Source organism: Sus scrofa, chromosome 13, assembly GCF_000003025.6.
Source record: "Sus scrofa isolate TJ Tabasco breed Duroc chromosome 13, Sscrofa11.1, whole genome shotgun sequence".
NCBI classification, from domain to species: domain Eukaryota; kingdom Metazoa; phylum Chordata; class Mammalia; order Artiodactyla; family Suidae; genus Sus; species Sus scrofa.
This window is the reverse complement of record NC_010455.5, coordinates 197127982-197260431: the sequence shown is the minus strand read 5'-3', so window position 1 is coordinate 197260431 and position 132450 is coordinate 197127982. Positions and strand designations below refer to the sequence as shown.

Here is a 132450-nt window from a genome sequence, read left to right as displayed (position 1 = left end):
CCCACTCTTGGGCATATCTCCGGACATAGCTTTCACTGAAAAAGTTACATGCACTTCTATGTTCATTGCAGCACTATTCACAATAGCCAAGACATGGAAACAACCTAAATGTCCATAGATAGATGAATGGATTAAGAAGATGTGGTATAAATACACAATGGGATACTACTCAGCCATAAAAAAGAACAAAATGATGCCATCTGCAGCAACATGGATGGAACTAAAGACTCCCATACTAAGCAAAGTAAGTCAGAAAGAGAAAGACAAATACCATATGATATCACTTATATCTGGAATCTGATAAATGGCACGAATGAACCTTTCCACAGAAAAGAAACTCATGGATTTGGAGAACAGACCTGTGGTTGCCAAGGGGGAAGGGGAGGGAATGGGACGGACTGGGAGCCTAGGATTAATAGATGCAAACTATCATATATGGAGTGGATAAGCAATGGGATCCTGCTGTATAGCACAGGGAACTACATCCAGTCACTTGTGATGGAACATGATGGAGGATAATGTATATATGCATGACTGGGTTGCTTTGCTGTACGGTAGAAACTAACAAAACACTGTAAATCAACTGTAACGGAAAAAATAAAAAATCATAAAATAAAAATAAATAAATAAATCCATATTTCCAGCCTCTCCTGGAGAACCAGAAGCCCTGGTCACAGCAAGACATATCCTCCCAGGGCCACAAATGTCTGGGCTGACTGGCCCTGGGCTACCTCATCCATGGGACCATCTTCAGAACCCAAAGTCCATGTCCCCCAGGCTGAACGCACCTAACCTGACTGCTCAGAGGGTATGGACGGTCATTATCTCTGGACAATGAGATTCAGGGTACCCGCTTTTACTCCCTTATTTTTCAATATTTTGAAAAATATTTTCAAAAGTTTTCTTCAATCGTCCTGTATTGCTTTTGTAGCAAGAAAAAAAAACTTTTTTTTTTTTTTTTTGCCATTTCTTGGGCCACTCCCGCGGCATACAGAGGTTCCCAGGCTAGGGGTCTAATCGGAGCTGTAGCTGCCAGCCTACGCCAGAGCCACAGCAACTCAGGATCCGAGCCACGTCTGCAACCTACACCACAGCTCACGGCAACGCCGGATCGTTAACCCACCGAGCAAGGGCAGGGACCGAACCCGCAACCTCATGGTTCCTAGTCGGATTCGTTAACCACTGCGCCACGACGGGAACTCCTCATTATTTTTTAAATTACCAAATCACAACTGCAATATCACTCCATCTAAGGAGATCAAAACAGCTAAAGGTAGGAGTTCCCATTGTGGCTCAGCAGTAACAAACCCGACCAGTACCCAGAAGAATACGGGTTCGATCCCTGGCCTTGATCAGTAGGTTAAGGATCTGGCGTTGCCATGAGCTGTGGTGTAAGCTGCAGATGGGGCTCAGATCTGGTGTGGCTATGGCTGTGGCTGGCAGCTGTAGCTCCAATCGACCCCTAGCCTTGGAACTTCCATACGCTGTGGGTGCAGCCCTAAAAAATTACCAAAAAAACCTAAAGATAACAGATTATGACTATAGTTCAAAACAACTGAATGAAGGAATTAATGTCAGTTTACAATTACTGCAGTATTTCCTCCCTTTGATGCTAATTAAAACACCACATTGGACAGACAATAGTAGCATTTTACAAATTAGGTCTTTCTCAAAGTGAATAGCTTCTACAGAAACTCAATTCATAAAATAGCTATTTTAAGGATTTATATCCATATAGGTAAAGTTTCTTTCACCAAAAAAGGTAAACAGAAAAATCTCTATCAGAAATCTAGTCATCGAGTTCCCATCATGGCGCAACAGAAACCAATTTGACTAGGAACCATGAGATTGCACGTTCCATCCATGACTTTGCTCAGCCAGTTAAGGATCCAGCATTGCCGTGAGCTGTGGTGTAGGTCGCAAACTCAGCTTGGATCTGGCATTGCCTGTGGCTGTGGTGTAGGTTGGCAGCCGTAGGTCCAATTAGACCCCTAGCCTGGGAACCTCCATATGCCGTGGGTGGGGCCCTAAAAAAAAAAAAGAAAAGAAAAAAGAAAAATCTAGTCATACAACCTCAATTAAATTAATGTTCAATCAGTTAAATAATTCCTGATCTTTATTTTACATGGATGGATTTGATCAATAACAAGGGTAGTTGTACAGGGTAGGTTTCTCTTCTCAAAAAACTTCAAAACCTTTGCACCAATCACCATTCATCTTACCCCATCTCAAAGAGAAAATGATATTCCTGTGATGCTAAAGAAAAGGTGCAAGGCCAGGGAGCAATGTCAGATAACGGAAAGTGGGGTCAACTCAACATTTCTCTCCGCCTCTCCTCCAACCCACTCCCACACAATATCCAGCCGGACCTATTTAAACAAAAGCCAAGCACGGGACTCCCCTGCTTAAGATTTACATCAGCTTCGACTTCCACTGACTCTGAATAAAATCCAAACCTGCCCCTGTGTCCTTTCTTCCTCACCTGTCCCTCCCGTGCTCACCTCACCTGGGTGACTTGGGCCTCCAGGTCATCAGGGCCTCAGACGCTTACCTATTCGACATGCCAGCACCTAACTGGTGAGTGTCCACTGTGTCCCAGACACTGTCCCAGGTCCTGAGGATAAGGCAGCGAGCAATGCAGACAACACTTCCTGCCTCATGGAGCTCACACCCTAGTTAACCCCTCTACCAAGTTCTCTTCCTTCTCAATTTCTCTAATCTTTTTTTTTTTTTTTTTTTTTTTTTTGTCTTTTTGCCTTTTCTATGCCACACCCTCGGCATATGGAGGTTCCCAGGCTAGGGATCTAATCGGAGCTGTAGCCACTGGCCTACACCACAGCCACAGCAACTCAGGATCCGAGCTGCATCTGTGACCTACACCACAGCTCACGGCAACGCTGGATCCTCAACCCACTGAGCAAGGCCAGGGATCGAACCCGCAACTTCATGGTTCCTAGTCGGATTCGTTAACCACTGAGCCACAACAGGAATTCTCCTCTCTAGTCATTTAAAGAATGCTAAATCAGCAATTGTAATGATTATATCTCAGGGTATCTGAAACTAAGCAGTACTATCTATTATAATAAAGTTATTATCATTTACTGATTTCGTTTAATATTATTTATTTTTGTCTTTTTAGGGCCACACCCGCAGCTATGGAAGTTCACAGGCTAGGGGTAGAGTTGGAGCTGTAGCCACTGGCTTACACCACAGCCATAGCAACACAGGATCCGAGCCACGTCTTTGACCCACACCCCATCTCACAACAGCACTGGATCCTTAACCCACTGAGCAAGGCCAGGGATCGAACCTGCATCATCATGGATGCTAGTCAGATTTGCTTCTTCAGAGCCACAACAGGAACTCCTAATATTATTTATTGTAAGTGAAGAAGAGAGGAGAAATAAAGGAGGGGGGAAATTTATGCATTGAAATTCAGTGTATATACCAAGAATGGCACTGATTTTTTGGTCAACTTTTCAAGGTTTCTCTCATGACTGGGCTTTAACCTGCCAGTGATCAAAATGTCACACCCCAATTCTGCAAGAATGGAGCAGCTGGGTTTCAAATGCTTCTGGAAACTGAAAGATTACTTACTTCTAAAATTTATTATCCTAGGGAGTTCCCGTCGTGGTGCAGTGGTTAACGAATCCGACTAGGAACCACGAGGTTGCGGGTTCGATCCCTGGCCTTGCTCAGTAGGTTTAAGGATCTGGCGTTGCCGTGAGATGTGGTGTAGGTTGCAGATGCGGCTCGGATCCTGAGTTGCTGTGGCTCTGGCGTAGGCCGGTGGCTACACCTCTGATTGGACCCCTAGCCTGGGAACCTCCATATGCCACGGGAGCGGCCCAAGAAATGCCAAAAAGACAAAAAAAATAAAAATAAAAAAATAAAATAAAATCTATTATCCTAAAAAAAAGAAAAAGAAAAAAAGGGAGTTCCTCAGTGGCTCAGCAGGTTAAAGATTCAGCATTGTCATTACTGTGGCTCAGGGATGCTGCTGTGGCCTGATCCCTGGCCTGGGAACTTCCACATGCTGTGAGTGAAGCCAAAAAAAAATAACATAAAATAAAATCTATTATCTTAAGATTACAGCAGAAAGGAACTGCTTTTATAAAACAGTAGACCCACAACAAACATTCTTATTATAGACAATGCACAGAAATGGGTGTGTTTGTGTGTGTTATACAAGGGCTTATAAACCAACACATTACCCTCGTTAAAATAAAACTGCTGGAGTTCCCGTCGTGGTGCAGTGGTTAACGAACCCAACTAGGAACCATGAGGTTGCGGGTTCGATCCCTGCCCTTGCTCAGTGGGTTGGTTAAGGATCTGGCATTGCCGTGAGCTGTGGTGTAGGTTGCAGACACGGCTCGGATCCTGCGTTGCTGTGGCTCTGGCATAGGCCGGTGGCTACAGCTCCAATTGGACCCCTAGCCTGGGAACCTCCATATGCCAAGGGAGCGGCCCAAAGAAATAGCAAAAAGACAAAAAAAAAAATAAAAATAAAAAATAAAAAGAAATAAAACTGCTCAGGAAATCTGCCTCAGGGTGAGTGATTAGCCCTAGACACAGACACACAGACACACACACACACACACACACACACACACACACACACACTTTTATCCTAAGAATCAGAACCCACCTTAATCTGGTGGGTGAAAGCATGGCACCAAAAGCCAGTTGGGGAGTTCCCATCGTGGCTCAAGGGAAACCAATCTGACGAGTAACCATAAGGTTGCAGGTTCGATTCCGGCCTCACTCAACAGGTTAAGGACCCGGGGTGGCCATGAACTGTGGTGTAGGCTGGCAGCTATAGCTCCAATGTGACCCCTAGCCTGGGAACCTCCAAATGTCTCCATATAACCTCCATATTCTACCATCACATGTATTCACAGAAGGGTTTTCTCCCCTGATCTCCTGATTGGTCAGTGACATCTCTCCACAGTGAGGCCTTTGCAGTCCTGAGCTGAATGAACGTCCATGGGCCACTTCAAATCTCCAAACTGCCTGACGTGGAGATGTTTGGACAGACTCCCGGCTGCTGCCCTAATGACATTTCAGTATGCCGTCTTGTGTTTTCCAAGGCAAGTCCACATCACAAGTAACCTGCCTTTTCCAAGTGCACTAGCCTTCTCTAATCCTGTTTCTCACACAGGGGTGGTTTAGGAAAACCACTACAGAGTTAAGGGCACCACACTCTGCTTTGAGAGGTCAATGTCAGGCCAGACACGAGGTTTATTTATGAACTAACTTACGGGACTAATTCCTCAATGACAAGGATTCCAGTGTGTGCCCCACCTAATTTATAAATTAATACACACCAGGAAACCGCTAGGTTATTCCAAAACAGAAATCAGAAATGTAAAAAGTATCCCAAGGCCTGTAAAACAGGTCTAAGAAATTGGCAGTCCAGTATTTGGCTAAGAGTTTGGGCTCTAGAGGAACAAATCTGCCTGGCCGCTTGCTAGTTCCCTGTTACTTAACTGCTGGTATGTTGGTTTCCAAGTCATATTCATCTTAAAAAGAAACAAAAACAAAAACGGGAGTCTTGTGGAAATTGAGTCGACACTTATAAAATGCTGTAAATGGACTTGATAAGTGCTAGCTATCATTATTGCAGGTGTATGAATTTTCCCACTTTCCCCATCACACCACCAAACAGGTCGCAGTTAACATCCCATTCATCTGCCTAAAAATAAAAGCAATTCACTAGGCTTGTCACTCGTTAAGTCAGCTCCAAAAAAAAAAAAGAAAGAGGAGGTAGGGAAAATGAACTCCCATATACTATGCCAGAAGCGTGTAAATTGCTACAACCTATAACTAAATGACAAACTGGAAATATGTATCAAAACCCTTAAACCTTAGTATGTACTTTGATCCTGCAATTGCATCTCTAGAAATTTATCCTAAGGGAGGAAGAAAAAAATCTCAAAGGTATATATAAAGATGTATGTAGGCGGAGAGTCACTGCAAAGATATTGATAACAGCAGCGGGAAATAAATAATGGCTACAAAATAAATGTGTTAAATTACCATAGTTCCACAAATGGATTATTATTGTTACTATTATAACTGACTATACAAATAAGAAAAGATTCATGATAAAATGTTAAGAAGAAAAGCAAATACAGGATCCTGCTGTACAGAACATTTGCAACCAAAAATTGTATATTAATAGCCATGACATGCACAAGCAAAAAGGCTTTGGAGAGATATGTATTCTGGTAGTGGACCTCTAAAGTATCTTATAGTTTTCTACTTTTTACTTTTCTGCGTTTCAATTTTCTACCATAAATATGAAATTCTTTAAAATACAAGGAATTATCCAAACTGATTATATCAGTTTGGTTCCAAAATAATACTACTAAGCTGAAAGTGATGACAAGTTTATGTTTATTTAGGAAAAAACATTTACAGAAAATTTGATGTTTTATTAAATACTTCTAATGGTTAGCCTAGTTATTATAATTTAAAAATTATATTTAGGGAGCTCCGTTGTGGCTCAGAGGAAATGAACTTGACTCGTATCCATGAGGATGTGGGTTTGATCCTTGGCCTTGCTCAGTGGGTCAAGGATTCAGCACCACTGCAAGATGTGGTGTAGAGAGACATGGCTCAGACCTGGTGTGGCTGTGGTGTAGGCACACAGCTGCAGCTCCAATTCGACCACTAGCCTGGGAACTTCCATATGATACACCTGTGGCTTTAAAAAATAAAAAAATAAAAATATAGGAGTTCCCGTCGTGGTGCAGTGGTTAACGAATCCGACTAGGAACCATGAAGTTGCGGGTTCGATCCCTGGCCTCGCTCAGTGGGTTAACAATCTGGTGTTGGCGTGAGCTGTGGTGTGGGTTGCAGACGCGGCTCGGATCCTGCGTTGCTGTGGCTGTGGTGTGGGCCGGTGGCTACAGCTCCGATTCGACCCCTAGCCTGGGAACCTCCATATGCCGCGGGAGCGACCCAAAGAAATAGCAAAAAGACAAAAAAAATAAAAATATAAATTATATTTAGTACCAGGAAATCAGAAAGAGACTTTTTTTTTTCTTTAGGGCCACACTCATGGCATATGGAGATTCCCAGGCTAGGGGTCAAATCAGAGCTACAGCCTCCAGCCTGCTCCACAGCCACAGCAACGCAGGAACAAGCTGCATCTGCGGCCTACACTACAGCTCATGGCAACGCCGGATTCTTAACCCGCTGAGCAAGGCCAGGGATCAAACCTGCAACCTCACGGTTCCTAGTCAGATTCTTTTCCACTGAGCCACAACAGGAACTCCAAAAAGAGACTTCTTTTTTAAAACAATGGATTTCTACTTACTACCATAAAGTACAGTGGTACAAAACTGAAAGGACTAGCTAGTTCCATACATTTTCATATGCCTCAATTTCTTATCATCATCATCACTACCATTTATTCAATGAATAGGACCCAAGAAGTTATGTAAGCCCTTAGAAGTATTAAAATTCACTATGACTATTCCCATTTTCAGCAGAGAAAACTGAGGCCTTGAAAGGTTAGGTGACTAGATCAAAGTCGCAGGACTATGTGTGATCAAACCCAATAGTCTCTTGAGACTGCACTCTTACCTATCCACACTCTCAACCTCATCACAGAGGCTATTGGCAATGGGGACTATGCTGGACTCTGAAAGGAGTGAACGTCATATATTGCAAGTATGAAAAATGAAACTGGAAAACATATGAATTTTCTTTTTTTCTTTTTGCAAAGCAATTTTTATTGCATTCTGTTGGGTTTACCATAGCTTACAAAACGGCAAATTTTTTTCTTTTTTTTTTTTTTTTTGGTATGCCCGAGGCATGTGGAAGTTCCCATGCCAGGGACTGAACCCACACCACAGCAGGAACCCTAGCTACTGCAGTGACAGTGCCAGAACTAACTGCACCACAAGGGAACTCCACAAAATGGGTTTTGTTTTTTTTTTTTTTTTGGTCTTTTTAGGGCCACCCCAGAGGCGTTCAGAGGCTCCCAGGCTAGGGGGGCCTATGCCACAGCCACAGCAGTTCCAGATGCGAGCCAGGTCTGCGTCCTACACCACAGCTCATGGCAACGCCAGATCCTTAACCCACTGAGCAAGGCCAGGGATCGAACCCGCATCTTCATGGGTACTGGTCAGGTTCACACACTAATTCACCACTACACTGTGACTTAAATTTATGTTTTGAGTCTAGGCAAACATTTTTGAGCCGTCTTTCCAGCTTATCACCTTGAGTATTCTAGGCTTAGGGAAGGTCCTCTTCTTTCGGAGCCAAGCACACTTACAGAAATGACTGGGATATAGTACTTGTGGCTCCTACTTTATAAAATCAGTGACTACAAGGTGATAAGATTAATTTTACAAGTAAAGATTGAAAGACAGCCTCACTGCGATGTTACTCACTCATAAATACTTCATTGAGTTCCTCCAGGCACTACTGTAGGCACTAGAGGTACAATGAGGAAACAGTCTCTACCCTTCTGAAATGTACATTTTAGGTGGATGTCATATCTGAAGGTCATAGTTATTTTTTATTAGCAGCCTAAGGTATAAAAGCTATTCTGTCACCTGAAAAACTTGCTGTCCTCTCTAGGCGACAGTCTTAGGACATGCTCACTGGGAAGAGAGCACAATGCCACTGTTCCTCCAGTGTTTCTGGGCAAGAAAAATTCCTGGAGAACTTGCCGGAAATCAGTTTCCGGGAGTCTGATACTGAAATGAGGTGACAAAACCCTGTATTTTTAATAAGCATCTCAGTTAGTGCTGACATACGTGATCTGAGGTCCAGATTTCGAGAAACCCACCAGTAAGTGGAACCATTCAGAAGACCAGAAGAGAAAAGCTCTATGGCAGTGGAATGTGAACTGAATAACATACACCCAACTGTCCTGTATTAATTCCCTATAATTCACAAATCCAGCAAAATAAAGAGATGAGTAAGTGTAGAGGGATTTACCAGCACCTTCTCCTTAACCCCTTCCTAGGAGATTTGAGTTTATTTACCTCAATCTAGTTATTTGAGGAAAAGATGAACTTAAGCAGAGTTTTACTACCAACATTAGAGATAAGTATTAAAGAAAAAAAAAAAAGGAAATTGCTAGTCAATTGCAAAAAACAAAAAAAGCTAAGCAAGACAAACATTTCACAGAACTTGCTACCACTCATTTTATGCCCTATTTCACAATGCCTAGTATCTGAACAATCCACAGGGTTCCAAAGTACATCAAAAATTTGTTCATTTCCTCTCTTACTCAGGCAGAATAATAACAGAGTTTTGTGAAGGTACTATGTGCCTCAGCAATTTCAATAGATACATTTTTAAAGAAATGGCCTTTAAGAAAAATTCTATCAGAAATGCTTCTTATTGGAACTACTTACATGAGTTTTAAATAGTTTTTAAACCATCACTCCATTAGTGTCCTTATTTCTCAATTTAAGATTACTTAAAAGTTTCTGGGTTCTTTACAAATCTACTACAGAAGGAATTCAATATTTTTTAAACGGCTTTTTCTTCATAAACAAACATCAGAACAACATAAATGTTTCAAGTAAACTATTTAAAATTTTAAACAAAAACATAGTATTTTGTTCTCAGAGATAGGTAGCAATCCTGACTTTGAGGAGTGTTTAAGCTTCTGCATCGTAACTCACCTAATAATAAAGATATCCTGACAAATACATTCCTCCTATTTTAGAGGTTAAGAGTAGCCACTACACACACAAACCAGCTGGCCGGCTGGATCCACGGCCCGGGTTCCTGCCCTCAGATCCTGTCCACTACATAATCCATGAGATCGCTGAGCCTGGTCTTCATCCTTTCAAAGGGATTAGTAAAAACTGCCTCCCCGTTGACAGAATTGAGATTTTCCAGATGCATTTTTTGGTAAGGTATTTGTTTTTATTGCCTATACTATTTTGTCCTTGTTTTTATTATTTGTACGTTTTGACCATGCCAACGTTAAGAGAAGGATACCAGCAGATAGGCACAAAGAAACCCATCTGTCCGGAGTCTGCATATATTTAAAATTTCAGGCTGGTGCTGCCTTCAGAATAGCACTGATGATGGCAAAGTTCTAAAGGAAACTTTCATATTGAGTCTATCAAGAATCTCTACAGCCTTCAACTCAACAGAGAAGCCGCTAATTTATTTCTTCAAAAGCAAAGCCCTTAGTCTGAATCACAACAAAAGATGCCCATAGGAAATGTAATCTACGAAGTTGCTTTCTAATCCAAAGGCAAACAAGAAGTAAAGGAAGGCGCGACCCATTCCTCGTTGGTTTCCTTTTCCTGGGGATTCTGATTACATTTCCTCGTTCAAGCAAGAGCCCGCAATTGTGCCTTCGGTCCACACCATAAAACCGTGTCTGTGCGTAAAGAAGGGAAGGGCAAGCGGTAGACACCGGGGACGCGCTCCCACCGAAGGAGAGCAGCTTTCTGTTAAATACCATCAGAGTCGGCCCCGGCAGGAGGACTCAGGGCCAAACGGCATTGACTGCCCTTCACTGACAGGGATTTTGCAGGCACACGAAAGAGAGAAAGGGATGAGCCGGGGACTCGAGGCCGCGCGGGGGGAGAAGCGGGAGGCGCGATGCCGCTCCCCGCGAGCTCCGGATCCCAGGAGGCCGGCGGGGAGGCGAGGCTTGGCCGGTCCGCCACGCTCAGGCGGCCGAGGGCAGCGAGGTCAGCCCTAGAAGGACCGACCGCCTCATGTCCCCCGAGGGAAGGAGGAACCCCGCTCCGCCCGCCAAGGCTGTGGATGCCCATTCAACCCGAAGCGCGTCCCGCGGCCGCCACCCCCTCTATCCGCCGCGGAGCCCCCGCCTCCCAGAGACCGCCAGCCGGCCGCCCCACCGCCACCCCCGGGAGGATGGGAAGGACGAGGCTCAGGGGTGGCGAGCGCCGCGCCTTCAAGGCGCGCGGCAAAGGGTGAAGGGTGCCCGGAGGGACGCGCACTGGCCCGCGGGACGCGCGCCCCGGGCGGCCATCGCGCCGACCCCCGCGGCGACCCCCGCCCCCGCCGCCTCCCGGGTCCAGGCCGCCGAGGTCCAGCCTGCTCCTCACCTCATTTCCAGGCGGGTCCGCGCTGCCGCCCCACAGACAAATCAGTGCAGCTCACTCGCCGCGAGAAGGGACGCAGGAGCCGCAGCCCTGCACACCATCCCCGCCCGCCCGCCCGCCTCTCCGTGCGTCCCGGAGCCCCGCTCGGGATTCTCCCTTGCGAGCCGCCGTACTACGGAGCAACCAAGCTGCGCTCCCTCCCCTCTTCTCCGCTCTTTTCTACCTCCTTCGCTCCCTCCCTCGCTCCCTCGCTCCCGCCTATCTCCTCATCTCCCTCGGCTGCCTACCCCGCTCCCATCCACCCCTCCATCTCCTCCCACAGGTGGGTGGGGACAAAAGCGCTGCCAATCAAAAGAAAGGGCCCGCACCTCCTCTCCGCCCCTTACCTCTAGCCCCGCCCACAGGGGAGAACGCAATGAGAGGGAGCCAATAAAAATGGAAGAGGGCAGAGTAACAGCCTAGTAATCCAATGAGCAAGCTCAAAGAGGACGTGTGCAAGACTCTCCTCCTCCCCGCCCCCCTTCCAGAAGGCGTAACTAGAGGTTTCTGGTCTGGGATTTTCTTCAAGTGGTCGTGGAGATTTTGTTCCATAATTTCAGTGTGTTTGTCCTTGCCGTGGGAGGAAAGACACTAGTTAGCATGCATTCAACTAACGGAAGGTTTAAAGGAGAGAACAATGTGGTCGCAAAAGGGAGGCGGGACGTAGTCCAAGGAAGGTGATGGAGATACGGTTGGAATGAGGAAGGGTGTGGTCTTCAACTGAAATTTGCATAAAACTGAACCCTTCGGCAACTAGGACTTTACGCATTTATTGGCAGCCCCTGATGCCTCTCCTCAGAGCATGCCGGGAGATGTAGTTTCAAGTTTGGTTGCTATGGCGTTCTCTACAGCTTCCGAGAGTCGGAGAGTCTCCTAGAGTGACGAGCGGCCTGACCAATGGGAGCATCTCCTGGCCCATAGGGGGCGGGCTCTCCGCAGAAGGCCTTGAAGGTGGCGGTGGTGGAGGTGCAGGCCGTTGGGGCGTCTTGGAAGCAGGTGAGCGCGGAGAAACGGGTTGTGTGTCTTGGGAAACCGGGCTTTGGGCGAAAGATCCGAGAAGGCCCGTGGAACTGTCCAGCCCTGGGGCGGATGGTGGTTCACGTCGCGCACCAACCGCAGACCCTCCTGGGCCCCGGCCTAGCTTAGCTGAGGCCGCTGAGGGGCGGTTAAGACTTAATTTGACTGAGGATTTCCTGGTCCTTTCAGGTTTCGGTGGTAGATTTTATCTGTTTGCCGCTCCCTCCACATTTATGGAGGCAGAAGTCTGAAAGGTCTTTTCTACAGAATCTCCCAGGTTGGATTTTTCCCCCTCTTGCATCTTTTTGTTCTTACACTTTGAGTGTCTTTTTCTTGCTGCCTTACTTCTCGATCACCGCTTTCTCCTCCTTTACGTTTTTTGTGTTTGGGATATTTTTTTGGGGGGGGAGCAATTACTTAAAGCGAGTGTATTCGCATTTATATAACTGTAGGGCCAGATTTGCCCATCACATTGAAGCTAAAGAGAGTATTTGGGAGCAATGCGTGAGAATCACCTCAGTCTTAAAGGTCTGGGCGGGTCCTGAGAATCTGCATTTCTGACACGCTCGCAGGTGCTTCTAGTCCACGTTGTATGAGCAGCAACGTTCTGCATCAGCTCTGCTGAGTACAAATTTAATGGGAGCCACATTAAAAAAAAAAAAGAAAGAAAAGAAAAGAAAAACATGAAATTAACTTTAGTGTTTCATTTAACCCCGTATATCTAATACATTATCATTTCGACACATAATCAAATATTTTAAAATGGAGACGTGATACAGTCTCTCTTTTTTTCGTATTAAGTCTTTGAAGTCTGATGGGCATCTTACACTAACAGCACACCACAATTCTGACAATGCACAGTTCAAGGGCTCCTTAACCACTAGTAGCTTCTCTTACTGGACAGCACAGATCTAGATGATATAATAACCCACTGCAGAAATTAATAGGTGCTAATAAAGCTCAGGTTGCACCTGGTAGAACCCCTTACTGCTCTGTGAGATGGGCTTTGGAGCTACTTGACAATTTCTCTGCTCAATTTACAGAAATAAGAGCAAAAATAGCCGCCATTTATTGAACACTTATTTCATGCCAGGTATTGTATTGAGTGTTTTGCATGTGTTGTTTAAGCCTTCCAGTCACCCTTTGAGGTACCTGCTATAATTATACCTGTCTTACAGGTATGGAATCCAAGGCCCAGGAGGCTAGAATTATGTAGGCCAAGTCATACAGTGAAGAAGCAGGAAAGCCAGGATTCAGAGTAAATTCACTTATGACTTCTAATCCTATCCATCAACCACTGCAATGTATAATTATTCCCTTTAATCCCTAATTTCAACTCATTGATACCTTTCCTCCAGTTTATGGCAGGGGTTGAGACATTCAAATTTGAAACAGTTTCAAATGTCAGTTGCAATAAAATATGTTGGTAGTTTTAATCTTTTTTTTTTTTCTTTTTTTCTTTTTTGGCTACCCCTCGGCCTGTGGAGTTCCCGGGCCAGGAATCAGATCCTAGCCACAGTTGTAACCTTCGCTGCAGCTTCAGCAATACCGAATCCTTTAATCCACTGTGCCAGGATGGGGATGGAACCTGTGTCCTGGCACTACAGAGACACCACCGATCCCATTGTGCCACAGCAGGAACTCCTGTTTTGGTAGTTTTACAATGCTCTGTGCTGTGCATTCAAAATCAAAGTTCTAGAATGAGGAAGAGTGTTCAAAACCTCAAGGAGATATTTAGGGCTTTGAACCATTACTGTACCCTGGGCAGTAATATGTATTGGTTCACTCTTGCACCTTCTTGAAGGAAGAAGATGAGAAAGCTGGAGAATTCTTAAAATGTTTCCCTATGGAATCACAATGTTTTGGCGGCAGGGGTGGGGGAGTTGGTGAAAAAGATTTTTTAGATTCAAAAAAGTTTTTGACATTTTATTATTTCCATATTATAACTTTTAAATTATACTGTCCTGAGAATCCTTCTTGGCTACTGTCCTGAGAATCCTTCTAAACCAGAGCTTAGCGTTGCACTTTCTATGGAGCAGGTGTCTAGAAAATGTTGGTAAGGCAATAGTCCAGGTGCTGTTGACCTCTTGAATCTTTAATGGTCAGGTTACTGTCGGTTTAGAAATGTCCTATTACTCTAGACCAAAGAACTAGACAGTCCACGTGCAAAAATAAGAAATGCAAGGTCCGAAGGTGGCCGCTGAGCCCTTGTGTTCAGTAGAGGTGCAGGGCATAGCATATTTTACTGACTTCTAATTCGGTGAGATCTTCTTTTTTAATTGATAAAATTCAGTGTTTTCTTGCTCCTGGGAACTTCACATAGAATATTTCAAAGACAACTTTATGATTTTTCTAGACCCAGTAAACAGTACTGCATTGAGCTAAGGAGAGTTTTATGAGTAGAAGAGCAAAAACACATACATCCACATATGCTACAATGTAGTATTCTGCAAAATAATTTTCTTCTCTTTTATGCATTATAATAAAAAATGATGGCGTTCCCATCGTGGCTCAGTGGTTAATGAATCTGACTAGGAACCATGAGATTCCAGGTTCGATCCTTGGCCTTGCTCAGTGGGTTGAGGATCCAGCTTTGCCGTGAGCTATGGTGTAGGTTGAAGGCGCGGCTCCAATCTAGCATTGCTGTAGCTGTGGCACAAGCCAGCGGCTACAGCTCTGATTCGACCCCTAGCCTGGGAACCTCCATAGGCCGCAAGTGCGGCCCTATAAAGACAAAATAAAAAGACCAAAAAAAAAAAAAAATCTCATGAATTATTTTCTCTTAATTGTGAATATATTAGTGAACATTTAACCAAAATCACAGTTCCTATTTTGCATCTGAAGTAAGAAATGATTTAAGAGCCTATTAACCAGACCTTAACTGGAAAATCCAGTTGTTGACAAAAGTGTTGTCCAAATCCAAGTGTGGACCAAATGCAGTCATGTTAGTCTGTGGAGAAAATCCGTTAAGGTAGCTGGAGAGGAGGGAGAATGTAGCAGGAGGCGCAGGGAGGGCTCCTCAGTTGCTTATCTTCCTCATCACCACCTGCATCGTCCCAGGGTCACATGATTAAGCCAGCATGAAAGGAAGATTGTCATCTATCCCACTGTTGACTCCTCTGTACCCCAGTCGTACAGTACAGGAAAATATGATGCTAATTCAGAAATGTACATGAAAGTTAAGTTTCTTTTGTTCTGATCTTATATATTAAATGGCCCTACAGGAGTTCTGGTTGTGGCTCAGCAGTAACATACCCGACTAGGAGGGTCCTGTCCCTGGCCTCACCCAATTGGCTAAGGATCTGGCGTTGCCGTGAACTGTGGTGTAGTTAAATAATAAATAAATGGCCATACATCAAACAGAAACTGGACCGATTTGTGATTTTTGAATTAGTGACCATCCCACTTCCTCAACCTACCCACACTCCCCACCCCCACCATGGTACTGGCGAGGGGGGGTCCCTCTAGGAAGAATTCTTAAGTAAAAAGGTGTTTTGTAAATCAACAAATAACAAAAAGTAAGCTCTCTTGGACACGGGAATTAATCAAAAATTCTTTGGAGATTCAAAAGAGGTCATTGCTAGAAGCTACTTGTTGCATATACAGGCCACACTTTAACACAGCGAAACAGATGCTTCTTGTTGCTTCTGCCTAAAGTCTGTATTAAAAAAAGGAAATGTCTCCTTTCTTTTTGCTTTTTTTTTTTTAAGGGCCATATCTGTGACATATGAAAGTTCCCAGGCTAGGGGTCTAATTGGAGCTGTCACTGCTGGCCTACACCACAGCCATAGCAACGCAGAATCCAAGCAAACTTCGTCTGCTGCCTACACCACAGCTCACAGCAAGGCCAAATCCTTAACCAGCTGAGCGAGGCCAGAGATCAAACCCGAACCCTCGTGGATTCTAATCAGGCTCCTTACCACTGAGCCACAACGGGGCCTCCCAAATTTTCCTTTCTTAATTCATCCCCTATCTTTAGATCTCAGGTTGTGTGAGATGTAGAAATTCTGCCTCACTTGTATAAATTCAGGCAAATATGGCTTCATAATGTTCATATAAATCTAGGTCATCATAGTTAGGAGAGACTCTAATACGGCCAACTTCTCCCCGTCCCCCTCAGCTCCTTTATGATGCCACTGTAAATGTGTGTCCAGCCTCTAGTTTAAATTGAGTGAGTACTAGGAACCATGCGACTTCATGCGTTTTCCTAAGTTTTAAATTGCGAGCCTAGGAGTTCCTGTCATGGCGCAGACAAAACGAATCCGACTAGGAACCATGAGATTGCGGGTTCCATCCCTGGCCTCGCTCAGTGGGTTAAGGATTCGGCTTTGCTGTGAGCTGTGGTGTAGGTCACAGACACGGCTCGGATCTGACGTTGCTGTGTCTCTGGCATAGGCTGGTGGCTACAGCTCCGATTCAACCCCTAGCCTGGGAACCTCTATATACCGCAGGTGCGACCCTCAAAAAACAAAAGATAAAAAAAAAAATAATTACATTACATTAAAAAATAAATTGTATGCCTGAAATGTGAAATTGAAAAATTCTCATACTGTTATCAACTAGAAATGCTTTCTAGGATTTAGGCAGGTATGAGCCACTGTCACAGTGTCTCCCTGCCCATCTTGTAACAGGCACAGGAGAACAGTAAAGTATGTAGCAAAACCCCTTTGTCTTCATGGTTACACAAAGTGTCCTCAGAATATACAGGTTTCTGGAGACTGTTGCCTATACCATATAGAGATGTCCCTCCCACTTAAGAAGCAGAGCTGTCCTGTCTAGTTAGGATACCAGCCTCCTCCACAACCTGCAAAGTGTGCTGTTGGAACCAAACTTCCATTTAGTTACTGCGATTATGCTGCCCATATTTTTTATGAGTACATGGTTTGACCTACTTCTTTTAGTTTGACGTACTTCTTTCTCTGATAGGTGGGTATGTATGAAAAGTCCCACAGATGAGTAAGAACATTGTTAAAACTTAAAATTAAGCCACCTCTTCAATACAACTGAAGATAATACCCCTAACAGTCCCACAGGTATTGTAATGCTATACACTAGGCTTGGCATGACGATGAGCATGTGGGGCCACATTTCAGAACTGACTTCATCTGGTTTTTTTTGGTAGCCTCACCGCTTGACAAATATATCTGTGCTTTCCTTCCAATAAAATGAGGGTGAGTTAAAAGCATTAAAACTTGAATCCCAAACTTGAAGTGGCCACTGCATTGCAAAGTGTGTGCTGGGGAATAGTAGAAATTTGAGTGGATGAGAAGAGTTTGGACTCTTAGGCTTAAATTGTGCATAGAGTAACAGGTGTCTCGGATGAGGGAAAGAAATGAAGCCACTCAGCAGCCTGTGACCATAGCCCAGGCCTGAGGCATTGCAGTGTTAGCCCAGCACTTGTGCTAACACCTAAAACGAGCTGATGAGCCAGGACATTCTAAAGGAAAAGGAAGCTTAATTGTCAATAACTTCATAGAGAGTAAAGAATTATAATACATTCTAAGATAGCCTCCATGACTGGAGGTTGATACAGTAAAATCTTGTTTGGCAGAGGAGTTCCCGTCGTGGTGCAGTGGTTAACGAATCCGACTAGGAACCATGAGGTTGCGGGTTCGGTCCCTGCCCTTGCTCAGTGGGTTAACGATCCGGCGTTGCCATGAGCTGTGGTGTAGGTTGCAGACGCGGCTCGGATCCCGAGTTGCTGTGGCTCTGGCGTAGGCCGGTGGCTACAGCTCCTATTCGACCCCTAGCCTGAGAACCTCCATATGCTGCCGGAGCGGCCCAAGAAATGGCAAAAAGACAAAAAAAAAAAAAAAAAAAAAAAAATCTTGTTTGGCAGAAAAATGAGTCTAGTTTTATGTCCATTGATTGACGTTGATCTGATACTCAGAACACTTTTGGTCTGAAAGTATAGATAAGGAATGATCCCTGGAGGGTTAATTTACAATTATTAATGGATGAGCTTCTAGCAGGGTTAAGAGCAGCAGAGGAAGAGCAAGCGGAGTTTCGGTGCTATTATAGCTAAGATGAAACCATTTGTAATTTCTTCCCATCGATTTTTTTTAGAAAGTCCTTAAAAGATAAGTACTTTCATTAACTACTCTCTTGAAGTGTTATTTATGGTAAGTGTTCAATTTATGCAAAGTCCTTATTCTACTTTGTACCAAAATTATTTAAAATAGATGTCTAGATGTCTTGTTTCTCCAGATTTTTAATAGGTTTAACATGTGACCTTTATAAAAATTTCAAGTATTACAAACAAAATCATTAATTTGTGGATTTATGTCAAATATATTTCAAATCAGACGTACTCAGAAAACTGTAAAACCTTATCCTTTTTGTAGGACTTTTTATACTAGCCTACATTTTTAAAAGTTAGCCTACATTTTTAAAACATGTTTATTTTCTTTTTTTTTTTTTCTTTTTTCCTGTGGCATATGGCAGTTCCCAGGCTAGGGGTCACATCAGAGCTGCAGCTTCTGGCCTGTGCCACAGCCAGTCAGGTGGGATCCAAGCATCTGTGACCTATATCGCACGCAGCTCATGGCAACGCCAGATCCTTAACCCACTGAGTAAGGCCAGGAATCAAACCCACATTCTCATAGATGGCTAGTTGGGTTTGTAACACGCTGAGCCACAATAGGAACTCACCTAAACAGGTTTATTTTCATTTAAAATTTTCATGTAGCTTTTTTTTTTTTTTTCTTTTTTTGTCTTTTTAGGGCTGCACCTGCAGCATATAGAAGTTCCCAGGCTAAGGGTCAAATCGGAGCAACAGCTGCCCTAGCCACAACATAGGATCTGAGTCGAGTCTGTGGCCTACACCACAGCCCATGGCAGCACCGGATCCTTACTTAACCCATTGAGCAAGGCCACGGATTGAACCCGCATTCTCCTGAATACTAATCTGGTTCATTACCACTGAGCCAAAACGGGAACTCCCTTTATGCAGCACTTTTTTTTATAAAAGGAAGCTTATAGTAGAATATATAATTTTGAGGTTACATAACATTCATTCTTAGAAATGACATGATAAATAGTATATATTTATATTTTTATTTTCTGAGGCATTCTGTTATTTTATTCCAAGTGTGCAAATATCTTTACATTCAATAGAAAGTTTATTAAGTGATGGACTAAGTGTTCCATTTAATCTGGACCAGTGCCTAAGAAACTAAGTGGGCCTTGCATACCATCCGTTCTACCATTTTCTCCTTGTTAAGAACTCGGTGTTGCTTTTTTGCGTTCACAAGACAAAAAAATATTTCCTCAGTTTTCTTCTGGTCACTATTGTAAAAAGACTTCTTTCTTCACTTTGTAACTTTGAGGATTTTTTTTGCTCCCACGTGGTTCCTTATTGCACCAACTAAATATTACTTTGTTCTACCAGCTAGACTGATTTTAACCTAATATGGAGGAACTATTTAGGGTGCTCTAACCAAAAATATTGGCATTATTACGTATATAATAGTTGCTTTAAGGAACACTAGAGGCTCACATAAGCATTTAGCTTCCAGGGTCTTTGAAATAGGGGTGCATATAGTATGAGAGCCGTGTGACTGCTGATCTGGGACACATGGCATATATTTTCAGATGCAATGGGCAGAGAAAAGAGGGGCTCCCAGAATTACTAAGGGAGATGCTTCGAAACCAATGTTTTGATGTGTAATTATTCCGTTTCTCAAAAAGACAACTCTGGTAGCTCCAGACTGAGTAGGAGCAGAGATTTATTTATTAAATAATAATAGTTATTGATTCTTTGAAGCAATAGCTGGGAAAACCCACCAGTTAGTAAGTGAATAAAGCACAATTTTGTTAGTATGTAATGAAACGTAGAAACATGGAACAAGCGGGGGAGAGTGCGTGTCACTGGGGGATGCTTTTGGAGAGGGAGTGGGACTGGAGCTTTGTTTACTTCACAGACGCTGTAGAGTAAGTACAGCACAGTCCCAGGGAGCAAGCCGTTCCTGGAGCCCTGCGACAGGGGTGACCATATGGTGTGGAGTCATAGTGACTAGATCAGACAGGGTACATGTTGGAAAAATGGAGGTGTAAGGTAGACTAGAAACTGGGTATGCATTTTATTTTATTTTATTTTATTTTATTTTATTTTATTTTTATTATTTTTATAAAGGGCCACACCTGTGGCATATGGAGGTTCCCAGGCTAGGGGTCAAATTGGAGCTACAGCTGCCAGCCTACGCCACAGCCATAGCGACGTGGGGTCCAAGCCATGTCTGCAACCTACACCACCGTTCACTGCAATGCCAAATCCTTAACCCACTGAGCGAGGCCAGGAATCGAACCCACAACCTTATAGTTCCTGGTCGGATTTGTTTCTGCTGTGCCACGATGGGAACTCTGGGTATGCATTTTGGACAGCCTTGACAGCTAGGCAGAAGAGATGAGATGTGTGTCCAAGGGAGTGCATAGCTGCGGTTCTGTGGTTTGGTTCTTGCTTTCTCCCCTACCCCCCCAAAAAACACATTGATGTGTACCCCCACACATACACAGACATTGCCTGACCAGAGGGCTAGCCTGAATTTAATCGTCTGACCTAGCTCTCCTTGTTTTTATACATTTTGTTGATACATACTACATGCATAATTTCTATATATGTCTTGTATGTGAATATTCAAGTTAGTTCCAGCATTTGATTGTCATCTTCTAGAAAGTAGCAACCATTGCTGAACAGCTCAGTAAAAACCCTCTGCACAGATATATTAGATTCTCTCAGCTTCAGCTTACAGGGCCAGCTTCATGAGCACGGAACCTGTGCAGCCACACTGGACGTCATAATCAGAGGGGACTCATGCCTGGTTTAATGCTTGGCTGTCACTGTCTTGAAACTTTAATAATTTCTGGACAAGATTCCCCACATTTTCCGTTTGCAGTGAGCCCTACAAATTATGTTGCTAGTTGTTTCAAAAAGCAATTAGTAATTATCAATCCTATAAACTAAGGGATATGGGGGTTCTAGTTTTGAGTGATATATCGAATATTAGCAGCTCAATAGGAAACCAGTAAATATAATGGTTAAGAGAAATGACTTTGCAGTTGGTAGCACCTGGTTTTGTCCCAACTCTGGCCCAGCTGGTGCTCTGAGACTCTAAGCTTATGCCTTAGCCTCTGTCTGACTTTTTTATCCTCATTCATAAAATAAGTTTAGTAATAGTACTTTCAACAAAAATTATGTGCAAGAATGTTCTTAGCAGGATAGTTTGTAAAACCCTCAAACTGGAAACAATCAAATGTTTACCTTCAGTGGAATGGACGATTAGTAATTTATTCATACAAGGGGATACCGTAGAAAAATGAGAATGAACTAAAACACAGTATGAACTACAAGGCACAGTATAGGTAAAACTCACAAACATAATACAGTGAAAAAGACATAATATAAAAAGAGCATGATTTCACTCACATAAAGTCAAAAACAGACAAAACTAATCTGCTGTTAGAATTCAGTATCCTTAGGGGAGGTAGTGACTACACTGAGAACAAGGGAGCTTCCAGAGATCTAGTGACATGGCCATGTTCCCTTTGTAAAATCAACAAGCCACTCACTTAGGATCTGGGTACTTTTCTGCGTACATTTTATACTTCTATGAAATTTACATTTAAAAGATAGCCTTTCCATGCAGTTACTATGAAAATTAAAGAAACAATTGTGGAATCATTAGAGATGCTTCAGGAAGTCCTCAGAGTAAAGATTTAAATATTTCCACTGAATGGCTTATAGACCATAACGGACGAATTAAGGGCACAGTTTCTCTTTTCTTTTTTTTGTCCCCTCCCTTCTTTTTATGGCCACACCTGAAGCCTATGGAAGTTCCCAGGCCAGGGGTCAAATTGGAGCTGTAGCTGTGACCTGCACCTCAGCCAAGGCAACACCAGATCCAAGTCAGATCTTGTGACCTCTGCCGCAGCTTGCAGCAATGCTGGATCCTTAACCCACCGAATGAGGCCAAGAATCAAACCTGCATCTTCACAGAGATAATCGTCCGGTCCTTAACCCACTGAGCCACAACAGGAACTCCACAGGGGCACAGTTTCAAAGAGTCTTTCGACTGTCCACTTTTTCCTTTTTAAAGGTCTTTATTTAAAGATTTTTTTAAGCCCTTTAAATGACACCTTTGGTTATTAAAATCGAGCCCTCTGCCCTGAATAAGTTTTTTTTTTTTTAAGAACATCTAATAATTTTGATTGAATAGCAAAGTGCAGTTAAGCAGCACATGCTTACCTTTGTATGAAAGGTTGACCTGTCACCCCTTCTGAAACGTGTACCAGAGATTGTTGCATATACTCATTTGATCACTTTCAAGAACTGTTACCTAAATTCTTTCGAAGACTACATTTATAGTTGTCATTTTATCTTGTGCCAGTGCTGTTTTGCAATTTTTACTTTCTTTTGGTCTGGAAGACATTTTGTTAATGAGTTTATTTCATGTATAGTTTTTTCCTTTTTTGTTTTTAGGTGACTATGAAAGGCTTATATTTTCAACGGAGTTCTACAAGTGAAGAACTAACATTTGTCTTCCAAGAAAGGGTAAGAAAAATGGTTTAATCATTACATGAAACAAGATAGTGTATTTTCCATACATGCTAGATACAGTTTTAAATGGCCTGTTACAAGTTATTTTGGGTGGAACTGAAAGAGTCAAAAATTACTTAAATGAAACTCTACCAATTACTTTAATCTTATGTGAAAACAGTAGTCCATACTGTGGTATTCCTATATTTTTAAGAGTTGCCGTGGAATTCCTGCCATAGCATGGCAGAAACAAATCTGACCAGGAACCATAAAGTTGCAGGTTGGATTCCTGGCCTCGCTCAGTGGGTTAAGGATCCAGCATTGCTGCAAGCTGTGGTATAGGTTGCGGAGTTGGCTCAGATCTGTCTTTGCATGGCTGTGGTGAGGGCCAGAAGCTGTAGCTCTGATTGGACCCCTAGCCTGGGAACCTCCACATGCCACAGGTGCAGCCCTAAAAGACTACAAAAAAAAAAAAAAAAAAAAGAGTTGTTACAAAGAGCTTTTAGTCCCTCAAGGTGGTAGTATAAAAGATATTAGGTTGAGTTCCTGTCGTGGCTCAGTGGTTAACGAATCCGACTAGGATCCATGAGGTTGCAGGTTCGATCCCTGGCCTCGCTCAGTGGGTTAAGGATCCAGCATTGCCGTGAGCTGTGGTGTAGGTTGCAGACGAGGCTCTGATGTGATGTTGCTGTGGCTTTGGTGTAGGCCAGCGGCTGCAGCTCTGAGTAGACCCCTAGCCTGGGAACCTCCATGTGCCACAGGAAGCAGCCCTAGAAAAGGCAAAAAGACAAAAAATAAATAAATAAAAAATAAAAGATATTAGGAAAACAGATTGACTACGGTAGTTTCAGGTGTTGCAAAATTAACTCAGTTTATCCTGAGTAAAATAATAAAGTGAGTTTTCAGATTGTAACCATATTTAGAAAATACTTTGATATTGTGAAACGAAAGGTGGAAAAGCACTGTTTTTCACACTAATTTCTAAGTTTTGAAAAGTTACCTCATTCACAGAGATTTAAGTGGTTTCTAGTTTCTTACCACTGTGAACATAGACAGGAGAATTTTCACACATTGATGATTGTTTGAAAGATTTGTAACAGGCCCAAATCATTCCACTGTAAATGGAGGGATGAAAACTCAGTGCTGTATGTATTTCAAAGTTCTGTATTTTTTATAGGAGTAACAAGAATTTCTGGATCATGAATATATTCCACTTTTTCGGTGTTGTCTCAACAGCTCCAAAATTATTTAGGTTAGGAGTCTAAATCTCAGATAACTTGGCTCCTACCATTGGAGTAAGGATGCAAGTCTAAGAGGTTCGATTGGCTCTTGGAAAGCATCATCGCCAGGTTCACACAACCATGATTAAAATCCACAAATTTGTCAATATTATTAAATATCTTCATGCTATCACCAAATAAAATCTGAGATTTAGGGGTTCCCATCATGACACAATGGAAACAAATCTGACTGGGAACCATGAGGTTGCAGGTTCAATCCTTGGTCTCGCTCAGTGGGTTAAGGATCCAGCATTGCCATGAGCTGTGGTGTGGGCCAGAAGCTATAGCTCTGATTCTTCCCCTAGCCTGGGAACCTCCATATGCTGAGGATGCGGCCCTAACAAGCAAAAAAAAAAATTCTGGATTTAAAAAGGGATGTCCCAGAATGTTGTCTTCATGTCAAATAAAACAGTGATTCCTTTGATAGAACACAGGAGGCGCTGTGCAAGTACTGTTCTAGCTAACTTTTAATCTAATTTTGGGACATAGCAGAGGTTAAAGAGAACTTTTTTTCTTTCTTTCTTTAGTTCTCTCTCTCTCTCTCTCTCTTTTTTTTTTTTTTTTTTTTTGGCTTTTTAGAGCCATAGCTGTGGCACATGGAAGTTCCCAAGCCAGGGGTCCAATCGGCCAAAACCACAGCAATGCCATATCAGAGCCCATGTACTACCTACATCATAGCTCGTGGCAATGCTGGATCCCTAACCCACTGAGCAAGGGCAGGAATCAAACCTGCAACCTCATGGAAACTGGTCAGATTATTAACCAGATGAGCCACAACAGAAACTCCAAGAGAGAGCTTTTTAATTATTGGTGTCGTTGGTGGATGATATAAAGTACCTGAGTTTGAAATATCTTTGCTTTTAAAGTTACAGTTAGCCGTATAATATGAGGGGTAATTAAGTTCTATAAGTTTGTGTTTTGACCGCAGAGTCCCATGGGGCATGCTGAAATGTCCAAGAGAGATGTTAAGTAAAGTACAGATTAACAAATGACACTAGTAAAATTCTAGGAGTTCCCATTGTGGCTCAGCAGGTTAAGGACCCAGCATTGTCTCTCTGAGGAGGCGGGTTCGATCCTTGACCTGGCTCAGTGCGCTAAGGATCCAGCATTGCCACAAGCTGTGGTATTGGTCACAGATGCAGTTCGGACATTGTGGGGGCTGTGGTCTAGGCCTCAACTGTAGCTCCAATTTGACCCCTAACTCAGGAATTTCCGTATGCTGCAGATGTGGCCATTAAAAAAAAAAAAAAAAAAAAAAAGAAAAGTTCAGAATTAGTACAATTTATATATTAGGTGTTTATGTGTTTAAGGGTATCCTTGCAAGAAGGTTTGATGCTTTGAGATTATTTAGATTGAAATGAGGTACAGTATTTGTTTGTTGCTCTATTTTGTTATCATATGTTTATTGCCTGCACATGTTGCCTATTATCCATGTCAGTACCTTAAGTACATTTTCAAAATATGTCCCCTAACTAAGGCTTTATAAAAATTTTACTCCAACAGAGTTTCCTGCTGGACTGGTGATTAAGGATCCTGCATTGTCACTGCTGTGGTTCTGGTTCAGTCCCTGGCCTAGAAACTTCCACATGCCATGGGTGTGGTCAAAACAAAAATTTTACCCCCAAATTCCCTATATTCTTTTTACTATATGCTATAGGATAATCGCTTGTAGCTTTTTCAGTGAAGTTAGATGTAAGATTTGGAGTCCGTTTGATTTTGTTCAAGTATGTATGAAAACTTGTGCAATATGAAGGCATATTCTCAAAGGAATGTGTAATTTTCTATCATTTGGTTCTAGGAAAATCTTCCTGTTACAGAGGATAACTATGTGAAACTTCAAGTTAAAGCTTGTGCTCTGAGCCAGATAAATACAAAGGTATTGGTGCTTTTATTTTGGCCAAAAGTCAAATGAGAATGTCATAATATATTTCGTGTATGAAAATTATGATAATAGTAACTGACTTCTGAGTGCAAAGAAATTATTACTCTTAGAAGAATACAAAATAGCTAGGAAAAAAATTTAATGTTCATTTGTGTACTTCTATATTAAGGTAAATTACTAGTCTAAATAAAGTCATGTACTTTATATTATTGTATGGAAATATTTTATAAACTCCTATGTATTGTGAAAAGCTGAGAATTTATAATTACTAAAGCCTATAATCAAGGAAGAAATGACTACTTCAACGAACTAGAAGCCTAATCAATTAATTTATTAACTATCTAGTCTACAGATGTTTCTATAGTTAATGTCTGTATTAATTTCTGTAGTTGAGGTCTTTAGATAGGGTTCATATTCTTCTTGTCATTTCTCTTTGTCTTTCTCTCTCACACCACCCCACAGTAATCTTCCATCGTTGACCATGAACTACATGGCAAGTCTTCAGATGATATGTAGAGTATGGCCAAATGTGCCATGATAAATAGAGCAGGTCCGTTTACTGAGGTGTAAAAAGATGAATGCAGTAGTTTTATTGGGCTCTTCACTTATGGGTTATAATGTCACCATAATTTCTAGGAATCTAAAAGTTGTCTTCAGTAAAGTCACATTTAGGGAAACTACACAACGAGGGTTAGACTTTTACTGGGCGACTCTAACATGAACATGACTCGTGAGATGCTTTAAAGTCTTTCCACCAGGAATATTCTACTATTCCTTATCCGTAAAGTTCTACGTTCAGCCCTTCCGAGATATTCTTTTTAAAGCTACAAAAAATCCATAATCTGTAAAAATCCCAATCTAGGAAATTATCTCCATGTCTTATAGAAAGAAATGGTAAATTATAGTAAAATCAATTTGATGAATTTTTTTTTTTTTTTTTTTTTTTTTGTCTTTTGTCTCTTTAGGGGCACACCTAAGACATATGGAGGTTCCCAGGATAGGGGTCTAATCGGAACTATAGCTGCAGGCTTACACCACAGCCACAGCAACACCAGATCCTAACCCACTGAGCGAGGACGGGGATTGAACCCACATCCTCATGGATACTAGTTGAGTTCATTAACCACTGAGCCACGACAGGAACTCTAATTTGATGAAATCAAACAGCTATTAATCTTATGAAAACTGTGTAGGAATATGAAAAGATGCTTACAGTAAGTGAAGGAGGTGGAATGCAATTGCTGTAACCATGATTTAGCTCCATAAAAGTGTGTAAAAAAAGAAGTACTGGGAGTTCTTGCTGTGGCTCAAGAGGATCGGCAGTGTCTTGAGAGCACTGGGACGCAGGTTCAGTCCCCGACCCAGCACAGTAGATTAGGGATCTAGCATCATCATAGCTATGGCTTAGGTCACAACTGCAGCTCAGATCTGATCCCTGCCCCAGGAACTACATATGCCACAGGGCAGCCAAAAAAAAAAAAAAAAAAAGAAGAAGAAGAAAAGAAAGAAATACTGTAAAACATCCAGTATTTTTTAAGAATGTTATATGAATATCTTAGGAAAAGTATAAAGTTTCACATCGAGACAGAGATTTTTCTGGCAGTCAAAATATATAGGATATCAAAGAATTGAAGAATAAAGGAAATATACAAGAGAATTATTTCAATTTCCTTTCACTTACTGTACCTAAAATACTAACATACCTAAAAATATGTTCAGCATCTCTCGTGTTACTATAAAAATATATTAACTTTTATACTTTTAAGGAACTTAAACTACAGGCTTATCTGTGTACACTCTGTCACTGTAAAAATCAAGTGCTTAATTTGGTCAGAATCTAACAAAATGCTAGTCTTTTAAAAATAAATAATTTATCCTTGGAGTTCCTGTCGTGGCTCAGTGGTTAATGAATCCGACTAGGAAGCATGAGACACAGGTTCGATACGTCGCCTAGCTCAAGTGGGCTAGGGATCTGGTGTTGCCATGAGCTGTGGTGTAGGTTGCAGACGTGTCTTGGATCTGGCATTGCTGTGGCTGTGGCGTAGGCTGGCAGCTGCAGCTCAGATTCGACCCCTAGCCTGGGAACTTCCATATGCCTCAGGTGCAGCCCTAAAAAAGCAAAATAAATAAATAAATAAATAAATAAATAATCCTTTGAAGGAAGAAGCTCCAATCTGAAATAATGTAGCACTTGCCCTGTATAAATCCATCCCTTTTTCCCACCTACTCCCTGACCCACATCTTGTGAGAACCATTCATCATTTTAAAGAGGATGGACGTGGAGCACTTCTGTGTCATCTCCAAACTCCCCTCACCTCACCCAGATGGGTGACTGGTACAAAGTGTTTAGCCAACTGAAAGTTGTTTTGGCTATAATTTCCCTCATATTTGACATAATAAAGATGTTAAGCAAGGTGTTCCCATGTGGCTCAGTGGCAGCGAACCCAGTTAGTGTCCATGAGGATGTGGGTTCAATCCCTGATCTCACTCAGTAGGTTAAGGAGCCAGCATTGCCGTGAGCTGTGGTTCGGATCCCCTGTGGCTGTGGTGTAGGTTGTGGATGCGGTTCGGATCCCCTGCTGGCTGTAGGCCAGCAGCTGCAGCTCTGATTTGACTCCTAGCCTGGGAACTTCCATATGCTGAGGCTGCAGCCCTGAAAAAAAGATGTTAAAGTATGTGAATGGTGATTTGAATGATGATACTCATACATATCAGCTAATTCCTCAGCAAACTCAGTTTCCTAATCTATAGAAGAACCTATTTTGTAGTTATCTGCTTTGTCTTGACGGCAAAAGTAGAACCATATTTGCTTTTTCTCTAGTTTGATTTTTGGTCTTTCCTTATGTGTAAAAAGAGGTTAGGGGGTTCCCATTGTGGCTCAGAAGAAACGAATCTGACTGGCATCTATAAGGACTCAGATTTTATCCCTGGCCTCGCTCAGTAGGTTAAGGATCTGGTGTTGCTGTGAGCCGTGGTGTAGGTCCAGACATATCTTGGATCTGGTGTCACTGTGGCTGTGGCTTAGGGCTACATTTCAGCTCCTAGCCCAGGAACCTCCATATGCCATGGGTACAGCCCTAAAAAGACCAAAAAAAAAAAAAAAAAAAAAAAAAAAAGATTTATTCTTTAGTCTTGATAATAAATTCCAGCTTTTGTCATTATTTAGCTCCTGGCAGAAATGAAGATGGAGAAGGATTTCTTTCCTGTTGGGAGAGAAGTTGCTGGAGTTGTGCTAGATGGTAAGTTTGCAGATATAAATATCTGTATTTATTTTCTAAGATAAAAGAAATTAAATGGCAGTGGAGGGAAAGATTGCACGCTTGGGATGGCCTGTGACACTCTGGTCTATGGACTGGATGGTCTGTAGGGACCTGCTGGGTAACACAGGGAACTCTACCCAATATTCTGTGATAACCCATAGGGGAACAGATATGTGTACATGTAAGCCTGAATCACTTTGCTCTACAGCAGAAATTAATACAATATTATAAATCAACTATACTTCAATAGAATTTTTTAAAAAGCTAAATGGTAGCTAATTGGTTTACCGATACATAAAATTATACACACTTCTTCAAACATGAGTGAATTAAACAGAAGCGTTTGCCCTTTTGTAATCAAAAAGAAAAATGGAACTTAATTGGTATTTTATAACTGAAGACTTGTGAACAGTTTCATGAATATTTACGGATTATGTATTTAAATCCCTGAGTAATGCCATTGAATAGAATGACCAGTATTGTCCTTTTTATGATGTCTTTACAAACCAGCCTAAATTGCTTGTGTAAATTGGCTTTGGGCCAGAATTTATATAACAGTTAAGAATGACATTCACATTAAATTTTTAAAGTGTGCCTAAAGTTGAGTATTTAAAAAGTATGAGTTCTGTTGTGGCTCAGTGGGTTAGGGATCCAGCATTGTCACTGTAGGGGCTCAGGTCGCTGCTGTGGTTCAGGTTTAGTCCCTGGCCCAGGAACTCCCACATGCCTCATGTGCAACCCGCCCCCCAGAGGTAAACAGTTTACTCATCTGAAAATGGGTACTGGGGAGAAATAACCAGTAAGATTTTATAATTTCCTTAAAGAAAAAGGTTAGTAAATAGTGGTCTTAATATGCGGGACAGTGAGCCTAAGGTACTTGAAATAATTTGTTTCTGAATAAACGTTCTGTTCTTATTTGCTGCTAGTAGTGATCAGTTTATGGTCGCTCTTTCTGCATATGTGAGTGGATAAATGAGCATTATCATGTAGGTTAGACATTTGCATTTCACCAGTAATTTTAATCTGTAATATATTTGATTCTCAAAAAAAAAATTTAATTAAAAAAAAAAATGGAGTTCCCATCGTGGTTCACTGGTTAGAAAACCTGACTGGCATCCATGAGGACGAGGGTTCCATCCCTGGCCTTGCTCAGTGGGTTAAGGATCCGACATTGCCGTGAGCTGTGGTGTAGGTCACAGACCTGGCTTGGATCCCACGTTGCTGTGACTCTGGCATAGGCTGGCACCTACAGCTCCAATTATACCCCTAGTCTGGGAACCTCTGTATGGCGCGGGTGCAGCCTAGAAAAGACAAAAAAAAAAAAAAAAAGACAAAAGATAAAAATAAAAATATATTTGATTCTCTTTCTCAGTATAGTCTTCTAACATAGCTAAGTCATAATTTCATTCCCTCTCCTTTCTTCTGCTTAGATTGTAAAAAAAATAAAAGTAAGAAGTAAAACAGCCAGAAGATAACCAATCAATCAATCATTCACTTATTCCTCATTTAATGAAGACTTGCTAAGTGCTTAGGATGTGAAGATAAATAAGACAAAGTCCCTGCCCTGCAAGAGTTCACAATCTGGGGTAGAGACAGAGATATACAGGCATGAGCAGATTATTCTGAAAGCTCCAAGGAGAGGTGCCCACCCAGCCAGAAGGTTGGGAAAGGTTCTCGGAGGAAGTCACCCAGACTGAAAGGGGCCTCAGGAGGAAAATCACACTCAGCAGAGAAGATCTCTTGAGCAAAGACACAAAAGCAAGTAATAATGTGATATATATAAGAATTACAGAGTTTGGTGTTGCTGGAACAAAATTAAGTTCTAGGCAGGAGTCATAGGCAAGGTACTTGGCAGCAGAAAAACATTTTGTCAAGAAAATTCTCCCTCAAAATTCTACTCAGAGTCATTAGAGAAGATACTGAACAAAGTATTTTAACGATATGAATGCTGATTCCTTCCCTGCCCCAAAATTAGGCAAGAGGGTAGGCGAGGGCCAGATCCATGCTGAGCTCATATCTCAGATTTGGTTGTAGAGAGAGTATTAGAGTGGCCATTGAAAGGGCAGCTTCAAAAGGGAGGCAAAGCAGGCTGTAGGCAAGAGGACTGTTTGGGTTGTAGACCAATAGGCGCAAAATGGCAAAGCCCAGAACTTAGTGGAGACAGTGGTGGCAGAGGTGGCGAATGGATCCAAGACACACTGACAGTGCAGTATCAGCAGAACTTAATAATTGACTGGACCAGGTTAATCTAAAACAGGTCAAAGCCAGGAATGGTTTACAAGATTCTGGTTAAGCTATGAATTGCTGCCACATGGATAAGGGAAGGGGATCTGATTTGGAGAAAGACCCTGAGTTTAGGATTTATACTTGCATTCAGAGTGGCTAAGTGGTATCCCCCTGGAAATATCTAGTAACTTTCAGCTCAGAGGTGAGTGATCTAGGCTGGAAATACATCGATTTGAAAGTTGTCAGTTTACAGGTTGTATTTAAAATAATAGAAAGTTGGATTGGTGCAGTGGAAACAAATCTGACTAGGAACCAGGAGGTTGCGGGTTCGATCCCTGGCCTTGCTCAGTGGGTTAAGGATCTGGTGTTGCCGTGAGCTTGGTGTAGGTCACAGACATGGCTCGGATCTGGCATTGCTGTGGCTGTGGCGTAAGCTGGCAGCTGTAGCTCCAAATGGACCCTTAGCCTGGAAAGCTCCATATGCCACGGGTATGGCCCTAGGAAGACAAAAGACAAAAATAAATAAATAAATTAAATAAAATAATAGCAAGTTGATGAGCTCATTCAGGGAGAGAGAAGTGAAAGAGCTGTACAGACAGCATAGAACCTTTGTCAGTGCCACTGTTTGAAGGACAATTAAAAATGAAGCAAGCCAAAAAGAAAGGATCAGAGTGATTTCAGGAAGACAGGAATCCTCAGCAGAAGGGAAAGAGTAAAGTACCGAAGCAAAAAGTATTGGGGATGATGGCACAGGAGGAATGCAAAGCAGCAGCAAACTGGGGCCTTTTGGTTGCCAGGGCCAGAGAGGCCACTTTTATGCAGCAGGCTTCTCGCTCACTTCCCTGCTCCACCTCAGCTTCCTCATCCGTTAAACAAGAACAGTAATGTCTGGGCGTTCCCGTCATGACACAGCGGAAGTGAGTCCAACTATGAACCATGAGGTTGAAGGTTCGATCCCTGGTCTCGTTCAGTGAGTTGAGGATCTGACATTGCTGTGGCATAGGCCGGGCAGCTGTAGCTCCTGGTTTCCTAGCTCTAGGTTTCCTATCCTGGGAACCTCCATATGCCACAGGTGTGACCCTAAAAAAAAAAAAAAAAAAAAAAAAAAAAAAAAAAAAAAAAAAAAAAAGAATAGTAATATCTGCTCAATAAGTATGCTTTGAAGATTAAATGTGATCATGTGCTAAAATTCTGGCACAAGTAGGCATTCAAGGAGGTTTGGTTTTTTTACTCCTATTTCCGACTGTAACTATCAGAACAGAAATATTCTAAAGAACTGACTGATGATGGAGACCTTTTCTCGTAACTATCCCTTCTGTATAGTGCCCCAGATTTCTTGGCACAATTCTGAATTTATTTTTGTAATCCCAAATTGAAGTAATTTTGTATGGATCTCTAACCAGAATTCCCCATTGTGCATCTGAAATTCTGCCACTAAAATAATGATGGGCTAGAGTAGCCACAGGAGGTGGGGAACCCTAGGTATCCAGTGTAATTATCGTAAGAGCTATGGACTGGGTTATTTTCCTTTTTTCCTTCATCCTTAGCTAAACAGAGAGACATCCTTCTCCAAGATATCCACAACCACATGACCCAGATTTTGTAAAGAATCCAGATTTGAAGTGTTCCATCTTGTCCTTAGAGGCTATCAAAATGTCCTAGGAGTTCTTGACCTTGTCTCTGACTTAGTGACTTTTTATCAGTCCGTAGCTTTTAAAATTTATTTTAGGAGTTCCCGTCACAGCACAGCGGAAACAAATCCAACTAGGAACCATGAGGTTACGGGTTCAATCCTTGACCTCGCTCAGTGGGTTAAGGATCCGGTGTTGCCATGAGCTGTGCTGTTGATTGCAGACATGGCTCGGATCTGGTGTTGCTGTGGCTCTGGCGTAGGCCGGCGGCTGCAGCTCCGATTAGACTCCTAGCCTGGGAAACTCCATATGCCATGGGTGCGGCCCTAAAAGGATAAAGGACCAAAAAAAATTTTTAATAGGTTATATTTAATAACCTGATAATACTGATGATTAATTTTCTCCACTCTTTAGTTGGAAGCAAGGTATCATTCTTCGAACCAGATGATGAAGTAGTTGGTAAGTTACAGGTTGTATTAGTCCTATTTCAAGCCCTCTGTTTTACTGTTGTCTCTTCCTTTTTGCTATGCAGTTGTTAATGTTTATTGCAACCTTGTGTCATATAAAAGTACTTACTCGAGTTTTGGCATTTACTCTCAAATATCCATTGATAAAGAGACTTTTGACTATTTGGCTGTAGATATGATAGATAGATGACCGGTAGTTGTTATTGTCTTTGGTGCAGCCCTTCTCTGATTGGCCCCAGCCTATAGCTAGGCTGAAGGTTCCAGAGGAAAAAAAAAGTCCCAGTTCATCTGTTTGAAGACCACAGACTGACTTGGTTGTCTCCCAGCTCCACTCTCCACATCCAACTTGAATTGTACAGAGCTTCTCCCTTACTATCCTTGAAAAACTAAAAATTTACTAGAAACTTTAAATTTTTTTAAAAAAATCCATAGTTAATGCCATTTTGCAATTTTTTTTTTTTTGGCTTTTTTTTGTCTTTTCAGGGCCATGCACTCGGCACATGAAGGTTCCCAGGCTAAGGGTCCAATCGGAGCTGTAGCCACCAGCCTACACCACAGCTCACAGCAACGCCAGATCTGAGCCGAGTCTGTGACCTACACCACAGCTCGTGGCAATGCCAGATCCTTAACCCACTGAGCGAGGCCAGGGATCGAACCTGAAACCTCATGGTTCCTAGTCAGATTCATTTCCACTGCGCCATGACAGCAACTCCATCTGTCTCATCTTTTTTAATTGCCCAAGAAGTCAGTGACATTGTATTAGTCAAGGTTCTTTTTGTAAGAGACCAGAAATAAAATCAGACTTGCTCAGGGGAAAATGGGATTTTACTGGAAGCAGACTGAACTGTGCTATAGAACCAAGCTGTGTGAAGGAGCTGTGCATTGGGGACGAGTTTAGAGAGGAACCCAGGTGCCCCCACGCTTCTGACCGGGCTCCGTACATCAGCCGCCACCATTCCCGTCACTCAGAGGTGAAAAAAGAGGAAGAAAATAGAGAGGTAGGACAGGTATTATGGTGTTCATATCAGAAAATAAACTATCCTCAGAGTTCCCATCGTGGTTCAGTGCTTAACGAATCCGACTAGGAACCATGAGGTTTCGGGTTCGATCCCTGGCCTTGCTCAGTGGGTTAAGGATCCGGCATTGCCGTGAGCTGTGGTGTAGGCTACAGATGCGGCTCGGATCCTGCGTTGCTGTGGCTCTGGCGTAGGCCAGTGGCTACAGCTCCAATTGGACCCCTAGCCTGGGAACCTCCATATGCCGCAGGTGTGGCCCTGGAAAAAACAGAAAAAAAAAAAAAAAAAAAAAAAAGATAAGAAAAAGAAAATAAACTATCCTCTTCCTAATTTCTGAAATCTCCCCTTTACCTACACTGGTAGTTATTGAAACCTTACTCGAAATTCCTCTGCAGAAAATTTGGACTAATGCTTACTGGCCTTTCATTAGAAATGAATTTATTTGGGGCTTGAATCCCTTACATTTCTCCTTGTACTTTTCAGGAATTTTACCCCTGGATTCTGAAGACCCTGGACTTTGTGAAGTTGTTCGAGTCCACGAGCATTACTTGGGTATGTGGCAGCTCCATCTTTCGGAGCTCGTTTAAGTCTTATTTCACAGATATCTGTGGGGTTTTGTAACAATGTAATTTTTTGCATCTGCCTTGAGTGTATCTAAAAAATAACTGTTGGGTGGTCACATGAATTATTACTAACTTACATCTTGTATCGATAAAATTCGTGTTCAAACTAAACAGTATGTAGACTTTTATGTTTTCCCTATCCTGCTCATGGTGAGAAGGTTGAAAAGCCATTTCTCCCTTGGCTCTGAAGGTATATCCCTAATCAGATTTTTTTACTTCTTTTTCTTGGTTATTAAGTGAAATTTTTTAGTGTATAAAATCTAGACAGTATATGTAGCATCTGAGTCAGAAAAGACTCAAGAAAGAGTTCCTGTTGTAGCACAGTGGATACAAATCCAACTAGTATCCATGAAGATACAGGTTCGATCCCTGGCTTCGCTCAGTGAGTTAAGAATCCAGCATTTCCATGAGCTGTGATGTAGGTTACAGACTTGCCTCAGATCCTGCGTTGCTGTGGCTGTGGTGTAGGCCTGCAGCTGCAGCTCCCATTTGACCCCTAGACTGTGCCAAGAGCATGGCCCTAAAAAAAAGGCAAAAGACTCAAGAACACTTGGCATCTATTGCTAATATCTTTTGACGCAGTGTTCAATTTAAATGTTAATTTACAGTTTTTCTTAGATTAATTTTATTCTTGAATATTTAAATTAAAATGAACACCACAATTAAAATACACACCACACTCTTCATGAAACCATAGTGAAAAGATGTTGGATCGCCCTAGTAATCAGGGGAAAGCAAATTAAAACCGCTTAGAGATACCATTATGCATCCATGAGACTGACAAAGTTAGGAAGTTTGACCATCCCACATGTTGGCAAGGATGTGGGCAGTTGAACCTTACATGCACAAGGAGTGTAAATTAGTACCAACGCATTAGGAAATAATTTAGCGTGGTCCCGTGAAGGTATTAGATCGTATAATGATCTGATGTATTCGCCCTCAGACCTTATAATTCCACTGGTACTTTTATGCCCCAGAGAAGCTTGATGTGCACCAGTTAGACATGCACAAGAGTTCCTAATAGCATGGCTTGTAATTGTGGAATAAAAAGAGAAACAACCAGAGTTTCCATCATGGCTCAGTGGAAACGAATCCGACTAGCATCCATGAGGACACAGGTTCAATCCCTGGCCTCACTCAGTGGGTTAAGGATCCACCGTTGCCATGAGCTGTGGTATAGGTTGCAGACACAGTTGCGATCCTATGTTGCTGTGGCTGTGGTGTAGGCTGGCTACAGCTCCAATTTGACCCCTAGCCTGGGAACCTCCGTGTGTCATGGGTGTGGCCCTAAAAAGACAAAAAATAAAAAAAAATTTTTAATAAAAATTTAAAAAAAGAAAAGTCACCCAGAAGTTACCTTTGAGGGCAAGGAAAAAAGATGTGGTCAAACTAGATCCACGGGACTCCAGCAGTCCTGCCAGTCAGCTGGCTATTCCTTGTGCTGGGATTCAAGTTATTCTTCATCTCTTATCTGCAAGTCAACAAGCATTCTTTTATGTTCTTGAATTATTTTATTAAGAAATTTCCCAAAGTTTTTTCTTGAATGATATAACTGCTAATCAGACCGTGTAGGGCCAATTTGGATTTTGGACTATTAAAAATAGTAAATTTGTACAGTCGAGTCCATATAGCAACTTGAGCTAGGCTGGCAAATCTTTGGCATCTCAGCTAAAATTATAAATCATAAGTAATTTATTTTAAATTAATGGCATTTACTGTGTCTGAAATTTCCAAGTAATACCATATTGTTTTATATAAAACTTAATTTTAAAAGGCAGTTTTCCAAAACCCTGAGGCCTGCGCATATTTATATATAATGCATTAAGCCTAGATGTGTAGCCAACTACGTGTCTTCCTTTGAAAGACAAAGCTGACTTTCAAATACCAGGCAGTGGAAATCTCAATCCATGACTTGATATAATAGTCATGGATTTATATATAAATAATTTTGATATAATATAGTTTGGAAACTGAGGACTACTACTGCGCCTTTATGGGAAACTATGCTTTTTTTTTTTTTTTGGCTTTTTAGGGCTGCACCTGAGGCATATGGAAGTTCCCAGGTTAGGGGTCAAATCGGAGCTGCAGCTGCCAGCCACAGCCACAGCAATGCCAGATCCAAACTGCATCAGCAACGTACACCACAGCTCACGGCAACGCCAGATCCTTAACCCACTGAGTGAGACCAAGGATCGAACCTGTGTCCTCATGGATACTAGTCAGATTCGTTACCACTGAGTCACGATGGAAACTCCGGGAAACTTTACTATTCTTAATCCCAGAATTTCCTTGGGCCTTTATTACTCCTGTTCTTTTGAGAAGCTTGTAAATATGGAGTCAACTAAAAGCTTTAGGTTGGATTCTTCCGCTTGAATTTTGATAAACTAAACTAAATTGTAGCAGAATGTTAACTACTGAAGAAAACAAACAAAAAAGGCCTGTTTCTTTAACATTGTTGTACACTGGGAATTATAAGATGGACCAGAAGGAGAAAAGCAAATTAGAGCATCAAAGTTGTGTAGCTGTAAAGCTTAAACTAAGATAAGCGAACCACACAAACCAGGATGCCAAACTGGTTAATGTCTAATCTCTGCTGTAGCTCGAACATTCCTTGAAAGAGGAAATCATTTCAGTGTGTTCCCTGAAGATTTTCAGGGGGAAATAATTCAGTTTACCGCAACTACTATTTTAGTTCCTATTAATTCTTTGATGATTTTTTAAAAAAATAAAAGTTCACAACTCAGTCACCTTTCAGCAAACCAAAGAACTAGACGCCAGACAATTCCCAGAAGATGTCGTATTATTCTTGTTGGAGAATACTGAGGATAGAATTAAAAAGTTGAGTAATTTTTCCAGCTTTTTTTTTTTTTTTTTTTTTTTTTTTTTTTTTTTTTTTTGTCTTTTTAGGTCCGTACCCGTGGCATATGGAGGTTCCCAGGCTAGGGGTCTAATCAGAGCTGTTGCTGCCGGCCTACACCAGAGCCACAGCAACACCAGATCTGAGCTGAGTCTGCGACCTACACTATAGCTCACGGCAATGCTGGATCCTTAACCCACTGAGCGAGACCAGGGATCGAACCCACAACCTCATGGTTCCTAGTCGGATTTGTTTTCACTGTGCCATGACGGGAACTCCTCTTCCAGCTCTTTTGTGCTTTCTTTTTTTGTGCTCAAGCCATTCGGTCAAACATTAAAATAATTTTATTTATCATTCTAAATTTGGCACGAGAGCAGTTTTCCTGGCTTCCCTTACCCTGCTGCTCCCACACAGGCGCCCCTCCCCAATAAAGTCTTTTGCTTTGTCAGCATGTGTGTCTCCTCAGCTAGTTCATTTCCGAGTGTTAGACCGGAGTCCACACTTGGGCCCTGAAAGGGGTCCCCCTTCCTGCAGCACATCCATATATAATTACTTTTGGGAAAAGTAAGGTTTTTTTTTTCTTCGAGCCAGCACAATTGATCTGATTTTGATAACATCCCATCAGCCCAAGAATCTCACTGCAAATTAAAGCTTATATAACATTGTCTTTTCATTTCTCTTCTATATGGTATTGGTGACTGGACACACTTTTCTTGAACAAGTTTTCAAATTAAAACATATCCTGGGGACATTCCCTTGTGGGGCAGCAGGTTAAGGGCCCCATGTTGCCACAGCTGTGGCGCAGGTCACAACTGTGGCGATCCCTGCCCTAGGGAACTTCTGCATGCCTCAGGCGCAACCAAAAAGAAAAAAAAGAAAAAGAAAATTTGGCACACATTTCCAGCATTATTCCTTTGTACTTGAAGTAGAAAGAATTGAAATTGTATTTCTTGGGCTCTGATACACTGCTATTTACGCGTACATAGCTCTCTTTTATTTCTCAGTTTTTATTGCATAATAAACACTTGAGGACCACCTGACACAAAAGCAAGGATCTCAACATTAAACCACATCTAACTGTGCAAATTTAAAGCCTCGGCAGTCTTAAATGCAGTTTTATTACTGTTAGCATTTTTTTTTTTCCCATTTTATGGCCTCACCCACGGCATATGGAAGTTCCTGGGCCAGGGATTGAATCCGAGCTACGGTTGCATCCTATGCCACAGCTGCAGCAACACCAGATCCTTTAAACCACTGCACATGGTTGGAGATCGAACCCACACCCTGGTAGTGATCCAAGCCCCTGCAGTCAGATTCCTAACCCACTACACCACAGTGGGAACTCTCGATGTTAGCATTTTTTAAGCACTGTTTTTTTGTTTTTGTTTTTTTTGGCTTTTTGCCATTTCTTGGGCCCCTCCTGCAGCATATGGAGGTTCCCAGGCTAGGTGTCCAATTGGAGCTGTAGCTGCCGGCCTACACCAGAGTCACAGCAACTCGGGATCCGAGCTGCATCTGCAACGTACACCACAGCTCACGGCCACGCCAGATCCTTAGCCCACTGAGCAAGGCCAGGGATCGAACCTGCAGCCTTATGGTTCCTAGTCAGATTCATTAACCACTGAGCCACAACGGGAACTCCTGTCTTTTGTCTTTTTGAGGGCCGCACCTGCAGCATATGGAGGTTCCCAGACTAGGGGTCTAATCGGAGCTGTAGCCGTCGGCCTACACCACAGCCACAGTAACTCGGGATCCGAGCCACATCTGTGACCTATACCACGGCTAATGGCAACGCCAGATCCTTAAGCCACCAAGTGAGTCCAGGGATCAAACCTGCAACCTCTTGTTTCCTAGTCAGATTCGTTTCTGCTGCACCACAACAGGAACTCCTAAGCACTCATTTTTTTATTTCTTTTTTTATTTCCCCAACACTTTATTTTTTTCTACTGCACAGCATGATGACCCAGTTGCACATACATGTACACATTCTTTTTTCTCACATTATCATGCTCCACCATAAGTGACCAGACATAGTTCCCAGTGCTACATGGCAGGATCTCATTGCCAATCCATCCCAAAGGCAACAGTCTGCATCTGTTAACCCCAAGTTCCCAGTCCACCCCACTCCCTCCCCCTCCCCCTTGGCAACCACAAATCTGTTCTCCATGTCCATGATTTTCTTTTCTGTGGAAAGGTTCATTTGTGCCATTTATTAGATTCCAGATATAGCAGATGATTGGATTAGGAAGATGTACACACACACACACACACACACACACACACACACACACACACACACACACACAGTGGAATACTTCTCAGCTATAAAAAAAGAACAAAATAATGCCATTTGCAGCAGCATGGATAGAACTAGAGACTTTCATACTGAGTGGAGTAAGTCAGAAAGAGAAAGACAAATGCCATATGATATCACTTATATCTGGAGTCTGGTTTTTTTTATTTCTTAACGAAAATATAGGTAGTCCCAATTCTTATGATGGAAGATATTCCCAAAAATTTCCATGTAAATAGGAGTTCCCTTCGTGGCTCAGCAGTTAATGAACCCAACTAGGAACCATGGGGTTGCGGGTTTGATCCCTGGCCTTACTCAGTGGGTTAAGGACCCGGCGTTGCTGTGAGCTGTGGTATAGGTCGCAGACATGGCTCGGATCCTGCGTTACTGTGGCTGTGGTGTAGGCCGGCAGCCACAGCTATGATTTGACACCAAGCCTGGGAACCTCCATATGCCATGGGTGTGGCCCTAAAAAGACAAAAAGAGTTTGCATGTAAATAAATTGTACATAGCTCTAGCATCCCCTGTTAAAGTAGATGGGCTTTAGAGTCAGACTTTCAGGCTCGTGGTCTCAGACAAATTAATTACCCTGAACCCCATTTCATAATCAGTATAATTGGGAAAACAGCTATCTTGAATTTGGTAAGGAATAAAGTACCATGTGTGATATCACCTGCTGCAGTTTATTTTACTGTTTTAATGCCTTGTCTGTCTCATGGGTTTTTGCTCCACTTCCCCACTAGATGGCACTAGTTAGTAGGTAAATGCAATGCTGACCGTCCATGCTAACCCATCTGAATTTATTGTCATCAGAGGAAAAATACTTCTGGTAAACTTCAAGCAGAGTACTGTTAGGATGTTATTTATGTTTTTAAAAGATTATCCTGTAAAATAAAAGTAAAAATAAAAATACTTCTATTTTTCAAAGCTACCATTAAAAAGATTGAAAAGAGAAGCCATAAAGTTGAAAATATTATCTATTGATAACACATAAACAGGCAAATGACTCATCTAAAATATATTAAAAACTCCTACAAATCAACAAGAAAAAGACAACAACAATAGAAAAATTGATAGACCACTTAAACTGTAACTTCGCCAAAGGAATTCAGATGGTCAACAAACGTGAAAAGGTGCTCAGCTTCATTAGTATGGGGGCGGGGAGCAAATTAAAGTCCCCGTAAGGAAACATTACACACCCATACAGCGGCCAAAAGTGTATAATAAAACCAGGGTTGACAAGGATGTTCACAGCAGCAAAATGAAATATGCAAGAAATATGCAGTAAAGTTCAAGGTAATATGTCCTGGAACTGGGATTTCCATTCCTCAGTAAATATCCTGGAGAAAAGCTGTGTAACAGTAACTTTTATACAAGGGCGTTCTTTTTTTTCTTTTTTTTTTTTTTTTGGTCTTTTTAGGGCCACACACGCAGCATGTGGAGGTTCCCAGGGTAGGAACTGAATAGGAGCTACAGTTTCTAGCCTACAGCACAGACACAGCAACACTAGATCCTTAACTCACTGAGCAGGGCCAGGGATTGAACCCACGTCCTCATGAATACTAGTGGGATTCTTAACCCACTGAGCCACAACAGGAACTCCTATACAAGAGCATTCTTATGCTTAGCTGCCAGAAATGGGAAACAACACAAATGTTCCTTGACTGGAGAGTGGATAACCAATCCATCCTATTAAATTAGATTTTGCCAAAGACCACCAAAATTAAAGCACTACAGTCACATGTATGAAAAAGGAGGTGTCTTCAAAAGCAATATTGAGCAGGAAAAGAAGATAGAAAAGAACGTGTATGGTACAACTCCATTTAGATTAAGTTCAGAGAAGAAGCAAAACAAAATTATATTGTTTGTGAATAGATATTTGAGTTGTTAAAACCATGAAGGCAGAGTTCCTGTCGTGGCTCAGTGGTCAATGAACACGACTAGGAACCATGAGGTTGCGGGTTCAGTCCCTGGCCTTGCTCAGTGGGTTAAGGATTCGGCATTGCCATGAGCTGTGGTGTAGGTCGCAGACACAACTCAGATCTGGCATTGCCGTGGCTGTGGCTGGCAGCTACAGCTCCAATTCGACCCCTAGCCTGGGAACCTCCATGTGCCACAGGTGTGGCCCTAGAAAGCAAAAAAAAAAAAAAATCATGAAGGCAAATAAGTTTGGATGGTGGTGACCTCTGATGTCGTTATATCTCAGTTAAAAGAAAAATGTCTCTGGTGGGAGAGGCGAGGCTCTTGGGGTAAGGGCCGTGTTCTCTCTCTCAACCAGGATGTGGTTACTTGCATACATACCTGCTTTATAGTTACTCATCCAACTGTACTTTGTTTCCTGTGTTCATGTACTTTTTTTTGCATATGTTTTTACTTTAACAATAAGACGTTTTAAAAAATGCACACTCAGACACTCTCCTGTGTGAGAGTGGATTATGCGTGGGCAAGAATAGAAGCAGAACTCATAATGTAGGTGAAGATAATGGGAGTAGAGGCTTGGACCAGAGCCCTGGTGGGAGTGGCGATAGAAACGGCTCCGGAGGCAGCATTAATGGGATTGCTAACAGATTGTTTCCCCTTGTTCTTTGCGGTAGTTCACAAACCAGAAAAAGTTACGTGGACAGAAGCTGCTGGAACCATTCGGGATGGAGTACGAGCCTACACAGCTCTGCATTACCTTTCTCATCTCTCTCCTGGAAAATCAGTGCTGATCATGGATGGAGCAAGTGTAGGTGCTAATAGTTTTGTTAAGAAATAGACCAAAATATAGGGTTTTTTTTGTTTGTTTTGTTTTTTTGTTTGTTTGTTTTTTTGTCTTTTTGCTAGACCAAAATATAGTAAACTTAAGGAATTAAGAAATGGGCCCAAGTTCCCACTGTGGCTTAGTGGTAACGAACCTGACTGGTATCCTGGAGGACTCGGGTTCGATCCCTGGCCTCACTCAGTGGGTTAAAGGATCCAGTGTTACCATGAGCTGTGGTGTAAGTAAAAGATGGGGCTCGGGTCTGGCATTGCTGTGGCTGTGGCGTAGGCCGGCAGCTATAGCGCCGATTTGACCCCCTAGCCTGGGAACCTCCATATGCCATGGGTACGGCCCTAAAAAAGCAGAAAGAAATGGGCCATCCATTTGCTAAAGTTATTTGTTGCTAATTAGCTTATTCTCTAATAACTTTTACCAAACTCCCATTGTATAAAATAAGCAGCTCCCCCCACCACCACCACCATCACCCACCGGCCGTGGCGTGTATCGGCTTGATGTGAGATCTCAGTTCCCAGATCAGGGATTGAACCCAGGCCACAGCAGTGAAAGCAACGAGTCCTAACCACTAGACCACCAGGAAACTCCCTACAATAAGCAGCTTTTATCAGTAGGAGATAAAAGTTAGCATTAGATAAGTATAGTTTCTTATTACCTTGAATCTGCTATATATTAAAAAAAAAAAAAAAAAGTAAACAGGCCATCTTTATTCCTGTCTGTACACAAAGCCTGAAATAGCTCATAGTCTTTGCAGCCATGCCCCAGAACTCCCTGCCAAGTTTATATCAGATCCTTTATGTGAATAAGGTGTTGCATTTATAGATAGATCACACAAGGTAAAAGTGTGCTCATTGAAACACATTACATGTTGGAGTTCCCGCTGTGGCTTGGCAGTTAACCAATCTGACTAGCATCCATGAGGACACAGGTTCAGTCACTGGCCTTGCTCAGAGGCTTAAGGATGCAGCGTTTCCATGAGCTGTGGTGTAGGTTGCAGATGTGGCTCGGATCCTGCGTTGCTGTGGCTGTGGTGTAGGCTGGCAGCTATGGCTCTGATTCAACCCCTAGCCTGGGAACCTCCATATGCCACAGGTGCAGCCCTAAAAAAAAGCAAAAAAAAACAAAACATATTACATGTATCATCAAACTGAGATCAAGGCATTAAAAGAATACATACAAATATAGTATTTTAATCTAAAAATGTTACAAAACGGGGTGAATTTATAATTTTATTATCTATCTGGCTATTGATGAAAAATCTTTTTCCCTTGCTTTTCTTTGAAAATAGAGGCACATCTGGGAGTTTCCTGGTGGCCTAGCCTTCAAGGATTCAGTATTTTCACTGCTTTGGCTTTGGTTCAATCCCTGGCCCAGGAACTTCCACATGCTGTGGGTGGAGACAAAAAAAAGCAGGCAGACCGCTCTTCAGCATTGGCTTCAGCCTTCCCTCCAACATCAAGATGATAGTGTTTCCCTGAACTTAGCCCACAGGTCAGCAAAAGGATGGAACTTTTGAAGTCCTTTGATTTTTCAAAGAGAGGATTGCTGGACTTTCATATATGTATTATATAATTGGCTTAGAACATTATGCTGACAAGGCCCTTAAAAGGCCAGTTTTTCACCTTTCCAAGGTGTTTTTGTTTTGTTTTGTTTGCTTTTTAGGGCCGTATCTGAGGCATATGGAGGTTCCCAGGCTAGGGGTTGAATCAGAGCTGTAGCTGCTAGCCTGCGCCACAGCCATAGCAATTCCCATCCAAGCCATATCTGCGACCTATACCACAGCTCAGAGCAACGCTGGAATCTTAACCCACTGAGCAAGGCCAGGGATTGAACCTGCATCCTCATGGATCCTAATAAGGTTCGTTAACCACTGAGCCACAAAGGGAACTCCCTCCAAGGTGTTTTGAATGCAGCTTCTGTCCTTGAAATTATGTGTTGCAGGTATCCTGGCCGAGAACCTGAGGCACACATGGCTTTTCACCCTCCCCCTTGAAGAAGTCTATCAAATGTTTTCCCTTCTAGACTTGTCTGTATTTTTTTCTTTCTATCAGATAAGACTTTGAAATATACCGAAGTAGCGCTAAACCATTACACTTGATTAGACAACTATAAAATAAATTAGATACAACCTGTGCCCTATACCTGTAATCCCATTGTGTATTTTTTTCCCCACACAGGCTCTCGGTACGATAGCTATTCAGTTAGCACACCACAGAGGAGCCAAAGTGCTTTCAACAGTGTGCAGTCTTGAAGACAAGCAGTGTCTTGAAAGATTTAAGCCTCCCATAGGTGAGTAATAATAGTCAACACAGACTTTAAAACATAACATTTGGAAGGAGTATCACCTTAAAAACTGCACTTGTAGGAGTTCCTGTCGTGGCTCAGCTGTAGTTAAACCCAACTAGTATCCATGAGGATTCGGGTTTGACCCCTGGCCTCCAGTGGGTTAAAGATCCAGCACTGCTGTGAAGTGTGGTGTAGGTCGCAGACACGGCTCGGATCCAGCATTGCTGTGGCTGTGGTGTAGGCCAGCAGCTACAGTTCCGATTCCACTCATAGCCTGGGAACTTCCATCTGCTGTGGGTGTGGCCCTAAAAAGACAAAAGAAAAAAAGACAGACAAACTGCACTTGTAAAACAAACTGTAAAATGCCAAATGCATGTCATTTTTTAAATGCACTAATGGCGTCCTTTTGTGCCGCAGTGAGCTAAGGATCAGGCATTGTCACTGCAGCAGCTCGGGTTGTTCCTGTGGCATAGGTTTGATCCTTGGCCCAGAAACTTGCACATGGGGTAGGAGCAGTGAAATAAATAAATAAATAAAATGTACTTAGTATCTGTGCTCAGTCCAAATTAAGTTAAGGTTTAAATGTTAATTATTTGTTTCTTTTTTGTTTCTTTGTTTGTTTTGGTTTTTAGGGCCTCACCCACAGCATATGGAAGTTCCCAGGCTAGGAGTGGAATTGAGCTACAGCTGCTGGCCTACACTACAGCCACAGCAATGAGAGATCCAAGCTGCATCTTCGACCTACACCACACAGCTCATGGCAACAGGGAATCCCCAACCCACTGAGCGAGGCCAGGGATCTAACCTGCATCCTCATGGGTACTAGTCAGATTCATTTCCTCTGTGCCACAGCAGGAACTCCAGTTATTTGGTTTTTTAAACCAACATTTCTCAAGGTTTTTTTGTTTTTTTTTTTTTCCCTTCACCCCATTATCATCAACTTGCCCAGGTTTGAATTCAAGGTGAACTTTGACACCATTTAGAAATACATCATACCGGAGTTCCCGTTGTGGCGCAGTGGTTAACGAATCCGACTAGGAACCATGAGGTTGCGGGTTCGGTCCCTGCCCTTGCTCAGTGGGTTAACGATCCGGCGTTGCCGTGAGCTGTGGTGTAGGTTGCAGACGCAGCTCGGATCCCGAGTTGCTGTGGCTCTGGTGTAGGCCGGTGGCTACAGCTCCGATTCAACCCCTGGCCTGGGAACCTCCATATGCCGCGGGAGCGGCCCAAGAAATAGCAACAACAACAACAACAACAACAACAAAAAAAAAGAAATACATCATACCTCTTTGATTTTAGTCAATAAATGGATCTATTTTTGCATCATTTTGTATGTATCTCACCCTCTTTTACCCAGTGATATATCTCTAAGTTGTCTGTTTCCTGTGATACACTAGGAAGAGAGATGAGCCCTTTACAAAGAAACCCAGGTCAGGTATGGTTCATGATAAACAGGACATGGTGTCAGCTGGGGAGCTCTTGAGAAGATTGAACCTATCCAAACAGCAGTGAATATGGAAAGAAGAGAGAAAATAGGTTGGAATAATGAAAAAGAGGGGAAGATAGGAATGGGATTTATTAGACTGGAGTTAACAGCATTCACATTGGAGTTTGCCAGATGAAGAGAAAAAAGGATGAGCAGAGAGTAAGTGAAGAATGGGCAGGAAGAAAAGTAAAGTTCTCCGAGTGTTAAATGTGGGTGACGGCTCCTTAGATCCTCAGCAACCCTGTGAGGACGAGCTGGGGAACAGTATTCAGAGAATTTAGCTTGTCCAAGAACATACAACTAGAAAAAGGTCTGGAATGGGATTTTGTTTTGTTTCGTTTTGTTTTGTTTTTGTTTTTTTAGGGCCGCACCCACGGCATATGGAGGTTCCCAGGCTTGGGGTCGAATCGGAGCTGTAGCTGCCGGCCTACACCACAGCCACAACAACACAGGATCTAAGCCCCATCTGCAACCTACACCACACCTCACGGCAATGCCAGATCCTTAACCCACTGGGTGAGGCCAGGGATCAAACCTGCATCCTCATGGATGCTAGTCAGATTTGTTAACCACTGAGCCACGATGGGAACTCCTAGAATGGGATTTGAACCCAAGCCTGTCTAACAGTAGAGCCTATGTTATTTCCATGGTTAAGTTATGCTTCTGGCAGAAATCACCAAGAAATGGAAGGAAGTTAAATCATGGGCCAGGAAAGGCGGAAAATAAGAAAAAAAGGAGAAAGAAGAGATGGAAAATGGAATGGGGGCAAAGAGATAGTATTGTTGAGGGGGCGGTTTCCTCTTGGTTAACCCTGCCCTTCCTCTGTGCTTCAGCCACCTTTCCCTCGTGTCCCTGCCCCACCTCCATCCCCCAAGACTTTGATTCCTGCTGGTCTGCACCTCAAATCTGAGCAGCTCTGAGAGGAATTCTCCTTAATGAGAAGGTGCTCAAAGATACAAAAATGAAATATAAACATGTATCCTCACTTGCCAATTCAAATTGAGTTTTTTGGAGTTCCCGTCATGGTGCAGTGGTTAACGAATCCGACTAGGAACCATGAGGTTGCGGGTTCGGTCCCTGCCCTTGCTCAGTGGGTTAACGATCCGGCGTTGCCGTGAGCTGTGGTGTAGATTGCAGACGTGGCTCGGATCCTGCGTTGCTGTGGCTCTGGCGTAGGCTGGTGGCTACAGCTCCGATTCAACCCCTAGCCTGGGAACCTCCATATGCCGCGGGAGCGGCCCAAGAAATAGCAACAACAACAACAACAAAAAAAAAGACAAAAAGACAAAAAAAAAAAAAAAATTGAGTTTTTTTTTTAATTCTCTCATTTGGCTTGTTTTAATGTAATACTTGAAAGCAACCAGTTTAATTTTTACTAATTTTTTTATCACCTTTAGGATTTTTTTGTTTGTTTTCAGGGGAAGCTGGCGGAATGAGGATGTGGGTTGGGATATCTAGGACTGAGTAAGGATAAAGCAGCCTCTAATAGGTACCAAATCCCTTAAAAATGTCTTCGTACCTTTTAACTCTCAAGTCTTAAATCTGAACGTACTAGAAACTGCTTAATCTTTTGGTCCACATCTTAATATATATATGTACCTCAGGTTTAGAGAGTCTCAGTTCTGGCAAAATACCCTTTAGCTATAGAGAACAATCCTCCGTGTCAAGAGCCCAGCCTTGGAGCATATTATCCACAAAATGCTCATATTTTCATTTTATTAAATATACCAGTCGCTTCATTTAAATTGAGCCTTGCCAGTACTGGGTTGGATGAGGAAAGGTATAATATGGATTCATTAATTGTTTCAATCACTTAATTCATTTCAGAGAAGAGATACTTACTTGCTCTGCTTTCTCTTTTTCCCTGATTTGTATTGATCACCTAGAGAACAGTACACTTGCCTGACTTCCTGTTCTTTACAGCCCGCGTGATCGACGTATCCAATGGGAAAGCCCATGTTGCCGAAAGCTGTTTAGAAGAAACAGGTGGCCTCGGAGTAGATATTGTCCTAGATGCTGGAGGTGGGTACTTTACTAGATCGGTAGCCTGGGTAACTTTGTATTGTGCTGGGTGAATTTCTGGGGGAAAAAACTAACTAGGACCTATTGCTGGAGGTGGGTACTTTACTAAATCAGTAGTCTGTGTAATTTTGTGTTGTGATGGGTGAATTTCTGGGGGCAAAAATTAACCGGAAACTATTGCTGGAGGTGGGTACGTTGCTAAACTGGTAGTCTGTGTAAATTTTTTATTATGATGGGTGAATTTCTGGGGAAAAAAATTAACCAGGAACCATGGAAGTAATTATTAAATTGATGTTTAGCTGAGTTTTTTTTCCTAACTTTTTAATTTAAATTGGAGCTCCCAGGGAGTTCCTGTTGTGGCTCAGTGGGTTAAGAAACAGACATAGCATCTGTGAGGATGCGGGTTCGATCCCTGGCCTTGCTCAGTGGGTTAAGGATCCAGCCTTGCCGCACGCTGCAACATAGGTCACAGATAGGCCAGCAGCTACAGCTCTGATCCAGCCCCTAGCCTGGAAACTTCCATATGCCACAGGTACAGCCCTAAAGAGAATAATAATAAATAAGTAAATAAAATAAATAAATAAATAAATTGGAGCTCCTTCATTTTATTCCCATTATAAACACTTTCTGGAAGAAAACATGCTTACTTTTTCAGTTTTTCTGCTTGAGGTTATTTTTTAATTCATTTTCTTTTCTTTTTTTTTCATTTTATTAAAGTGTGGTTGACATGCTTGCCTTTTAAAGTCTAGGCATTGGAGTATAAGTATCTCTACAAGAAATCTGCAAACATGACCTACTCAGTGGTTCCTGGATTAGTTCAGGTCTCAACCAGATGCTTGCTCTGTTCTGCCATGTACAGCTGCCCCATCGGGTGGTTGACTTCTGCAGTCCCTATTTGGAAAATGCACAGAATTTTCTTGCATTTTCACCTTCCTTGAACTTTTGTGGTTTAACCAATATCTATTCAACACCTAGTCTGTACACAGGTAGTTCTATCGCACCTAAAGAACAGGTTTCACAAGCCTGCAAAGAGATTTAATTATACCTTGTTGGGATCTATCTTCTATCCTAAGAATCGTAATGAATATAGCTATGACCATTGTATGTGTTTCTTTTTGGCCAGTATTTTCAAGATTTGAAATAAATTCAGAAAAATCTTTCAGTGGAAGTGACTGTATACTTCATTAACTTTTCAAATAGACATTTCAATTATTATGTCAAATTCTGACCATTTTGAATCATGAGTTCCTTATTCAGAAGTCAACTTTCCCAAAGTATTAAGCTATCAATATTATGATGAAAACTATCCAACTTAGGGAATTCCCGTCGTGGCTCATCAGTAACAAACCTGACTAGTATCCATGAGGATGCTGGTTCAATCCCTGGCCTCGCTCAGTGGGGACCCGGTGTTGCCATGAGCTGTGGTGTAGGTCGCAGACACAGCTCAGATCTCAAGTTGTTGTGGCTGTGGTGTAGATTGGCAGCTGTAGCTCCAATTCAACCCCTAGCCTGGGAACTTCGTATGCCATGAGTGAGGCCCTAAAAAGCAGCCCCCGGAGTTCCCGTCGTGGTGCAGTGGTTGACGAATGCGACTAGGAACCATGAGGTTGCGGGTTCGGTCCCTGCCCTTGCTCAGTGGGTTAACGATCCGTTGTTGCCGTGAGCTGTGGTGTTGGTTGCAGACGCGGCTCGGAACCCGAGTTGCTGTGGCTCTGGTGTCAGCGGGAGGCTACAGCCCCATTTGGACCCATAACCTGGGAACCTCCATATGCCATGGGAGCAGCCCAAGAAATAGCAAAAAAAAGACAAAAAAAAAAAAAAAAGCACCCCCCCCGAAAAAAAGAAAGGAAGAACTATCCAACTTAGTTGTGTGTTGTTAACTTGCCTGATTTTCAAATTAAAATAGATTTTTTATTTTTAGTTATTTCACTTATTAAATCTAAAGTAAATTTTATGGCCAGTTTTAATGCAAAAAGGTATTATTTTAAGGTGTCTGAATACATTGTATTACCTTTTTCTAAGAAAAATGCTTCTTCTCACATTAAAAAGCAAAGAGAACTAGTTTAAAGAATAAATTTTTGTCAGATTATTATAAAATATATTTTTTCTCCCTCTCTCCCCTCCCCCACTCTTTAAACTATTCCTTTTTAAGTGAGATTATATAGTAAAGATGATGAACCAGCTGTAAAATTACAACTGCTGCCACATAAACATGATATCATCACCCTTCTTGGTGTTGGAGGCCACTGGGTAACAACAGAAGAAAACCTGCAGGTACTATCGGAAACAATAAAACATTTACTGTTATACCAAAAGGAAGTAATTAACAAAGAATAATGCCTAAATCTTTTGGGGAAGGTGTGGCTAAATTAATATAAGTTCTGAATTATGTCCTCTTTTTAAAGAAATGTAGCTTTTTTTAAAAAAAACTTTAGCTATATATTGGCCAAAATACTGAAATATAGTGCCGACCAGAAGAGTTCATTTAACTTTTATGTAGCGGTGTGGAAGTAGTGACTTGTGAATTTTTTAACAGTATTTGAAATAAGATTTTTTTCCCTAGTAACACACATTCTTGTTGACATATACTTAACAAAATATTTCTGTGGAAAATTATGACAGTTTCTTAATTACTCAAATTGGAATTTACTGTGTAAGCATTTATATATATATATATATATATATATATATATATATATATAAATACACAGTGTATATATATACACACACACTGTCTTGCAAAGTTATGTTTCTCAACGAAATTCAATTCAGGCACTTTTATCGAGGTTGATATGCAAATACCATAATTCTCATATACCAGTCTGCCCCTGTTTTTCCCACATCCTCATGAAGATGACTGGTGGGTAATAGCCTCTCTCTCTCTCTCACACACACACACACACACACACACACTGTTACACACACACACCCCTACGACCCCTTCATCACCTCTAGACTGGCCTTCCATTTGACATTGCTGTTTTATCATTTTGGACAATGAATTAGAAAAGAAAATATTACAGTATACATACTGTTTTTGAAGTTTGTGTGCTGATTATTTGTGATCTGGGTTATCATTTAATTTGTGTAAAAGTTTTCCTGGCTGAAGATATCAATCATTCTTCTGCTATTAAATTTACAGTAACTGACCATTCTTTATGCATTCTATCCAAGCTGGATCCTCCAGATAGCCATTGCCTTTTCCTCAAGGGAGCGACAGTGGCTTTCCTTAATGATGAAGTTTGGAATTTGTCAAATGTACAACAGGGAAAGTATCTTTATATCCTTTTTTTCTACTGACTTGAGTTTCTGGCTTGGAATTGACCTTGTACTCTCATCATTAAGTTCTTTAGTAATGATCATGATAATAATGATAGCAGCTAACTTTCACTGACTATGCCAGTGTTCCAAGAGCTTTATAGGTATGACTTTATTTAAATATTAAAACAGCCCTGTGAGGTTCAAGTCCTGTTATTACCCCTGTGTCACAGGTGAAGAAATGAAAGGTTAATACGTGCCCAAGAATGCAGCTAGCAAGGGACAGGTCAGGAATCATACCCAGGCAGTTCTCACTCATTTCTGAACGAGAGATAAACTGTTGGATACAAGAAAGATGTTGCTTCATTTTTAGCCTGGCCTTGTGAACATTATAAGCCACCTTGAGAGCCTGCATCCTTAATTCTGTTTTGGCACATTGTGCAGAATATTTCAGAATACTTATCTAAATTAAAGAGTTTATGGGGTGTTTTTAAAAATGTCATTGAGGAGTTCCCATCGTGGCTCAGTGGTTAACAAATCTGACTAGCATCCATGAGGACGCAGGTTCCATCCCTGGCCTCGCTCAGTGGGTTGAGGATCCAGCTTTGCCATGAGCTGTGGTGTAGGTCACAGACATGGCTCGGATCTGGCGTTGCTATAGCTGTGGTGTAGGCCAGCAGCTGTAGCTTAGACTCGACCCCTAGCCTGGGAACTTCATATGCCGTGGGTGCAGCCCCCCCCAAAAAAAAAAAAAAAAAAAGAATAAAACTTCTATTTCTAAGACGCCTGTTTTAAAGGCAGCCGCACTTGGTAAAATTTTTAATATATTGGAGAAAAAATAAGTTCTCGTTACTTAATAGGGTATACTTGCACATGAAGAAAGAGACTTGTATAACCTTATGTTTGTCTCCACTGAATATCATTCTTTATTTTTATTAAATGTGTGTTGTTATATATGTGTGCTATGTATAAAGGCCTGCCCCCTCTAGGAGCAATGGCAGACTTAATTCAGAGCTTTCAAATAATAGGTTTTAATTAGCATATTTGCATATGTTGAGCTTTAAAGAATACATTTCAAAAACCAGAACATGTGGTAAATGTATGTGTTTAAAGTATTTCTGATTAATATTTTCCTATTAAATTTGGAAAATAAACTTAATTTTTAATGAAAGAATTATTTAAACTTCAGCTTTAAATAATGACTTATCCAGTAGCATTGTCATTATCAAGAATACCAGGAGAGGAATTGCCGTTGTTGCTCCGTGGTTAACGAACCCAACTAGCATCCATGAGGACTGAGGACTCAGATTCGATTCCTGGCTTTGATCAGTGGGTTGAGGATCTGCTGTTGCCATGAGCTGTGGTGTAGGTCGAAGATGCGGCTCGGATCTCTCATTGCTGTGGCTGTGGTGTAGGCCGGCAGTTGCAGCTCCAATTCAACCCCTAGCCTGGGAACTTCCATATACCATGGGTGTGGCCCTAAAAAGACAAAATAAGTAAATAAATAAATAAAAGCAGAGAGCGCTGATGGTAGAGAATACCATGTGTTAGAAGTAACATTAGTTAGTGTGTTTTGCATCTTACCTGTCAGGCTGGCTGCTTTGCCTGCAGTGCTTAATTCTCTTAACTGTTCTCCCTTCCCTCCACCATGAGAAGATTTTAACCTTTAACATATTCGTTGAAATATGACATGTTTATATAAAATGCTAAATTTTCCAAAATCAGAAGTATGTGTTTTGCATAGATACATGACACACACTCTTGGCAATTTCATTAACAGAAGTAGAGAGAATTTGCAATACATGAATAGTGAATAAATATTCTTTAGGTCCTCTTAGAAATATCTTCAGGAGTTCCCTGGTGGCCTAGCAGTTACATATCCAGCACTGTCACTGCTGTGGCTTAGTTTACTGTTGTGGTAAGGGTTTGATCCCTGGCTGGGGAACTTCCCCATGTTGCAGGCGAGGCCAAAAAAGAAAATCTTAAAAATAGCTTATGTTCATGTTTTCTAATTTGTATTTTCTAATGTCCTGAATTCTAAAGTCCTAAATGAGACTTGAGTCCTCGGTTGTGCAAACCCCCCTCAGTGTCATCACACATGAGCCAGTTGCTACTTGAGATTTAACATAGTGCGGGATTCCAAATGTGTGATTATACACCATAAAATAACTCCTGTGCTATCAGTTTATAGAGACTCTCAGTCCTAATATTAGAATTTTAATTAAATGACTAGAGGTTTTAAGTTTACACTCCTTTAGTTCTCTTCGTAGCATATGTTACACCCACCTACAGATTATTAACTTTCCTGCATATATATTATCATCTGGCTTAATAATAAATGTGCACCCAAAGTAAGAGAGGCAAGTGCTAAAATTGTTTTTAACTAAAAATACCATTCGAAGTGCTAAAATGAACCCCTGACCCAGTTCTGTTAGTATCCATTTGGGATAACACTAGTCATTACTTAGGATGGGCATTAGGCTTGCTTCTCTCATCACGTGGCCCTAGAAGTATGGGCTCTATTTATTATGTCACCACCTTGCTCAAATCAGTTCCCCCATTTTCCTGTTTTAGAGGTAAATTTGACAGCTTACAGCATTTCTGTTCAACAACAACAGGAGTTCCCCTTGTGGCGAAACGTCTTGAGAGTGCTGGGATGCAGGTTCGATCCCCAGCCCGGCACAGTGGGTTAAGGATCTGGCATTGCTGCAGCTGTGGCTTAGGTCGCAAGTGCGGTTCCAATCTGATTCCTGGCTCTGGAACTCCATTTGCCACAGGCGGCCAAAAAAAGGAAAAAGAACAACATAGGTGACCTACCTAATACCCTCTGCTTATCAAATGGTTTTGATTTACTCCTCTCTTCTTTGCGTTGCCACCTTAACAGTCTTTCCAGCTACGTATCTTAAAAGATGTGATGGAGAAGTTATCAACTGGTGTTTTTAGGTATGCTAAATGACCAGCTTCATTGTTCTAGTTAATTTTTTTATCCTCGGCAGTTAAAATGGGCATTCCCATTTTTGTTTCAGCTTTCTTAGTATACCTGTCACCTCCATATTTTGCTATTTTGTTTAGATAAATAGCTGCTCTTTAATATTTCTCAAAGCATATCTTATGATACACCAGTAAGTATTCCCTAAGATACAAGTGGTTTGTGAGTTTTCCTTCCTCCCTTCCATACTGTACCTCACCCCTTACTCGCCTTCATCACCTCTCCCAAAGCAACTTGAAATAACCCACAACTTGGCAGGAGGGAAAAGTACTGTTTTGTTATTTGTTTCTTAGTTGGATCTGTTTATCAAAAAAGAGGGAGTGGATTAAATAGCTATTTTCCCCCTTCAAAATTTAACCACTTAAAAATTTAACAATGGAAATATTAATAGACAAGTTTATTTAAAGTAATAGAGTGGAACTATAGCAGTTGTCAACTACCATTCTATGTACTCTACTCATCCTTAACTAGACCTGACATTTCTAATAATTTCATTCTTCCTCAGACCTCAATTGGATGAACCTATTCCACTATACGAGGCAAAAGTTACCATGGAAGTTGTTCAGAAAAATCAACGAAGAAAGAAGCAAGTTGTTCAATTTTAATTTTGTTCTTTCTCAGACCTCAGTTGGATGAGCCTATTCCAGTATTTGAAGCCTGAGTTGCCTTGGAAATTGGGAAAAGTTAAGGAAGATAAAAGCAAGTTTTTACATTTTTTAAGCATATTTCCTGCTGAGACAAGATGCTCAGGGTTATTTGAAGTATTTGAGAAGTACTTGAAAAAATACTCAAGACAATTCTAAAATTAGCATCTAAAGGGAATATTCTAAAAGGCTTTTTAGTTATTGTTTCTATATATTTGCCTCTTCTAAAATTCTTTCCATGATGAAAACTGCTTTAAGCAGAAGCCATGCTACTATCTATAAAGCTGTTGGAATCTCCTGCTGTATCAAAATAACATTACTTTTGTATTACACTCTCTTCTCAATACCTTCCTTCTTTAACAAGCCTTTGCTGTCCTAACCTAATCATTTGAATATATCTTCAAGCCTGAAAGGATCTAGCCCATAGCAACTTAATTTTTTTTTTCAAATATTCATTCACTCCAGGGTTTCCTCAGGATCCATCAGGACCATCACAATAACTCGCCTGCGGCTACTGCAGTGTTTGCGTGGAAGGCTGCAGTGGCGATGCTTGGGAAGGGGGCCGGGAGGCTACGCTTGCACAGCCAGCGTGCTGATTTCCTATCCGGGTTCTCCGTTTTGGGGGGTTGGGGGAGGAGGCCCAGGCCACTCTTTCCAGCTCTGGACCTGAACACTGCACTTCCGAAAGCTTATCGAGGCGAGCTCAAGTGTGACGTTTCCTTTTCATCCTGGCGCCCTGCCCGGGGCTCATCACACCCTGCTTCGGATTTAAATAGTGCTCGGCTATTCCGGTGCCTTGGACCGCGCGCTTCCCAGCCACTTAGCACCCGGCGACCCGACTGCATCCTCGGAGCAGGAAGGAGCGCCAAGGCGGCGTCCCGGGAAGCGCTGGGCACTGGAGCACCCGAAGCCCCGGAGGCGCAAGCCGGGGGCGGGGCCTCGTGAGCGCCTGACGGCGCACGCGCCGCGAGGAGCCTCGGGGGCGGGGCCGCGTAGTGGGGCGGGGCTGGCGCGCGCGGGAAGCGCCTACCGGGCTGCGGGTTCCCCTTCCTCGGCCTTCGCCGCGCGTCATGGCTCTGTCAGTTCCCGGCTACTCGCCCAGTTTCAAAAGGCCGCCCGAGACCTTGCGGCTCCGACGGAAAAGGGGCCGGAGCCTTGGAGCTGCTCCCCCGCCCAAGGAGCGGCCTGAGCAGACGACCCGCCGCGCGGCCCTGGCGGCCGGGCTGCCTCTCCGCCCCTTCCCGGCGGCGGCGAGCAGAGGCGGCGGCGCCCCGGCCGCGGCCCGAAGAAACCCCTTCGCTCGACTGGACAACCGGCCGCGGGCCGCCTCCGAGCCTCCCGACGGGCCGCCCCGCAGCCAGCAGGAGGCACCGGGCCCGGTGAGTGTCTTCGTGCCTGGGGGCCGAGGGGCTCTTGTACTTTGTGGGTCGACTCGGCTGTGAGGTAGGGGTGGCGAGTTCTCGCGTTCCAGGAGGGAAATGGGCGCCAAGTGCCAGCCGCCCGCCGCCCAGGGAGCCCTAAACTTGGGAGGCGGCTGCTCTGCCAGGTCCGGGGGGCGTGAAGTGCGCTCCGCCAGCCGCCGCGGGACGTGCGGCGCCCGCGGGTCCTGAGGAGAGGACCCCATTCCCTCGGTCCAGTCCGGAGCCCGGCCCGGGGAGTTTGGGCTGCAACCGTCCCGTCGGGGGTTAGAGACCGGGGGAGAGAGCGCGGAACAATCCTAGAACAACTCCGGGAGGGCCGCTGTGTGCTGGGAAGGTTACGAGACGCTCTTCCCAGCGTGATTCTGGGCTTCCCTTTTCACGTGCTCAAAATGATCCTGCAGTTGAAGGAATACTGAGGATTCATGGAGTCAGAATTTACTGGTATTTGTCTTAGCCCAAAACCTTTTGGATCTTTTGAATTGAGATGATTGATTATTGCGTTATGAGTTGTGCAAATTACCTGCCTTTCCCCCGCTTCCGTCTTGAGAGTAAAGTTCAGACACAAATTTGAAGTGAAATACTGATACACTGATTTGGGTGCATGTGAATTCCTGCCCTCGGATTTATTGAGAAACTTGAAGGCCAGGTGAGGCTCTACGTGTTTAAAGCAAACTACAGCGTCATTTATGATTGAAAAGGACCATCTTTTTAATTTCAGCGTTTAGATTCTAATCAAGAAAATGATTTGCTATGGGAAGAAAAGTTTTCTGAAAGACGAGCCATTAGTGAATTTCTCCAGGTAATACTTTTTAAATGTCCTCAGAGTGTATATTCTTATAATATCAATCCATACTTCTCAGAAGCATTTTACTTGAAAAATGGCTGCACAGAGAGTGATCATCTCCACCAGGACTGAAATGATGGTAAAGGACTCAAGGCTTTGTGTGTGGTAGTTTTCTTTATAACAGCGCCAGTGCTAAACTAGGCATAAATGTGCGTTTTCCTTTCACCCCTGTAGTTTTCTAACTCTTCTGTAGGTAGTTAAGAAGTCTAGCTCATCACTCAGAGCTAACCTCTCCAGGCTTCGCTGCTTTTTTAACTTTTAATCCTTCACTGAATCTTCAGACCAAATCCCCAGATTAGCAACACAGTTGTGGCATATCACTGAACCTCGATACCACCACCACGCACACAAAACACTCTTTGCTTGCTTTCTTTTTTTTTTTTCTTTTTTTTTTCCTAATTTAGGACCACACCGGTGGCACATGGAGGTTCCCAGGTTAGGGGTGGAATTGGAGCTGCAGCTGCTGGCCTATACCACAGCCCCAGCCAGCCGGGTCCAAACTTCATCTTCCACCTACACCACAGCCCATGGCAATGCTGGATCCTTAACCCCCTTGAGCTGGGCCAGGGATCAAACAGGCATCCTCATGGATCATAGTTGGATTCGTTAATGGCTGAGCCACAAAGGGAACTCCCAAAACACTCTTCTTGATTCCGTTCCTCAGCTACTTTCGTGATACTTTAACAAATACATAGTTTGTCCTAATGGGAGCAGACAAGAAGAGTTCCCCAAGACCCAGTCTCCTTTCCTTGCAAATAAATGGTCTTCACAGGGTCTCTTGGAAATTGCCTCCTCTTCCTTATTATTTTTTTTAATAATGTCATCTAAGAGAATCACTGTAATGTGGAGAATACTGATTTGACAGCAAAACAGTTGGGGAGGAATATTTGAGGTTGGGAAATGTATCTTAAATATGGCCTCCTGGAACCCAACCTAAGTTACCTGCAAGAGCAGCTTTGCCCTGGTTCCAGAGTTTTAGAAGCTTAAAGGATGCTTTTTAAAAAATACTTGGAGGAGTTCCCGATGTGGTGCATTGGGTTAAGAATCCAACTACAGCGGCTCGAGCAGCTGCAGAGGCGCAGGTTTGATCCCTAGCCCAGGAACCTCCACATGCCGAGGGTGCAGCCCCAAAGATTTAAAAAATTAAGAAAAAATACTTGGAAGATTTCTGCTTTGATAATACTATTTTATAGTGGATTTTTTTTAAAAATGATGATTATGAAAATAGTACTTGTCTCTTGTAACTAAACTATATAGAACTATAATAAACTAAAAAATGAAAACTGTGCATCCAGTACCACCCCCCAACAACAACAAAAAAAATCCCATTTTCCAGAGGTAAGCAGTGTTAAAGGTTTATTGTTTCCATACCTCTTCACAGTGTGAGTGTATTTTCAATGTTATTTATTGTATAATACATAACATTTTGAAGTTTCACGGATTGTATTTTAGTTGATGAATTTTATAGATGGGAGGGCTTCTTTCTTGGTACCCTTTTTCTAAGTTTTGTTTTCTTTGTTTTCTGAAAGATTCCTCATGTATCATTCTCCGAATCTGATATTCCATCCTCAGAAAGTACTGAGTTACCTGTGGACTGGAGTATTAAAACTCGACTCCTTTTTACCTCTTCTCAACCCTTTACCTGGGCAGATCATTTGAAAGCACAGGAAGAGGCTCAAGGTGTCATCCAGCATTGTAGGGCAACAGAAGTCACTTTGCCTCAAAGTATTCAGGTAACTGAAAGAAAACAGCCATGTTTTATTTTTTATTTTTTTAAAGAGTTTTATTTTTTCTGTTATAGTTGGTTTTCAATGTTCTGTTAATTTCTGCTGTATAGCAGAGTGACCCAGTCATACATAGAGGTAGTCATTCTTTTTCTCACATTATCCTCTATCATGTTCCATCACAAGGAAAACAGCTGTGTTTTAAAGTAACAATTTAAGGGAGTTCCTGTTGTGGCGCAGTGGTTAACGAATCCAACTGGGAACCATGAGGTTTCGGGTTCGATCCCTGGCCTTGATCCGGCGTTGCCATTAGCTGTAGTGTAGGTTGCAGATGCGGCTCAGATCCCGCATTGCTGTGGCTCTGGCGTAGGCCAGTGGCTACAGCTCCAATTAGCCCCCTTGCCTGGGAACCTCCATATGCCGCAGGAGTGGCCCTAGAAAAGGCAAAAAGACCAAAAAAAAAAAAAAGTTAAAAAAAAAGTAACAAATTAAGTGTACAGTGTACTTCTCTGCGAAACAGCAGAGATATTTCTTTCCATTAAGTTTTTCTGTTGACATTTAAAAACACAGGAACTTGGAAAATATTTTATTTCCCAAATGATGCTTTCATACAGTTTCAAAAATCAGATTCAATAGCTGCCCGTTAAATTTATAGACCTGTTGTGAGTATTATTCATTGTTGGCAGGCAAGAGTTGCTTGAACTAAACCATTGTTTTCTAAGGCCTTTTGAGAAAGAAAATGAAAATGAAAAAGAAATGAAAAGAATGAAAAATGAAAAAGAAATGAAAAGCAATTGAGGAATAGGATTGCAAAAACTGATTGGTTATTTTACTGATTTTCTCACATAATGTATATGTATTTTTTTAACACACTAATTCTTATGACCTGGGTGATAGTCTGTTGTAAATTTAGAGTCAGTGAGCTAGATCTAGGATGGTTTTATTTTATTCTATTTTTGCTTTTAGGACCGCACCTGCAGCATATGGAAGTTTCCTGGCTAGGGGGTCAAATCGGGGCTACAGCTGCTGGCCACAGCCACAGCAGTGTGGGATCCGAGCCATGTCTGCAAACTATCCCACAGCTCGTGGCAATGCCAGATCCTTAACCCACAGAGCAAGGCCGTGGATCAAACCCACATCCTCATGGATACTAGTGGGGCCCGTTACCACTGAGCTACAACGGGAACTTCCTAGAATGGTTTTAAAGTAATATAATTGCATTACTTTCAGGCAGCTCATCACCTCAAATTAACTTAAAAGAGATTTTCCGAAAGAGGGCCTGGTATGTCTTTTTCAATAAATAGATGGGGATGATTGGTGATTCACAGTATCGGGTTTTACTGGCTCCTTTTGAAACAATGTAGTGAGGGAAGGGGGTTGAACATAGTGTTACCTACACACATACCCCCCCAAACACACACTATTGCCCTCCTGATAAAAAGAGGCAGTCATTGTTAAGAGGATGGTAGAGGCAGGCAAGTATTCCGTCTATGTCTGAGTGCTCCTTCTGATATGTGGTTTAACAGACTAATTGCTGGCAAGTAAGGCCCCTTTTCCTAAACAATAATAAATTACATTTTAGCCCCTGTAACAGTTATTAACGTGTTCCTATAGGAAGCAGCAAAGATTCTGAGAATAGTGTTTGGTGTATTCAGTGTCTTTTTAATTAAATTCTCTGTTACTAATGGGGCAAAAACTGTCCAATATCCTCCCTGGATTTTAGGATCCCAAACTCTGCACTGAGCTCCGTTGCGCCTTCCAGCAGAGCCTTATTTATTGGATCCACCCTGCCTTCCCATGGCTCCCACTGTTCCCTCGTATTGGAGCTGACAGAAAAATGGCTGGAAAGGCAAACCCTTGGTCAAATGATGAAACCCTGCAACACAATTTACTGAGTGACTGGTAAGATTAGTTAAAAAAAAAAAAAAAAAAAAAACCCAAAAACTTGTGCAACCAAAGAGTGAATTTTCATTTTAGCAGTGTTCTCTTCTTATTTATGACTTAGAGGTGTGTAGTAGTAGAGGGAATTATTTTATTTAAACTGTTAATAACCAGCATGTAAGTTATTTACTTTTTCAGCCCTTATTCTCTCACTCTTTATGTAGTTCTGGCATGTATATAAGTGTGTGTTAAATATGTAGGCGTAATTCCTCTTTTTTTTTTTTTGGCTTTTTAGGGCCACACTTGCGGCTTATGGAAGTTCCCAGGCTGGCGGTTGAATCAGCCGGAGCTACCAGCCTGCAGCACAGCCACGGCAACGTCAGATCCAAGCCACGTCTGTGACCTACATCGCAGCTCATGGCATTGTCGGATCCTTAACCCACTGAGCGACCCCAGGGATCAAACCTGCATCCTCATGGATACAGTCGGATGTGTTACTACTGAGCCATGATCAGAACTCCAAGGATCTTTTCTTAACCTGGGTGCTGATCATCAGTGTATTCAGTTTGTGAAAATTCACAGAGTGATAAACTTATGACTTGTGCTATGTAGTTATAGTTAAATAAAAAGTTCACAGCATTTCAAAAAAAGAAATTTTTAAGTCATCAGTGAGTCCCATGACCAATTTCAGTCCTTTAAAAAGCCAAGTTCTGTGTCATGGCAAAAAGTCAAACCATTGTCTGTAATATTTGTGTTTTAAATCAGACATCAGATTAAATTATGCAAAATTAAATTTTAGATGTTAAGTTAAATATTTAGTAATACTTAAAAATTTTTTGCTTCATAGGTCTGTGAGCTTAACTTCTCTATATAATCTGCTGAAGACAAAACTTTGCCCCTATTTCTACGTTTGTACCTATCAGTTTACTATCCTGTTCCGTGCAGCAGGATTAGCAGGAAATGATGTCATGACAGCCCTTATATCTCCTACCACTAGAGGTATCAGAGAAGCTATGAAAACCGAAGGTAAAACTATACATTTAAAGTGAAAATACCACACTATATAGTAAACACTTTCCTTAAAAGCTAAAATTTGAAATGTCTTTTACTAGTTTTATCTAATTATTTTAAGAATTAGTTTTTTGGCATTTAATTAAGCTGTCCTTTATACATAGCTTTAAGGTAGCGATGTTCCTTCTCCAATCTTCAAACATAGATTGAGCTGGAAAATCCTAATCTGCATATGCTCCTATAGAAATTTTTTTATAGTACAAATAACCTCTCCCCTTTCAATAACATGGTCTTTAAACTGGGTCAACTCATTAGTGGATTATGAAATCTACTTAGTGTGCTTATTCAACACTTTAAAAAAAATGAAAGTGAGAAGAATATACTTGATGAAAGGGTACCACCTGTCGTGAGAATGTGTATTGTTTCCTAAAAACCTTGTGTTTCAAGGAGATATGTGTGTGTCGTGAGCTGCTGTCAAGACAGTATGAAAGTGATCTGCTTTAATAGATCAAGTGTAAAAACTCATTTTTTTTCTTTTTTTTTTTTTTTTTTCTTACCTTTTCTAGGGCCGGTCCCGCAGCATATGGAGCTTCCCAGGCTAGGGGTCTAATCAGCTGCAGCCCCCGGCCTACGCCAGAGCCACAGCATCTTGGGATCCGAGCCTTGTCTGCAACCTACACCACAGCTCACGGCAATGCCAGATCCTTACTTAACCCACTGAGCAAGGCCAGGGATCTAACCTGCAACTTCATGTGTCTAGTCGGATTCGTTAACCACTGAGCCACAAAGGGAACTCATTAAAACTCATTTTTAAATATCGTATTCTCCCAGCACGCTTATTAAATTCTTCTAGGTTATGTTAAAACTCAGTTACATTTTTCTTTCCTCGTGTAGGTATTGAATTTTCTCTGCCTTTAATAAAAGAAAATGGCCATGAGAAGAAGGAGGCATCTGGAACAGGCTTAGGACATGGGGAGTATGTGCTTAAAACAACCTTTTCACATCATCTGGTGACTTAATGGATTCAGTAGTTTTGAAAAAGAAACATCTTTATGAAATGCAGACCCTAACTAACTATAGAAATTTCCTAGGGGGCAAGCAGTCAGCGATGAGGATGAAGAAGAAAGTTTTTCCTGGCTGGAAGAGATGGGTGTGCAAGATAAAATTAAAAAACCAGATGTACTTTCTATCAAGCTGTATCCTTTCGGTTGCCGTTAACCAGAATTGACTTTCATTGAATTAAGTTAGTGAGCAATGTAATAGTAACTGGCAGTTTTGTTAGACTGTAATCTCAAATTAGCTTTAAAATCATATGAAAAAGGATTCTCCATCATGACATTAAAAAGACAAATCCCTAAAAAAACAAACAAATCCTTAAGTACCAATAAACCACAAACAATTATTAAACTATTTTTTTTTTTACATGAAAAAAATTGTTTTGGTTCAGTTGGGGGAATGGAACATATTTTTGACAAGAGAAGAAATTAGTTTTTGTAGGTATCTATTTCTAGCAAATTCAAAATGGTCATAAATCATTTTGATTTATACAGATGCCTTATAATTACAGTCAAAAGGACTGGTAAGGGCATTTCCAGTTTGGGATGAAAAAAAGTGTCAGGTGATTCAGGATTAAGGTAGCGCTTTTCTTGTTAGTGTGGGACTTGCGTGTGCAATTCCTTGATTGTCATCTTCAGGCGTAAAGAGAAACATGAAGTACAGATGGATCACAGACCCGAGTCTGTTGTGTTGGTGAAGGGAATGAACACCTTCACATTGCTCAATTTTCTAATCAACTGCAAGAGTTTAGTTGCTTCCTCAGGTCCACAGGCAGGACTTCCACCAACCCTCTTATCCCCTATAGCTTTCCGAGGGGCCACAATGCAAATGCTTAAGGTAATAAAAGGGGAAAAAAAGATTCTACACTAATACTCATAACCAAGCCTTTACAGACTTGCTTTTCCTTTTCTGATAGGATAAATTCTTAATTTGTTTTCAGTAACTCCTAACATTTTTACATTTTGTGTATTGTTTTTCTTTTCCTCCCAGGAAAAAAATTCCTTGATATAAAGTTATATCAAAGGACTTATATGAAAATATATTTATATGAAATGTTACATTTGAATTATTGCCGTTAAGGAAAAATTGCTTAATCGTATTTTGTTTCATTTCTTAACCAGTGTTAAGAACAGAGCCAAGAATGTTATGTTAAATTCTAGGGGAAGGTCTCAAAAACTGGATCATAGATAAGTGAAAATATCCATACTGCTAAAAAAACTACACATGTAAATATGAAGTACTGAATGTTGTAGCAACAGAATCGAATTTTTATTTTCCCAGAATTCTGCATGGAAAGTACATTAGTAGATCAGAAAGGATATCATGTTAAACAACTATGTTCTCTAGAACTAACACTTCAATTAACAATCTCCTAATTTAGAGAGCATGCTGGAAACTGAGAATTACTAAACATTTTTTTCTCATTCTGTCTCAGGAACTACTTTTGTTCCCAAGCTGTTAGAGAGGAAAACCCAAATGAGAAGTTACTGATCACATTTTCAGCTAGGGACAAAAGCTTGAGAGATTGGTGACCATAATTTTCTTAAAAATTTTTTTAAGGCACGAAGTGTAAATGTGAAGACACAAGCTCTTTCTGGATACAAAGATCAGTTTAGTTTGGAGATTACAGGTCCAGTCATGCCTCATTCTCTACATTCCGTGACCATGCTGCTCAAATCTTCACAGAGTGGGTCATTTTCTGCAGGACTGTATACGCATGAGCCAACTGCTGTATTTAATACCTGTCTACCAACTGATAAAGTACTGGATAGGGTAAGTAGACGGCTGTAAATCGATGTAGTTGCCTCAAACTAAATCGAGGAAATAAGTGAATAATTATGAGCCAAACTAGTGTTTTTAAGTTATTAAACTCTACCTCGTAATACCAATTGAAATTACTAGAGGAGGTATTCTCTTGTGGCACAGGGTTAAGGGTCTGGTGTTGTCACTGTGGCAGCCCAGGTCACTGCTGTTATGCAGGTTCAGTTTCCGGCCCAGGAACTTCCAGACCCTGGGCATGGCCAAAAAAAACAAAATTCACCAAGAGGAATGGATAATGACTGTATCTTTTTGTTGTAAGGTAAATTTTATCAATTCAGGCTGTTGTATTCAACACTGACTACAGAGCTTCTCAAACAAAAGGCAAGTTATTTTTATTGTCCTCTCAGAGCCAGAACTTTATGATTCCTTTATTTATGTGTATTTATTTAACCATATTTGCCTTTACTTTTGGACACATGTAAGTTTTCATTTAGAGAGCAAGAGACCTTCAAATTGGCTATTTTTATTAGTTTACCAGACTTGTAAAAATAACCCAAATTACTATTTTTGGATGCTGTATGTAAAAATGCTTAGGGTGACTTCTGTTGATCATGATGAATTGCCCTTACCTTATACAAGACATCCATTTGTCAAAATCCCCATGGTAATTTTTAAAATTCTTCAGTGTTCTAAGACTGATGCTTTTTTACTGACTTGCATACAAATTTCCACAGGAGGCTGTCCTTGAGGAGCTTTCCAACTGTGGATTGCATCCTAAAACCCTGGACCATCTGAGTCAAACACCAGTACTGGGGAAATCCTCTTTACGGCATGTGGAAATGAGTGACTGCATGTATAACTGGAGATCCTGAACACCAAAGTAAGCCTAAAAGGAATCTTTGAGGAAAAAAAAGGCTTCTGGCAAGGAAATTCAAGATTCTTATACCTTTGGCTTTAAAGTTCACTTTGGAAGTTAAAGAGAATATAACTAAAAATATTCAGATGTTTACAAATAGTTAACTTTTTACAATAGCTTTTATTACATTCACTAAGCAGGATTAAGGTTTAAAAATCAACATTTTGTTTTTATTGTTTTGATTAGGTATTCAGATATGAAGATATAACTCTTTTAAAACTTCAAATAACTTGAATGAAAATTCCTAGATCCATATAACTTAATTATAAACTGGGTAGAAAACTCAAGTGTTTCCTAACGAGTGGAAATTGAGGCTTAGTAGGAATTACGGCGTTGCAACTAATAGCATCAGGCCAAACTATTACCTTCATCAGTTTACTTAGGATCATTAGCAAGTTCCAGTTTTATAAAGGTAGAAAACAAATGTAGACAGTATCCACTGAGCCGACTGTTGATGCTTCCAGTTTAGTTGTTTTCCTATCTGTTTACAATTCCTCTATTCTCAAAATACATTAAAACTTGTTTTTAATTGCATGTTAATTCAGATATGGGCATTTTGTATTACACACAGAATAGTGTTAAGAGTTGTAAAGAATGCTCAGCTGTCATGATAAAGTAGTATTTAATACGTTCTTGTAGGTATTTTGTGTGTATGTGTGTGTGTGTATATATATATATATAATTCAACTTTCTTAAATAAAAGTGTTTAGAAATCAAAAGCACTGGGAAAAGAAGTAAAGTAGTGAAGAAGTTATGTGTTCACTTTGTAATCCAGAAAATAAAACACCACATTTATTCCAGAGAAGTTTATATTTGGGCCTTAAGCTTTTGAAAATAAAGTTTAGAGACATAGCATATGAATACCACTGTAATACACATGAAATATTCTATCAGACCCTAAAAATTAACATAAACTTAAACTTTCTCATAGTCAACAAAATAGTGGCTGGGTGCCGATTTTATTAGATAAGATGGTTACAGCATTTTAATTATCATTTTACGTCTACCTAGGTGTAGCTGAAATTCAAAATGCACATCAAAGTAAGACTATATCACAACTCAATGCCATACTAAATGTACTTGGCCTCTGCAGTAGAATTCTAGTCAGACTTCATTTGGACTCCCTTCTCATTCATGGCCCAAGTGGCTTTGACAGAAACGCAGGACTTAGTGCTGATCATCACACAACATACCACTTCCTTTTTTTTTTTCTTTTTTTTCTTTTTTCTTTTTACAACCTCTACAAAATTTTAAAGGGGAGATGGTGGCATTAGCCCTGTGGAACAGATCTTGCTTGATTACCTCAATAACACTGGCCCAGTATCTGTCCAGCAGAACCCATTGGGAACTAGTACAAGGTGCACAGCCCTTCACTGATTACAGGCAAGTGTTACAGCAGCCTAGCCATAAGGAAGGGGAGTTACATCATAGTACAAAATACAGTATAAAAGCGTTATTTAACATTCCACACTGAAGATTACGGATGCCTTCAAACAATCGTTTGGATGTTAGCCACTTAAACAAATACATCACTAAGGTAAACAATATAAACATACCAAAACCCTGTATGGTTAAATACAATTTCCATGGTACAAAAATCAAAGCCTGGAGATGTTTGTACAGATTGCTTTTTACACAATGTCTTAAATTGCCAAATATTTACAACATTAAAGAGGAAATACATTTTGATGCAGAGTAAAATTATCTGAAATGATTAATATAAAACCTCAATCTATCTACGTGAGGCACTCCTGAAGCAAGTGGCATTAGCCATGAGGTCCTTTGGTACAAGGCCCATTGCTTGAAGAACCACAGTAGCTGCTGTGGCTTTAGCATGCTTCTTATTAGGGCTGGCAAAGCTGGGCTGGTAAGCGCTTCCATTTATCAATACCTATTCAAGAAAAACATACAATTGGGCTGGTAAGGGCTTCCATTTCTCAATACCTATTCAAGAAAAACATACAATAAGAACAGCATCAAACTTTAATATCTATTAGCTTTGTATTTTTTTCACTAAATGCTAGAAAAGTAATTTACAAAAATATAACACCCATACTATGTAATAAAGCAAATTAATCTCAACCCCCAAAGAAGCAAATCATTTCGGAAAAGAGACTGCAAATTAAGTGCAGGTCTCCAAATTGAAGGGGTGGGGGGAAAAGCCTGATAAAAACTGCTTAATTCCCCCCATGTTCCACTAGAAAGGATTAACAAATTATTCATCAAATTTTGCCCACATCTTTCCCTCCAACATTTTTTTAAAAAAATCAACAGGTCATTTTTTAAAATGCCACCACTCTACCCACACATATACACATTCCCAACCCGCAAACATTAATCCTGTGATCATATGATGCTTACCCCTCACCCTCTAACATTAAGTCATAAAACTAGTATAGAATTAATGCAGAAATTCATATTTACCCTAAAGAGAAAATGTTTGCGATGATCAGGGCCACTATCATGGACCAGAAGAAATTCAGGTGGTTGCCACCTTCTCTTATTACAGATTTCCATCAAGGCAGACACAGGATGTTTGCCTATACAGAAGAAAAAAAACGGTTATTAATTATCTCCACACCTGTGGCAACAAATTATGAATTCAAAGAGTGGGTGGGACAGGAGGATATTCAAAAGTGTACTCTCACCTGACAGATCTTTCATGGCAGCAGAGAAGTTTCCAGACCTCTTTTGTGCTCTTTCTCCTACTGCAACAAGACCTTAAAAAAAAGAAATTCAATTTATTCATTGAACATTTATGCAATGTTCACTGAATGAATCTCGAACCAGCATTTAAAACTGTAATAAGGCAAAACAACCACTCCCTCTATGTAGGAACCTGAACTGGTTCCATGGCTTCAAATACAATATTTAACACCCACCACTACCCTTGACTTCTATATAAACCTTGATTTCTATTTTGCCCTTTCAATATATAAATCTCTATTTTGTATTCATAGATCTCAATATTGGAAACTGCAAAATTAAAATGTTCCAAAAATACAAGAATTTAATATGTGAACACACATATAAATTGTCATAATTATCAACAACTGTGGGTCTGTTTCTTTGCAAGTTTAAATACTGGTGGCTATTTGCAGATGATTTCTAAAGGTTTTCCATCCCTTTAAAAAAAAAAAAATGAGGCTTAGTTTAAAAGTATGTTCTCCAAAAGGTGAGGATTTTAGACCAAAACAAAGTTTAAAAAAGCAAGAAACGCTCTCTAATGGGTAAATGGACCCGTTTTTTTCTCGGGAAACAAGCCCTTTCTGACTTCAGATATGAGATGTACTCAAGAGACAGACTCAGCCTCACTTTCCAAAAGAAGTTTAGCTCTATTACCATCCAACAAGTAATACTTTCCATTTATCTTAGGGTGAATTCTTCAACCAGTTCTTTGCCAATTCTGCCACTATGCTTTCCCAAACCTAGGCCAACATGGATGCAACACTGCACAATTCCAAAAAGACTACTGCCTCAAATTACGCAATGCATCCAGATGTTTTTTTCCAATAAACCCCAAAGAATCCATTCAACTTATATAAAGCAGTATAACGTCAATGTGACAATCAGTACAGTGTCTTTTCCTAATTTAATAGTTTGAAGTAATGCCACATTAGGATGTTCTTGTGCTATTTCCAGCCTGCTTTTGATTATCAGGATTACAATGAATTCCCTCCAAATGGAATAAAATGGCAACACAGTATTCTTTGTGGGTGACAATGTAGAAATTCTAATAACAAAACCTTTTAAAAAATACATAATTTGGTCCGGGATAGTGGGTGTCCAAATCCATTAGGACAGCAATTTAATTGTAATCAAAGTTAAACTGAGGTTAATGCAAAGACAAGGAAAACAAATTCTAGTTTTAAATTTTCCAGTATTTAAAAAGCAGGCTTAAACAGGCAGCCCAAGTGATTCTACCGGGGACCTTATTCCAAGGGAAGAAATGAAACAACTATCAGCAGTTGGTTTATTACTCTCTAGTCCCAACCCAACAGAACTCAATTACTGAGCTCAAAAAAAGGGACATGCAAAAAGGGTTTTGAAAATGAAGACTAAACAGCACTCTCTAATAGGAAATGAGATTCAAATCCTAGAACCAAAGACAAGCATACGTTCCTTCCCTGTCAGGGGAAAACAAATGGTAAATTCCATTTTTGAAACATGAAATCTAACTGAAAGTTAAATCATATACTGCACACAACAAAGGTTGCCCTTGAAGCTCAAATTAGTGTTTCCAGCTGTATAAGCTTCTGAAAATGGGGGAAACTTTTTTTCCTAACCAAGAGCTTGGTATATACTGTAAGGAGTGCCTCCAGTTCCAGGTCACTGATAGCAAAAGAATATTTATAACAGTAATGAAACCCTAAATGGTAAAGGACATATTAAAAAACATTCTAAAAACTTACCTTTTCGGTCTGTTTTAAAGTCAACTAGGATAGGTTCCTTATTTCCTTCTTTGTTTTTTCCTAATCCTTCTCCTTCTCTCCAGCCCATTTTTCTCATCAAAACCGCTCCCATTCCTCCAGTTACTGGGGCTGCTCTTAAGAATTGATCCTATCCGAAGAAAGAAAGGTAAAATATCCGCATTTTATAGTTAGAATTTGACTACAAACTCAGTGTAACTTTTTCAAAAAAAAATCTTATTTTACTTCTATATCTGTTGTAGCAATTAAATGCTTCTATACCTGTATACATACTGTAGTGTGTATGTTCTAATTATTTTCACATAAACATAACAGTATTTTGAAAGGCAAATAAATGGCAGTTTTAAAACAGTGGTCCTTGTGCCCCCGCCCTCCAAAAAAAAATTAGAACACTCCTGTTTTCGTCCACTATTTAGGGTCACTGGTATCTCTTCTTAGCTTGCAAAATAAAAAGAAGGCAGTGTTAAAACAGTCAATAATATTAATTGTCCCAGGTGTACCTAGTTAATGAATAAAGCCCAGAAATCATTTAGAAATAGTTTGGACACTGAAGAAGTATACTTTTTTACCATCCAATTTTTCTCCCCGTTCTACTATAAATCAAGTATAAAGATTTTACTTAGAAATTCCCTACAAAGCAAAAGATAACTCTTTAAAATAAATTTACGCAGTAAGAAATGGAAGACAATCACATAAAATACCCTGTAATTATACCAAACTGAATCTGAATTCTTTTAAAACCTAGCTTGATGTTAAAAGACTTTTAAAAAACTCCTTAAACGTTTACATACCTAGGCCTCGGTAGCAGCAGTGTTGTGAATAGTAGGGCTGGCACTGACCGGGGCAAGAAGACAGCTACAAGGATTTGGCCCTGAAACAAGTTTCCATACAGAGGGGTGAAAGTTCACAGGTTATTCTGTGAACAGTCATCTCTCTTGTATCCAACCCACTGAACCATAATTTCCATCAAAGCAGCAAACCACTTAATGTCATAAGATGCACAACCATATACATTAGCATGGTCAATAGTCATTTTCACACATGAAGAAGTATGTGATGCCCCCTTTTAAAGGGCATCCATGTACATGTAACAAACCATCAAATTCTACTGTTGATCTTTATGGCCATTTTAAAAAAATTTATACCATCCATCTTCAAATCATGTTTTATTTCCCCTTGTTATTAAATATTTTAGATTTACATTCTCTAGCAAATATAAACAAAAGTCATTAACTTACCAACAGAGGGAGTCACAGTTTTTGGTAGCTCTGCAAGTAGTATACATTTAATTAATTCCTCTATTGATGAGTTAATACTAAATTTTTAAAATCTTATTTTTATACAGTAATAAAACTGTTATTTTTTTCCCAGCTTTTTAATTACATGCTGGGGAGAAAACATGCCAATGATGTGTGACTAGACATTAAGTCCAACAAGGTGCTCTGATGGAAGGAGGCAGCTGTGGAGGTAAAAACATACCCCTGGTTCAGTTCCTTATTTGGTGCAGGCCATGCAGTGTTGATGTATAAAGAGAAAAGTTAGCTGATGCTTGGATACCAACTGCCTTGTTGCTACACACCTAGAATGACTTTTACTTACTTCCAGGTTCATCCGCCCCTCTTTTCCAGGAAACACTCCTAAAAAAAAGGGCAACTGTGCAGAGTATAATACAAATCCCCAAGTAATGCATGTTTCCAATTTTGTTTTCATTCTCTAATATCTTCAAATGTTTCTTTATACCAGTGCTTATTACAGTTCACCAAAAAGCTAATTAGCCTAATGAGATCACAACAGCAAACAATATTCATCAGATCATGTCTGAATCATCATTCCAGAAAATAAAGCTTCTTTTAAATTGATAACCATTTGAAATGTTTTACTAATAAAACTTTTTTCATCTACAAATATACTGCAGAAAAATAGAAATAAAAATACCCTGCAACAAACTAAAAAAGAACATGGACACTTGGCATTGCATGGGGTGTTAGGCTATAGCAAGGCAAGAAACACCAAATACTTGAAAAAGTTTTCTAAACGAAACAAATAGACAGTTTTGTGCTATTCTGACAGTGAAGATGAATGTAAGGTTTTCTCCACATTTCTGCTCATTTTTATAAAAGAAATATTCCTGCCCTAATTGGTATTAGCAGCAAATATTCTCCAGTAACATACAAGAGGAAGCTTTCCCGAAAGTACTGCTTTCTTCCATAATTATTTAAAAATTTGGTCTTTATCTCATAAGAACTGTCAAAAATGACTTAACTTACACTTTAAATGATGTAAATTATGTACAATCTGTCAACTGTCTAGAAGACTAGACATTAAAAAAAATTAAGGGGAAGTTTATAGGGAACCAGTTTAATCATTTTGTAAAAGTTACGTTTGTCTGTAGCATTATGGATCAGAACTTCTTTGCACAAATGAAGACCGACATTTTGAAATGGAATCACCTTCTAAAGTTTCTACCTAATTATTGCTATGTCTAAACACCCATAAGCTTCAGTTCTAACTTTCTAAAGTATGAAGTACTCAGCTTCAACATTATATAGTCTTAAAGAATTAAAATCGTTAAATAGATGTACATCTGTAATTATTCCCAATGAGATGAAAGTCATTTTTCAAATACTACATGAGTCACTTTCATATTTTAAATACTGTAATATGAGTCCAAAATTATTTCAGGCTTAAAAATCTTTTGCTAGATTTCATCTTTTTTTGCCAACACCAACCCATAGTAAACTACATAAGCTGTAATTTTTTCAGACTGTGTACTTACATAGGTATGTATGTTAGTGCGACTATTTCTCCCCCTCCAAAAAAGGGGGCAAAATGAAGATATGCTTTGTATTAATTTATTAATAAGATCACCAGAGATAATGCTATCAAAATTGGAAAAAGTTACGAGATTAAAAGGTCTGAAGCAACCAAAAATCTGCTTTTTTAGAAATTCAGTTCCCTGGCACTCACAGCAGTTTCCCACCGTCACATTAGTGATCACCACTTTGCGAAGCAGTAAGAAGGCACTTGAAGACTGAAATTCCAAGTAATTACTTGCCCATGATCACAAAAGGAGTCAGGAGCACAGCGGGATAAAGAAACTTCCCATCCATGAGACCATACAGCCTCCCAGTTTCAGCACTGCTTATGCTGCCTGTACTCCTGAAACACATTTCCCCATCACCCATCCAACCAAGCCACATCCCTTCACCAGAATCCATTTCTTCAGAAAGCCCTTAGTAACCACCTAAGACTCCCCCAGCACTGAGGCAGCCGTAGGTGGGGTTCACACGTCTCACTGCAGGAATCTGAAACCAGGAGCACCTACATCTTCACAGCACGAGGCGTCCGTCCTCTCCCTTGAATTTAGGTCTTACAAATCCTGTTTTTTCATGAGATCAGTGGTTCTCCAATTGAGCCTGTGGATCACCAGAGGCCACCAGGGCCTAAATGGTGGTCCACGAATAGTATTCTCCATCCCCACCCCGCCCCCGATTCACCACCCTTCAGCACCACCCACCCCACGCTTCAGCCACCCTCCCCCAGCCTTCCAGTCCCCTGGCAAGACCACCACATGCAGCACTAGTACTGGGGCCTCCCAACCACTTGCTATAACCAACAGCTGATAACCATGGGGATTAGAGATCACAACGGGAATGAGGAATGGGGGCCAAGGGAGCTTACAGGAGGGCGCAGGCACTGAGGAAGAGGGAAAGAAGGGCATAGGAATAGAGGAATGGAAAATCATGTGGCAGAGGGCTCTTGGGGGGCAGTGATTCACCAAAAATAAACCTGTAATAAAGCATCCCATGATGAGAAAAAATCTGAGAACCACTGCTTTGCAATCATTAGATTAGCTGTCCAACAGGAACTCAGGAATATTCTGAACGGCACCTGAGATACAGTGTTAGCATTCAAAACACAATTTAAAAGAACCACCCCCACAAAACCCAGCAGCAATAATAAAAATAACCTCAGGATATAAACTGAGTGGCTCTTGAGCCATAGTTATCATTTGCCACTGCCTCATGAATCAGGTCCATCTTCAGTGTCCATCCTGGAGTATATACACATAGCAAATTTATTCATGAACTTTGGTTAGATTCACTGGGCTCTTCGTGCATTTTTAATAAAACATTTTCTTAAAAATTTTAACTTTGTACTTGGACACTTTTGTATATGTGTATGTCGTGTACCTTTTTAATCCAGGCTTGGGCCCCGGTATTGGCCAACTGTTCTTGTGTCAGAACCTGTACTCCTGTACTTCCTGTGAACTGGCCGGGAATAGAGTTCAGCTGAGCCCAGGCATCGATCTGAAAAAAAGAGGAGGTCTCCATTAAGTAAAATCACTTACCAGTTAAAATTCCACTGGTATTAATTTAGTTCCCCAAATGAAATGGTTTACTAAGTTCCTGAAAAGGCTAAATAGCAGACTTAAATACTCAAATTTAAAAAACAATATTCTTCATTTGTACATATTTAAAATTGTTTTCCTAAACACTTTAAAGCAGCAGTTCAGTAACTGCTCAGTGGATCCCATTAATAACAAAATTTGAGATGTATCTCTAATAACTAAAAAGCACAGCTGTAACTCAAAGTATCACAAAGATACATGCAAAATCCAGAAAATCACTCATATGGCAAAGGATCCTTGCCCTTTGCTTATATAGCTCATAAAAGCATTCTATTTGTCAACAACCTGAACTTTTACTTTCTTTGAAGTGTTATAAATCTGGGATAACCTCTAGATATATGCTTGAAGAGTAATAAATATAGGAAATTGTTCACTCACTGTGATGGTTAAAGAATTGGCTGTCATTAATTCAAAGTATGTTTACTGAACACCTGGTATTGTCAGGCAATGTATTTTCTATTGAACATGTACTTGCTGTTTCTATATATCAGCCATAGAAAGGGAGAGATCTGGAGCAGCTGTCCAATGTTATAAACATAGACTCTGGATTCAGAATGCCTAGGCTTGGATCCCAGTTCCCCTACTTACTAGTTTTGTGACCCAGAGCCGCATTTACTTTTTTTTTTTTTTCCCTGGCCGTGCCTGCTGCATACAAAAGTTCCCCGGCCAGGGATTGAACCCACTGCGCCCACAAGAACTCCCATTTAGCCACTCTTCACCTGTCTCCTCAGTTGAAAAAAGTAAACTCATACATCTCAAAGGGCTATTATAGGCACTTAGCTATTTTTATACCCCAGATTATAAACTCTATGAAGGCAGGTACTTTTGCTATTTTATGCTTTCAAGAAAAAGCTCCTCTCCCATAGTAAACATTTACTGAAGTACCAAGCCCCAAATTGCTTTCACCTAAAATAAGCTAGATGGATAAATGATTTCTTTAGTTCTTCAAGGACCTACATGTCAACAGCATGCCACAGACTTGGCTTATGGCACAACCCTCTAGTTAGTGAGATAATCATTTAGACATTAAAACTGCTACATACCCGTTCCTGAGCACGATTTAACATGCTCATCGCTTCAAGGTCAAATGCATTCTCGCTGAGTCTTTTCTGAGCAAGTGCCCGCTCACTCATTGCTGTAGAGATGTCCACAGGCTAAGAAAGAAAACACAGGTACTTATATCAAATTACAATTGACCCCAGATTCTGAAAAATACTATCTTTAGTTGCTACATGTCAAGAACAGTAATAGCTTTATATATTAAAATTTTGTAAAGTAGGGAGAAGACTCAACAAAGTACAATAACCTTGGAAAACAGACAAGGATTGTTTAAGGTAAGTTACAAAGTATCAGGCAGCAGCTGAACCCAACCCAAAACCTGACTACTTTCATCTTATTTTCTACATCAAATTACAATCAGAAAGTTCAATGAAAAACTTAAAAATCTCTAACCATCACTAACAAAATACATATAATACACTGAGAATTATTTAAACTATTAATTTGGTAACTCAGCAGTTTTCATCTTACCCTATTTACAAGGCATGACCCTCAGAAGCAATTAGCAAGGTTCTTAAATTAGCAAGCAGAAAACCACTATCATGTCAAAAATCTTTCCTTTACTTGCCTGCACATCTTTTCACCTATTTGCAGTTGTTCACATATTATGGTCTTAAGAACTCAGTTTCCTCAAAGAGTATGTTCACTATATAAATAAATGTTTTGTTTTCAGTTTATATACATTTATGATGGAAGTTTCTGTGGGAGTACCTAATTTTAATGTCAATTGAAACACTTAAAATGTCTTTGCTTTTTAAGATGTTTCATAACGTCCAGGAAAAATTTTAAGGGTAATCTTTAGAGCAACTTCCCTATTGGTCGAATTCGTGGAAGGCTTATTAACCACAGAGGAGGAAAAAAACCATCAAGTATCTGATGCTTTTCATTCTAACACTGAGAGCTCAGGTTGATTTGCATCAACTCACCAATTCTTAATATTTGCTTTTCTTCTAACACAACCCATTAATATTTTCTAGTTATTTTACCCAAGAAAATCCATTTTTGGAAAATGCTTATCTGCCATGAGGTTTTCCTAAATTCATATACAAAGACTAATCAGTAGCTACTGCATGGATGTAATAAATATGTCAGTGAAGTAAGTTAACAGCTAAGGAGTTTTTTTTAATTAAAAAAGAAAGGCTAGCTGTAGTCTAACTGTGGAGTGTGTATGAAATAACTTATTTAAAAATAAGGCCTATAGAGAAGGTATATGACTATGAGAGAATAATTCTATCTCACACAAAAGGAAGATTACCAATCTTCTTTTTCCTATCTTCAGAAGCCCATAATCACTCCATCATTCTTAGTTATTTTGCTAAAATCACCAATAATTTTTCTTTAGCAAAATTATTTTTTTCCCCACAAGGTAACCAGAAAAGAGATTTTTATGAATTTGCTTTCTTTTTTAAAAGCTAAATTAAACTGCATTCTGTATTTATTAGACTGCCTACAGACCTCGTTAATGAAAGAGTTTAATTTTTTAGTCAACTTAGTATATCATCCACACTAATTAGACTATTTTGGGGGCTTATATGAACCAGACAGAAACACTACGAAACTTAGTTGGTTCACTTTTCACTTCTATTATAATTCTGATCACCTGCTGGGACTTTAAATAGGAACTTTTAGGTCAAAATTTACATTTCTTGTGCCTATCGTCTATTTCCTAAAACTATCAGGTATGGTCTTTGATGTCATTTTTGAACACCCACCAAATATATCCCAAGTACAGTCCATTAACTTTGCCAGAATTACTTTGGGTTTCATACTTGTCTACAATCTACATGTTAGGTAGGGTATTTAAGTATAAATAATAGGTTTTTACCCTAAGAAGTGGAGACTTAGAGTAGACACTAGGGAAAATGTACTTACCCACCACCCCGAGCTCTGATACCCCAATTTCCGACTATAAACTAGCCATAAAAATGTAGTTAGGATGGCGCTGAAAACTCCCACTTCTCTAGAATAAAATTACTTCTTCCCAACTGAAAAGCAGATTAACATACCTATCTGTAAATTCATCCTGCTGAAAACACTTTATATCATCATACATTTTTCTCTTTAAACCTTTATTAAGGGGGTAATCTAAATACGTTATCATTTATCCTCGGGGGAAAACTTCATTCAAGTCTCAGTAATATTGTATGTTAAATTCACATCTCACTTTGAAAGGAATTTTTATTTATTTAAATGATATTTATTTAATAGAGCAACAATGACATTTAGTATAAATTTATTTTAGATAAAATTACAAGTAGTTTTTTCCTGAGGCAATACAACTTCCATTTTTTTCAACAGTCTTACCAAGTGAGCTACAAGTTCATTTCCAAATTTTATTACCAAATAGTAATTTGACTGTTAATTTCATATTCGCTCTTTTTAATGTGAATAGTCTCGAAATAAAATCAATCATGATTATCTTAATCTCTTAAGACTCCTTAAGAGTTTATCAAAAAGCATGTTTCCAGTTTTTAAGTTAACTCAGGATATGCAATAAAAAGCCAACTATAATCCCCAAAGCATTAATATCCAGAGACCAAATGTTATGAACCAGTATTAAAACACTCATAAAATATCACAGCTACCCTTTAGAACAGCACTGTCCAGTAGAATTTTCTACAGTGATACCTAATGTGCCCTTGAAATGCAGCTAATGCAATTGAAGAACTGATTTTTCAGTAAATCACTTAATGACTACTATACTGGATTATATAATGGGTTTTTTTGTGTGTATACAGCATATAGGACTACACTATACAGCAGAGCTTTAGTCTTAATTATCTTTTAATGTTGCTCAAAACCAGTAATGTGCAAAAGATACCAAAACGATGCTAAAAGTTTTAGAAGGCTAAGAACTAGGGAAAAAATAACCTTAAATCTTTTACTGTTATTATCAGGCTATCATCAACAAGCCTTATTTGTTTCCATTAATACATGACAGACTTTCTATCTAATGTGTAGTAATATTCTAGGTATTATGATGGGGGAAATATTTAATTTCCTTTTCCCTAGGACTTGTTCTAAGAGGTGAAATCCACATAAAAAGAGTATCTTAACTTATAATTTCAGTTTTCACATTAATAAAAATCTGCCCAAATTATTTCACCTATTTCAAGAACACAGAAGATTACTACTTCCATAACCTAAAAAGTTGTCAGGAGTAATGAAATACATAATGTAACTGACACCATGTAACACGCATTTTATGGCCTAAGTTGTAATTGTGTACCTTCTTTATCATCCTCATTAAAAAAAAAAATCCTTCTAAATCAATTTACTTCCCCTTTGTTAACCCGACTGTTTATATAAATGGAACAATTACTTTCAGTATTTCTTACAAAGTCAATGAAAATGTATAGAAGAACTGAAATGTGTTATTAGAAGGTGATTAGTTAGGTAAGGAAAATAATCCCTATAATAGGCAAATTATTTTCTACATCGGTAATTGCAGGTATCTCAAATTAAAAGATGGTATTAAAGGAAAACTAATTGTAAACAAACGCAAGAAAGAAAAAGCACCTGACACCTGCATTTAAAACATGTCTTAAAAATATTTCGCAAAAACCAATAAAATACAAAGAGGTTCATTTAGAAAATGACAACTATATAAACAAAAAACACACTAAATGCCTCAGTCGTTAGGTGGCTTGATTGGTTTTAAAAAGTGAATTATGAATCTTTTTAATATTTCACATATAATTCTCTAGTGCAACTCTTAACTTACACATTTAATTTACATGAATTGTAGCAAGAAATAAATAACCCATTAAATGGCTCAACAAAATTCCATGTTAATCACCCACGGGAATCTAAGGAGATTAAGACTGAATAAGGAAGGCTGTACTGAACACATTCTAGCACTGCCAGGACCTAAGTTTCATTTTCATTTAAATTTTTTATCTTACCTCGAGAACTCAGCTTTCCTAAAGTTTAAAAATTTAGAAGCTTCCAAATGTTAGGGAATTATAGCTCCATTGGAATGTGGAAATAATTCTTCAGTAATAACAAATAAAGCACAGCTGCCAGAGACAAAAACTGCCCCTAATACGTAAGCAATCACCAGACCTTAATGGCAACCTACCTCTGGACATTTATGATAGTAAACCCAAGGACATTTTTTTGTCAGAGATTGTATATGTATCTTCTGCCCAATAAGCTTCTGCTAAACTTATTACCGAGAATTAATGCCCCCAAGGATAATTTTTTAACTGTTTCCAACATTTTTGATTTCACTGTTTATAAATCAAATTCACACAAATATGGCCAAAGTTCTGCAGTTACCCCTTACTGAAGATGATGCTGGTTGGCTTCTGGGTAGGAAGATGATGCTATAGCAGAAGGGCACACAGTCTGATGAGTTGACATTCCATAAGATAGGGATTTATGTTGATCCATCCACGTCTAGCCTCTCAAACTTATGTCAAAGAGCACTCATGTGCAAAACAATTGGTGGGATCAAAGCTGAGATCAAATCAGTAAATTTGCCTAACTGTTTTATGCTCAAAATTGAAGACCCACAAATTCAATTTATATTTATTAAAATGAAAAAGACTGACAAATTTAAAAAAATTTAAATATTTGCTTAAAATATTGATATTTAGAAGAACTTTCCTTTTACTCTTCCAAGTCTTTATTTCAACCCCTGATAGGGAATCAAAAGAAATCAATGCTCCCATAAAATGTCACCACAGTACCCAGAACATTAATCTTACAATTATTTGTAAGATACAGCTAAAGGACTGGAACTAAACGTTCTACATTGGGAACATTTCCTCTAGTGTTCGCTATTACTGCTAGGTGGTAATACAGAGACCTGAAAGCAAAAGCAAACTTCTGTCCCTTTTCTTCCTAAAATTTTGGGATTGTTTTCCTTGAAGTGAAAGTTAACATACATATTTTTTGAGTCTAATCTTCTAAAAAGCTAGCTTAGAGTTGTGATATCAACTAGTTGTATCTATCCTACTCACGGGAGAAATGTGCTTCATGGAAAGAAATTTTTCCCTTCTGCTTTAATAAAAAGCTACTTAATTACTACTCTCCCCTGAGATCTCTTTGGAATAATTCCTCTCAAGTTTTCATTAGAATCTGACAACCACTATTAATGACAGACAATGTAAGGCACCACAATTTCAGTGTTAAGACTGAAAATGGCTGAAGACTGAAATATATATATTTATTTACCCTCAACCAAAATGAAGCTATTACCAGGATTCATTCACCAAGCACTTTCCCCATGTTCAACTGAGGTTAAAATAGTTATGGTCACTTATCTTCTCAGGAAAATCCCTGGGAATTATTCATATTTATAGGATTTCACTCCACTGGAAAATTTCTCACATGAATAATTCCCCTATGTTTTCCCCAACTCTTGTTAAATACTTAATCTTCAAGAAATTACTAAAAAAGCATATGTATCAGAATTTCTAAGTCTGTTCCGCCCCTCTTATCATGGTTTTTATTCACCTACTACAAGATTTAAGTCAACTGCAAACTGTCAGTTAACCTTTCCCTTTTGAGACACACAGGTAGCCTAATCTGGGAATTAGCAATTGAGCTACTCAACTAGCTTCACTAAAATATTCTCCAAACAAGCTCTCTCTCCCCCAGCTGGTGAAAGTATAACTTGCTTCAACTGTTGAATCCATATAAATATAGATCATCAATAGTTATTGTAAGTTGCATTGGCTAGTTATGTCCAGCTTGATTGTATAGATCTTGCTTTTCAAGTTTAAAAAAAACAAAAAAACAACACTGTGAAGATGTAGCCTGTGAACAGCTCAGGGGAAAAAAAAATACTATCAAAGTTTCTGATTTGGGTTCTGTTCACTTTTGATTTTATAAAACAGGATTTGCTTAGTTTTAGTACCGGAGGTGTTTACTGGGCGGTGATGATATGGCCAATAAAGGGAAACCTGAAGGTGAAGGGTACAGGTCTCTCTGACCTACATATCCCAGAACGGCAAGGAAAGAACTGGGGAAGAACTCCCACATTGTAAGGGCGTCAGATATCCAAATGTCTGGACTTCAGAAACCATGGGTAAAAGGTGATGACTAGTCTATGGTATCATTTAAAACTCCCACCCCCCTAGTAAGTCTCCACCCTCCCAGATCCCCCAAGCGTGATTTTGCACAACAAGTTAAATAAAAGTAAACTGTTTATTAAAAGATACAGCAAAGGTACAGATACAGAGATACATACAAAGATACAGATATATATATATATATATTTACATATATATACAGTCTTGCTGTTTTCATGTGCACTATATTTAGCAGCACATTATTTAAAAAGGCGGCATTTTAATGGGGCTGTTTTGACACTTGGCATTATTACTGCGTCATTTTGACAAGATACAACTATAGCCTCCTGGAAATTTCAAGGTGTGAATTCCACTTCTCCAACTTTTAATAGTAGCAAAAAGGGGAAGAAGGGAAATGGAATACCAAGGCTGAGCATTAGGTTAAACACAAGAATCCAAATGGGGCCAAGGTAGCACAGGGAGGGGAAAATGATTAAAATTAAAGGCTATCTGACAAACAACCCAGAGAAATAGCAAGAAACCATTATTTTAGGGCAGTTGGCTATGTATCCAAGATGCTCACATCAGCCTACAATGACCTTTTTCAATCCAGTTCTTGTGTTGAACCTGAGGATCTGCCTCTCTCTGCTCAATCCCTCCACCCAATTAATTTGCTACCACCAAAATCTAGAGCTATAGAGCCTTGAAGCAAAACGGGAAGCTAAATAGTTGTACCTTGGGCTACCTTCCCACAAGTGCAAGGAGGGCCCAATGTTGGGTAGGGATGTGATAACACTGTTCTCTGCAATTCGATGCTTTTCACTTTGTGGCTTGGTTCCACAAAGTGAATTGCATCGAGTTACTGTCAAATGAGAAGCTGCGGGTTGTTTCATCTGTCGTCTAACCCGGCCCTGCCGTTTAACCCGGCCCTAAGAAGAGTGAAACAGAATCCAAATCAGATATAAAATAACAATAAAATGCAGATACAGGTATATTTTTAAAAAAGACATAATATTCATCTTACTTACCTCAGAGGGCAAACTGCTGCTGAAAACATTATCATCATCTTTGTTTTCTTCACCGTTTTTCTCTACAGGAACCCATTCTCCATAAACACTATCTGCTTCCTTTTTTCGATGCTGAGATCCAGATGACACAGGGAATTCTTTTGTTAATGTTACCTGGCTTTTTGGTGGAGTTGGCTTTGCCGCTGCAATCTAAAAAAATAATGGTGTTCTGTATTAAAACTCAACAGTTTTTCACCGTAACTTGAAAATGACTATATTATTTCTCATAGTATTTAACCTAAACTAAAAACTAAAATCCATTTGAGTTTTACTTAAACAGTTCCACAAGCTGTGCCGTTCCACCAGTCTATAAACACCAGTACTCACATTAAGATTGAAAAAAATAGGTTTGGGTTCACTGAGTTTAAAGGGATGATGATAAAAAGGAGGTTCTTCTTCCTCTTCATCCGAAACATGAGGCTTATTCACTATCACATCATCATCTTCTTTACTCTGTGCGATCTGTTTGCATTTCTTAAAAAGTAAAAACAAACAAAAGATAAATCTTACACTTTATGTACAGTAAAAGTAATTTCTTAAAAGACTCAAAACCACACAACATCAACTTCCAAAAGTTAAACAAGATTACTAAGTTACAAATAGGTAACTTAGCTTACTAGCTATTATTTAAACACACTCTAGCTGATCAGTCAGTCAACAACATTTATTGAGCACCTACTATGTGCAGAGCACTGTACTGGGCACTGTCCGGGGAATACAAAAAAATAAAGTAAAAGACATGGTCCCTGCTCTCAAGGAGCTTACAATCTAGTTCAAGAGACAGAATACATACACATGAGATAACTGAGGAACGCTTTTACAGAGCAACACAATTAACAAGTGCAAACCGATATAATACAAACTGAGTACATAAGTGCTGAAAGAACAAAAGCTTAAGAGAGAATAGAATCAGGCAGAATCTGATAATCAAGGAATAGTCCTTGAAGAGTTCTAGGCCAGATTTTCATAGTTAAGAACAAGGATTAGCACAGAAAGGGAAAAAAAGTCACCCAATCAGGTGGAGGTGAGAAAAAAACTTATTAGAAGGGACAAGAGTGCTGAAGATGAGGCTAAAATACTTAGGGAAACACTAAGTGTTCACAAGGTTTTAGATAAGGAGCTTGGATTTGTTAGCAAGCAATAGAAGCCTTCACTAGGTCCTTAAACTTAAAAAAAAAAAAAGTTGTAATTCATACCTAATAAATCTAAGTGAGGAAACAGATTAAGAAACTATATGATCCCCAAATGTATGGCAAAATAAAATTTGAAACACTTGCAATTGGTTTAGACATTAGCATGTCTTTCCGTAAATGTTTCTGAGGGTCGAGTGTCTAAAGGAATAGAACTAAAGAATGGAAAATAAGGCATGATGGAGAGGGTACAACTGATGAGGTCTGACACATAAAGCAAAGTCAGTTCCTTCTTGAGAAGCAAAGGAACAGACTCCATTACCTGGCTTTATAAAAAGGTCAGAGTAAATTTGAGTGGACTTGTCTCTATACAAGCAGTAGAATTTGTCACATCCCTTATCAATTGAAAATATTTTAATAGGATAAAAAGCTCGTTTAGCCAAAAACACAGAGTATACCAAGCTTGTAACCAAAAGGAACAGAATATATTGACAGTGGCAGGCTGGCATAAGGCTAGCCAATAACAAGTTTCAATATCTGAAACAGTGTGGTATTTCTGGATCCTAGCAGCAATATTTCAGCGTCCTCCAAAAAAAAAAAAAAAAAAAAAAAAAAAAAAAAAAAAAAAAAAATTTAATAAACAAAGCCAAAAGACAAAAAAAAAAAGCCTCAATTGAAAATATCAAATTCTTAAAAACAAAAATAAGTGTGTTTAAAATATATATGTTACTGCCAAAACCCGAACCGCAGGAAGAACTGATAATGGCCGGCCATTATCACCAATGGCTGGTACCAAACAGCCAAAACCCGAAATGTTGATGCGAAAGAAGTTCCTTTCAGGCAATGGCCAGCTATTCTCATTAATTTCCAAGCTCCGGTGGCAAAAGATCATTTCTGAAGATTGTCTGTGTCTTTGCGTATATGCAGTACACTCGTGGCGATCAGTGAACACGTCGTGAATGGAAACGAAACTGTAGGCGAGCTTCTGCGTGTTGCTCACTCAACACCTCCTCCATTCAAACGAACCGTCCCACTCCTCAGTCAGTTTGGCTTCTAAAACTGGAAAGCAAAAGTAATGGGAAGTAACTTTTAGCTAGCGGAGCTTAGCCATCCCGGATAATGGCCTGCTAAACAGAGCTTCTGCCGCTGCCACATCTGTATTTCGGGTTTTGGCCACTCGGTGCCAGCCATTATCAGTTCAGCCCACAATTCGGGTTTTGGCACGCTCCAGAGTCAACATCACTGGAATAATCCATTTAAAAATGAAAACAAATTCTGTCTAGCTTACCTCAGTTAGTTCTTCTATAGTTGCTCCTCCTGACTTTTTAGCAACTTTTTCTTCTATTGTAGGTGGAGGTGCAGGCTTTAAGTTTGGCGGTAAAGGAACACCAGCCTTAGCACACATGGCAGCTGCATTAGCTTTGGCTATTTCAAGTAACTGAGCCTTATCTGCAAGAGGAAAAATATAAAAGCAGTTTTCCTAAAAGGCTGTACATTTTGTATTAACCAAACTGCCCTAACTTAACATTTTGTATTAACCAAACTGCCCTAACTTAACAGTTCTCATGAAATCGCTACCTCAAAAGTTTTTAAGAAAATGCCTCATATTTAAAAGAGAATTAAATCCATTTTGCTTCCCACTCAAATATCATACAATAGCTCATTATACAACCATAATGATCACCCTGCCACACATTCTAAGACACACATCTGCCAAAGCTGACTTTATTTTCCAAAACTATCATGCCTTTCAATTACTTTCCTTCTAATCTCTTGACATTTTAAATCACTCTGAGTCCAACTTCAAAACTGCCACCTCTTCAATTAACAAGTCTTAGGTCAGAATTTAACACCCCTCTCCAACGGGCTCCCAAAGTGCCTAATCTATACCAGCAATTATAGCAATCATCACATTCCGCTCTTCTGGCAGTTTGACTATTTGGTAAAAGACACATATGCATTGTATCTGTGTCTCCTCTACTAACTTGTAATCACTCCAGGAATTACAAACTGTTCCTCTGCTTTGAATAAAAAAAGAACTCAGAAGGTATTTGTTAACTAAATGCATTCTCCCTTATTGTTAAGATCTTTTTCTTCAGACAACTCTGACCTAGAAATGTCCAATCCACAGGGATAATGGTAAATTACCCACTATTATTACAGAAGTCATCATTCATTATCCATCAAGTTGTAATCACCTCTGCACACTTTTTTAAATTAGGGGAAGAAAATAACATTTTATTTTTAAAATAAGGCAGATTACTGAAATCACTTTAATAAATTTCACTTTATTTTCCTAACATTATAGCCACCCAGGTAAATAACTCCCCAGATGCAAAATTCACCATTCTGTTCCATTTACCCATTATACCAATCAGAATTATCTTTGTAAACATTTAACAGTACTGTATTGCCATTTTAAGACATGTAACTTATTTAAAAGGAAACATCTCAGGTTTATTTGCAAGAATCTACGTTGGGAACACATACAATAACAATCTGAACAGATACTAGCCTTGTCTTTAACTGAATTTCTACTTGCCATTTTTAGTTATGGAACATGGTTTGAGCAAAACAAAAAACTCAAGTATGGAAATAATCTTGTTCTAACACACTCCAAAGCAAGTCTTTTAAACATTAATTACAAATGTACTTGTTTCCACATTTTCTAGACAGAGGCTAACCTAATTATGAAAATTCAAAGATAGGAAGATTTGTTCTGAACCAATAACCCACAAATACTCCATTTGACTCAAAGGAAAAAACTCAAATTTAAATCATTCTCTAATACCATTAAATTTTAAAATGACTCACTCAAATCTGTCAGGCGTTTAGGTGATCTGCCTCTTTCAGAAGACCTGGATCGTTTACGACGGATGGGAGATCTGCTAAACCTTCTTCTCAAAGGTGTTCGTGATCGCCTTAATCTGACTGGTGATATACTGAAGCTTCGTCTTCTTACCACAGACCTTGATCTTCTCCGACGGCTAGGGGTGCGGCTCCGTCGACTTGGGGTGCGGCTCCGACGGCTGGGAGTGCGGCTCCGTCGGCTGGGGGTGCGGCTCCGTCGGCTGGGGGTACGGCTCCGTCGGCTGGGGGTACGGCTCCGTCGGCTCGGGGAAATGCTAAAGCTCCTTCTTCCCCCAGATCTAGATCTTCTTCGACGACTCGGAGTGTGACTCCGGCTCCGTCGACTTGGGGTGCGACTTCGAGCTCTACCTGTTTTCCGATTATCCCTGGAGCTTGATCTTTTTCTTTTTCTTTCCCTGGACTTGGACCTGTGCTTTGGAGATCTTTTGCGCTTCTCTTTTGACACAGAGCGCCTTCCTCTGGACTTTGACCTTGACCTGCTGCTCCTCCTCCGTCGTCTTGATCGGGACCGTGAACGAGTTTGAGAGCGATGAGACTTGGACTTAGATGATCTCTTCCTTGCCCTAGAACGAGATTCACTGGTGCGCTTTCGTGATTTGTGTTCAGAAGACTTGGAACGCTTACTTCGAGATCTTAATGAAGAGTCTCTTTTCTTCTCTTTCTCGCCTTTGTCTCGGTTCTTATTTTTCTTGCTTTTTTCATGTGTGTCCTTAACTTTTACAAAAATTTCATAATCATCTTTTTCCTCTGAAGACGACTCTGAGGCTCTTTCTGGTATGCTAATTACAACTGGACTGGCAGCAGATTTATCCCGCTCAACTTCACTTGAAAGTAAAGGTCCTTCAATACCAGCTCTAAGGCTGGTAAGACGTTCCATGTCCTTAGGAAGTAATGGTCGCACTAAATCAGCTTCATTAATGTCGTCAATATTGGCAGGAAATCCTGTATCAGACACTGCCTCTGTAGCAGGGAGAGGTACTTCTTTATCTTCTCCACTAGTTTCTTTAGGACTAAGAGCAACTGCTAATGTCTGGTCACTTTCCTGTATAGGTAATGATTCCTCTGCATCCTTACTAATAAAGTTACTATTAGATGATAAGTCAAGATGAATGTCTTTAGCAAGCAAAGGTCCCTCTATGTCAGCTTCACTACCACCACTGGGGCTGGTAGAAATTACCATATCATGTTCAGTATCTTGAGTAGTTAAAGCTCCTTCAACATCATATTTACTAATTGAACTGAGAGCAGATGCTGTGGCAAATTCAATACCCTTACCAGCTCCCACTGCATCAGGTTCAAGAGCAAGGGGACCAGTAGAAGACAGAGTTCCTCCTACATCAGTTTCACTAACACTAGAGCAGGTATCCAATACTGTGCATTGTTTAGTCTCATGGGTGGGCAAAATTTTCTCTTCACCCATTTCACCAACAGCACCAATGCTGGCAGCGGACACTGTGTTATGTTCCATCTCTTTAGCAATTAAGTGATTATTTATATTAAGGTCTGTACTCATACCATTTTCAGTTTCATAACAGTCATTCTTCAGGTGTCCTTCGGCATGTGGCTCTTCCTCTGAATGCATGGGAATCTCCTGCATGCCCATCTCTGGAGCAAGATTTTGATCACCAGATAGTAAATTCATTCCTTTCGTAGCACTAGACTCCAGGATTACTGGTGTAGACTCTAAAACCATCTCAGTTGGTATTACTTGTGTCTGCTCTGAAACAGTGACAGGAGGCTCTGAAATTGTCACAGTGGGGTCTTGGACAGAAATAGATGGTTCTGAAACGATCAAGTTAGGTTGAAGGACGGACACCGCTGGTTCCAGGATAGGCACAGTAGGCTCCAGGGCAGAAACAACTGGCACAGGAATGGTAACATGCTCTGGCTCAGACAAGGCCAGGGGCTCTGGGACAGCCTCAGCTGGTGGGTCCTGGACAGCCACAGCAGGTGGGTCTGGGGCAGCCACAGCCAGGGGCTCTGTGACAGCCATGGCTGGTGGCTCTGCAACAGTCCCAGCTGATTGCTCAGGGACAGCCACAGCTGGCAGCTCTGAGACAGCCATAGCTGGGAGACCTAGAGTGCTCTGTGATGGCTCTGGAATAGGTACTGCTGGCTCCAGCAGGGACACAGATATCTCTGAGTCAGCATGTCCTGAAGCTCTCATGGAATCAAAAGTTTCTGCTGTCTCTGACTCTGAAGTTAACATAGTCGGTTCAGCTGACATCATGGGAGTTTCAGACACCATATAAGTCACTGGTCTCTCTGGAACAATTTCATGCTCTACTACAGCAGCAGACTCTACAGGTGTTGATGTAACCGAAGACTCTGGTTCTAGTGGTGGTTCTGGAACAGTCACAGCAGCCTCTGATGCTAACGCTGAAGGCTCCGATGCTGACACTGAGTAATTAGCAGGCACTGCCGAAGGCTCTGAAACCTCACTTTGACTCACAGGAGGTTCAGGCAGCGATACAGACTCTTCAGGAGGTAATGCTGGCACCTCGATAGGCCAAGTATTTTCAGCTGCCAATGCTGACTGCTCAGTGGGTAATGCTGAACCTTCTGGTGGTTCCTCAGGAGGCAATGGTGGTGTCATTGGTGGCTCTTCAGGTGGCAATGGTGGCATTGTCGGAGGCTCTTCAGGAGGCAAAGGTGGCACCATGTATGCCTCCGTATATGTATCAGTATAAGAATCGGTGTAAGAATCAGCTGCCATAGACATCATTGAACGATCAGCAGTATAAGATGACATCATAGACCGGTCAGCTGCAGAGTACGATGACATCATAGACCGGTCAGCAGCAGAGTATGACGACATCATAGACCGGTCAGCACCCATGGACATCATAGATCGGTCAGCCATTGGGGACATCATGGAGCGCTCGTAAGCTGACATCATAGAGCGTTCATAAGCTGACATCATAGAACGCTCAGCCATAGGGGACATCATAGAGCGCTCATAAGCTGACATCATAGAGCGCTCATAGGCTGACATCATAGAGCGCTCAGCCATAGGGGACATCATAGATCGTTCATAGGACATCATAGAGCGTTCGTAAGATGACATCATGGAACGTTCTGCAGCATAGGACATCATCATAGAACGTCTAGATGCTAACATCAGGGGTCTAGGTGCTAACCTATATGGCCTGGGGGCTATTCTATAGGACCTGGGTGCTATCCTATAGGGTCTAGGTGACATCCTATAGGGATCAGGAGTTAGTCTGTAGGGATCATGGCCTAATCTATAAGGGTCCTGCCCTAACCTGTAGGCATCATGACCTAGCCTATAAGGGTCATGACCTAACCTATAGGGATCCTGAGCTAACCTGTAAGGATCCTGAGCTAACCTGTAGGGATCAGGAGATTTTGAACCCAGCATAGCAGAATCTTGGGTACTAGATGCTAACATCTGGGCATCCATGGTACCAGACGCTAACATTTGAGCATCCATGGTGCCGGAAGCTAACATCTGAGAGTCCATAGTGCCAGATGCTAACATCTGGGAATCCATAGAGCTAGTCGCTAACATCTGGGAGTCCATGGAGCTGGTCGCTAACATCTGGGAGTCCATAGTGCTGGTCGCTAACATCTGGGAGTCCATGGAGCTGGTCGCTAACATCTGGGAGTCCATGGAGCTGGTCGCTAACATCTGGGAGTCCATGGAGCTGGTCGCTAACATCTGGGAGTCCATGGAGCTGGTCGCTAACATCTGGGAGTCCATGGAGCTGGTCGCTAACATCTGGGAGTCCATGGAGCTGGTCGCTAACATCTGGGAGTCCATGGAGCTGGTCGCTAACATCTGGGAGTCCATGGTGCTAGAGGCTAACATCTGGGAGTCCATGGTGTTGGATGCTAGCATCTGGGAGTCCATGGTGTTGGAAGCTAGCATCTGGGAGTCCATGGTGTTGGATGCTAACATATGGGTCTCCATGGTGTTAGAAGCTAACATATGGGATTCTTGGGCCATCAGGGGATCCACTCCTACTGTTACAGAAGTCTCCCCCACTAATGTAGTAGGCAGCTCCTGTGCTACCGTATTATAGGACTCCAGCGCTGTCGTCGAGGGCACCTCCAGGGACTGCGACACGGTCATCGTTGACAGCTCCGTTGTTGTCACCACAGACTGAACAGAGATCTCCAGCGCCACAGTTGCCACAGGCTGCCCGGGCAACTCTGGCGCCCCAGGCTGCCCTGGCAACTCAAGCACCCCTGTTGCCAAAGGCTGCCCCAAAAGCTCCAGTGCTCCAGCTGCCCCAGATTGCCCCGAGAACTCCAGTGCCCCAGTTGCCATGAGCTGCCCAGGCAACTCCAGTGCCCCAGTCGCCACAGGCTGCCCTGACAACTCCAGTGCCCTAGTTGCCGAAGGCAGCCCTGGCAACTCTGGCACCCCAGTCACCGAAGGCTGCCCTGGCAACTCCAGCGCTGTTGTTGCCACTGGCTGTCCTGGAAACTCCAGCACCATTGCTGCCTCAGGCTGCCCCAGCAACCCTGTTGCCGTCGTCACCTCAGGTTGCCCAGGATGTTCCACCGTTGTCATCCCCACAGGGTGCTCCAACTCTGTTGTCGTCACAGGTTGTTCGGTCAACTCCATTGCTACTGTTACCACAGGTTGCCCTGGCAACTCTACTGCAGCTGTCACTGCAGGGAGGCCTGGCAACTCCTGTGCCATCACAGGTGGCTCTGGTACCTCCTGTGGTGGCTCCAACCCCACAGATGGTGCTGGAAGCCCTGGCAATTCCTGCGACAACTGTGGCACTGATGTCACAGAGGGCCCGGGCAACTCAGGCACTGCTGTCGCAGGGGGCCCTAGCAACTCAGGCACTGGGGTAGAAAGGGGCCCTGGCAACTCCGACACCGGGGTAGCAGAGGGCCCGGGTAACTCCAGCACTGGAGTCACAGGGGGCCCCTGCAACTCCGGCATGGAGGTCGCAGGTGGCCCCGGCAACTCCGTCGCTGAGGCCACCGACGACTCCTGCAGCTCCAACGCTGTGGTCTTGGGCAGCTCCAGCATCTCCTGTGGTCTTGTCATGGATGAATCTGCATTCTCCGAGGGTACTTCTACAGGCTGCTCTGGCAATCTTAGCACTTCAGTCGCTGATGACTCTGGAAAATCTACTGTGGTTGATGTGCTTGGCTCAGGATGCACCTCGGTAGGTGTCTCTGATGATACAAGGGTTTCTGATGGCTCTAGCACTTTTGCTACTGGAGGCTCTAACAACATCTTTGATGGTTCTGGAGGTGTGTTCAGCACAGACTTCATCTGATACTCCACTGACATTGTTACAACTGGCTCAGATGACTTTAGGACTACTGTTGTAGTAGACACTGGTGCTGTTGCAAAGGAATCCAGGATCTTTGTTGTGGATGGTTCCAGCATTACTTCCACAGACTGCTCTGACTGCACCGAGACTACTGATGTAGATGCAACTGACAGTTCTGCAGTTTTTGTAGCTGGTTTCAGAGTTTCTAGGGTGTGTGGCTCTGATACCTCCATTGATACTATAGGAGATTCTAGCACAACTGCAGGAGATTCACTGTTGCCAAACACTCTTAAAGGATGCTCCAGTGCCATCGCTGAAGGTTCAGAATCGAACTTCAAAAAGGAATCCGATTCTAAATCTATGTTCCCATCATGATGTGATTTCATCTTTGATTCAGATTCTTCCGGCTGTTTTTTATACTTTTTTTCTTTTTCTTTCTTCTTTTTCTTCTTTTTATTTTTGTGCTTTTTATGCTTCTTCGACTTTTTGGTAGGAATTTCATCAGTAGGATCTGTTTGTACAGACACACATCTACTTTTTCTGGAGGCCTCCTTCAAGTCTGAAATTAAGGAAACTAATTTTAATTTGTCGAACATTCCCCAAAATAGATTTAGATAAATCAGATAAGCCAAAGCTTATATTCCATGTTAAAACACTTTATTGTAACACTTCTTGCTACATAAAAGATTACTGAATATTTTCTATAAACTAGCTATCTGAAGACTGACACTTTCCCAACACTTCTTTTACAACTAAAACCTGAGTTGAAAATAAGTTAACATATCACAAAAAATTTTGAAAATTACATAAAGATGTATTTTACTAAATTCATTTAAAACAATTATTTTCTCCAGCTCTCAAACTATAGCAAGTTACTTTTAAACTACACTTATAGAGTTCCCACTGTGGCTCAGCAGAAATGAATCTATTATCCATGAGGACACAGGTTCAATCCGTGGTCTTTCTCAGTGGGTTAAGGACCGAGCATTGCCGTGAACTGTGGTATAGGTCGCAATACAGCTCAGATTCCACGTTGCTGTTGCTGTTGCTGTTGCTGTAGCTGTAGCGTAGGCCAGAAGTACAGCTCAGATTCAACCCCTAGCCTGGGAACTTCCATATGCCACAAATGTGATGCTAGAAAGACAAAAAAAAAAAAAATATATATATATATATATATAAACTACACTTATAGATGAATATTATCAACTATTACAATTCTATAAAAAATTCATATTAATAATTTTCATCAACTATTTTATAACCCTCATTTATACAGGAAACAATATGACACTGGCTCTGGAAAAGACTGCCTTTGGATCCTGAATCAATCCACCACTCACTAGATAAATGGATGTGGCCCAAGTGCTGACATGGTCTTCTATAGCTGAACTGAGTTAAAATATATGAAGTACACTGAACAATGCCTGGCACAAAACAAGCCCTCAGCAAGTACAAGCGATTGCTCTTATAGTAATTACCCAAAGGTCAGAACAACAAATGTAAACACCAATATGGAACTTGAGTTTTCACTCATGTTACATTTTAATCAAAATATTTCTTCCCCGCAATACTCTACTAAAATTACTAAGAAATAATTTTTGAATATTTCTGTTCTTAAAATTTAAGGAAGGAAATTTAGTCCTTAACATGTAACTTAAGAAAATTTTAATTTGCATTATCTGAAAGAAGAGTGGTTTATGATCCACTTTATAACCAAATGAGATTTACTCTAATGTCAGTATCAAATTAGACAGACCTTAGTGATTTTAGAAAAAGTTGACCAGAAATCCAGATCATCAACAGTATGGAAAAAGTGAATCTATACATAAGACCTGTTCCAAAGCAAAACTAGTAATTTTCTACCAATTGTTTACTGTGCACCAAATGCTAGTTAGCTACATTATACTTCAAGTTGCTAGAGCCATAAATCTAAGCATGGCTAGAGTCTATGCTATTTTTTAAAACCATACGCTGTATCAACAACAAAAAAAACCCATACCACAGCTCCTCCATTTCTAAAAGTCATTGTTATTTTTGTGATTGATCATAAATCTTTCACTTCTAAGAATTATTTATTTAATTGATTCCCAAAATGCTAAATATCCAACATTTAAATGATTCCTCTCCATTCCTGTACTTTTAGGAGAAAAAAAAACAATCTCTAAACTTGAGTTTTAAAACAAAACCCTCCAGGGTTTTTAAATCACTACAGATTTAGTCCAGACACCTGTACCTTTCAAAACTGATTATTTCCACAATTGTTCAATGAAAACCTGCATTCAAAATCCTTGCAATGAGGCAATACAAGATTTGAACAAATAAAGACAATTATATTCCACCAGCAAAGCAAACAAGTGCATCAATGCTCATGTTCCAGTATAAATACATTTTCCAAAAAAAGATATAAATAGGAAAGTCTTCAGTATGTCGATTAAACTAAAGCTTGCATTTATTGACATTTTAGATCTAATGAACATCTTAAATACTCTGCAATCAAGAAATACTACTGTTAACAATTTTAAAATCTTTTAAGTTTTCAGGACAGCTCATTATCTCCAACTTACCTGGCTTATATCGCAGTTCTGTATCTAAGACCCCAGAAAGTACTTCCTCTATCTTCTGAACTATTTCTTCATTTGGTAGGGTCCTGGCAGAGGCAGCTGCATCACCTGCCTGGTTTCCTTCAATAGGTGTATTTGTTTCACCATTGAGCTGGCCTTCACTCCTTCCACTTGACAAAAAAGTTATCAAAATTCATTAACATTTTTATCATGCCATACAATAAATTAATATTTCTAACTCAATTAAACATTCTAAATTCACACATTTCACCATTTTATAATTATTTGGGATGATACTCCCATCACTAGTGCTTCCTTAACACTATTTATAATTGGTATATTTTCATTTTCATATAACTTACACAACTGTGAAAGAAAAGCTAAGAAAGTCTTTAAGAACAAGTTTCTAAGTTCACCTTCTTTTAAAAATTACTGCCCAACCACATATTTATCTTAAGGGAGAAAAATTATTAAAAGCACAGTCACAAAACCAAAGAAAAATATAGGACCTAACATTATGGTAGAAACTATAGCCACAATAAAGCCACACCTGTGCATGGATTACAATCACCATCAACAGTATCAAGAAAGACAAAGTTAGTCACAGACCTATCAAGTAAAAAAGGTAATGTGTACAATCAGATTAGGTTTAAACTGATCAGAGTTACTGGAATACCACAACATTTAAAAAGAAATATACATTTAGGTAATTCTTACCCAGTCATCAAAAACCATGTAAAACAATTCATTCATATTAATAGTAAGTGAATAACTAACCTTACTTTCAACTTACTGGGCCAGAAGAAACTTAATGGACGTATAAACATATTTACATAGTCATTTGTACTATATTCTGTAAATTTGCAAAAATTGTTTTGAAAAATAATTTCAACAGCATGTTTGACTTAATTTACCTTAAATTTTGCTACCAAAACAAACCAACAGTTATGCCCCACTATCTGATAGTTTGGTCAAAAATTTTAAAAATTCCAAAGTTAATCAAATGTTATTAAAGAATACTTTTTTGTCTAATACAATGAATCGCATAATGTTTAAAGTTTATTAACTATTAATTATGGTCACATGGTTCTATATTTTTAACTCACCCTAATAAATCTAAGGTCAGCACTATTTCTGATTTTTTTTTAATGAAGAAAATGAGACAGAGAAGATTCGGAAAAAAAAAAAAAAAACCCTAGCTGAAGGCTGAAGGTCCCTTATCTATGAAGAGGTAAAACCGGTATTCAAAACCAGAGCTCATATTCTTAACTAGCATCTACATATAACTTAAACTATCTAAACGTCAGTCCCCTCACCCTAATCAACATATGTAAAAAGATGAGAAAAAAAGAACTATAGATTGATAAAATGGCAAATAATCAAAAACTTGTTTACAGGCTGATAAAATATTGCATGTTATTTGAACAGAAGCTGAATATTCCTCTAGTGATAAACTGCTTTAATATTCTTCCGAGACTTTCTTCCCAGAGCTCTTTTACCTATTTCCTAAGCATTTACAAAGTGCTTACCTTACTAAAAATAAGCTGTGGACTTAAAAATTAGAAAAGTAGGTCTGGAAAAAACACCAGTCTATGAGAAAGTGATCATCTTAAGGCTATCAAGATGTTTACTAAACTACTGAAAAGGGGTGGAAATTTCAAAACACCTAAATATCCACCAACACATTCCTAGACCAGAATTCTAGGGAGCCATGAAAAATGTTCCAGACTACTGAGACTGTGATAAAAGACAAACTGGTTCACAATATATAGGCCAAAAAAAAAAAAAAAGATGATCACATTTCACAAAACACGATATTCGGTACACTTGAAAAACATAAAGATCAATAATACGTGTTCTTTAAATTTTCTCTCCTTTACTACAACAAAACTAATACAAAACTGACTTTTAAAAGGTATAGAAACAGGACAGGACAATTAGCCACCATAACTACTTATTGCATCCAACTATTAAAAAATCGTATCACCTTAGTTCAAATCGTTTATCATCCTAAAAATAACCACATTAATAAAATATTTAAAAGCAATTAAATGAGCGGATATATGTCCCACTTAAACAACAATATATCCCGCAAAAAAAAAAAAAAAATATTCTAGCACTACAACGTATCAGTGCCCCAATAACCCTGTTAACTGAGCGCTATTTACAATTTCGTCTTCGACTGATTCTAAAATCCACTTACGTCTGGCTCTTGCTCTTAACTTTAAAATCAACTATAAATACATATGAACTCGGAACAAATATGTATGTTACACAAAGCATAAATACAACCACTGAATAACAGAACCCAGGCGATTTTCCTGTGTAAACAACTCTTTCTTCAGAAATCTTGTTCAAATTTTGTAGAACCAAGGGTAAACTACGTAGCAATGACAAAAGGAGCTTGTTGGTCAAATAGGTCAACTAGGGCAGGGGTAGCAAAAAAATTTAGACCTACTCACAAAGTCCACTTTGCGCTTGCTAAATTAAAAAATTACTAGTAATTCAAAATCCTCTTTCTTCGTCACCCCGAACCCTCTGTCAAAGTAACTAACATTAATTTGAGCTATTTTAATTCAAATTTCTAACCTATTAGAATATTAGAATGATGCCTGGTGGAAACCACAGGACTCTAGGACACAAATAATCTAATTAAAGGATCCCGACCCCCAAATGGTCTGAAGCTTGCAAAAATAAAGCGGATTTAAGATTACCCAAGAAACGGCCGTTAGAGACCCTTTCCGGTCAAAGACACCGGCCGGCGAAATCCGCGGAGGCGGAGAGGGGGAGGGGAGGCGCGGCGGCGGCGGAGGAGGAGCTGAGGAAGGAACTAGGCCCGTCCCTGGTGGACAACTAGGCCTGCACTAGCTAAACAGTAGGAAATGACCAAACGGGAGAGAAGAGTGAGCATCTTAACTCGGTTCTAGGAGAAGGAGCCTGGGATTACCTCGCAAAGGCCCAAGTTACTCGCTGGGAAGGGAGGGAGCGGATGGGGGGGGGGGCGGAAAATGGATCCCAGGCCCAGGCGGGGCTGTAGCGGGGCCTGAGACGAGCAACGACAGCGTCTCCGAAGAAAGGTGCCATGGAAGGCTACGTGGGGCCCCATAGGTCCCTTGGGAGCAAAAGAGTCTGGGAAGCGTTTACCTTGAAAGTTCCTGTTGAATTTCCCGGAATTTACTGACCACGAAAGACCTAAAAATCTGCTCGATGTTGGTCGCCATGGCGTCCGCTCCGTTCTCTCAACTCCTCCTCGCTAGTCCTCCAGGCTCCCAGCATGCCTCGGGAGGAGGCGCAGCGGCCAATTCCGTCTCTCGGCGTCCTGATTGGTTTCTGCGGGAGCGCCCGGACTGGCACGCTCCGCCCCTAAACCAATCAGTGGCCACGGCCACTCTCTCCTCTGCTGTTTCTGAGCGTCTGGGGTAGAGCTGCTGACGTTTGCGCCGCGCACGGCTATGTCCGCCATGTTAGTGACTGACGCAGGCGCCATTACAGGAGAAGTCTCTGTGGAGGCGACTCTGTCAGCTAAAGTTCTCAGGGTCCAATAGTGTTTGGGGGCTTAAGAGGCTTATTTTAGTCACTAAACGCCCAGTGTTAAATTCCCTAAGGAAAGAGTGCAAGGGGGGCAATATGGTGTTTTGACCGGGGCTTCCAACATTCCTGGATGGCACCGAGTTTCGGCAAGACGAGCCATTCCGGGAGACCATTAATCAGCGTCTGCCTCCATATGAAGAACACGTTTTTACCCCCATCTCTCTTCTGTGGTATCCTATAATGGGCCTCATCTTTTTAAATTTTAGCATTAGGGCAGAGGTCGTGAGCGACCTGCATTCAAACCCGGGCTCGTCAGGAGCCAGGCGTGTCACGAGACTTTTCCAAGGTAGCTGACTCGTGAGCAACACACAATTAACTGAGCATGGCTTTAGCATCACGGCGCCCCCCTCCTCAGAGCTCAGGAGGCACTGGGCGGAACAGAGACGATACGTGGCACCCGACACTACAGGGTTACCCTGTAAACGTGCTGGGGCTTGGTAGCCCGGCTCTGGAGCGGGATCAGGCCGCGCCCGAGAGCGGGAGGGGACCACTCTCGATTACCTCGAGGCAGGGACCACTGGCCGCGCGGGCCAATGGGGAAGCGAAGCCCGCCGGGGGCGGGGCGGGGGCGTGACCGCCGGATCCCCCTCGGCCGACTTCCGGCGCGCGGCGAGCCCCTGGTGCCATCCCCGAGGACGGCTGGGTGTCTGCGGGTAAGTTTCGCCACTTTTTGGTAATGTACACTTTTGCTTTGGTTGGGGAATTTAGTATTAGGAACGGTATGAAACTGTAGGAACTGGTTTGGTTCTCGGAATTTTCATCTAGGTTTTAAATGCTGTGAGTGAAGGTTGACCATGTGCCATTCACTTTCAGCTGAGGTTTACATTGGATCTGTCACTTTCCCTGCTTTCTAAGATGTCAGGGCCTTTTTTTTGTCTTTGTGCGTTTTTTTAGGTCAGGCACTTAAATTGCATATTTTCTCGTCGTGCACCCTTTTTGTCTTTAGCAGATTATTTAATCCAATTTTGTAGTTGATTTTTACTTTATTTTATTCACCAGGTACTTGGAAGTGGCTTTTCCTGGCTCTCTGATTCTCGTTATGGTACCCATTTAGATAACTGAGGCCCAGGAAGGTATCCCAGCTAATTCGTTTTTAACTCAAACCTAGGTACTCTGGAGACCTCCTAGCCACTCTGGGTATAGATTCCCTCAGGCCGAGTCCTAATCCTATTTCAGCAGTCAATTACAGCGATCAGGATAATTTCCCTTCACTGCTCTTGTTATTCAAACTAAAATGTTTTCTCTAAATTTAAAGATATGTTCATTTAATATATCTCAATATACATGGCAAGTTTGTTCTCCATTAAGTTAAAATAGTGTTTTCTTCTCCGAAATATAATTAATTTTTCTTCCTCATATATTATCTGAAGCAAAATTAGTTCCATTGGAATCCAGGCTTCACCCCCCTCTTTTCGGTATGACCTCCAGCAAGTTCCTTACCCTAATTGATTCAGTTTGCCTTCTGTATAATTAAATGTCTTTTGAAAGTTAGTAAATAAAAGTAACATTATTCATTGCTTTGGTGGTTTTTATTTCCTTGTTAGAACTTTCTATCCTTTAAGCATCAATTTAGGCAAAAGAATAAGTAAAATACAGCAGGTTAGCATTTACTTCTGTTGAGTGTAAGGAATGTTAATCGTTTATAAATAGTCGTGAATCCTTGCTTGGCTTCATAAGACATTCTTATTTTTTAATTTAATTTTTGATTGTTTAATATCTTTTATTGGAGTATAGTTAATTTACAACGTTGTGTTAGTTTCAAGTGTACAGCAAAGTGAGTGATTTAATTATGTGTATGTATACACACACACACACACACACACACACACACACACACACACACACACATACACATAAGGGAAAAGACTCCGATAAAGAATGGAGATACATATCCATTCTTATCCCATGTAGGTTATTACAGAATATTGAATAAAATTCCCTGTGCTATACAACCTCATGGTTCCTGGTGGGATTCGATAACTACTGCGCCACAACGGGAACTCCAAGGTCACATTCCTTAAATCAGAGGTCAGCAAAGTATGGCCCCTGTGCCAAATCCTTCCTACTCACTTTTGTTTGTTTTTTTAATTTTATGATTTATTTTTTTGATTCTACTCATTTTTGTGCAGTCCACCAAATAAAGAATAGCTTTTATATTGTTAAAGAATAGCCTTTATGTCATTGGGGGAAAAGGGAAAGTGATGTGTCTGTGACACATGACAGTTATATGAAATTCAAATTTCAGTTTCATAAATAAAGTTTTGTTGAAACACAGCCACACATTTTTTATAAACTGCATAGCTTCCTGTTGCTTAGAGCAGAAATAGGCAAACTATGATCTACAGCCCGCTGCCTATTTATGTAAGTTTTTACTGGACCTAGCCAGGCCACGTTGTCCTATTTATTGTCCAAGGTTGCTTTTGTGCTACAGTGGCAGAGTTCAGTCATTGCGACAGAGACTACACGACCTCCGAGGTGAAAATGTTTACTATGTGACCCTTTACAGCCTCCAGTCTTAAATATTTCTTTAAATTTGAAATTTTGGGGAGTTATCTAATGGCCTAGGAGGTTGGGACTCCTTGTGTTTCTCACTGCTGTGGCTCTGGTTGTTGCTGTGCAGCATAGGTTCAATCCCTGGCCCAGGAATTCCCACATACTGCCTGTGTGGCAAAAAAGGAAAAAAAAAAAAAAAAACAAAAAAATCCCCCCGAGAGAACCTGAAATAAATGTTGCAACTCTCGTTTTAAAACGTAAGTAAATAAATAAATAAATTTGAAGTTCTGCCCTCATCCTTGTGAGTACAGAGTTCTCAAATTATGAATCCTAATTTTACACACAAATGAATTGTTGCCATAAAATATCATTTGTATGACTACAAATGACTATGTAAACCATATTTGGAAATTATGATTTCTAAAGTATATATATTCTAAAATATCAACTGGTTTTCTTTCTGCAGCTTTCATTTTACTGTTGAATTCCTGCTTCACAGACAGCAATGGCAGCCCAAGTACTTGTAATTGGCAATGGAGGAAGGGAACATACACTGGCCTGGAAACTTGCACAGTCTAATCATGTCAAACAAGTGTTGGTTACCCCGGGAAATGCCGGCACTGCCTCCTCCGAAAAGATTTCAAATACTGGTAATCATGTTTTAAAGTAATAGTCAACAATTGCAAATGATGAACTGTCAATCACATCTCTTCTTTATAAGGTCAATAGCTATTCAGATTTGAATGTTTTCTTAACCCAAAAATTTATGTGGTGATTTAAATACGTGCCACGTGTTGCAAATTTAAGGTATTCTATTTTTCAGAGTGTGGCATTTCCTTACTTTAAACCTTATCAAATGTCAATTTAAAAGATCACCAAGTGTCTAACACAGGTTAAAGGTTTGGTGTGTATTTGGGGAGAGGAAAAAATGAGCAGTGCTAAATGTAAGTTCTAGCACTTCTCACTCCATGATAGATCTCAACCTTTATCTCTTCTGCCAGTAAATATGAGACAATGATCAGTTATTAGGCTGCGTTAGACTCTTCAGTGGCTTCTCATACTACTTAGCATAAAACTCCAACTCCTTGCTGTTCCTTGCAAAACCCTTTCTGATCTGGCCTCTGCCTGCCTTTCCAGCCTAATTTTTCATATCCTTTGTATTCTTTTCACTGTCGCTCCGTCCATGTAGGCCTGCCAGTTTCCCAAACAGTTGCCTTGGACTTCGTTACACTCCTGGCATGACTGGCTTCTCATCATTCTCAATTTACGTTGCCTCCTCAGAGAGGACTTTCCCAAAGTTTCTCCATGAAGTATGTCCACCGCCATTTCACTTATTCTCAATCATGAACCATTGTCTGTATCTATTTTTACTTTCCTATTGTCTATCTCCCATCTTCATTTCTGTTCTAGAATGTAAGCTATATGAGGGCAAGGAACCCACCTGCCTTATTTTACAGGTTGTACTCTGTGCCTAGTACCCTAGGATCTTAGCTCTGGGAGTAAGTTATTGTTTCGCGGGTGGGGGGTGGCAGGGGGGATTGCTGGGTATTTTTTAAGAACATACACATTTTATTTAGATACAACTGATGTTACACAGACTGGTCTATTAACCTCCCAAGGTGGTCATGAGGCTGTTGTCACTTACAGTGACAGGTTAGATGTGTCATCCTCCTCTTGCCACCCTTTGCTGTGCTGAGGTGGTTGGCTCTGTTCAGCCCAGTTGTGTTTGCAGCTACTAAACCAGAACACACACCACTCTATCCTTATCCAACTCAGGCAGTTCCTAGAGATAGCGAACTCTGCCTTTTCTCCACTTCCCCACACATATCACCAATAGCACGTGTGTTCAGCCAGCCTAAGAATGATGGCTCAGATACAGTAAAGCAGAAGATGCCTATAGAACCAACGATGCTTCGTATGTATTGATCTCGATACTCCTTAAAACTCCTTCAAGAGAGAAAATTTACCTGGCCCATTGGAGAAGTGAGCTAGGTCTTAAAATCATCATTCAGGTCTTAGCTTAAATGTCTTTGCACAAAAGACCCTTCCTGGCCTAATCAGAAATAGCCTCTCAATGTAGCTCTCATCAATTTTGCCTAATTTGTTCACAGTTGATGTTATTTTGCTTGATATTTATGACCCAACATTCACCACAGCCACAGCAACTCAGGATCCGAGCTGTGTCTGCAACCTACACCTCAGCTCACAACAACACTGGATCCCTAACGCACTGAGCGAGGCCAGGGATCGAACCTGCAACTTTATGGTTCCTAGTCGGATTCATTAACCACTGAGCCACGACGGGAACTTCTAAAAGACTGGTTTCTAAGTATACTCTCTGATATATTTTTTTTACTTAACAATCAGCACTAGTGACATGAACACCATAGTCAAGAAAGTGCTTTATAGCTCTTGGAAAACTTACTCAGAATTGAGCTTTGTTGGTTAGCCTAATGTACTCTGCTCTGAATTTCTCCTGGTGAAATTATCATCTGTACCAGTAAAAGAAAACCAGCAGTTCATGGGTAGACCAAAGTATAGTACTTAGTTTTCAGCAACACACTTTGTTGACTTAAAGAATGTTTTTGTAAACAAGATGTGTTTATTTCTTTTTTCTCTTCACAGATGTCTCCGTCAGTGATCATGCTGCCCTTGCTCAGTTCTGCAAAGAGGAGAAAATTGAGTTTGTAGTTGTTGGACCAGAGGCACCTCTGGCTGCTGGTAAAGTTCATTCCTGTTTATTGCTTTGTTTGTTTGTTTGTCTTTTTAAGGCCACACCGGAGGCATATGGAGGTTCCCAGGCTAGGGCTTAAATCAGAGCTACACCTGCCGGCCTACACCACAGCCACAGCAACACCAGATCTGAGCCGTGTCTGCAACCTACACCACAGCTCACGGCAATGCTGGATCCTCAACCCACTGAGCGAGGCCAGGGATGGAACCTGCGTCCTCAAGGATGCTAGTCAGATACTTTTCCGCTGAGCCCTGACGGGGACTCCTCCTGTTTATTGTTGTATATGGCATACACTGTGCCATCATCTAAGCTTGTGTAGATTATCTAATCTAATGCATTTTACAGATGGAGGTTTCTAATATAACACTACATTGGAAAAAGCTTTCACTCTTTTGAAATTTATGGATTCTGAGATTTTTTTTTTCCTCCAAGCATCAATGATATGACAAATGAGAGATCAGATTTGCATCTGTGGCAAATATTTTACGTTTTTATTCTGCTCTGGCGTCTATTTAATAATCCATATGTTCAAATGTAACAAATAACCTTTGTTGGATTTAAATCATGTGTTAGTAGCACTTTGTTGCTATCCTGTAGAAAACATGAAAAACTTGGTTATTCTCTGCCATCTGCCTTAGTTTTGGTCTAATTCTAAGTCTTCAGAATGAAAAGCCCTGCACAATCCTTGACTCAACTCAGGCTTATTTCCATCACTAGGAATTGTTGGGAACCTGACATCTGCAGGAGTACGGTGCTTTGGCCCCACAGCAGAAGCAGCTCAGTTAGAGTCCAGCAAAAGATTTGCCAAAGAGTTTATGGATCGACATGGAATCCCAACGGCACAATGGAGAGCTTTCACCAAACCTGAAGAAGCCTGTAGCTTCATTATGAGGTAGACGGAAGACTGCCTGTGAAAGGCAGTTGTTAGGATATATGAATATGTGGGCCCCTTTTATGTTACAGGTTTAGAGTAAGATAATTGTAGGGAAAACTCAGAGTATGTAATTACCTTTTTCCAACATCAAGATAAAATAGAATTTTACGCATATGAAGATATACAGTATTGTGGCCTTGCAAAAAGATAAATTTTTAAAATATTTATTACTAAATAGTTTCTAGGAGGAAGGATGCATTTGGTTCTACAGTCATGCCAAATTGACACAGGGGCATCTTACAACATAAAGTATATTGATTTTCTTCATAAATAATTAACTAGAGTGAGGAATCATCACTTGGCCTTCTGCCACCACTATTCAATTCTAAATCTTAAAATTAAACATCCTGTTCTCTGTTCTATGGAAAACATTGAGCAATAAATGAATGTTATATTGGCACATACATGCCTTTGCCCTTTTTTTGTTGGCAATTCTCCTTACCTGGTAAGTTTTCCTTTTAGTTGGGTCAATTTCATTCTTTTCCTTTTTTTTTTTTTTTTTTTTTTTCTTTCTTTTAGGGCTGCATGTGTGGCATATGGAAGTTCCCAGGCTAAAGGTTGAATTGGAACTGCAGCTGTCTGCCTGCGCCATAGCCACAGCAACACCAGAACCAAGCTGTGTCTATGACCTATACCACAGCTCAGGGCAACACCAAACCCACTGAGCGTGGCCAGGGATCGAACCTGTATCCTCATGGATAATAGTCTGGTTTGTTACTGCTGAGCCACAACAGGAACTCCCAGTTTCAGTCTTCATTCCTTTTTCACCCTACGTTGAGTTTTATTATACCCTAGTAGTCTACCTTGGAAGGAATACTTTTGTTACTTACTTTGGGTAAGTTTCCTCCTAGATCTCTAGATCTCAACATAAGAAACTACCAAGTTTCTTGTGTGTACTTGGAGAAATGATCTGAGCATCCATGTTTATATGGTTCTGTATCTTAAATATCATTCCATATCTGTGCTGTACAATGGTTTTTTCCCCCCAAAAAATTATGTTTATATGATCTCATAAGTGAGAAAAGCAAAACTGTATGTGCCATATGATTACAACTGTAAAGGAATACACAGGGGAGGAGTTCCTATCGTGGCTTAGCAGAAACGAATCTGACTAGCATCCATGAGGACGTGGGTTCGATCCCTGGCCTCGCTCAGTGGGTTAAGGATTCGGCATTGCTGTGAGCTATGGTGTAGGTTGCAGACATGGCTCGGATCTGGCATTGCTGTGGCTCTGGCGTAGGCTGGCAGCAACAGCTCTGATTGGACCCCTAGCCTGGGAACCTCTGTATGCCTTGGGTGCAGCCCTAAAAAGACCAAAAAAAAAAAGAAAAGAAAAGAAAAAGGGAATACATAGGGGGAAAAGATCCTGGCAGGAAATACATCAAAATGGTGCTAACATTTTTTTTTTTCTGCTTTTCAGTTGTTGCTATAGCATACCAATCCAAAATCCCAAAGCATTTTAAAGTTTTGAATTGTAAGGATTTATTGGATATTGAAATTTACTGTCTCCACAGTGCAGATTTCCCTGCTTTGGTTGTGAAGGCCAGTGGTCTTGCAGCAGGGAAAGGGGTGATTATTGCGGAGAGCAAAGAAGAGGCCTGCAAAGCTGTACAGGAGATCATGCAGGTCAGTTGATCCCTCTGAAAGAGTTTATAATTTTCTAGTCACACTGGATAAAAACACTATAGAGGGAGTTCACGTCATGGCGCAGCGGTTAACGAATCCGACTAGGAACATTGAGGTTGCGGGTTCGATCCCTGGCCTTGCTCAGTGGGTTAAGGATCTGGCGTTGCCGTGAGCTGTGGTGTAGGTCACAGACTCAGCTCGGATCCCGAGTTGCTGTGGCTCTGGCGTGGCCACTGCGTAGGCCACAGCTCCAATTCCACCTCTAGCCTGGAAACCTCCATAAGCCACAGGAGCAGCCCTAGAAAAGTGAAAAGACAAAAAAAAACAAAAACCTCTATAGAGATGGGAGTTCCTGTTGTGGCTCAGCGGTAACAAACCTGCTAGCATCCATGAGGATGAGGGTTTGATCCCTGGCCTTGCTCAGTGTTAAGGTTCTGGCATTGCCATGGGCTGTGGTATAGGTTGCAGACATGGCTCGGATCCCCAGTTTCTGTGGCTGTGGACCCCTAGCCTGGGAGCTTCCATATGTCGAAGGTGCAGCAATAGAAAGACACACACACAAAAAAAAAACTATAGAGATGGATTTTAACACACAATATTATGAGCAATAGCTTACCTGTGTGTTTGCTAAATGTTTTCTTTAGGAATATTTGTAAACTTACTGTGTGTTAGAATCCATCTCTATAAAAGGGTTATTACAGATCTATAGTGGTAGCTAAACAATGATCCTCCTCTTTGCAAGTAAGTTCCATCTAGCATCCTTTGTTGTCTGCTGCTGAAAGGTAAATAATATAAATACACACTCAACCATCCATGAAGACAAAAGCATTTGTCCTTTGTGTCTCAGGTCTATGAAAAGTGAAGCAGTGAATTGATATACTTTGCTTTTATGGTCCTCCTTGGTTCTTGCGGGTTTCTCTCCCTTGTACAAATCTGCCGTCACAGACATTCTTCAGTGTAATTGTTATAAGCAATTATAAACAAACCTAATGATAATCAGAAATGAGAGTTAAATGGTAATGTTGAAAACTTCTGTTTTTCTGTTACTTTATTTGAATCCGGAAAACTGGATCGCCAAGGGAGTTTTATTGATGTGTTCATTTCATCTGTACCAGTGCTAACCCTACGTCATTGCCACTTTAAAAATAGGAAACGTTGGAGTTCCCGTTGTGGCTCAGCAGTAACCAACCTGATGGTGTCCCTGGGGACTCAGGTTCGATCCCTGGCCCTGCTCGGTGGGATAAGGATCTGTTCTGGTGTTGCTGTTCGTGGCAGTGTAGGTCACAGGCTTGGCTCAGATCCTGCATGGCTATGGCTATGGCATAGGCCAGCAGTTGCGGCTCTGGTTCAACCCCCTAGCCTAGGAACTTCCATGTGCCTCGGGTTCGGCCCTAAAAAGAGGAAAAAAAAATTAAAAAGACACGTGTTCCTTTGATGTTTTCAGAAAAGGAACTAATGCACTGGTTCATAATACAAATGATGGGAAAGGGCAACAGCGAATTAAATCAAACTTAAAAGCTTATAATTTATGTCTCCTTTTTGTCGTGTTTTTTAATCCACAATAAGGATAGGGCTTTCGGAGAAGCTGGAGAAACAATTGTCATTGAAGAACTTCTTGAAGGAGAAGAGGTGTCTGTATGTATATTCATCCATCTTTTGTGCTTTTATAGAGTATAAGCTAGGTTATCTGACTGATAAGCCCAAAAAAGGTTTGATTTACTCTGGTTGCTTCAACTAAGCAGAAACAGAACAGTTACAAAGGGACTCGTATATGTTTAGTATTTGGGATCCAAATGAATGAAAAAGGGATTTATCCATTAGTCATCCCCAGTGTATCAGTAGAGGACCTGGACTTATATGGACCATTATTTAAGGGGAGCAAAGGTTGATGTATTTTACTCTGAGAGGAGCGTGATTTTTTTTTTTTTTTAACCTAGATCAAACATTATACATCCTGGGCTGTGGGATGGAAATCCTGTGAAATTAGATTGTTATGATCATTATACAACTACAGATGTGATAAATTCATTTGAGTAATTAAAAAAAAAATACATCCTTCAGAAATTGAGTATACAGGGTCTTCTGATTCTTGATGTAGGAAACATAGGGTTATTTATGTTTTAAATCATTTTACTTTAAAAAAAAGAAAACTTTTAGAGTTCCCATTGTGGCCCTACAGGTTAAGAACCTGACTAGTATCCAGGAGGATTCAGGTTCGATCCCTGGCCTCACCAGTGGGTTAAGGATCCAGCATTGCCACAAGCTGTGGTGCAGCCCACAATATGGCTCGGATTCGTGTTTCTTTGGCTGTGGTGTAGGCCAGCAGCTGCAGCTTCATTTAGACCCCTAGCCTGGGGGGCTTCCGTATGCTGTAGGTGCAGCCCTAAAAAAGGGAAGAAAGAAAGAAAACTTCTCTTAAGAGTTAAAGTACCTTTAGTCCTTCTTGTTAAATTATCTTTTGACTTTTGGGCAGTGGAGGTTAATGGACTGTTTGTCTTCTCTGCAGTGCCTGTGCTTCACTGATGGGAGGACTGTGGCCCCCATGCCCCCAGCACAGGACCATAAGCGATTGCTGGATGGAGATCATGGCCCCAACACGGGGGGAATGGGAGCCTATTGTCCAGCACCTCAGGTACTTCCCACAGGCTCAGCTGAAGTTCAGTAGGAATTGTTTGATTTTCTCAAAGAGCTCTTAGACACTTTCTGTTTTGGGTTTTTTTTTTCCCCTCTGTAAATGATATACTATTCACCAATTTGGTTTTCCTGTTAAATGAAAAGTATCTCTCTTGATCTCACTCTGAAACTAACCTTTTCTAAAAGCCTTTGGAGAACTTACTGAGGTATGGCTTGAATGGATCCTTCTAGCCCCTTCTCTCTACATCCTATTTTTAACCCATGGGAGCCATTTATAACCTAGGATTATCTTTTATGCGTCACGCTAAGTGCTTAGTAAAAATGTGTGTGGTGGGGAGTTCCCTGGTGGCCTAGCAGTTAAGGATCCAGTGTTGTCACTGCTGTGGTACAGTCTTGATCCTTGGTCCTGGAATAATTTCTGCATACTGTGGGTTCAGCCAAAAAAAAAAAAAAAAAGAATGGTGAATTGAGAACCAGGTCAGACGTATTTTTCCTCTAGGTTTTCTACTTCGTAATGGATAAAATATGTTTCCAAATAATTCTTGGAAAGTTTTTATTTATTTATTTATTTATTTTTGTCTTTTTGCCTTCTCTAGGAAAGTTTTTATTTAAAAAACTTCGAGTATATTATAAATAGATTAGCACTATAAAAACTCACCCATTCTTTTCATTGATGATAGTTATAATCATTTGTGCTAATAATATAGTACCTTTTAAATACTGTTCTTAATTAAAAGATTAAAACCAAATAGGGTTGGGAGTTCCCATCGTGACTCAGCGGGAACAAATCTGACTAGTGTCCATGAGGATGCAGGTTTGATCCCTTGCCTCGCTTAGTGGGTTAAGGATCCAACATTACTGTGAGTTGTGGTGTAGGTCAGAGACGCAGTTTGTATCTGGCATTGCTGTGGCTGTGGTGTGGGCCAGCAGCTATAGCTCCAGTTCAACCCCTAGCCTGAGCACCTCCATGTGTCACAGGTGCAGCCCTAAAAAAAGACAAAAAAACAAACCAAAGAAACTCAACCAAATAGCATTTACTTTAGACTTTATGGATTAAAACTACCATTTGGTTGGAGTTCCCTGGTGACATAGAGGTTAAGCATTTGGTGCTGTCACTGCTGTGGCTTGGATTTGATCCCTGGCCTAGGAACTTAATGCATGCTGTGACACAGCCCAAAAAAAAAGCACTTCTACCATTTGGTAAAAGTGATTTCGAAAACAAACTCTAGGAGTTCCCGTCGTGGCGCAGTGGTTAACAAATCCGACTAGGAACCATGAGGTTGCGGGTTCAGTCCCTGCCCTTGCTCAGTGGGTTAATGATCCGGCATTGCCGTGAGCTGTGGTGTAGGTTGCAGATGCGGCTCGGATCCCGAGTTGCTGTTTCTGGCATAAGCTGGCAGCTACAGCTCCGATTAGACCCCTAGCCTGGGAAACTCCATATGCCGTGGAAGTGGCCCAAGAAATGGCAAAAAGACAAAAAAAAAAAAAAACCTCTAGGTCTAATTTCTGTAATTAATTTATAAACTCTAGATTCTAGATTCTCAAGTTTATAGGCTTATGAATTATGCATAGGATATACTGCAGATACACAGAGGAGCCTCAAGGTGGGCAAGGATTTTTTCGTTGTATTTTTATGTCCCAAGATACTATTTTTAGTGGGCTTTAAACCTGTAAAAGTTGGAAAATCCATAGGTTTAGTAATGAAGTCACTTAGTCTGAAATGACAGATACAGTAAATACATCATCCAGCTTCTGCTGATGAGCATCAGAGGTCTTCTTTCCCTCTTCATAAGAATAAGGCTAAATACCTACCCACCTGATAGGATCAGTATGAAGATTTTTAAAATATATGAATTTAAAGTGCTTAGCCCAATGATAGTTTTTTGTCCTACTACAAGATGACTTTTTTATAAAATAACAATTACAGGGAGTTCCTGTTGTGACGCAGCAGACTCGAATCCACCTAGGAACCATGAGGTTGCCGGTTCGATCCCTGGCCTCGCTCAGTGGATTAAGGATCCGGCGTTGCCGTGAACTGTGGTATAGGTTGCAGACTCGGCTTGGCTCCTGCATTGCTGTGGCTCTGGTGTAGGCCAGCAGCTAGAGCTCCGATTAGAATGTCCGTATGCTGTGAGTGCGGCCCTAGAAAAGGCAAAAAGACAAAAATAAATAAAATTAAATAAAATAAAATAACAATTACAGGGAGTTCCTGTTGACACAGCAGACTCAATCCAACTAGGAACCATGAGGTTTCAGGTTCGATCCCTGGCCCTGCTGAGTGAGTTAAGGATCTGGCGTTGCCGTGAGCTATGGTGTAGGTCGAAGATGTGGCTCAGATCTGGCATTGCTGTGGCTCTGGTGTAGGCTGGCAGCTGTAGCTCCGATTAGACCTCTGGCCTGGGAACCTCCTTATGCCACAAGTGCAGCCCTAGAAAAGGACAAAAAGACAAAATAAATAAATAAAAATAAAATAACAATTACATTTAAATATTTCTGTGTTCCCCAGGTTTCTAAGGATTTGTTGCTAAAAATTAAAGATACGATTCTTCAGAAGACAGTGGCTGGCATGCAGCAGGAGGGTGTCCCATACACAGGTAGGTACACTGATGTCCTTGTGGACATTACCTGTAGAGGAACTTTACACCATTTTCTCTCTTTTTTTGTTTTTGTTTTTGTTTTGATTTTCTAGGCCTTCACTTGCAGCACATGAAAGTACCCAGGCTAGGGGTCAAATTGGAGCTACAGTGGCCAGCTTACACCACAGCCACAGTATTGCAGGATCCAAGCTGTGTCTGTGACCTACACCACAGCTCATGGCCATGCCAGATCCCTGACCCACTGAGCGAGGCCGGGGATCAAACCCACATCCTCATAGATACTAGTCGGATTGTTTCCATGGCGCCACAGCAGGAACTCCTCCCTTTCCTTTTTTATTAACCAGCTTTTAATTGGCCACTATTTGGTCATAGCATTTGTTATGATGATTCCAAAATTTTGAGTACTACAAGTTTATATTCTAGTTTTCCTATTCACAATACAATGTCTTCATTATAGATTTTTTTTTTCTTTTGTGAAGGTATTCTCTATGCTGGTATAATGCTGACCAAGAATGGTCCAAAAGTTTTGGAGTTTAACTGCCGTTTCGGTGATCCAGAGTGCCAAGTGAGTCATAAAGATAATCATGTAAATACTTTGTAGGAGATGTCTGCTGTTTTAATCTTAGGATTTATCAGCCTTGAAATAATTACCTTTGAGAAACGTGCAACTTCTGCTGACATCCCGGTGAATAAAATGTCTAAGGAGAACTGAAGTTCGCATTATGTTTTTCTAGGTGATCCTCCCGCTTCTGAAAAGTGATCTTTATGAAGTGATCCAGGCTACCTTAGATGGTAGACTGTGCACATCTCTGCCTGTTTGGCATGACAACCGCGCTGCCGTAACTGTGGTCATGGCAAGTAAAGGTTATCCAGGAGACTACACCAAGGGTGTAGAGATAACAGGTGAGAGATAACAGAGAGCCAAAGATTGGATTAAGGAGTTCCCCTCGTGGTTCGGTGGTTAACAAACCTGACTAGGATCCATGAGGTCAAGGGCTCAATCCCTGGCCTCGCTCAGTGGGTTAAGGATCTGGCATTGCCGTGAGCTGTGGTGTAGGTCACAGACTCAGCTCAGATCTGTCATTGCTGTGGCTGTGGAGTAGGCTGGCAGCTGTAGCTCCCATTGGACCCCTAGTCTGGGAACCTCCATTTGCCATGGGTTCGGCCCTAAAAAGCAGGGGAAAAGTTTTGATGACAATGTGACAAGTGACCAGTACCACAGTAGACCTTGTCTCATGCTGTGTTCTGCTCCTTTTAAGAGTGTAAGTCCATCAGTAACCTTTCAGAGGTTGCTTGTTGGATATGGGTGTCCAGATACCCAGAATTACTGTACTTAAAGAACTGTTGTCCATTTCCCATCCTGCATAACAGACTCAAGTGATTCAAAAAAAAAAAAGATTTTTTTTTTTTTTTTTTTTTAGGGATTTTCTTTTAGGCTCAGCCCAAAACCTAATTTAAATCAAATTATCTTGAAATTTTGCAACATTAAGGAAGAACTAAGAATATGTTTTACATTGCAATGATCTTATTGGTTATTTTTAAAAAGAAGGAAAGCAGGAGGTCCTGTCGTGGCTCAGTGGTTAACGAACCCAACTAGCATCCATGAGGTCGAAGGTTTGATCCCTGGCCTTGCTCAGTGGTTAAGGATCCGATGTTGCCATGAGCTGTGGTGTAGGTAGAAGATTCAGCTCAGATCTCATGTTGCTGTGGCTGTGGTGAAGGCTGGCAGCTACAACTCCAATTCAACCCATAGCTTGGGAACCTCCATATGCTGTGGGTGCGGCCCTAAAAAATTTTAGACAAAAAAGAAAAATGTGATGGAGGGGAGTTCCCGTTGTGGCTCATCAGAAATGAATCCAACTAGTATCCATGAGGTTGCAGGTTCGGTCCCTGCCCTTGCTCAGTGGGTTAAGGATCCGGCATTGCCGTGAGCTGTGGTATAGGTCTCAGATGTGGCTCAGATCCCACATTGCCATGGCTGTGTCGTCGGCTGGAGGCTATAGCTCCAATTCGACCCCTAGCCTGCGAACCTCCTTATGTGGATATGTACCCCTTAAAAAAAATTATCAAATGTGGGATTTATTCATTGATATTTATTGATGTTTACTTAGCCATTTTTTTTTTTTGGCTTTTTAGGACCACACTGGCAGCATATGGAGGTTCTCAGGCTAGGTGTCTAATCAGAGCTACAGTTGCCAGCCTACACCACAAATACAGCAACATGGGATCCAAGCCATGTCTGCAGCCTACACCACAGCTCACATCAACGCCAGATCCTTAACCCACTGAGCGAGGCCAGGGATCAAACCTGCAACCTCATGGTTTCTAGTCGGATTCGTTTCCACTGCACCACAACAGGAACTCGATGTTTAGCGTTTTTAATGTTTCTTTTTTTAACTTGTCAGAAAATAACCATCCTTATCTCAAACTTTTCAGGGCTTAGGTTCTTTTTTCCTTTCCTCCCTCATTGGAAAAATCATGTGAGATTTATGACAGCAATGTTTTAGGAATTCAGTTGTCACCCTAAAGCAGAACAGACTGTTCTTAGGAGAAAGGGTCTATTCACCATTATGTTACAGAAATTCTTCCTGATAGGATTCTTGGGAAGATTCATTTAAAGGAAATAAAGATTTTATTTAAAAGGGAAAAAAATAAAAAACCTTCTGAAAGTTGTAAGCCACGTGTAAATATTATTGTGATTGATTTGTCAAATGTGCTTTCTTACAGGGTTTCATGAGGCTCAAGCTTTAGGACTGGAGGTGTTTCAAGCAGGCACTGCCCTAAAAGATGGCAAAGTGGTGACTAATGGGGGTAGGGTCCTTACGGTAACGGCCATCCAGGAAAATCTCATCTCAGCCCTGGAAGAAGCCAAGAAAGGACTCGCTGCTATAAAGTTTGAGGGAGCCATTTATAGGAAGGACATTGGCTGTCGTGCCATAGCTTTCCTCCAGCAGCCCAGGTGAATTTCTGTGACCATAGTACAGCTTCAGAACTGGCAAAAAAATGGCCATGTAGAAAACTCCACTAATCCTATACAGAAGTCATTCTACAGTCTTAATTCCTTGTGAGACTGGTCTGATTTTGCTTCGTATTTAGTTTGAATCAGAACTACTCCTCACAGTATTTAAATGAAATGGAGCAAACCTCATTGTAGCTCCTCATGTTTGAAAAGTTCAGTAAAATTACAGTGATGCTGAAGACTTTTTCATATTATATACTTTATAAATGTATGAAGTCACTTGTCAGCTATTCATCAGTAAAGACGGGGAAAGGATTTTTATTCCTTGAGTTATGTTTACATATTACTGTTGAATTTATTATCTTACAGATGTTCCTGGTTTTGTCAGAGACTTCAAGATGAAAATATTGGTCATCCAACTTTACAGCTTAATTTAATTATGCTATAAATGTTGGGCCATCTTATCTGTCACCACATTTATATTCATTACTTAAATGTTTGTTTGTGTGGTTTTTGTTTTGTTTTTATGGCTGGCATATGGAATTTCCCAAGCCAGGGATTGAATCTTTGAGTCATAGCTGTAGCAATTATGGGCGGAATATCAAACCCATGCCTCCACAGGGATCTGAGCCACTGCAGTCAGATTCTTAACCCACAGTGCCACTGTGGAAAGTCCGGAAATTTTTATTGCTGTTGTTGTTTTTAAGCCCTTATTGATTTTTTTTTTTTTTTTTTGTTTTTTTTGCCATTTCTTGGGCTGCTCCAGCGGCATATGGAGGTTCCCAGGCTAGGGGTCTAATAGGAGCTGTAGCTGCCAGCCTATGCCAGGCCCACAGCAACAGCAATGTGGGATCCGAGCTGCGTCTGCAGCCTACACCACAGCTCAAGGCAGCACCGGATCGTCAACCCACTGAGCAAGGGCAGGGATCGAACAGCAACCTCATGGTTCCTAGTCGGATTCGTTAATTGCTGCGCCACGACGGGAACTCCAATTCATTTGTTTTCATATATAACTATTTCTTTAAACAATGAACTATTAATATTAACTGCAAATGTGAGTGTTTTGATTTAAGCATATATCACAATTACTAGTTTTTGTCTTCCTTTTTTTTTTTCTTTTGGCTGTGCCTGCAGCATACAAAAGTTCCGAGGCCAGGGACTGAACCCAAGCCACAGAGGTGACAGCATCACCAGGTCCTTAACCTGCTGAGCTATAGCAGAACTACCACAATTAAAATTGTTCATTGAGGAGTTCCTGTCGTGGCGCAGTGGTTAACGAATATGACTAGGAACCATGAGGTTGCGGGTTCGGTCCCTGCCCTTGCTCAGTGGGTTAACGATGTGGCGTTGCCGTGAGCTGTGGTGTAGGTTGCAGACGCGGCTCGGATCCCGCGTTGCTGTGGCTCTGGCGTAGGCCAGCGGCTACAGCTCCGATTAGACCTCTAGCCTGGGAACTTCCATATGCTGTGGGAGCAGCCCTAGAAATGGCAAAAAGACCAAAAAAAAAAAAAAAAAAAATTGTTCATTGAGAAGTTCCCATTGTGGCTCAGTGGTTAACAAACCCAACTAGCATCCATGAGGACGCAAGTTGGATCCCTGCCTTTGCTCAGTGGGTTAAGAATGGCGTTGCTGTGAGCTGTGGTGTAGGTCACAGATGAGGTTCGGATCCCTAATTGGCTGTGGTTGTGGCATAGGCCGGCGGCTACAGCTCTGATTCGACCCCTAGCCTGGGAACCTCCATGTGCTGCCAGTCTGGCCCTAAAAGACAAAAAAAAACAAAAAACAAAAAAAAAATTTGTTCATTGATTTCATCTATGAGAAATAAGTGTTTTTTGGGAGAGAAATTTTTAGCAGCTTAATTCAAACTGTACTGTTATTGACAGAGAACATTTTAAGTTTAAATAATGGAATTTATTTTTTTATTTTAGAATGATTAGAGTCTATTGAAATGCTCTATAAGGGACTTGACATCTTACTACTACCCTGAGTTCTTTGAAGTAAAGATGAAGAAAATGAGAGGCTGCAGTGCCAACTGCTACCTGAGAAAAGGGTTGTTTTTTTGTTTTTGTTTTTTGCTTTTTAGGGCTGCACCCATGGGATATGGAGGTTCCCAGGCTAGGGGTCAAATCAGAGCTGTAGCTGTCAGCCTACACCACAGCCACAGCAACATTAGATCCGAGCCACATCTGTGGCCTACACCACAACTCACGGCAACACCGGATCCTTAACCCACTGAGCAAGGCCAGGAAAGGAACCTGCGTCCTCATGGATGCTAGTCAGATTGATTAGCCACTGAGCCGAGACAGGAACTCTGAAAAGGGTTGTTTTTAACCACTTCATTTCCTAATGATCTGAGCCTGATCCTGGACTGCTAACTTTATTAGAGTTAACTGCTAAAGCTGTTACGTCTGTTTATACCCTGGTACCTTACTTCTCATGAAACTTAATCTACTTCTTCCTGCATTACTGCATCCCACTAGGCCACAGTTGTCATTTTGGTAAAGCAGGACTACCACAGTGCCATTTACAAACTTGATCTCTAAATTACCACCCCAGCTTGTTGGCCCTATTGTAGCTGGAAATGATTGTACTGAAAGTTATCACCTGGTTTTGCTTTTTCATAGTTTTTTAAAACCTTATTTCTCATTGTTCTTACCTATGCTATTTAGAATAATAGTTCTCTATTTTTGTAATAAAGAGTTCAGCTTCATTGGAGATTTCTTTGTTGAGTTCTTATAACCCTAATTTTAATTTTTTTGACTCAGTGAGATTAAAATAATTTCCCCCTCGCATTTAGGTAATGTCTTAGTTTTGTGTTTTTTTTTTTTTTTAAACTCTTTAGGGGCCTGACGTACAAGGAATCTGGGGTAGACATTGCAGCTGGAAATATGCTGGTCAAAAAAATTAAGCCATTAGCAAAAGCCACTTCCAGACCAGGTAAGTCAGATCTTTCCTTTGCTGGTTCACTAACCATGAGAAACCATTGTAAATTGATTTGGGGCTTTGTAGTTTACTAAGGAAAATGTTCCAGATTAATGCCAAGTTGCTGTTAAGTCGTGGCCTGTTTAAGCCAAATTCATAGTCTTCTGCTTCTTTAATACTAAGAAAAGCATTTCTGTATAGCATTTGGAGTGGATAAGCCATGAGATCCTGCTGTATAGCACAGGGAACTATATCTAATCACTTGTGGTGGAACATGATGGAGGATAATGTGAGAAAAAGAATGTGTGTGTATATGTATGTATGTATAAGTGGGTCACTTTACTGTTCAGCAGAAATTGACAGGACATTGTAAATCAAATATAATTTTTTTAAAAAAATAGTTTTTCTTGGGAGTTCCCCAGCAGGTTAAGGATCTGGTATTGTCACTGCTGTGGCATGGGTTCCATCCCCAGACCCAGAGCTTACACATGCCACAGGCACAAACCAAAAAAAAAAGAAAGAGTTCGTGGTCAATGTTAAGTAATCACTAGAACATGAGGGGTTCTCCTTATCATGGTACGATCCAGCGTGCCGTGAGCCAGTGTAGGTTGCAGATCCTCGATCCCGTTCGTAGCCGTGTACAGCCGATTCGACCCTACCAGGACTCCAATCGAAGCCCAAAAATAAAAAAGACAAAAAAAGAAAGGCATTTTCTTGGGTTTTTTTTTTTTTTTTTTTTTTTTTGTCTTTTCTAGGGCCTGGCCCATGGTATATGGAGGTTCCCAGGCTAGGGATGAATCAGAGCTGTAGCTGCCGGCCTACGCCACAGCCGCAGCAACACCAGCTCCTTAACCCACCAACAAGGCTAGGGATTGAACCCTCAACCTCATGGTTCCTAGTCAGATTCGTTAACCACTGAGCCAGGATGGGAACTCCGCTTTCATTTGCTTTTTAGGGCCTCACCTGTGGCATATGGAAGTTCCCAGGCTAGGGGTCAAACCAGAACTACAGCTGCAGGCCTACACCACAGCAACACGGATCCAAGCCAATATTGCGACCTACACCACAGCTCATTGCAACACTGGATCCTTAACCTCTGAGCGAGGCCAGGGATCAAACCCTCGTCCTCGTGGATACTGGTCAGATTCATTTCTGCTGCATCACAACAGAACTCCCAGAAAAGCATTCTTTTTTTTTTTTTTTTTTGGCTTTTTGCTATTTCTTTGGGCGCTCCCGTGGCATATGGAGGTTCCCAGGCTAGGGGTCAATCGGAGCTGAGCCACGGCCTACGCCAGAGCCACAGCAACCGGGATCCGAGCCGCGTCTGCAACCTACACCACAGCTCACGGCAACGCTGGATCGTTAACCCACTGAGCAAGGGTAGGGACCGAACCTAACCTCATGGTTCCTAGTCGGATTCGTTAACCACTGCGCCACGTCGGGAACTCCCAGAAAAGCATTTCTTATCCATGATCTTAAACTACATTCTCAGCTGTGGCTCAGATCTGATCCCTGGCACGGAAATTCTGTGCCTGGCCCAGGAACTCTATGCTTCAGGGCAGCCAAAAAGAAAGAAAGGAAGAAATCCAACAAGTAATTAATTTTCTCTTTTTATAGGTTGTGATGTTGATCTTGGAGGTTTTGCTGGTCTTTTTGATTTGAAAGCAGCTGGTTTCAGTGATCCTCTTCTAGCCTGTGGGACAGACGGCGTTGGAACCAAACTGAAGGTAATCAGACACCTAGGTTAATAAAGGCCTTTTGCGAAAGAGAATAATTTACTGTGTCAAATACATATGTTTTTCCTTTTGACATATGTACTAAAGGGAAACATGTCAAATAAACATGTAATTGGCTAAAACGTCTATGTTTCTAACACCGTGTTGCTGAGGCTGTATCTGGACAGAAGGGTTATTCTAAGAGATAAAAGGAAATACTTTGGTACCAAGTAGCTTAGCACGTGTTCTTTTGTCTTTAGGTTTTCAGAACAGCTAGCAAAAAGTCAGTAATATTTGTTAGCCTCCACTGATAAATTGATAAGATAGAGTTTGGAGCTTATTCTCTTTTGTTATCCTTTTATATAGATTGCCCAGCAGTGCCATAAACATGATACCATTGGTCAAGATTTGGTTGCAATGTGTGTAAATGATATTTTGGCACAAGGAGCCGAGCCCCTCTTTTTCCTCGATTACTTTTCCTGTGGAAAACTTGACCTCAATACGACGGAAGCTGTTGTGGCTGGAATCGCTGAAGCTTGTAAAAAAGCCGGATGTGCTCTCCTCGGTATGATCATCCATTTTAATCACACGTCTTTCTTACTGTGTTTCAGCACCATGTATAAACATGGTACCAACAGAGCTAATAGAGCCAACAAGAGAAACTGTCGCAAGTTGAGGTAGATAAAATACAGATAATACTAAGGAAAACTTCTGCCTTGATGCCCTCCAGCCCTCCCCTCAAGGGTTTGTCCCCCAGACCCAGACTCAGTAGTCAGTCCAGCACCATCAGCCAGGCCTTCTCTTTCTCTGTGACCCTTGACCACCATTTCACTTCCATCTCTCCCTGGCCTCCTGGACAGACAGGGTAGGGCTGTTTCTGCCTCATGGCCCTGCAGCAGAGGGCATTCTGAATTAACTTAAGCCCTATTTTCCTACAGAAATGACACTAAGGAGTTCCCTTGTGGCTCAGTGGGTTAAGAACCCAGCTAGTATCCATGAGGATGCAGGTTCAGTCATGGCTTTGCTCGGTGGATTAAAGGATCCGGCATTGCCGTGAGCTGTGTGTAGGTCACAGACACAGCTTGGATCGTGAGTTGCTGTGGCTGTGGTGCAGGCCAGCAGCTGCAGCTCTGATTCAACTCTGAGTCTGGGAACTTCCATAGGCAGCACTTTCGGCCCTAAAAAAAGAAAAAAGAAATGACACTAAAAATAAAATGTACCCAAGGTTAATGGAAATATTGCTTAAATTACAATACTATTTCTGTGGACATGTCTGTCCCAAAAGCCAAAATTGCCTTTCAGCCGTCTGTTCGAACAGTTTCTAGTTTGGATCTGCCTACCTAGACCCTATATTTGTGTGATATGGTAGCACCGTGAACCAGGGCTTTTTTTTTTTTTTTTTTTTTCTTTTTTAGGGCCAGACCAATGGCATATGGAGCATCCCAGGCTAGGGATCAAATCAGAGCTGCGGCTGATGGCCTACACCACAACAGATCCGAGCCGTGTCTGTGACCTACAACCACAGCTCACAGCAACACCAGATCCTTAACCCACTGACCTAGGCCAGGGATCAAACCTGTGCCTCATGGATGCTAGTGAGATTCGTTAACCGCTGAGCCGCAACAGGAACTCCCAGGGCTTATTTTTTTAGGCCAGGGCATTTGGAGTTAGGCAAATCTGCTTATATCACTTCCCTAAGCCTGACTCTTATTGGAGCATAGAGTGATTATAAAGATCAAATACAGGTGGAAGCATTTCTGAAACTAAACTTCTAGGGAAAGGGCATTAAATTCCGCTTGAGCATTCATCCCGTAAAAATAATAATGTTTGGAGGCTATACTCACCCTTTGTGGAAATTAATGCTCTTCCTCCTGAAAGCATGCCTGATTGGAAAGTTTTATTGGGTGACTCTTAAGAGTACATTTTATTGAATGTGTTTAATTGTTCATATGAAGAGTAGCTGGTGTCACTACTTTCTAGACATTTTTATAAATATCCAGCGACTTCTTGCTCTTGTTTTCTTTTTCTGCCAGGGGGTGAAACGCAGAAATGCCCGACATGTACCCTCCTGGAGAGTATGACTTAGCCGGTTTTGCCGTTGGTGCCATGGAACGAGATCAGAAACTCCCTCATCTGGAAAGAATCACGGAAGGGGACGCTGTTATTGGAGTGGCTTCATCTGGTCTTCACAGCAATGGATTTAGCCTTGTGAGGAAAATCATAGCAAAATCTTCCCTCCAGTACTCCTCTCCAGCACCTGATGGCTGTGGTGACCAGACCTTGGGTAAACTTACTCACGTTTAAACTCTTCTGCTTTGAGACATCTGAGCAGGGAGTTCCCGTCATGACTCAGCAGTAACAAACTTGACTAGTATCCAGGAGGACGAGGGTTCCATCCCTGGCCTCACTCAGTGGGTTCAGGATCTGGTGTTGCTGTGAGCTGTGGTGTAGGTCACAGATGCAGCTCGGATCTGGCGTTGCTGTGGCTGTGGTGTAGCCCAGTAGCTCCAGCTCTGATCTGACCCCTAACCTGGGAACTTCCATATGCTGTGGGTGTGGCCTTGAAAAGACAAAAAAAGAAATGCCTGAGCAATGACTTTGTGGGGTTACTCTTTTGTTACTTTAAGTTAGAATGCAGCAGGTTACTTATCCTGTGGTTTGGCTGTTTGGACATTATTGTAGAACTGGTGTGTCGGGCAGGGTCACAGTCATTCTTTCTCTCTTTCAGAATCATTTTTTATATATGCTTTGTTTTATATTCATAGACTAAATGTTTGTCTTACCTTCCTAACAGGGGACTTACTTCTGACTCCGACCAGAATCTACAGCCATTCGCTGTTACCTGTACTACGCTCGGGACATGTTAAGGCCTTTGCCCATATTACTGGTGGAGGATTGCTGGAAAACATCCCCAGAGTCCTCCCTCAGAAATTTGGGGTGGATTTAGGTAAGATTGCTCAAAAGAACTTTTGTTCAGAAAACCATTAGAAGAAAAAACACACTGTGGGAGGAAACTCTGGGTAAGTAGTGCACATGTGGAGTAGGAAGTGGGAATACAGTGTTTGTTGCAATGTTTCTGTGAGTGAAAGTCCAGTTGGGTGCCCATGTGCAGAGAGTAAGCCTTATAGCTAAGAGAGTGGAGGACCCCAAAAGGTGTTGCTCAGTGTTCCAGCCAGTGTGAAGGTTCAGAGGTGGACTTTCTAAAAAAGACTCATCCGAAGCAGGGAGTAAACCATGTAAAAGTATCAACTCCAAGCAAGGATTTCTACATGACACTGGTCAGCAGTGTCAGAAAGCAACTTGGGAGTTCCCAGTGTGGTGCGGCGGAAACGAATCCGACTAGGAACCATGAGGCTGCAGGTTTGATCCCCGGCCTCGCTCAGTGGGTTAAAGGATCTGGCATTGCTATGAGCTGTGGTGTACGTTGCAGACATGGCTCATATCTACCATTGCTGTGGCTGTGGCATAGGCCAGCATCTACAGCTCCGATTTGACCCCTAGCCTGGGAACTTCCATGTGCCATGGGTGCAGCCCTAGAAAGACAAAAAAAAAAGGCAGCTTGGTGAGGGTAGATATCAGCCCCCAGATTACCGGGGGGTGGAAGTGGGATTAGTGGCAGAGATAGAGACAATCTTGAGTGAAGCAGTCAAGGTCAGAAACAAGAATGAGACAGGAAGCAACGCATTCACTCCGTATCAGGAGTAGGTTAATCGGACAACTGTGACTTGTTTTCAGACGCCCGGACCTGGAGGATCCCCAGGATCTTCTCCTGGTTACAGCAGCTAGGACATCTCTCAGAAGAAGAGATGGCCAGAACATTTAACTGTGGGATTGGGGCTGCCCTCGTGGTGTCAAAGGATCTGACAGAGCAGATTCTGCAAGATATTGAGCGGCATAAGGAAGAAGCCTGGGTGATTGGCAAGGTGGTAGCGTGTCCTGAAGGTAATTGCTCCTTATTTAGTTGCTCTTAGATGTATAATCTGAAATATGACTATGCCCTGCCTTGCTAGCTCTCTGCCCACCTTCTGGTCCAGCTACTGCTATGGCTGTAACATGAAACACCCCTGCCAGTAATACCGCAGGTCTCTTCATTCCTGCCTCAGGGGCCTGACACCTCTGTGCAGCACTCACACCTGCATAGCTACACCCTACAGGACGACCCCTGACCGATGGGGTGAGAGCTAGTGAATAAATGCCGACTTTAGGGACAGAAGAAGGGAGCAGTTCTGAGCCACAGTCCACGTGGCTTCTTTGAGGGGCCCAGTGGAATCAAGACCCACTTGCCCACGTGGTGGCCAGTTCAATTACACTCTTATGTTGGCTCCCCCATATCATTCTCCCCACCCTCATTCTGGTTCCCTAGGATCCTTTCCCAAAGTAATCTCCTTGCACGCAAGACCTTGTCTCAGGCTCTGCTTTGCGGTTCAGCTCAGTTAAGGGGTAATGAGTGAGCACCCTGACAAGTACTATATATTACTCAGGACTCTAAGAAGTACTGGAAATTGGCAGAATGACAGAAAACAAACTCACATTCGCTAACGGAGATGCCAGGGCTTGTTGATTTTGTATCTGTCTTTCATTCCTTTATTGTGTGGGTTTCATTTTCAGGCAGGCTCTCCAAATACCGGAAAGACATGTTGAGCCCACATCCTTCAGCTCCCGTTGCAATAAGAGAAACCCTCTCTTTCTCAACATCCTCTATCAAATGTTTGAATGGTCTTGCTTGATTTGCATGCCTACTGTTGAGGCCAAGAGGTCCTAGCACTATTGTGGGCGGAAGATTAGTGGGAAGGGGGAGATGGATCACTGGCAGGCAGTAATCTGTCCGCTGTATGTTTAGATATGGTGCTGTAACTTTTAGTTGAAGTGGGCTATTATATATGTTTACTTTCAGGAAATTAAAACACTTCCCTTTCCATATTACTGTTAATTCATAATGGTTCTTTAGTTATTTATTGGGTGTGTTTGAAACAAAGGTTCTCCTCGTGTGAAAGTCAAGCATCTGATTGAAAGCATGCAAATAAATGGATCAGTGTTGGAGAATGGCACCCTGAAAAATCATTTCTCTGTTCAACCGAAAAAGGCAAGAGTAGCTGTCTTAATATCTGGCACAGGTGAGATATGGCTTCCTCTTTACTATGCAGCTGTAGCAATGCTCTTCCTTTTCTCCCTCTCCACCACCGCCCCTCAAAAGAAAAAACAAAACAAAACAAAACGCTCCTTCCAACTATGAGAACAGTCTCCGTAGAGTGGGGCTGGGTATCATTAAGGAGTGTTATCTTTTCTACATCCTCCGTCTTTCCACTTGAGAGACAGCTTCTAAGGAGAATTGAGGGTGTCAGGAAGATGACTGAAGAGAGAGAAACTAGAAAAGATGAAAAACGTGGAAATTCCAACTTGAATCATAGATTCGTAGTTGAAAAGTCTTTAACAGTTGAGGCTTTTTTATTGTGAGCCTCACAGGAAGTCCACCGTTGAGGCTTTTTTAAACATTGTTACTAGTGATATGAAATTTGTGTTGGACTCTTGTGACAGGGTAAGATAATAAGAGCATTGTATTCTCTCTGATGGATCAATATAATATAGTGTGATTTTTTTCCCCCCACTATTTTAAGTAACATTGCTATGAACATCCTTGTAAATATACAGTAAGTTTGGAGTTCCCATCATGGCTCAGTGGTTAACGAATCTGACTAGCATCCATGAGGACACAGGTTTGATCCCTTGCCTTGCTCAGTGGGTTAAGGATCCAGCGTTGCCATGAGCTGTGGTGTAGGTCGCAGACAAGGTCAATCTGCATTGCTGTGGCTGTGATATAGGCTTGCAGCTATAGGTCCGATTAGACTCCTGTCCTGGGAACCTCCATATGTCTCAGGTGTGGCCCTGAAACAGCAAAATAAGTAAATAAACAGTAAGTTCATAAGTGCATATCTGATTATTTCTTTAGGATACATTCCCAGAAGGGTAATTGCTTTACAAATCCACTTTAAGGTTTTGAGATACTTTAGACCCAAGTTGATGGTAAAGCAAAGAAACTCTTGTAAGGACCACAGTAGTTTATTCTTCTCGAGAGGATTGATTTTTCTTGCTTAATTAAGCAGGTTATTCCTCATTAGTTTTAAAGTTTGTACCATTTCTACTGCTATACTACATCATATTATTTTGCAGAAGCAATCTCACATCCTCAAACCAGAAACTCCTATTTTCATAAAATACTAATCCATTATTTCAAGAGGATGCAAAAAGCCTCACAAATTTTGCCGATCTTTTCAAAAGTCCTGACCACTCTCTATTCAAAATGCGTAAACGGCTCCCATCATGGCTCAGTGGAAACAAATTTGACCAGTATCCTTGAGGACTCAGGTTTGATCCTGGCCTCGCTTAGTGGGTTAAGGATCTGGTGTTGCTGTGGCTGTAGTGTAGGCCGGCAGCTACAGCTCCAATTTGACCACTAGCCTGGGAACCTCCATATGCTGCAGGTGTGGCCCTAAAAAGACAAAAAAAAAAAAAAAAAAGGTATAAACCTTTTTAAGAAATGTAAGCTGGAGTTCCGGTGGCTCAGCAGTGACCTGGAGTTCCCGTGGCTCAGCGGGTTCAGAACCCAACATAATGTCTGTGAGGATGTAGTCAGGATGCTCAGTGGATCAAGCATCCAGTGTTGCCGCAAGCTGTGAAGCAGGTTGCAGATGCAGCTCTAACCCAGCTTAGCTGTGGCTGTGGTGTAGGCTTCATCTGCAGCTCCAGTTCAGCCCCTAGCCTGGGAAAGCCCCATGCTGCAGGTGTGGCCATGAAAAAAAAAAAAAAAAAAACAGTGTGAGTTCACCTGTGTCTTTCTCCCCTTTTCAGGATCGAACCTCCAAGCCCTCATCGAGAGCACTCAGGCACCAAGTAGCTCTGCACACATCATTGTTGTGATCTCCAACAAAGCAGCAGTGGCCGGCTTAGATAAAGCAGCAAGAGCCGGCATCCCCACCAGGGTAAGTTCCTTTGAAAAGAATCTTCCTGCAGGCTACATTTAAACTCAAAATCTACCCCCAGCTGTTCCTTGGACTTCCGGATTTGGGGTGGGTGCCGGGCTTGCCTTTCTGCTTCATCCTCTCCATTCCTTAATTATGTGTAAAGATGGCGTTTTAAAAAATTTTTTTGGCAAATATGTTGAAAACAGACTGTACTTCTCTTTTTCCACTCTAGGTAATTAATCACAAATTATATAAAGATCGTGTAGCATTCGACATGGCAGTTGACCAAGTCCTTGAAGAGTTCTCCACAGACATAGTCTGTCTTGCAGGATTCATGAGAATTTTATCTGGCCCCTTTGTTAGAAAATGGAATGGTGAGCAGAAATTCTTTGACACCACACTGACACATGACTGAAAAAGGACTACAGGGTGGTTGACTGGCCAAATGGTCCCAGTCAGGAGATACTTACTAGGACATTTTATTTTGACCCAGGTCGTAACTGCAGTTCCTTTACCTCAGCCTAGAGAGTGACCCAGTGGTGATTTATTGTCGTGTTTCTTTACTGGTTTTGTTGTTGTTGGCCTGCTAGAATTATGTTTTCTATCATAGCTTGAATTGGTTTCATGTGTGGCTACAAATGTAACATTTCATCTTCTGAACAAATATGGGGAAGAGACTTTTCACTTGTTCAGAAGCCAGAGGGTGATTCCCGGTATCCCTTCATGAGCAGTTGCTCCTCCCCGAGGACGCGTGAACCATTCTTTGCCTGAAGAGGGCAAGCACGGCGGCGTCGCCCCTTAATGCCTTTTCCCACAAGTTTGCGCCGCCTCCTGTGGTCCTGTTTGTGCACATGTTTGGTCAGTAAATGCATTTTCTCTCCAGAGAGTGTTATGTTTTCTTCAATGAATATAGTTAGAGCACTTGGGGGACAATATACAACAGGCAGTGCCTTGGGTGGCACAAGGCTCACAGACTGACTAATCCAGCATCTGGCTGGTGGACATGCCACTTTGTGGTTAGAAGTCAAGCGCAGAGAGTTCCTTATGCGGAAACCAGCAACAAGCTGAATTTTCTTCAAGAGCCTTGTCATCCAGATTAGACCCTGTCCCATCCAATTTAAGGTCACTGCAGGTGCCTGTTCAGACTCCCCCTCAGGGTATGTGTCTTCAGCTGCGCAAGGCGGAAACCTGCTCCTCCCAGAGGAGCCTATACCTCCCCTTAACTCACCTCCTGCCTTGACAAAGAGAACACCCATCCTAGAGAAATCCTGCTCCTGTTGACTCCTGATTCTAGACAGGAAAGTGTATGTTCCTTGACAGAATACATAAGATTTTATTAAATTCTGACAGCTACGCTTTAATTAATTTCCAGGGAAAATGCTCAACATCCACCCATCCTTGCTCCCTTCATTTAAGGGTTCAAATGCCCATGAGCAAGTCCTGGATGCCGGGGTCACGGTCACTGGGTGCACTGTGCATTTCGTAGCTGTGAGTATGTCTCTTCCTACCAAAGCGTTATTAGTATTTAAATGTAAATTGTACTGGCCAGAGTAATGTTCGAAATTTTCTTTTCCTTTCCAGGAGGATGTCGATGCTGGACAAATTGTTTTACAAGAAGCTGTTCCAGTGAAGAGGGGAGACACCATTGAAACTCTCTCTGAAAGAGTAAAATTAGCAGAGCATAAAATATTTCCCTCAGCCCTCCAGCTGGTGGCCAGTGGCACTGTACAGCTTGGAGAAAATGGCAAGATCCGTTGGGTCAGAGAGGAATGAAATGTCCTTGTCCAGGGATGGAGCCAGCTTTGAACAAATTCTGACCACTGCAGAGTGGCTTTCCTCATGGACTCAGCCCTAAAAGATCCAAAGCATACCGGTATAGTCTCCAGTGGTCTTGCAGGTTTTACCTGCGTGGGGCCTTCTTGGTTACAGTCAAACTGGTCATTCAGAATTCCTTTTGCTCTCAGCCAAGCAGGATACCAAAACTTAATCTTATGTTCTTTCTCATAGAGTTAGTTAACAAGTCTAGGAAGTTAATAGCTCTTCCCCCATGTTGAGTATATCTATGCCGATTTGAATTGAGATTTCGCTAATTATTCTCATCATAAGTTGGTGTCATAAAACTTCTGGGGAGCTCCCACTTCTGAGGGTAGTATGCTTTGAAGTATCATTAAACTTTCCTCTAATAATTGACAATTTCTACCATACCCATATTTTAGCTTCATAGTTTGAGAGGATGGAAGGCAATCTACCCAGACTAGTAAAGAGTATCATGAGACTGCGTGCATTTCCCACTCTAGCCAGTATTTCCAATTTGGATATTCAGTTCGGGAACCAGGAGGTCTGGGTTGACATACTGGGCACATGCACTTGACCCTACACAGAGGACCAACCACATTTCTTTCTTTAATAGCTGAGCGAACAGGCAATGGCCACCTGGCCCACAGCCAGGCAACCAGCCCGCCTGAGACTGCCGAGCCTCCTTCCGGGTGGCCTAAGAGCCCTGCCTGCCCAACAGGACGACCTTCCCGCAAGGGAACAGCACAGATGTACACTAGTTACAAACAGAAGATAATCAACTCCCACCTTAAGACAGGAGGGAGCACAGAGGGTCCCGGGGAAGCAGAGTGCCAGAAAAAAGAAACGAGACCTTTGCCAAGAGACCCTCCTCACTGCCTCTGGTCCAAGTAGGTTTCCCCAGGCAGCTGGCAGCATTACCCTACCTCTTGTTGACCGCAGTCAGCAACTGCCATCAGATGGGAAGTCCAGGTACATCATTTCACATAGGTGCCTTTGCTGCAAAAACAACTGATTCACTTTTTTTCTAGAGTTCACTCAACATAAGTAAGCATCTATACGCCAAACACTGTCCTATGCCATTTTTAGGACGTTAGAAGATACAAAGGAACATGTTACTGGTTGATAAAATCGCATATTGTGATAAAAGTAGAAGCTGGTACTAGGATGTAAATTAGAAAAATCAATGTGAATTTATGCTTTTAGAAATATAGTTGTCTAGCTCTTAACTTTGACACTAGTCTCCACAAAAAGGAACCCAAACTCCACAGAAGGTAGCTAATTCAGTATCTTGGGATAGGAAGAATCAAAGTGTGTAGAAACTAGGCGTTTGCTTAAAGGGTATCCTACTGTCTAGTTTGTGATAAACTGAATGTTATTTGTACATGTTGAGTGTGAACAGCCATTGGCTTATAATACTCAAAGACAAAAGGTCATTGAAGTTATGAAGAGTCATAATGCATAAAAGGGTGAAAACAAGATGTTCATCGTTTAATAAATATAGATGTTTGTCTTTTATTATAGCTGTCTGTTTCTATTTGTGTGTAAGCAGGAGTAAAACAGATTAGCCCCCTTAATCAACATCGTGTTCAGGTGGCAAGATACAGGGTGGGTAGGGGAAAGGGGGCTTCAACTCTCAAGCAGTTCTGGTCACACACAACCATCAAAGAAAGGATCCAGGGAGTTCCCGTCGTGGCACGGCAGAAACGAATCCGACTAGGAACCCTGAGGCTGCAGGTTCGCTCGGTGGGTTAAGAATCCGGCATTGCCATGAGCTGTATAGGTTGCAGACACGGCTTGGACCCTGCGTGGCTGTGGCTGTGGTATAAGCCGGCAGCAACAGCTCCAATTAGACCCCTAGCCTGGGAACCTCCATATGCCAAGGGTGTGGCCCTCAAAAGACAAAAGACAAAAAACAAAGGATCCAAGTGTGAGTTCCAAAATGATAATAAACCAAACATTCTCAAGAGGAATGTTATCATTTCTGAGGGGTTTCGTAGTTTCTAACTGGTACAGCCAGTCCCTCTTCATTACTCTTTCTCACCAGAATTTTCTTGGCTGTGCTCTCCCATGCTATACGACCGGAACCACAGCCAAAATCCTACCCAGGGAGACACTGGCAAGGACACTGCTGCCTTAGCCAAGTCAGGCTCCCTCAGCCCCGCTTCCACTCACTGGGCACTCAGCCTGCAGCTGCTCCCACAACCCTAATGCACTCTGAATGCCTCTGTCTCCGGGTCACTTGTCCAGGCAGGATTATCTTGCTGGTCAAGTTTAGGTCACTCACCTTGCATTCATGGCCAGGAGGCAAAGAGAACAGGAAAATAGCCTTTGGGCTGTCAGTGAAACTGCCTCTCCAAAAGTGGTAGATTCCTGTGCTCAGCAGCCCCCCTTACAGGTCAAGAGACAGATGCCATTGTACGTAGTTCAAGATTAATAAAATTCTAGGTTTGTTTGTTTTTTTTAAGTTCATGTTATGCTCACAGTTGCTCTTATCTCCCTGAGCTGCTTTTTACCAATTAACTAATAAATAAATTTTACCTTTTCTATCACTGTTTGCTTTTAGACAATCTGATAGCCATTATTTCACAAGCCATATAAACCTTATATTAACCACAACACAAGTCCATTTTCCTTAACAGGAGTCAATTTTTAACTCACATTTTAAAATTAATCCAGGAGTTCCCTGGTGGCCTAGTGGGTTAGGGCACCAGTGTTGTCACTGCTGTGGCACAGATTAGACCCATGGCCCAGTAACTTTCGCAATGCTGTGGGGGCAGCCAAAAAAATAAAAAGGTAAAAATCCTTAAATGGAGGAGTTCCTGTTACGGCTCCGCAGTAACAAACATGACTAGTATCCATGAGGATTCGGGTTCAATTCCTGGCCTAGCTCGTGGGTAAGGATCCAGTGTTGCCGTGAGCTGTGTGTAGGTCACAGAAACAGCTCAGATCTGGTGTTGCTCTGGCTGTGGTGTAGACGCAGCTGCAGCTCAGATTCCACCCCTAGCCTGGGTACTTTCATATGCTGCACCAGTGGCCCTTAAAAAAAAGAAAACAAAAAAACAAAAATTCTTAGGTGGAAATAATTCAAATGTCCATCAACTAATGAATTGATAAAATGTAGACTAGCTGTAAATGAAATACTATGCTGCCATAAAAAGGAGTGAAGTACTGATGTATCCTGCAATGTGGATGAACCTTGAAACATGCTAAGTGAAAGAAGCCAGTCACAGGACCGCATACTTTAGATTCCATTTGCATGGAATGTCCGGAATAGGCAAATCTTTAGAGACAGAGAGTAGATTCGACCAGAGCTGTGGGGATAAAGGTATTTGGAAATGATGACTACATCTTTTCTTTTTGGGTAACAATGCACTAAATGAGAAGGTGCCAAAATCAATTGTGATAGTTGCTCCACCTCTGAACCCACCTAAGCCACTGAACTGTACTCTTTAAATGGGGGAAGAGTGTGGCCTAGGAATTATAATCAATAAAACTGTTCCCTCAAAACAAGAGATACTATTCCTCTGTTACCATAAAAATATAAATTCAAAGTTTTTTGTTTGGTTTTGGCTGAGCATGAGGCATGTGGAAGTTCCCAGGCAAGGGATGGAACCCCCACCACAGCAATAACCAAGCTGCTGCAGTGACAATGTCTCAGTGACAGTGGCAGATTCCTAACCCATTTCACCACAGGAGAGCTCCCAAAATACCCCACATTCAGAAAGAAGTCACTTATATGAATAGAGAGGACTTCATGCTTTGTGACGGGAACCACACTAAAGACTAATCTGAATAGCAATCCTAAGCCTCCAATCCCCCATCTGTTAACGTGGTAAACCCCTAAGTAAGCTTATTTAAAATGCTAACTCCTGAGCCCCACGTGCATTCTGAGCATTGCAATAAAGCATTGAATGAAGATTTTAATATTCTAAATTGATCTCATTTTTTTTAAAGCTTCATGAATTGAAATATACGTGGACAGGTGAAAGTCAAACTGCATTTAAAAAGTAATCAAAGGAGTTCCCGTTGTGGTGCAGCAGAAACAAATCCAACTAGGAATCATGAGGTTGCAGGTTCGAGCCCTGGCCTTGCTCAGGGGGTTAAGGATCCAGCATTGCCGTGAGCTGTAGTGTAGGTCGAAGACGTGGCTTGGATCTGGCGTTGCTGTGGCTGTGGTGTAGGCCAGCAGCTGTAGCTCCAATTAGACCCCTAGCTGGGAGCCTCCATAGGCTGTGGGTGCAACCCTGAAAAGAGATTTTAAAAAATAATAAAATAAGAACTAATTAAAGGAGTTCCCGACGTGGTGCAGCAGAAATGAATCGACTGGGAACCGTGAGCTTTCGGGTTTGATCTCTGGGCTTCCTCAGTGGGTTAAAGGATCTGGCGTTGCTGTGAGCTGTGGTGTAAGTTGCAGACGCGGCTCAGATTTGGTGT

The 132450-nt window shown here is 41.3% G+C and overlaps 4 protein-coding genes across 14 annotated transcripts; 3 read left to right on the top strand and 1 right to left on the bottom strand.

The window, feature by feature from the left end:
* Nucleotides 11584-55959, top strand: CRYZL1 (crystallin zeta like 1). 2 transcript variants are annotated; one of them, NM_001098596.1, is given in 13 exon segments: nucleotides 12047-12095; nucleotides 22594-22665; nucleotides 25729-25806; nucleotides 28979-29051; nucleotides 33344-33388; nucleotides 34896-34964; nucleotides 42780-42913; nucleotides 45121-45232; nucleotides 48639-48737; nucleotides 50890-51011; nucleotides 51912-52017; nucleotides 54893-54938; nucleotides 55490-55959. In NM_001098596.1, coding segments are annotated over 12 exon segments (1050 nt in total). In that variant the 5' UTR covers nucleotides 12047-12095; nucleotides 22594-22599; the 3' UTR covers nucleotides 55590-55959.
* Nucleotides 56189-67771, top strand: DONSON (downstream neighbor of SON). The gene is made up of 10 exons (XM_013990191.2): nucleotides 56189-57007; nucleotides 57768-57848; nucleotides 59423-59626; nucleotides 61341-61519; nucleotides 62346-62524; nucleotides 63404-63485; nucleotides 63601-63705; nucleotides 64204-64402; nucleotides 65126-65338; nucleotides 66061-67771. The coding sequence occupies exons 1-10, from the start codon at nucleotides 56699-56701 to the stop codon at nucleotides 66196-66198; spliced, it is 1689 nt and encodes a 562-aa protein (XP_013845645.1). The 5' UTR covers nucleotides 56189-56698; the 3' UTR covers nucleotides 66199-67771.
* SON (SON DNA binding protein) lies at nucleotides 67015-98357 on the bottom strand. 10 transcript variants are annotated; one of them, XR_002338040.1, is made up of 13 exons: nucleotides 98200-98357; nucleotides 95059-95225; nucleotides 87174-93053; nucleotides 85648-85808; nucleotides 83557-83703; nucleotides 83191-83379; nucleotides 76127-76237; nucleotides 73998-74982; nucleotides 71464-71543; nucleotides 70655-70802; nucleotides 68891-68962; nucleotides 68667-68782; nucleotides 67168-68133 (listed from the first exon to the last, which is right to left on the bottom strand). XR_002338040.1 is itself a non-coding variant. In XM_005657147.3 (12 exons), the coding sequence occupies exons 1-12, from the start codon at nucleotides 98274-98276 to the stop codon at nucleotides 67975-67977; spliced, it is 7344 nt and encodes a 2447-aa protein (XP_005657204.1). In that variant the 5' UTR covers nucleotides 98277-98357; the 3' UTR covers nucleotides 67015-67974. The 10 variants fall into 10 exon arrangements, 4 of the variants coding, with proteins under 4 accessions (XP_005657204.1, XP_003358980.1, XP_003358981.1 ...); XR_002338038.1 differs by having other exon boundaries at nucleotides 74866-74982; XR_002338037.1 differs by having other exon boundaries at nucleotides 67443-68186; nucleotides 74866-74982.
* Nucleotides 101635-129534, top strand: GART (phosphoribosylglycinamide formyltransferase, phosphoribosylglycinamide synthetase, phosphoribosylaminoimidazole synthetase). Its single transcript, XM_021070945.1, is given in 21 exon segments — nucleotides 101635-101789; nucleotides 103765-103860; nucleotides 104591-104765; nucleotides 106322-106433; nucleotides 108000-108068; nucleotides 108940-109065; nucleotides 111574-111661; nucleotides 112144-112229; nucleotides 112399-112567; nucleotides 114392-114623; nucleotides 117466-117560; nucleotides 119163-119272; nucleotides 119627-119850; nucleotides 121294-121544; nucleotides 122055-122207; nucleotides 122996-123202; nucleotides 124237-124374; nucleotides 126107-126237; nucleotides 126452-126593; nucleotides 127592-127707; nucleotides 127801-129534. Coding segments are annotated over 21 exon segments (3057 nt in total). The 5' UTR covers nucleotides 101635-101644; the 3' UTR covers nucleotides 127993-129534.

Bases quoted from the DNA above. Each gene is read 5' to 3' on its own strand.
- CRYZL1 (XM_021068175.1), top strand. From the start codon at position 22,600: ATGAAAGGCTTATATTTTCAACGGAGTTCTACAAGTGAAGAACTAACA. The intron at 34,965-42,779 runs GTATGTGGCAGC...TCTTTGCGGTAG, and splicing joins AGTCCACGAGCATTACTTGG to TTCACAAACCAGAAAAAGTT. The intron at 48,738-50,889 runs GTGGGTACTTTA...TTCCTTTTTAAG, and splicing joins TATTGTCCTAGATGCTGGAG to TGAGATTATATAGTAAAGAT.
- DONSON (XM_013990191.2), top strand. From the start codon at position 56,699: ATGGCTCTGTCAGTTCCCGGCTACTCGCCCAGTTTCAAAAGGCCGCCC. The intron at 61,520-62,345 runs GTAAGATTAGTT...TTTGCTTCATAG, and splicing joins CACAATTTACTGAGTGACTG to GTCTGTGAGCTTAACTTCTC. The intron at 65,339-66,060 runs GTAAGTAGACGG...AAATTTCCACAG, and splicing joins CTGATAAAGTACTGGATAGG to GAGGCTGTCCTTGAGGAGCT.
- SON (XM_005657147.3), bottom strand. From the start codon at position 98,276: ATGGCGACCAACATCGAGCAGATTTTTAGGTCTTTCGTGGTCAGTAAA. The intron at 83,704-85,647 runs GTAAGCTAGACA...TTACTTTTTAAG, and splicing joins CTATAGAAGAACTAACTGAG to AAATGCAAACAGATCGCACA. The intron at 70,803-74,865 runs GTACACGACATA...TTCTTCGGATAG, and splicing joins CCCAAGCCTGGATTAAAAAG to GATCAATTCTTAAGAGCAGC.